This window comes from Agelaius tricolor, unplaced genomic scaffold (genome assembly GCF_023055355.1).
Source record: "Agelaius tricolor isolate 1412-34295 unplaced genomic scaffold, bAgeTri1.0.p SCAF_24, whole genome shotgun sequence".
NCBI lineage: Eukaryota > Metazoa > Chordata > Aves > Passeriformes > Icteridae > Agelaius > Agelaius tricolor.
Window position 1 is genome coordinate 12019426 of NW_027269284.1, and position 117426 is coordinate 12136851.

General features: G+C 40.2%; 2 protein-coding genes across 3 annotated transcripts; both read right to left on the bottom strand.

Annotated features, from left to right (window-relative positions):
- Positions 1-12007: 12007 nt before the first annotated feature.
- RAB28 (RAB28, member RAS oncogene family) lies at positions 12008-75193 on the bottom strand. 2 transcript variants are annotated; one of them, XM_071447223.1, is made up of 8 exons: positions 74776-75193; positions 67623-67719; positions 62312-62400; positions 53525-53654; positions 21662-21765; positions 18780-18857; positions 13590-13687; positions 12008-12683 (listed from the first exon to the last, which is right to left on the bottom strand). In XM_071447223.1, the coding sequence occupies exons 1-7, from the start codon at positions 74851-74853 to the stop codon at positions 13595-13597; spliced, it is 669 nt and encodes a 222-aa protein (XP_071303324.1). In that variant the 5' UTR covers positions 74854-75193; the 3' UTR covers positions 12008-12683; positions 13590-13594. The 2 variants fall into 2 exon arrangements, with proteins under 2 accessions (XP_071303324.1, XP_071303325.1); XM_071447224.1 differs by lacking the exon at positions 13590-13687.
- Positions 75194-98142: 22949 nt separating this feature from the next.
- NKX3-2 (NK3 homeobox 2) lies at positions 98143-100721 on the bottom strand. The gene is made up of 2 exons (XM_071447275.1): positions 100208-100721; positions 98143-99778 (listed from the first exon to the last, which is right to left on the bottom strand). The coding sequence occupies exons 1-2, from the start codon at positions 100602-100604 to the stop codon at positions 99300-99302; spliced, it is 876 nt and encodes a 291-aa protein (XP_071303376.1). The 5' UTR covers positions 100605-100721; the 3' UTR covers positions 98143-99299.
- Between the last annotated feature and the right edge of the window lie 16705 nt (positions 100722-117426).

Consider the following 117426-nt stretch of genomic DNA (forward strand, 5'->3'; position numbering starts at 1 on the left):
TCTCCAGCCCTCAGAGTATGGCACTGTCTCTGCATCTCAGAGTTCACAGTCTGAGTGCAGATGCTCGGGGCCAAGACTGGCAGCCTTGGATCCAAGTGCTGGAGGCTGGAGGTTTGTGTGCTCTCCCTGGGTCACCTCTGTCCCCTGGAGCTCCCCTGCTGAGGACAGCACTGCAGCTGAGCTCCTCCAGTGCACTCCCACGGCCAACAACAAAACATTTTCATTTATGCAGACTGAAAAATGCCACGGCAGCATAGACATACTGGCCTTTCACTCTGCAGTTTCATCTCTGGTAATAAATCTCTGTTATAGGCATGAACAAAACTAACCTTTTATCAAATAATTTATACAAGAATTCCACCTGCAATATCAGCTTCCAGAGAACTCACAGCAATCAGGAGCATTCAGACTCTACAGGAAGCCTCCCCACCTCCAAACATCATAGAACAAGGCAGATAAATCTTTTCTACTTGCAGCTTTAAGAGCAAGTACAATATGTCAAGTAAAAAAATAAAAAAATTAGCAGCATACTGAAAAAAATGGAGTGGGGTTTGTTTCAGTATTATCAAATCCCATTAAATTTCTGGAACATTTATTCAGCTGTTCTGGATAAAATGTAATATCTTAAATATTTTGAAGTATCATCAGATATAAGACTCTCTCATAAATTGCAAGTTGAAAGGTCAATGACTCTGTGAGTGTAAATGGTAACCAATTAGAAATCAAAGGCAGAAGTCCAACTAATATGAAATCCATCTCCTGACTCTACTAAGAGGAGATTAAGTAATGTGTAGCTCCATGGATCAACTCTTAGTCCTTTATGCAGCTATTATTTATTAAAATTTAACAAATGTTTTGAAGGCTGCATCGCCTTAGTATAGGAGCAGCCTTGGATCAAGGAGCCTCTGCTTTTTGTCCCTAATAACTTTATAATTAATACTTTATAATTGCTCATAGTTTTAACACTTTATAAAAGAGGCACTCTGCAAGTAAGGGACATAAACCCTCCTGAGGGTGCTGCCAGCCATCTCCTTGGGTAGTGATGCATTGATCTGAAGGAATGAGAAACTTGTAATCTTACAACACAACAGGTGTGGATTTCCTGAGCTGCTGCTGTGTGTCCGTCACAGAACCAGGGGGAAGTCCAGATCTCCTGGGCCTGATCCAAGAGCTCTGTCCATGGCCCTCTTTTTAAGTGCCTGATGATCAGCATTTAACCAGAATTCCTTTCTGATGAGGATATGCCTAGGTGTCACCATTTAGCACTGAAGTAGGGATTTTTTATACAATAACACAGAAGTTCCTGTACAGTCAAGGCATCCTCTGATCCTAGCAGTGATGGCTTAGGCAATGCCACCAAACATGACAGTCATGTCCCTAGCTCTTCCCTCCTATCAGACAGTGCTGCAATGCCACCATGTAACTTCTTCACATTGAACATGCATTGTGGGCATTACTATTCACACTGCACATGAATGTAGCATTTTGAAGAGCAGGAATTTATGGATAGACTCCCTTTGCTTTCCCTGGGAATCCAGGAAGCCTTGTTTGGCCTCCACTTTGAGAGATGGAAACAGAAGGGCTACTCAGCCTTTACCACCTGAATAAGTAATTTTAATAAGCAAATCCAATGTCAACAAGCATCAGAGATCACAGAAGAGCTGGCTGCCTTTGTTCAAATCCAACCTACAGAGCTTTTTATTTCTTCCTCTAAGGGTCCATCCGAACCTCTCTTCACCCTTATCTCTATGTATCCGTGTTTGGCTCCTGAGTCCTATTTACAATGTGAACTCATTGTGATAATGCCATCATTTGTTTCTGCATTTAAACAGCATCAACTTTTGCTAATTCCAGAACAACATTGGTGTTTTAGCACTTTTTGATAAAGATAACAAATAGATATTTTTCTGTTTCCCCTAGCAAAGAAACAAAACCCTCCAGATCACAAAGAGGAATGTGTAGATTTAATTGATTTGACCAAATGTAGATCATTTACATGGCATCTTCACTTATGTGGCATAAACTGATGCCAGCAATTTATTTACAGACACGAACAGGATGGGACTGCTGGGAGAGTGTCTCGAGCTATTTATTTTTTCAGCATTAGTCTCATTACATAATTATAATAATGGAAAGATGCTAACAGCTCACTGTCCAGGCAGCAGGCCAGAAAACTTAATGTTACAGCATACTTTATAACCTTCTAGACCAATCACATGAGGCAAAAGCATATTGACAGTAGTTCTATCCAATCACCATAAGCACATGTAGTTTTGGTTAAAACAATGCTTGCTTATTTCGAATATAATAACTGTTTGTGAGGCACAGAGCTCCATTCATAAGCTTAACCTTCCTAATATCTTGCTAGATAAACTTTCTGCAACTTAGAAAGCCATTCAGACAAGCACTAATATATAGCTTTATTGTTCTATTCCCATGTCTTTTCTACAGCTTAAGTAATTTTTCTGCTGACTTATCTCATGACTGTTGCTTTTAGCTCTACTAACAATTCTGCTGCATCTGAGGCCTGCCTTCTGCAGTTTTCCTAAAACCCTCTGATTTTATGGATTCCCACAATTTACATGCATGACATACTCACACAGCAAATACAAGTTAACAGGCTATTCCTAAGGACTGTAGCTTCCATACAAGTGGGCAACTTCAGCGTTGGTGCAGGTGGGCATAATGCCATTAGTCAGTGACAGCCATGTTCTAAACACATGATTCTCCCACATGGTTGTTCTTGATTCAGGAACAAAACTATACAAGAAAGCTTCTAACCAGTATGGAGTCATACTTGCCATAAAGTTACACTCCCTTCCTCAAGTCACTTATTCACCTTCAGATGGAAGAAGAGAATAGAAAGGTACACTGGAAACTGCAACTGTTCCTTTTGTGAAAAAAGTGCCAGAAAACACAGGGAGGAATGTAAAGTGTTTCTTTGCAATGGATTTCAGATAGGCTGAAAGGGGACTCTGTGCATGTCCCCTCTCTTTCTTCTCTGCTGTTTCAAGAAACCTCTAAAGAGGTACAGAAAAGGGGTAGGTCATTTTGTGCTTAAGGTAATCATCTTTCTTCACTGAAATATATATTTTAAAAGAAAACACAAATTATTTTATATAAAAAGAAGTTAAAGATACCAATTTTCAGAACCTGAGGTAACCCTAGCCCTGCAAGCAGATGCTCAAGTACTCATCTCATTTTAGGCATCTGAAATATCTCCTATATGGAACACAGTCAGACCTGTCTTTCAGTCCAGATATTCTTTGATCAGGCAGGTGATTAAAAAAGAAAAAATCTTGAAAATTAATATCTGTTGTGTTTATGCCACTAACAGCAACATGAAAGGGAAAAACAAATGATGGCTTGAATATCTAGGAGCCCAGGAAAGGATGTGTTTGCAGACTGGCTTTCTGCAGGTGGAACTGATGTCAAGAGGAGGTCACACAGTGGTGAGCAGGATGAGAAAAAGGTCACTCGTCTTTGCAACTTTTGCATGGCCTGAGGACTGCAGGTCCTAAAAAGGTATACATTTTCCCAGGTCTGTGATTCCATGAGTTGTTTTCACCCAAACACTGACCAGTGGTGCCTCTGTGCTCCAGCTCACTGTCACCTCAGCCATGCTTAAAGAATGCATGCCAGGCCACATTGATCCTGTCTTCTAATGCTCCTCTTCCACATTTTTTTAAGCTGGACCATTTTCCCAGTTTATATTATAACATAAATAATTGTGCTGCCTTAATGACAGTGAAGTGGAGGCAGGATTTGAAATACTGCAGTCTGATACTGCTGTGAACATCCAAGTGCTTTGGTGAAATGCAGTGAGAGTTGGTTTGCATTCCTATTCTCCAGCCATCTTCCCATTGCCCTACATCCACTGCAGCTCTTATTGCACCACATAAATAAAAGAAGTTCTGGTCCGGAATGCCATTTTTGCTCCACAGCAAACAACATTCCAGTGCCCCTTGGACTTACTTTATTTACTGTATCAATGTAGTCAACATAGCTTAGAGACAGATATATCTAATATGTACAACTAAATATTGCACCTATTTCCAAGTTTTTGCCATGTAGTCTGATATATGCTTCTAGCAGCACTGAAACACTTGGCTTAAAACAGTAAATAGAGATAGGTGGAGAGAGAACCCAACACTTAAAACTTTGCTAGCACCAACTACCAAGACATTCATTATGTGCCAAAGTGTTTGGAGGCTCCCATATATTTATTTATACACAGATGTACAATGTCCTGCTAAAGTACACAGGGATAGAAGAAACAGCTCAGAATGATTGCTGCTGAGGGTGGCTGCAGGTGTGAAGGGCACACCAGAAACCACTGCTCCAATGAGTGGAACAGTAAAAGAAAAAAATATTTTTTAAAAGTGGTTTTGGTAACTTTTTGGGTTTTAGAACAATTATTAGGGAAAGGAACAGACCAGAAAAAAGACTTTTATTTCATTAATTTAAAGGAATCCCAAGACTAACTAAAGTGATTAAGGCACACTTAGGCAAAGCATTCATCTATCCCCAGGCTTTGCCAGAATGCCTCAGTGATCACTTGCATTAGCCTTCAGCTGCCAGCTGTGTGTCTTCAGAGCAGAAATAGAAAACATCTTTCAATGTTTATGAGTTGCATGATGTAAACAGTCATGTTAACAGTCAACTAACCTTGCTGGGATAACTTTCATAAACTTGGGCCTATTTGTTACCTGAAATACACCTTGTCCAGGTCCATCCCAAATATTTGGCTACATGAGGGATACCATCAGACTGTACACTTGCACAATGGAAGCATTGACAAAAATCCTAGAAAATATTGCTTGATGCCTCCCATGTCTAAACAAGGAACCAGTCAAAGGTCCCACTCCACCACAGTACACAGGCACAGGACATTCCCACAAACGCCCACGGCAGCCGCTGGATAGAGTGCTGTGGTCAGCCTGCAAAGAGCTCCAAGACATAGACAGCTTAAGTGGTTTGTACAAATGCACACAGGGAGCATTTGCAGCTCCTCTAATTCAGAGCTAAAGATTCTGCCAATTTCCATTGAAAATGCTGGTCTGCAGTGTCCCGTTCCAAATAAATTCAAAGACATTGCCATCTGAATTTCTTGGAGAATAGGTGCCAATTAGACTAATAAGATCCTATAAACAGGCAAAAAACCCCAAATCACCAATATTTATTGCCTAGCAATTGTACCACGCATGGGGAGTTAGGAGTAGAGAAACAATCACAAAGACCAGAATTATCATGAGCTGCTTATAGCACCCCCTTTGAATGGATACTGCAGCACCATACTGAATGCTCCTCAGAGAGTCAGCTAATGAAGTGTCTGCACAAGGATCTGGATTCAGATTTTTTCAAAAGCTGCATCAGAAACTGTGTCCAACCTGAACCAGTATGGTTCTCAACCAAAGAGGAAAAGACTGCCCACAGCAGGAGGATGCAGAAACATCCAACCTGTTGTCACAACTAGAACTACAGTAGGTTTGCACCCACGTGAAAACAAATAATAATTGTAATTTTTAAAAAGTCAGTTGGTGTTTTATCCAAAAGACAGTGGAAGACATTCAACTGCTGCTGACATGTGCAAATCATACTAATTATGTCTAAGTCAATTGACTTACACTTCCCCAGCTGCAGTATCTGGCTGAAGCTTCTCCAAGCCTGCACAGCTGCACTTCAGTGTCACCACTATCTGTCACCTGAATCTCTGCTGCTGGGGACCGGGCTGGCACCAGGTGCCCTTGACAGAGGAGATTGGGAAGCCACCTCATCAGTCCAGCAGCTGACCATATGGAAACAGAGTTAGATTTTGAATTTTGAAAGGTTGGTTGTTTAGTCAGTAACATTAGCAGAACCTGAGTGAAAATAAAAATGATAGAGAGCACCCTCTTTAAGACTCCTGATTATATTCAAGCTTACTGGCACAAACACAAGATGCATTTTTGTATAACCTGTTGAATACAGGCTTATTTGCATCCCTGAATTTCTGCATGATAAAACCAGTGAAGAAAACCTTGCATTTCCTTTCTTACATCAGTGTGTGATTCCTGGGGGATATGATTCGTTTTCTTGTCGTTTATGCTAGGTTGTGAGCTCACTCCTTGTTATAAATGGGTTGTCTATATAATTGTTACCAATTACATGCAAATTGCTCCTAAATGGCACAGACAGCCCATTTGTGCCAAACGTTGGTTTACACTTTGCTCTCTTTCCAAGACAGTGGAGAGATAAAAAAGCAATTGGATTGATGAGTGGGATGTCAACATTTCTCTCCAGTTTCCATTATGCAGTTAAAACATTGCCTCACCATTCTTTGACAAATACTGGAATATTTCCAGAAATCACACTTCATTTTTTCCAAGATGGTGATCGAATACCTCCCCAAATCTGAGTAAGAAGTACCAGCTCTTGTTTATCCTCCATGTCAGATCTGCAATTCAGACACTACAAATGGGAACTTGATATGTTTTCCTGCACAATCAGTTGGAATTCAGTTTGCAATGAGACTTGTCAAATGCCTCCAGATTCTTTTGTTTCTGATTCATTATGGATCTGAGAAGCATTTGTTCCAAAAACAGCACTTGCCCAACGTCAAGTAAATGTTCTGCTCACAAAACTGAACCACATTTCAACTTCTATTTTTTCAATTTCCATATCATTCATGCTAGAGAAAATATCAGAAAAACAACTGATCATATGAGAAACTTTTTTTTTTCTTTTTAACTTGGGAGTGGCTTTAGTTTCAGTGACTGTAGTGGCTTTATACCCTTCACAATGGGTAAAAAATCTAAGAAACACTGAAATTCCTGAAAGAATTTTATCCTCAAAGGCATTTATTTCAATGGAGCCAGAATTTCTGTGTCAGCAAATTATGACAGAATGTATTTAGCTTCAAGTGTGTACTTAAACAGCATAGACTTCAAGGGAACTTAAATACATGCTTAATTTTGAGCATATGCTTAAGTGTTTTGGGGGAATAGTATTGAACCACAGCATTAATCTCTTTTTTAAAGGAAAGAATGCCTTCCAAAGCAACATTTACTTTTCAGGGCACAGTGTGTGTTTTTTAAATCCTCCTTTGATGTTTCTTGGTCTACTTTGTTTTTAAAAGCTCACCAGAAATCAAAAAGGATTAGTAGGTCATGATCCTCCAAGCTACCTGGTATAGATCAGCCCAGGAAAGGACAGAAATGGAGTTTAGCTAGCAAAGAAAAAATGCTTGCCTGAAGCAGTTTGAAGGACTTTTTCTGAGTCACAAATTCATTAAAACTGCTTTGGTATTTTGTTTTCTATTTATAATCATTATAATTTAAAGAATACTTTAAATAAGAAAAGTGGAAAGCAGAATATAGGATATTTAACAGATTATAACAACCAAATATGAATATTAATGTGCATTAAATATCTTCAGCTATGCCAGTGATATTTCATACAACAAGCAGTTTTTACCACTCATCCTTAAAAGAAAAACTTTCCTGAACCAAAGTATGCTTACCACTTTTTTTTAAATGGAGACTTGAATTAATATTTTCTTAAAAGCATTGATTGCTAGTATGACATTACAGAGTAGAAGTAGAGGAAGTCTTGAAAGTGATATTAAAAAAAGATCTGGATTCTTACTTCCTCCAGAATTCAGTGCTCTAAATGTGGTATCTGAGCAAACACCAGCTCTTGACCTCAAATCTATATTCTTCACTGAGGTTTGTCCACTAGGATAAGGACTGCTGTGTAGCAGTTAAATACAAAACAAACCTGAAATTTGTACCTTTTGAGGTTTGGTCCTGACCAGCCTTTGAAACAAGATTGCTTTCAGTCAATCGGTTATTTCAGCACTTGACATCACCCCCACATAAAACAAGGCAAATGGCCAATTAGCTAACTGGAATTTTTCCAGTTCAAAATGGTGCCAAAATGAATGAAGATGAAGTGGAGTAGGGAAAAAAAAAAGAGTTTAAATTGGCTGAACAGTCAGCTCTCTATGGGAAGCTGAAAATAGAAATCAGTTCATGGAACTCAGGAGCTTCACTATCTTCTATTTGGGGAAGATCAAACTTCGGCATTTGCAAGTTAAACAGGGATCCCCAAGGCTTCTAGAGAGTATTTTATAAAAAGAGGTTTTATACAGGACCTGTGTATTTTGCAAATAAAACTGCAGCACATTAAATTCTAATCACATTCTATTCATAGCATCTGAAATCAGAGTATAAATTTGCTTCCTACAGATAATTATCTGGACTGGAGTTTAATCTTATACGTATGCCATTACCCCTATGCAAACATGGACAACTTTTAGCTTTTTCTTTTCAACAACATTCAGCTATTTTGACATTTTAAGTGGTTATGAGTTGGTTTTAAATAAAGACATACTAAAGAAATCAGATTATATGTTAAGCAGTAGTATTTGAACTGAGAAAAAAAAAGAATACAGCTTGAAGAATAACAACTTTGCTTGGGAAATTATGTGCAAATTCCAGAAAGAAAAGTAGTTAATCATGCCAGTTTTGTAAATATAACTTCTATAAAAGTCAATGCTGCTTTAAATACATCTATCAGGCCCCTCAAACAAACTGTTAAGCTACATCAGAAATGCATATAAGTATTCTAAATAGGAAAAATTCCCCTGCAGAAAATTTCCCATTATTATAAACTTGTTAGTTGTGTTACAGAACAGCACTTCAATCTTCTGTCAAAACATTAGCAGCACAGTACAGTCCAAGGTAGATATACCAATGTATACCTATTAAATTGTACTCTCCAGTACAACTTTGTAAAAATGTCCAGAACATCATGAAGCAAAGATTATAAATCTTTGTGAAAAAGCAACCATATTCCTGATATAAAATAAAATTTAAAAGGAAAAATACAACTGCAATTTATCTAAATTGTTATTCTCAAAAAAAAAAAGCAGAATAACCAACTTCAAATATTACTATGATATTTTTCTTTACAAAATTATTATAAAATTTTGGATATCAGGCTATCAGGTGCACCTGCTGACAAGCAAATTAGCTCTGCATTTAAAAGATGCTGCCTGATGCAAAATTCCTTTTCTTCCAATGAAAATCAAGCAGTGATTTAAAGAAATGGGGGTTTCAGATGCCTAATGATGCAGATAGATAGAACTGACAATTATCAAATTCCTCAAACAAGCACATTTCACATAATTTGGTGACCTTGTACATGCCTAAACTTAAAAAAAAAGTCCGGTTAAAAAGCAACTTCACGTGTTTTTATGACTTTTATGAACTGTCAAAAGAGCAACGATGTATTCAGAGATTGTGAATTCATCACAGGTTCTGGCCCTCATAGCATCTGGTTGCAAGGGAAAATAACTTCACACTGTTGTTTGTGAAACAGATTCAATTTGACTCACCAAACTTTGGAACCACAGAAGACAAGTTGCATGAGTCTAATAATGCTTCAGATCCATGTTTTAAAAGCACTGCTATTCAACCATGCAGCCAGACCCAATGAACCTACTGGTATCCACCACATCACAGAGACTGACCTTAGCAAGGAGCTGAACTTAGCAACAACCTTTAACTGCAGAGCTGTTACTGAAATGATTAGTTACAACAGCTCTGAGCAGGCAGATCACTTCACCAGTGTGCATCTGTGTAAGATCAGGGCCTGAACATGTTTCTTCCCTTCATCTGGCCTCAGCTTCAGGAAAAAACACGTTTCACTTGTCCCAGCCCACTCCCCATGTCAGTGGACATTAAGCACATGTCGCCTCACTTTTGGAGAGCACTGCATTTTTTTACCTCGTAACTGTTTGCTGAATTGCCTTCCACCAGTTCTCACCTCGGAAAAAAACTTTTTAAGTGCATTAATATGATACAATTCAACTCTACTATACATGAATCACATGAATCAGTAGTGGGACATTACTTACAGAAGGCACCTGGACCCAGAGGAGTCCTTACACAGTCCTTCTCTAGGCAGATTTGTGTCTATCCCTCCAGTCACCAGAGCCCTTGCCTTCCCTGCAGAACACTGTCTATTCCCTCTCTCCATACTGCTTAATGCTCCAGAATCATCTCTAACCTTTCTGCTCTGCCTGCAGGAAGCTGTGCCATAGCACCAGCAACAGCAGTGCTGAATCTTCAACCGTAGCTGCTGCAGCACTTCAAAGGCAGCTACCACAGCCCAGGATTTAGACTGCAGCTGGAAATTGAAGGCTCAAGGTGGGGTCCCCAGGGCTGAGCAAAAAGAGCAAAGCTCATTTGTAAGGATTAAAAGGTGGACAGGTAATGGATCTCTGTGGGGCAGGAAGGAGAGGGAAAAGCAGAAAGAGTGGAAGTCAGTATACAATACAAAAAGCTGAGGAGGTTAAGAGGGGCAGCAAAAGGGGGGGCTGAGGGCACAGAAGAGAGGAGATTCCTGGTTAGTGTAAATAATATACATGTATGTTAGGGAGAAAGAATGAGGGCAGTCTGGAAACATAAACAAAAATATCTTCAGAGAAGGTAGGCCTTTAACATAGCAGTTGGTGAAAAGATCAAGAGGAATAAAATACAAAAGGATGTACAAGTCAAAGACAGCTAGAAAAATAGGCATTGAGAGTAAAAAACTGTGATGAGACCAAGACATAAAATCCATCTGTAAAACAGCTTGTACTGGGACACATATAACATTTTTCATACTGCAGGGTACCCAAAATGTAAAAGCAAAAATTTTTTATTATTCAAGGTGATAATGGACTCTGCATATGAAGTTACAAAAAAGCGTTTTCTTTTGTAAAGTAAAACTACAGAAATTTTTTAAAGAAAAAAACTTAATCAACCCAAGAAGTTGGGTGTTTAAGACCATGCTACATATTACTTGGGAAGAAGGACCGTGAAGATGATACACCTGGCCTAGAGAAAGACCACAGCCACCTGCCTGAGCTACATTATGCTCAGCTTCTCAGAGGGGGCAGTTCTTGTCAATATTTGAACATATGAGCAGAGCTGAGGCCACAAACACACCAAGAAATGTAAGGATTTAAAAAAACTTTCCACCTGCCTTGGAGGCCATAAACTTATGAAGTGAATAACCATGACGAAAAACTCTTTGAAGAGAAGTTCTCATCTGGTGGTAGTGGAAGAGAGTTCTCATAGCTGCAGTTAACTGTACAGTAAAGCAATGCAGTGGGACACAAACCCCATGGGAAGGAGCAAGAATTCAGACTAGAATGAATAATTTACTGCAAATCACACCTACCTTAGTGTAGCATAATTTCTCAGTATCTCAGCTTCTTAGAATTTCCCACATCTGAATGCTAAACAGTACACACTAAGTCATACCACAGTTATATAATTATATGTTAAGCTAATAAATAGGATTTTTTGTGATCTGAAATTTTTTTAACATAATTAAAATATTTTAGCTATTTTGTTAAACTACTAATATTTTAATTGTTCCAACTAATAATCACTTGCTTGAACAGCTTAATAGTAATATTCACTTGAAGAACCTCATAATTTTCACTTGTGATATACAAGCATCCTTTGTAGCCTCATTACTTTCTGAATCTCCAAATGTTTCCTTGTCATTGTTAGAAAGCACATTCTAGAGTTTAAACAGGAAAAGATTTCTAGTTTGGGAATTGAGACAGCTTAATTTTTTTTCTCTCCTTGGCTTTCTGTTCAGATGTGCCAGCAGAGAACTGTGTGCACTGCTAGAAAAGCAACAGGGAACAAGTGTGAAGATCACAGAGCACACAGCTTTTTATTTGTCATTTATTCTATATTCGAAAGAAAAGAGTACCAGGCCAAAAGTCATTCTGTTAGTTACTTAAAGTGACTGATGCTAATTGATCTATCAACAGTTTCTAATGCATGTTGAATATCCCACTCATCATTTACAGACCAAACTGTTGACTGAGATTCATCCACATTCATAAGGACATATAAGCCTATCTAATAGTGCAAGAAGTAATGCTGTAATAAAAATACACAAAAACACTAGCATTTTTCAGAGCATCTATGGAGACAACTTGAGACTTCAGAGAAGTAACTATTTTTATAATAACAGCTTTATTTCAAGCACTGTTTCTCACTGGATACAACTTATACATTTTGTGCTAAGTGTATATATATTAATTGAACACTTTCAAAATTATCCCTAGATAAAATATATATATTATGTGTTTAAAATTATTCCAACAACAGCTTTTCCAAGTAATATTTTGTTGAGTGTTAGTTCAAATAACTGGAGAAAAAAATTAAAAATGCTTTGGCAAAATACCCTTCCACGGTAATGTCTTTGAAAGCATTTTGAGCGCAGGGCTTCCTCATCTATTTTTATTCTGGTATCAGTCAAATAGAGAGGATGAAACATAAACAGAGTTATACAGTTTCATTTAAATATAATTTTAAAGAATATAGACTGAAATTTTTCAAGTGTGTGGTCTCATGTTTGAATTTGAGCCAGACAAAAAACTGCCAGCTGCTTTGTAATGGACAATGGTGCAAAGTGTTTCTGAAACCTCTAATGGCATTGTTGTGCTGGTCCCTGTTAAAACAACGTTCCTGGTGTCCCAGAGCCTGCATCAAGGCAGGAGCACTGCAAAGCTATCAAGCCAGAGAAGAACAGGGTGGTCACTGAACTGCACACATTGAGCTCCTGGAAGGATTGATGGTTCTTGTCACAGGCTCCTGACTGTAGTTGACAATATCTGCCTTCACCACTCTCTGTCATAAAAGAAAACACAGTAACAATCAGAAAATAGAAGCTTCATGCTGGCAAAGCATTCAACAGATTTTTATGAAATACAAAGGGAAAAATAACAAACAAATCAGCATTTTTTTTCACTACCTTACAGGAAACCTTATCAGGTGCTAATGCTCATTATAATTCTAGGTTTATTCATGCTAAGCAGAAGCAAGTGCCTGGGTAGGTTATCACAACACTACAAAAGGAGTAGAATTTTCTTGCTAAAGCAGAGAATACAGTTTTACTTCCACGAAAATTTTTCTGTGTCAGAGTAATAAAACAGAATTTATTTGCAAAAGTTGTGCCATTCATTCTTTAATAATAACTGCATAAATTGTAACTGGAAATTGTACCTAAGTCTTTTTGTCTTTACTCCAAGCATTTCATCAGAAAATATGGACAGAATTCAAAGCAAATTTTAAATACAGCAATACTTTTAAAAAGCTTTGATAGGCATACTGGCTAAAGATTATATTAACATTAAAAGAAGCTCTACATGCTATATTTATTCTCTAATACAATCTAACAGATATTATGCATTCTATTTACAAAGCATATGATAAGACTGATGCTCTCTCCTACATGAGGAGACAGAAATGTACTATTTTGCATACATTTCCATCTGAGACAGCTATGTAATATTTCGAATGTACAGCACTGAATACAGTAACATGAAGAATTTAAAAGTTTCTACAAACTGACTATTAGAAAAAACACTATGTAATTAATTGTAATTAAAAAGTTCCAAAATAATATGTTGAGTATTACAAGTACTTACACATACAAAACACAATCTTCCAAAAGAACTTACTTTAACAGTTGTTACTTCATGTAAAAGCAATGCAGCTTATAAAAAAGAAACAAACCAAGTTTTCCATCAATACCTGAACTACTGCATTGAGCAGACTTTGCTCTGGCAGTTGGAAGTGTGATGTTGGTTATCTTCTTCAGGATATTTCACTAGTTCTGCCCTGACAACATTCTGTTAAACCATGTATCAACATGATGGATAGAGGGCAAGGAGAAGAATGTAAAAAGAAAAGAGAAGGAAAACAATGGAGAGATTAATCAGTAGTTGAAAAGAATGAATGGATAACATAAGATTATGCAGAAGCAAAAGGAAAGTGCATTTTCAGGCCTTAGGCAGATATAAGAGCAACACGTCTGACTGAAAGCAGCACTCAGCACCAGGGCTGCCTGTTGAGCTTTTTCCAGAACATGCCCTCTTCAAAGCACCAAAGTAAAAGGCTCATACATGCAATCAGCAAAAGTGTATTAAAGCTAGAGAAGGGACAGAATAAAAAGGCAGGGAATTCAGTGGAAGAAAAGATGACAGTGGCCTATTCCTCCTTTAAGTCGAAGATACTTAAATACTACATTATCAGCTCATAACAAGTGCATTAACTGTACACATGCATCTTTTCCATCACATAACTATCAAATTACACCTAAATATATAATCCAAAAGCAGTGGCCAAATTAACAACCTAATATCAAAATGCTCTAAGTTTTGATTTTTCTTTGCTTCATTTAAAAATAAAAGGCTCCCATTTTTCCCCTTAAAAAACCAACAAAACTGTTTTCTAATTATTAATACAAGTAATGGATACAGGCTCTCATTATTAATACAGGGTCAATACAGGGTACATGCAAAGGAAAGTAAAATTCATAGAACAATTTCAGAAAAGAAGCAGCAGAGGAGGAAAGTCTGCTATGAAAGATACCCTAAACCAGTCTAATATTTTTCTTAAATACTTCAACTTTCCTACAATATATTTTCAAGGTTAAAATGAATTAATAAATAATTAAATTCTATTATTTTAAAGGAAACAATATAAAAACTGGATTAGGAATATATAAACAGTATACATTAAAGATTACCTCTGTAAATAAAACCTGTATGTCAAACAAGCAACAATAATTGAATAGCCTGGCAAAGGACCTGGATTTATTAGCTGCTGAAGTACTCTTCTTGAGCTTAATTCATCACATTCATATTATCTTATCTAGTGGACAACACTCATGATTTACTGGACTTCTGGCCTGATGTTATCAAGAGAAAGGTTGCCAAATCCCATGTAGGGCAGTAGTAGGAGTTTTAGCATTAAACAGCATTATCTGACCTCACAGGACCTAGTTTCTTCATACCAATCATTTGGCTAGAGCTGAGGGGCAAAAAAATACCCAAAAGAAAATCCTGCAATCAGTAGGCAATTAAGTGTTCCTCAAACATTGGTCTAAATCCCATCCTGTAAACACAGGCAGGTTAGTGACCTATGCTTAGCTACACTGTAGCAAAAAACTGATGATCATAAATGACTTGGATTTTCTAATGGAATTTCATCCAAATAAGAGTCTAAAAATATCATTGCAAGATTTCTTTCATTAGCTTTTCGGTAATTAAAAACTTGGGCCTCTTTGCATCAGATCCTACATCAAGTGTACCATCGCCATAGTTCAAATCACTGTCAATAATGAGAAATAACCTTTCTTGGTCCAGGTGCTCTGTATTCCAGATCTGACTTATCTGCCAAACACTTTATTGTACAAAGCTGGCACGCACACACTGGTCTGCTGAACCAGTATTTAGTTAGAGAGAAAACTACACATCACTTACAAAAATGCTAGCTCTTGCCAATGCCAAGGAACAAAGCTGTACCCCATGCAGTTCTTACACTACGGTTGGAAGTAAAAAATACAGAAAGAAAAACATTTGATTAATAAAGGAGCTATTTCCTCACATTTCATCAGACCGTTGCAATTTAAAAGGGAGAGTATTTTGAGGACTGAAAATAAGTCAGAATCTGCAATTTTCTTATTTTGGAACTGTTCTATTTCAAAAAACATGCTCTACTTTCCAGTCACGCATGAAGAGTAATCTAGTTCTTTGTTTCACCACAGTTTTGTCCAAATAAAGGTTTGATTAACAGTCATCTCAGCATTTTAAAAGACAAGGTTTAGTAGCTCTAGCTGAGATAGTTTAAAAACTTACCACCCCCAAATGTCTGTCCTATTCCTCTGCTGGAGATCATTGCTGCCAGAGGAGAGCTGCTGGAATGTAACGTGTACTTGCACCTCATCCACTCGAGCACAGTCTGGCAGCTTCTCTTTAAAACAACTTTCAGCAGCAGTTTAAGCTAAGCTGCTCAACTTCACCCTGATGTGGCCAAAGCACATGATCACCTTCCATGTTCTGATTCTGATGTGGGAGCAATACATTCCAAAAGGGCAGCAGCAAATAGCTTGGGCTGCATTAATATCTTAAACTGCTGCAGCTGTTTTCTGAAACAATGCAGAGTAAATATAATTCAATCTCTAAGGCTTGTTCTTGCAGTCAACTAACAGAAGTTGTGCTGCTAATTTGAAGGCAACCAAGAACCTCACGTACTTTTCACAAGAGCATCTGCAGTTCTGCTACTCATCAAAGCTCAAAAGTCATGAGCCAAACCCCACAAATTCATACAAGCTAAAATACTATGTTTGGGATTCCTATTACTTATTTGTATCCACCTATGAATCACATCTATGTAACAATCATAACTGACTCTAAACACAAGAAATAAGATCTTCAGGCACAAAATCGAGCGCTAGAAATAATTTTAAAGCATATTCTCAATACTAGACAATAAAAAATACACATATAGCATTTGACTGTTGGCATTTTACACAAATTCAGTATTTAATGCCTAGATTGAATGAACATATCTGATGTTCTCTGACAAACAGATTCAAGCAAGAACCACCTCAGTTGTCAAAATAAGGAAATCTCACATTACACAAAATATGGAAAACTCAAAAAATATAATCCAGTGTGTAAATAATGCACATTTGTAAAAACCAAAATCCTTATTTAAAGATTGAATCCAAGTCAACACTTGTATACTTTACGGATGAGTCACATTTACTATTGTCTTGTATTTATTAGATTCTTTATAGCTTTTGTCTAGCATCTGTTTATCCACTGATCTAATTTTATAGCCCAGTAGCTAGAGTATTCAATAGCTAAAAACTTTAAGGAACACACATCATATAATTGTCCTGCAAATTAAGCAAGACACGTGCCCATTTTAGAGAAGAAAGAGGGAAAAACTCCTACCACTACCACACTGAAGGGACCTGCATCTGTCATTCAAGAGTCTATGGTAAAACAGAAACCTGATTATGGCATTGTGCTCTAACACCACCTCCTTCCAGCCAAAAGACTAGCTCCATGCTTTTGGCAAACAGCATCTGCACATCACTTCAATTAGGCTTTTCTACTGCAGACAAATAAATTTCTCTCAAGAGAATTCATCTTCCTGAGGATATGAAGGTTCAAGTTTTCACCCTCCAGATTATGTAGAGAGTTTCCCTTTTCTGTTCTTATGAAGTAATGGGGGTGTTTGGTTCCATACAACAATGAACCTTAAGATACAGCTAACAGACATTCCAATATAATTCTCATTGGGGAAACTCTTAGAATCCCTTCAAAATCACCCTCTTAAAAGGATCAAAGGTTTTACTGATAACAAGAGCTATTGCTTATTTGGAGTAGATTAAAATTATGCCCCATTAACAGAACTTTGCAAATTAAGCATCTCACACTCTTTAGCTACACATACATGTTGCACCACATAGTGACTTCTGCTGTACCTGAAAGGCAACAGTGAAGTTTCTCTTCTGTCCAAATTCATTTACTGGCTTTATTTCTTCCTTTGTTGTTTTTTTGTCGGTGGTGGTGGTTTTTCAGAGATTTTTTTTTTACCTTTTTTTTTTTGATAATTAGAGCCTGGATTCACATCAACAGTAATATATGCCACAGTATTTAATTTATGCAAATTAACTATTTAAAGGCTATTGCTAACGCAACTTGTGTAATATAACTGACCCATATATTCCATTGATCTACTCAACAAAATTAAAAGCTAATTACAATACTAAAGTAAAAGGAAGCCTACTTAAATCCGATACCAGTTTGACATAATTATGTACTCTTGAATTGGGGCTATATGGAGCTTCCTACTTTAAAACCAATCTATAACCAGACCTTTTCTTTAGAATGATACAGTTTTCCATATAACCCTATTATCACTCTCCTTTAAATTTAATTACACACCTTTCTACAATCTTACACCTGAGTTACAGAACACCATTCATAGCACAGAGAGGTCTAGGACTGATAGTCCAGTGCTAGCTAAACAACCAAAGAAAAATTGAAGAACTCTATGTGCTCAATTATTTAGAGACAAATAATCACAGAGCTCAAAATAATAGATGGATGGTACCTTAGTAGTAAAAGAACATTTAAAAGACATACTTAGTATTTCTTTGCCCATAAATTAAAGCTTTTTAAAACTAATTTGCTTGTTAAGTATGCTCTGTAAGTTTATTTTACAATTTCACTGTTTACAATACAGTTTTCTAGTTAACTACTTCAACACAGATTCCAAACACTGCTGTGGCAAAGCACTTTCAGAAATTAAATATTTATTGTATATTTCAAAAAGGAGACCAAGCTGTACATAAGAAATGCTTTGCCATTTATTTTAAATAAACTTATTCACTTATTTTGTGGTACATGTTTAACACTGGTATTGAAAAGCAGATCTAGGTTATTACACCACTAGAATAGCAACATTTGGGTTCACTAAGTAAATTTAAATAATTGAAATCTCAAATGTCACTACAGAGGGTTGCCTCAGTAGTATAATCTTTCTTTTAGAGGTTTCTGAAACTGGGTTGTAGAAAAAAATTTCAGTTTAAACCCACGCATATAATATCATTAATATCTTCCATGCTACCTGTATATGCACACATATTTAATTGCCAAACTAATCTTAAGCACTATTTGTAAACAAATATCCTTAGAACTAAAGTTTTTTCTTCATTTTTGAACATGTTTTTTTCTTATTTCAGAGAGCTGATCATGATGGATAAGTAAGGAATTATCATATTTCAAAAAAGCTGTTGTGAAATCAAATATTCACCTTCAGAACAATAAATGAGGATTTATTTAAAGAACAGTTATAAATCCACAAAAACACTTTTAATACTAAATAAAATACTAAAAAATCCATGTATTTGTGGAAAATCACCTGTGATTGTTCCAATTCTGCTTTGTTTAATTTGATGCCGAGTATGTCAGCAGCAATTCTCTGAAAACACAGGAAGACCTATGGAAAGAAAATAAATTGCATTTCAATGATTAAAAACAGACATCCTTGAGGTTCTTTCAAATATATCAAACCATTCCTGAACAGTAAACAATGATATACAAAATTATGACCTGTGCAAAACAGATCTGAAAAAAACCTCATCTGGTACTTTCAATTTTGTTTAAAAATTTGAGAAAATAACTCAACAATGGTACAAGGAATGAACAGTATGCTGGATTGTTAAGCAACACTTCTACTTTGCCTCCAGAGACCTAAGTTTAAACAAGCTTTTACACAACCCACCTCTCAAATCCTACTCTCGGTGCTATAAAATATGAATAAGGGTATTCACTAATGTTGAGCACAAAAATGTATTACCAGTGTATTGTGAAATAAGACATGTAGGTTTCTGAAACTGAGAATAACAGAACTGTGCATCGACATCACCAAAATCTCTACTACATATGTCCAAAAAACAGCAGTATGAAAGACTTCTGAAGACTCTTACAAAACATTCACTGAATGGAAGTATCTAGGAACAATCAGGATGTTGTACAGCCTGAGCAGCAGCCTGGCAGAGCTAGACTTTGGACATGGTTTAACACATAATACTGGGTGGCAGTGCTGTTTTAAACAAGTGCTTTAATTCATCTCAAGACAGTCTACCTATCTCACTGTTTAGGTAAAACTGCATTTTAAATGTGATTAAAGAATATGACATGTTCAAGAGGAGCAGTTTAAGTGTGCAGTGCTGCTAAACACTGTATTGCCAAGCTGCAGGTTATATTTTATCTGCAGGGCTGTTAACGATGTCTGAGCTCACCATCTAAATACCTAACAAATATTGGTTTGCATCATGCAGCTGCCACCCACAAAAAAAAAAGTTCTATGTACATGCTCACCATCATTTTTGGTGAAATTAAGAAAAATATTATTTACACAATCTCTTCTAACACCTAAGATGGAAACCAGAAATAAATTAGTGGCACAACCAATGAAGGGTGGTCACTTCCAAAACAATTGCTCTTTCTCTCAACTCCTTGGTATAGCACTGGTCTGTTCTACCAACATCTACACAACAAGAAAGGGCACACTGAACAGAGATTCTGAGGCTCAGAGACCTAGTTTAACCCACACCAAGCTCTCAGGTGCTCTGAGCTGCATCACCTGCCCTGAGGACACTGTGCAATAAACTTCAAGCACAAGTGCATTGCTTCAGCTATGTGATTTGGTGGACAGTAACACAGTTAGTAATAATAAATCTTCCATGATTTTTTTTTGCCCCTGAGATGACTTTCAGAATTTTCTATACACACAAAATTACCTTTTGCAAATAAGTCTGTTGAAAAGATCTGATATAAACAAAACAAATCATTTAACTGAGTAAGACTCCTTTAGTCTATATTCACAGTAGCAATGGATGCCTCTTCTTGAATCACTGTCTAGGATAAACACTCCATCTTCTGAATGAGCAGTGTGCAGCAGCAGTGAAAGGGATAATTCAAATTTATATTGAAACTAAAAATGAACTATTGAAACTACTTCTTTTGTTAGTAGATATTTAGGCAGAGATTTCCTGTTAATGTTTTCTAGTCATGTTCAGATTTACTTTTGTTTTTAAACAGTAAGCTATGAAAAGTACAATCAGTATATATAGTGGAGTGCTGAGGTAATTAATGACTTAATTAAAAAGCTGAAATAAAGATTCTGTCATAATTAGAAATTATAAATGTATCAATTATAAAATGAATTGATTTTGGTAGTCTCCTTGTGCAAAGAATATATTTTATCAGATGCACATTTTACCAGATGCACATTTTACTAAGTGTAGTATTACGATTTTTTTCTTCTGTTTCTAGCATAAAAAGCTTGTATTTTCACACTTAAAACAAAAAAATATACCAAAGATTTAACACAAACTATAAAGAGAATCAGGACTCACTGCATTTGTAACAGCAGCATTGTTAGACTTTACAGAAAAACTATTATCTTAAAAAATTAGGCAGTTCACTGCACAAGATTAATCAAAGACCTTAACAAGTTATTCCATTTGTGGACTATACTTCCATGTACTTGGCCATGGTCTTGCTATGCAATAACATTAAAGTAAAGTAAACTTTCTTGTCAACAGTAATATTAAGGAGACAGATACAAGACTGTTTTATGGGAATGACAAACTCATTAGGCATGAGACAGAAATCAAGCAAAACAATACAAAATTATTTAATTTGACTGATAGTGTCAACTGAAAAAGAACCTTTTCTTTCATATGCTTCCAAATAAAACAAATAACCCAGTTAGCTCAGAGTCAAAAGATTGTTCAAAAATGTACTCTGCAAAGCATCTGGGACAAATGTCAGAATGTTCAAATTTCAATGGAGCTGCAAAGGGAATGTCTCTCATGGCTCAGGACTCATATTAAAATCTTTTATTGCAACAGGATCTTGTCACATTATTTACCAATTGTTGGAAAATTCTATATTGATGGTCTATAGATGTGACTCCACCTGGAATGAAGAAATGTACTTAACTACAGGCTGACAGCAAACAGAGATTTAGCTGGTCTCAGTTTTCACACTGATGTATAAGCCAGATCATTTCCATTAAAATCTGTACCTCAAACTGAAAATCAGATGAGAAACCACTGTAATTTAATAAGAATAATACACATTCATACAAAGATCTACTTTTCATGCAACTAAGGGAGTCAAAAAAGGGCCTGCAGCACTCTGAGTTCTCAACAGTTGTGAAGTAAAATATAACTGCTGCATCTTGAAAAAAAACTACAGACATCTACAAGTTTGTGGTTTTTCCTTACTTACAGAATCTCCTGTCTTGGCTGACACAAAATGGCTACTGAAGTTGTTTTCCTGACAAAATCGCTGGTGCTTGTCAGCTTTCACTGTGCGAATATGCTCCAAATCAACTAAAAACAAGTTGAAGAAATGAAAAATTATTACACTGGAGCCTGTTTAGTTACTGACCTTAGAAATTATTCATTGGCAACACATCAGATATAATACTTTACTTTACAGGTAGATGCAAATGCAAGTTTCTTTCTCTCTATAATCATTTGCTAAAATAAAAGCAATTAATTCTATCAGACTAATTTTATTTGCAAAACTAAAATGAAACCACAACTAAAATTTTATGGTCAAATGCAACTAATTCATATCTCAAAGTACAAATTTATTTCTGGATACACTCAAATATTTTGTAATAAGTTTGCTGCTAGCAACATACTAAAACAAGACAGAACTAATATTCCATATTCTGTTTGCAAGCAAGATGCATTTTGGGGATTCCAGTGTAACCTGAGGACTTATACAAAATAAATTCACCAGGCACATCTGAATCGACATATTTTTCCAAAGTAAAAATGTAAATAAGTTATAAAGAATTTTATTGCTGAACATGGCAAAGGAAAAACATTCTCTATAATAAAAAAATTGACTGAGTAAAAGCAGTGATGCTTAGTTACTTACATATGAGACTTTCAATTCCACAAAGGTGTGGTTGAGAAAAGTAAAATGCATATTTCAGGACACATACATATTTTTATTTTTATCACTTTACAACCATTGGAAACAGAGTAAAGCTTTCAAATGGTTTTTTATGCTGAAAAGCACTGGTTGCTTCCAAAATCTCACAGAACTCAAGTCTTGTGCAGGTTTTATTGTGTACATTCCAGTTTCTCCAATCTGATCCTAAGGTAATTGGAAACTATATTGAACAGTTTCTCTTTTTTTTATTGCATTACAGTTCCTATAAGGGTGTTGACTCAATGTAGTCAAATTATAAGGCAAATATATTCAGAAGGATTTAAGGACAAGCAAGCTCTTTGAGTTAATACAGGAAAAAAAAACTTCAACTGATTTCCTGAGGAAGGGACCCAACTGACTTGTAAAAACTTGTAAATTTGCAAATCTAGTAAGCCTGTATAATAGTGTTATTTGATTATCAGCTGAAAAAATGCTCTCCTACTACATAAAAGGCTTTATTTTTAAATGATATTGGAGGTCTTTAATTTGTAGGCTCTGGAGATTTTCTCTTGGAGATTTTTAGCCTAACAGGGGATTCCTACACCCCATTTATACTGCTTACCTTGGTTAATGTGGAGTTTTTGACACGTATTACTGTTCCTTGCACATCAGTAAGGCCTTGTTTGTAAGAACAGGCCTAAAATCATCCAGTTACCACAGACATTAATTTCTGAAGGACTAAAATACTAAGCTATTAACACTAATGTTTCTAGTATAGTTTTTCCATAATACTAAATGTCCACTATATAATAAAGTTTCATTTAAAAAGGGAACAACAAATACGTTTACTAAAATAAAGCCTGTAGTCAATAACAATGACTACATTTAATGCATGCATTTAATTTTTTTCTCTGAAAAATAACTACCAAGATAAAAGATAGACTCTTTTGAAATGCCTTTAAGAATAAAATACAGCACACTGCCTAAAACATTTCATTATTAACTATTATTTTTATGCTTCATATATTAGTTTTAAGTGCAGCTTGGAAAAAACAACAGTGAGATTACTCTTTTGGGAAAAATAAAAATGTGTTTTCTTTATTTTCATTTCATGAACTTTTAAAGGAACTTAAACCCCACTTCCAGATTTCACTCATTATACTTCTCTGATTATACCTGAACTCCAAAAACCTACACACAATTACAACAGAACTAAATAAAGAGATAAATAGACAGCATTTACACTATATTCCTTTAAAAGACCATGACATGCTTACATAAATTCATAAAAAACAAGTTCACTAGTTACAATCTCTCTCAAACTCTCTTTCCCAGGAAGGAGAGAATAGAGAGTGTACAAAGAAAACAACAGGCTAAAAGGTTGATGGATTTCCAGGAAAAAAATGCCACAGGCATATTAGAAATCATCCTCAAATGCCTCTTACTTCCTATGAAGAAACATCAATAATAATATATGGTCAGTAGAGTATATCCTTTACTACAGAAGAGAAATTAAAGCACACAAGATCATAGAAACAAACACACTGAAAGTGAAAAATCAAGATGTAATTATGTTTTTGAACTTTGTGTACTTCTCAGTACTTCTCCCCAGTCACAAGTACTTCACTTTCTGCCTCCTGAATTTCGGGCTGTCTCCTCTGAACTGTAGAGGCACTGTCATGCCAGGGAACTGCCAGGTGACAGTCCATGTGTGCATTCAGAGCCCACAGAAAATGCCAGGTGATTCATGTTATGTTAGCTCTTGGTGAAAAATGGTGCATTTTTAGCACAAGAAGAGTTTCAAGAGTTAATAAATATTCAACTACCCAAAACTGCAGTTTGAAGTCAATGAAGGACAATGACCCTAAGTCCAATTCCTTTGCATTGCCCACGGGCCAAGGGCATAATCATAGAGTTACTGAAGATCAGCTAAAGACAGTGAGCAGTTACCCTCCAGTCCTTTTTCTTTAACATCTGACATTGGTCAGCTCAACAGGCAGAATTCTTAGCACACCGGGAGATAAGTCTTGTCCAGCTTTTATTTAGACATCACAGCAAAAAGACTTTAGGGAGAGATTTGGAGGAGAAAAATGATTTTCTCAAAAAGATGTTTATAAGGAATGCAGGGACTTTACAGACAGAAAACGAACAGCTGGCCAATGTGGGCTCATATGATGAGCCAATTAACAGCAGGAATAGGCATCTTGGGATGAAGAATGATATGAGAATGCACTTAAGCCATGAAAAGTTTAACAGCAAAGACAAATAAGTTTTGGATAGAAAGAAAGCGAATAAGATACATAAATACCGTTTGATTTTATAAACCTGGAAAATGATCTTGCAGAATATTCTAAATGACTAGATAACACAGCAATGGCCAAGAAAAAGGAATTATTGAAATTTAGATACAAAATGAGAACTTTTTAACTCTGGTAATGGCTATGCTAGGCCATATCTAACAAAGGTCTCAAAGAAGGAATCTGCAAGATTTGGCCACACATCAAATGCAAACATTTAGAGAAAAGCCCAAAGCGACGTTTACGTGCCAGATGGTACAGTCATCCTCTTCATCTTTAGGGAATGAGAAAGGGGGTAACAGCAGGGCAAAATTAATAGCTTCATTTTTACCAAGTAGAATACAAACTGATGGCTAGAGATTCACAATGGGGTGAATAAAGAAGACAAGAGGACACAAGACACAAGAGAAGTAGAAAGAGATTTAACTATTTGAAAATAGTGGCACTCTACAGCACACAAATATTACAAACCAGTATTTTTGATTGAGTGCTTGAATACAAACTCTCCTATCTGCATTAAAGTATGTTTTCTGATCATGAAAAGCTAAGGCAAGCCCAAGATGTATAAATGTTGGAGAATGCAGTGAGAGTATTCCTTTGATCTACCATTTCAAAAATTCTAAATGTCTTAAAAATGGGATCAACAGGCAGAAAGGGCAGTTAAAAGTATACATTATGAAAGCAATAGTTAAAATGTCAAAGGAGTACATTGCTAATTCCCTGGCTAGAATGGAACCACTTAATATATTTGCACTAAATGGAATACTTACATGAAAACTTGTATCAAGAGAAGCAGCGGGACATCATGAGCAATGGGGGAAAGAGAGGGAGATAGTATTGTTCCCCTGACTAGCCTGATGAGGACAGGAAAAGGGGGCTCAGCAGCCTCCAAAGTCCCTTTCAAAGAAAAGGCATCCACAATATAGGCTGTTGCAGTTTTGATCATTTTTATGCCTGAAATACACAGTAAAAGCCTCAAGTGACAACTACAAAAAATACATGGCTGCCAGATGTTCTCCAAAATTTATCTCCATTGCCTTGTTTGTCCTCTACAGAGCCCATTTTGTTGATTCTCTAAAACAAGAGTAAACATTAATCTTTAAGCTTTTTTAGTATGAAGAGTCCTTTCCATTACACTAGTAAGATAAAGTGCTGTTCCATAACAGGCTGATACACATCTGTATGTACAGGTTTCTCATAAAGATACCAGAACAACAAGAACAGATTAGAAACTTTGAGAATTCAGCTGCAGCTCTCAGCAAGGCAAACAGACCCAATGAAAATCTCTGAGCAAGCACAGGTCAACATCTACTGCTGCAAAAGTAGGTAAGACTTACTAAAATGCTTGCTTCTCATGAATTCCAGGGAGTTCCATTTTGATTTATAGGTGAGATTAAACAGAGATCTAGTGAGGTGAAAAGAGAAAACAGAATCTAGGAGGAAAGTATTGAACTCCCACAGAAATCCCAAGGATACTCCCTCTAAGGCATTCCTGAAGACTTCTTGGAAGAAAACCAACTCTATCCCAGCCAAAACCAGCAAAGAAAAAAAAAAAGAAAAAAAAAAAACCCACACCTGTAAGAACAACACTGCAAGTGACCTTTCAAAGAAGGACAAAAAAGTAAAATTAAGTTATAACCAGAGAGACTTCATTAGGTTATATCTTCAGGTGATCTATAAAAGGATTTTCAATAACTACCCTTCAAATTGCTATTATACATCAGTTATTTGCAGTGAAAATCTCATGGACAATGCTAAATCAAAATGGAAAAGGAAACCATACTTTAAAATACTGCAAGGCAAGACATCTATCTTATAATTAAAAAATTCTGAGGAAACACTTGAGACAGCATAAATTCTTCTTCAAAGTCAAAAGTCTATATGAATTTACTTTAGAAATTAAGTCACTGAAATTTTAGTTTATTGGGTTGTGGCAAGGGAATGGAAAAACCTTTAAAAGTACTAGATAAAACACAAATGAGTGCTTTACAATCTACCCACACCCAGCCATTCAACAGCAATTCCATCTTGATTGAATAGTTCTGCTGCTTTTGGCTCTGAAACCCCTAATGGTAAATAAATTAATGTCAAAGTTATTTCTCTTCCACTATTTAGATGCTTGTGTCATTCCATAAGCTAAAAAATGGCCTGCAATGAACCACACAGCACCAACCATGCACGCACTACCATTTCCATTCCACTACACCATATCTGATGTAGCAGCTTAAAAACTACTTGAACTCAACTGGTTCTCTAAAATCCAAGAGCTAGGACCAATATAATTAGCTCAGCAGTTTACTGTGAGGAGTAGAGTGTGATATCTAATCCCAGAACTGTATTGTCTTAAAATGAAGGTAATAATAAAATACATGTAACTATTTACCTAATATAACTGGTTCAAAGCCAGGAAGTACTTTAAAATATGTATAATCAGTCAGAAGAATGATGAATGTTCTGGTTTTATAATCTTTCAAAACTATGTAAGTAAATAATTGCACACACAAAGACAACAGAGCATCATTTGTGCAGAATGTTAAGGCTGCTACTCATTTTATTTATCTCTCTTTCCCCAACACTGCCAGTCTCTTCTTTCATGGGAGAAGAGCTCCATGTAAAATTCCAGGGTTTTTTTTAAGTAGGAAAACATCCATTTTCCATGAATCTTCCTTTCAGGTAATTTTGGAAGAAACACAAAAACTGTCTGTAACTTGTACAGGTACCTCCAAGCAGCTGAGAAACTAGTGACAGTACTTGCTGAGGACAGCATGGAGGACAACGCATGTGAAGCAAATCTGAGTGTTTGATACCTTGTTGGGACTTCCCCTGGATTGTGAGATCACACTGCAAACCATAAGCTGTTTTCAATGATTATACCAGTGCTAATTAGCTCATCCACTTTTGAAACCATATGTATGGAAAGAAACAAGAGACAGTTTAGAGTTTCAGTAAAGGGATGCCTCTCCACCCAAATCTGACAATCTCTCGCTTTCAGACCTTGAATTGTAAAAACTGCAAAGGATTCAGTTGCAAAGGGGCAGTTCTCTTTAAGATGAACTTTTTTTTAATTGATAACAGTATTTTCCATTAAAACTGGTAGGAACACATAAATGAAGTTACAACTCTCTGATTTTTTACTTATCTTACATATTATAACTATTTCATATTTCAATATAACTAAGAGTAGTTTTAAAGTTATGAGTAAACATCTTTATTAATCTATGGTACCACACAAAAATATGTTCTTTTATAGTATGCTGTGAAAAATGAAATATAAATCTTTCTGCAAAGTATTTGCAGCTGTGCACACAAGGTATACAATTACATAATGTTTAAATAATGAGCTATCACGATTAGCCCACACAGACATGACAAGTAAAATGCTTTAATAATTTATTAATTTGATTTACATGTGCTTAAAATTATGTACACATTTTCTCTTCTGAAAATACTCCAGGGTCATTAAAAAAGGGGTCTGTATATGACAATGTCTTTTTCATCCTATTTTTTGGTATAATTTCTGACTGATTTCTTAAGAACAAAGCTGGCTTGGGCACCTGAAAACTTAGCAGACTGAGGATAACACCCCTGTTATGCAGCACTGTCCTCAGGCAGTGCACACTGCTCAACAAGCACAGTCAGTTTAATTCCAGAACGTGACGGTTCCGCTTCCTCCGTGCGTAAGCAAACGTGTATGAAAAAGGGAATTAAAAGAGGGATTTCTCCAGGAGGTGCCAAATATCCACTATTCTAAAAAATAAACCAGAAATCAAGCTGAACACTGACAACAACATTCTAGGCAAAAGGAATTACTTTCCAGTTTATCAGACCTCTGTCTCATAGCATGTCAACAGAGAATGGCTTAGCATGGCCCATTGCTCTGGCCAGAAGGAACCCCCTTTCAAGCCTCTTCTGCCATAAGCAATATTATCTGGTTTTAATCCTAACTGTACCATCAAGCCAAAGAAAAAAGTGAAATAAAAAAAAGAGCAACAAAAAAACCATCTCCCTAATATTTTTATTTCGTAGCTTTCCAGCAACCTCCTGCTCTCCCACTAAAACATGGAGCTATTTCTTTATGCCTTAGATTTTAAAAAGTATTTCAATAGGTTACTTAGAACTTCAAGCAACTGCACTTTCATTTTCTATTTGGACACAAGGGTTCTTTCTGTGTAAATAAAAAGCATCTAATATCTAATTATTATTATCCAATATAATCCTATTTATACAGAAAATAACAATAATTTAACTTGCCAACAAACTGGTCTGAAGCACTACCAGACTTTGCATATCAGCTAGCTTTTTGAAAATCTGTTTCGATTTGGTACTTCTAAATTACTACAGAACACATTCTCAAATATTCAATCCCAAATGTTAGAGTGCAAACTGCAGCTTTTCATAGTTAATTTTTTGTTAATACTTTCAATCTTTTTCTCACACTAAAATTGTGTAACTGCCAAGAAAAGAAAACTCTTTCATGGAAGGTCTGAAAACTATGCCCCTACTCTGATTTAAGGAAGCTCAAAAGGAAATATAAATATAGTTCCAGTACAGATTTTCTCAGTAATTTTTTTAGGTTATCAAGAAAACATCTAGAGTGTTGATCTGGTTATACTCATGTCAGACAAACTACATGTCACATTAACTACCTCCAGGAAGTTATTCCAAACACAAAATAAACTGTTTATGCCACTTCTCAGATAGATAGCATGACAGATTGTTATTAATTGAAGACAGATGAAATACATTAATTTGATTGCAAGCATGTGTTTACTTTCTCACTGTCATGAACACTCTACTGCTGATGCTTTCCTATGAGGACATAGTAACAAATCAAATGTTGTATTAGAAGTCTTGCTAAGGCAGAATAATAGGTGGTGCTGCACTTTAATACTTTAAAAACTACACTTAACATTTCCAGCTACAACAGGAAATCACTCATTTCAGAAAGCAAAAAAAGATAGCTCAAAAACTCTTGTAATTTACACAAAACACTGTAACACTTCCTCCTCTAAAAAAAATAGAACTATCAGCAAATATGCTCCTCAATTACAATAAAAAAAAATACAGCTTTCCAAATGACAAATCCATGATTTGAGTGCCTTCCAAAAGACAAATTCCTACAGACACAAGACATGAAAATGTAGGCCTAATATGGGAAAGGAAAGGTGAACAATTCCTAGGTCTCTGCTTAAAAACAGAAAGACGTCATGCCTGTGAATGAGGTTTGCCTGGTTTTACGCACAACTCTCACAAAGGCCTCCACTTATTTGTACAAAGCTTATGTGGAATTATCTTTCTTGTCCAAAAAAGGTCATACAAAGACACAAAATCTGAGCTTCTTGGAATAAGAATACTTCACACATTAAAATAAAATTGATGAGGTTGACAGTTTGTTCTAACACGGGAAATAATACCAAAGAATGTGTTTAGCATGACAAGTTCTCTGATTGGCTTTTATGAAAGAAGCTGCAGTTATTACATTAGCTTCTCTTTACAAAACATATCCCATATTAAATGAGAATTTCAAACGCTGTTAAACAACAAACAATTACAGCACTTCTGCTAAAGCTCTAAAACACAGTGCTTCTTGAGCATCTTAGGTTAATGAGGTTAACACTTGCAAGATTTAAAATAGGTTTCAACAGAAAACAAGAAGAGCAGTCAGAAGTAAATGCCTCCCTCTCAGTACACCAAGTGCAGTTAACTAAAGAGTGTGACAGGATTCTTGCCTAATAACAGGCACGTTTAATGCCTGGTAGATGGCAGGCCATTTTTAAGATGATGTTAACCTTTGCAAATACAAACAGCAGGCATATTTTCATCCAAAAGTAAAATTTCTTATGAAGGAAAAACAATACACCCAAGTTTCTTTTCAAAACTAGGATGACAGATGACTGGCTTACACAGCTTAAAGAGACAGTTAAAGAGAAAATAAGAATTTTTTTTTCCCAGCTAGACATTTCCCATTTTCATTTTTAATAAATTCTTGGCAGAACTTCTTGCAACCATTTCTCATTTGGCTGAATGGACTAAGACTACACTGACAGCTGGAATCTGATCTCTTCTGTTAGGTACCTGTACCACTTACCCCTACCCCCAATGCTGACATTTTTGGAAACAAGTATTCAGAAAAGATTATATCATTAAACTAATACAAATTTGAGTCACCTTGAATATTATTTTAGGATTAAAACATAACTGGAAGTACTCTACTTTTTTTTATTTTTGAGAGGGTAAGGTCACAGAAAGCAAGAGAGGTGGAGGAAAGGCACTGTTGACTGTGTTCTTCCCACCCTGCAACTCAAGTGGCCAAGTAACACTGAAGATCTATTCATGCAGCAGACAGTGAACTCAAACACATCAATCGAGGCACAAGGAGTATGGATGTGGTGCACACACCTCTGGGCAGATGATTTCATGATGCATCTGGTTACTGCAGTGTACAGACCTAAACAAACACATCCTTAGGGTAAGCCCAACAAACCAAGAGGGGCTGTGAATGAAAAAAAACAGGAAACACTTTTGTGCATTCTGGTATGGAGAATGAACAGCCTGGCTCCAGCAAATTAATGCTACTCTCTCAAAAGTATCATGTCACAAGACTTTGATGTTCCCTAATTTCACACCTATGGTTAATTAGTTTTCACTTTCCACACAGAAACATGTCCTAAGATTACAAGCTACTCCTGGAGAGAAGACAATTTGTTCACTGTTGCTTTTTATCCAGTCTGTCAGATTCTTATATGGCCCTAGTGCCAATTTACAAGCTCTTTACAATTAGTAACAGATCATTTGCTGACTAATTTGCTTCCCAGTAAATTAGACAAGTACCATTCTTGTTTTTACAAAGGGAAAATGAAACACATATGAAAAGATAAATTTAGTCCCTTGCTAAGATCACAGGGAATTTCACTGAGCCATTAATTTACTTGTGTACTAAGTCATCTTTCATCTTCTTTTACACTTGTGTTCAGGCTTCCTAATCTTTGTGCCAATGAGAAATTTAAGTTATAAAGTTAAGTTAAATGTGTTAATCTAGACCTAAACATCTTTATGAGTGCCTATTTCCTAAAGACAAGGAGAAATGAGAAAAAGCCTAGGACAGGAGAACACAACCCAGCTGAATTTATCTTCCTATATTAGTTCAATTATAAAAATCACAGGGCAGGCACAGTGACCAGCACAGGACAGGAACACAGTTGAAAATGTTTACTGAATGATGCTGAGAAAGCAAAGCAAAGAAAAATAAGCTGTGTTCACACAAACCGTAATCCTCAATGCTCAATACCATGTAGATTAATTCCAGTCCCCACAGGAATACTAAAACACCAACATTTAGACAAGGATGTTTAATTAAATTATAAATTATACAGCAATAGCATTAGTGTAACCATCCCTGAGAAAAAGAAATTCTGTTAATGAAGAACCATAACTCAGATACAGTAGACCATGAAAATATGTAATAATTCTTTTGTATCTCTGAAACTCTAGTTGCTGCATTTCTTCTCACATTCTTAAAATTTTCTGTAAGTAATATATGTGGTCTTTCACTTTTTTGATCCAGCATCCTTCATAAACACAGTAATTAGGCATATACATTGAAAAAAAATCAAGTTTCAAGTGAGACATCATGTTCTAATTGCTAACATTTTAGCAATACCAACAAGAAAAAAAGTTATACCACTTAGAATCATTTTCCCTCACCAGTCTAAGACTATCCTTTACAGAGCAACATATAAGAAACACAGAAACATTTGATTCATAATATTTTGAGAGTATTTTCAATGCTGCAATGGCTGCACTATATTTTTAAAATGTTCATATGCACTACTATGGACAAGTTCATTTCTATGTGCCTAACTTTAAAAAGCACATTTCTCTTTAGATTAGACATTACTGGGTTTGATAGTAGTTTCCAAAGTTCCCTGTAATGAACTTTAATGACTGCCCCAGCATTTTAAAACAAGACTTGCTGACAGAAAAAAAAGAAACTCTTCTCTGATTCAATATGAAACTGTTTTTTATCAGGATTACTGAAAGTCAAAAAAACCGCTTAGATTGATTTAGCTGAGCTACTAGTGACAAACTGCTAGGCTTAATAGCTTTTTTCAAAAATAAATTTCCTCCTTATATAATTCAAGTTATGTTTTAGGACAGAGGTTGAAAAGGGTAAAAAACAAAAAGCTTGTTTTCTACTAATCCAAATAGAGATGTCCATTGTTTTGGTTGAATTTAACAATTCCAAAAGGTCAGAGTGTAAAAAAAAAGATATTATAGTAATGCAATTCCTGAAATTCTAAGTTGAATGAATATTATTTTAAATGTTCTTTAGTGCATTATTGAAGACATGAAGTTGCAGTGTACTAAATATTCAGAAGATGGTGCTAGTCCAATATATCCACAAGCCATATGTGGATCAGCTTTTCTTCATCTCTTTCAAAATATTCTCTAGTTTTCATGTATCTACTACATCATCAGAGAATTTATCAATATCAGGACAAAGTACAGTCATCGTCATTTAAGTACTATGAGGACTACTAAATGATACCATTCTAAAATTCAATGACGATTTACATGATTGACAGGCATAAAATATAAAGCTCACTATAATTTCACAAATTCAGGATCTTGCAATCTTTATGGAAACTTAGACAACATTTCTTACATCCTCCCTTCAGTCACTCACATTTGTTTCCTTCTGCAGTCACAGTTTCAAGACCTACTGAAGTTTGGAAAGTCTCACCTGTCCCACTCCTGGCTCTTCATCCCCACCTTCATGCCAGAGTGTAACTATTCCCTCCTCACCTACTTAGGAGGCCAGGCAGCTCCTGGGAGCTTACAAAGCTCAGTGAGCTGATCCATGTTAAAAATAGCCATTTCTTTTTGGCTGCTCTGTTTAACCCAGATCAGGTCTCAGATCTGATTTCCCATGGAGCAGCAATGGTAACTTCAAGCTGCAAACGTGCTTCAGCACAAGGCCAACCACTTGTGGAACTGCAGCCTCCTTGAGCTTGCAAGGGCTGAATTCCTTCTCAGCACTGAAAAGGGCTGGCAAGTTAACAAAGTCAGTCTCATTACTGCATATGAAAAACTAATTTTTTCATATTATTAAAGGCAGATATCTATTTATTAAGATATGAGATGCAGCCTGTAGCTCTAGACAGGAATCAAAACTACTTCCAACTGCCCTCCCCCCACCAAACCCCTACAAAATCTTGCAACCAATTTACAGTTCTGCCTATTATTCAAACATTATACAGCCCCTTCCCTACTAAGTACAGTTGGACAAATACTTTCTTCAAAAAAAATAGTAAATCTGGACATATTAAAACATCAAAAAACAATCTTATCCTTACCTAGCAGTTCCTAAAACAGTGTTTTCCAAATAATGCATAGGAACATATCTCAGAGTAATCTATTTCATGAAACCATAGAAATGAACTATTAATACCAAACTTACTTCTATAAAAAGCATTCCCCTAAAAAAAAAACCAATTCCTCAGAGGGCCCATGCCAGCATTCTGGATGGCTACTGCTGCATCCATCTACACAGACTGTTTCCACAGGTATGCTTCTGTTGACACCAGGCCAGCAGCTGTGCTTGGCTGTCCTCTCCAGTGTGATGCTTTTATCCCATACTCTGAATTACTTGCTCCTACCAGAGCCAACCCAGGTTAACTCCAGGGCCCTTCCATGCCTGATTCCTTTGTGGTTCCAGCAGATGTAATAAGGAGTTGGAGACACTTAGTGCTTCTCCTACATACCCCTCTGGGAACTCTCCCACAACAAAAATTATAAATGAACATGAAATCATTCACTGGGATATAAAAGCAAGCCTTAAATGTTCAAAGATCAGGCCAAGTCAGTATTACTGTTATTACAATAAACCTCCAGCATTAAGCAATTTCAAACATCAGTTCTTCTTCCAAAATTTTTCAATGTAGAGACAAGATTGGCACATATCTGAGAGAAATTACTCAGTTACTAGGCAATTTATTACTGCTTAACTGTTCCATGTGTATCAAATCCTGTTTAACAGCAGCCCAGTTTTTCTTCCATTTGGAAGCTTTTGTAACTAATTATTACTAAGCCAAACTGATTTCAACCAGCAGTTAAAAAATTAATAGTCCAACTGAACTTTATATTAAATGACTTTTTATAAGCAAAAAAGTGAGGCTGCTTAGTAAATAAATATAACATACTTCAATTAACTACAGGAGAAATTAAACCCGAGCACATTCAGATCAATGATAGTAAATTTATCAGCTAATTCTTAAACTGAGCCACAGCATTTCAAAGACTACAAAGAACTGAATTCAAACTACTTTTACTTAACAATATGATGATTTCAGAGCAGACAGTAGAAATCCTACACATTTGCCAACTAACATACTTCATTATCACAATCTAGTCATGCAGGTAAAAAAACCTATCTGAATTTTAATCAATACATCAGTTGATTCATCACTGTCTTGAAGAACTTTTCTTACCTCTGAGCAGAGTGAGTATACAGCTCATTTCTCCCTGACATAAATTTCTATCATAATGTGAACATGTGGTCCAGAACTTCATTAGCTTAACAGAAAGCTATTATTGACTCAGATATTGAGGAAAAGCTACAAAAGCCTTTTCCCAAAAAATTTAAAACATCAAATAGTGGACACACTAAGAGGGATTATACTAATATTGTAACTTTACTGTATTAACCAGTCTCAGATGAGCAAATGGAACCAAGTCATCAGGCTAGCTACAAGTGACTGAACAAAAATCATTAACAACCTTGTCCAAGACTTTAAAAGCTATATAATGCATAAAGAAACCAAGGGAATAAGAAAAGTACTTTATACACAATTTGTTACAAATGAGGGTCCATACTCTTATCAAAGCTAACCCAGCCATCTGCCTTTCCAAAGCAATCCAATTCCCTCTTATTATTTCTCTCTCACACACAAACAGAAAAAAAAATAAAATTAACCAAACCAATCTCACACCAAAAAGACTTTCATCAAGAAAGTAGATGGTTCAGCAGAAGAGGCAGGCCTGAAATCAGTTAGAAAAGTGATAGTTTCTTTAGTAGTTTAAGCTGCCATAATTGCAAATCAAAGGGATGATCCTGGCTTTTCCTGGGCTACTGGCTGAGCACTTCCAAAGCTTCTCAAGTGATAGCACCACTGCAGAAGAAAAGGAATCCACATGTTCATTCAAAGAAGAACTCCTCTTTGTTCTGCTCATTTGATGCTGGATTAGTGAACAAAACCATGCAGTGCTACCATGACTGCAGAGGACAAAAGTGAAAGTGGGTGAAGTCAATCACAAAACCACCTCAGACCAGGCTGTGTTGTGGGAAATACATCACTGAGAACAGCTAAATTTGAACACAATGTATGCACTCTCATAAGTTTTTGTCAGGATTCATTTTGATTTGAAAATATTAAGTAAGTTAGGGTTCAGCTGGAACTTCTTTTTGTAAACATTTTAACATTTCTTTTCTAAAACTTCCTAAAACCAAAGCTGATTTTAAGAGTTTCTGCTTCATTCCATTTTTAACTTAGAGAAATCAGCTACATCTGAGTTAAAGCAGAATTTAGTTGCTGAAAGTGTATTTTCCCAGACTATTTGGTCAGTCATGACCTCAAACAGTGAAACAAACCCAATCTATTTTTTATAGTTTGAATTCCTCAAGGATCAGTAGAACTTCCTTTGCTAGGTTTGGAAAAGGAAAGGAGAATTTGCATCAAGAAGCTAACAAGTCCCTGGCAAATAACCCCAAGATATTATCTACTAAAATTTTAGCACAGCCCTGCTGATGACCTAATTTCTTTGAGACTTAGAATACTCCTCCTCTTCTAATATACATTAAGAGTTTCCACAGGCACAATTTCCATGGGTGAAGTGTTCTAAATTAGGATAATAAATAAACTTTTTTAGCTAATGGTTAAACATTTGTTTAGGCCATCACTTTGACCACTCTTTGACAAATTTATGTCAACATCAAAATTCCATTTAAAACATATTAATAAAAATATATTAAAAGAACATGTTAGATTCTTAGAACCTTTCAGTATCACAATTTTCTTTAATGTAGTCTAGGCAAGACACAGGGTTTTCAGAAGAGTCTGTGAGATTCACACAGCTGAACTGGTTAAGTGCAGATACTTTAAAGAAGGACCTTGAAGGCCTAAAATTAACCAGGGACTACTGAGTACTCAGTATTTCTCTTTGTTCCCCAGACTTCTTAATTACTTTATCCAAAGGCAATTGTATTGAAAAATAAATAAGACTGTGGAGCAACCACCAGAATCCAGATCACATTCTCTCACCTGCACTGTTCCAACAACCCAGCTACAAAGTAATACACACAAATATAGCTACACAACCTAAGGCACTGAGGTCAAAATTGCAAGGATGTGTGGAGGTGTTTTGTTCACTGTCCCAGAAGGTTTTTTGGAGCTTGGAGTTGGGGAGAAGGAGTTGTAACAGCTTGAGAGAGTGAATTTGGGGTTTTTTAAAGTCCGGTAGTTGAAGGTCTAACATAGTCCACTCCAGCAACTTTCCTTAAAGAGCATTCAGCAGCAGGTACTGAGGCAGGAAAATAAGAAACAGTACAACTACAGTGATCACTCCTTGATACACACCCCACTTTGAGGCAGCCTGAGTTCCTCAGCCTGGCACTCCATCTCCAGGTTTGCAGGAATACAGCTGAAATGTTTTATAGCCACTGGTGGGTCAGCCCTTCACAAGTCTCTGTGGTTCCTTTCTGAAGCCATGTGCACTTCTGGCTTCTACAATGAATAGGACTTCAACAATTTAGTTGCTCACAATGTGAAAAAGTAATTTATTCTGTTTATTTTAAGCTTGCTGCCTAAACAAAAGGCATGAGATTTCCTTGGGTTTGTATTGAAAAGATGGCATGTAATTGTTCTCTACCCTCTTTTCATGGTTTTATATACCTGTTTGTCTTTTTCTGACTTCTAGGAAACTCAATCTATTTTGCTCTTCCTCATATAAAGCTTTTTCATTCCTCGGGTCATCACTGCTCTCCTTTGTAAACTGGGATAATCAAAATTTTTCTCAGTTCCTGAGGATAATTCTGAGATTCATACCCAAAATTCTAATCCCAGTCTTATCAGAGCTTTGCAGCTTGACACCAGGGATACACATTGTGTTAGAAGGAAATGACTCACTTGGCGTTTTGCTTGTCCTACTTGTTTCTTCTTTTCATTTCAGAAATGACAGTAGGAAATTTGTGGGGAATTCAAGCTAAACATAAAAATGAGATATCCAACAAATTGGAAGTGATAAAAAAGCTTTTTGGGTTCTTACTTTCTAATAATATGAAGTCAAAACATACTCAGACATATAAGGAGAAAACAATGACCAATTAACCTAAAAAGAATTTACATTGCAACCCAACTCATCTTCACCATCTGCCCATGCAAAGCCAACAAGGGCGTATTCCAAAGACAGATGTGTTAAATGAATGCCACACCAAGCCTTTGAACATGAAATATTTGGCTGCACACCACAGGCCACACAGTTGAGAGCAAAAGTGATACTGAAGGTATTTCCTCAAGTGTGGAAACCCCAACACAGCAAAGCAACAAGTATCAAGACCAGTGACAGCACCAGTTATGACAGGCTGTATTCTGCTAAGATTACAAGCCAACTTTAAAATTACAACCTCAATTAAAAATTAAAAAAAAAAGAAAATTTCAGCTTTGAAGAAACTTCAGTAGCATCTCTGCTGCCACACAAAACATTCATTGACCACACCTGAGATGCTCCCCAACTGTCTGAAGACAATCCACATCAGATAAACTCTCTGCCTGTTTCTGTCCAACTGATTTTAATCGGATTTAGTAACCTGGACTAAAGAAGAGAAATCCTATGATTACTTCAAAATACTTAAATCATGAGCAGGACTATAATGCTTGCAAAATATGGCACAAGGGAAGTATTATGCTCAGTCTTGGAACTTGGGAATTTCAATGAACAAGATCCCTCATTAGAATCAAATGGGGACAGATGTACTTACACGTGGGTGGGCATGGGCGGACATCAGCCCCTCCAACCTCTCTAATGAGCAATTTCCTCAGATTCAAAGAAAAATTTCATAAAAAGTTAAAGAGAAATGGCAACTTGCCTCCTATTACCACTGGCCTAACTGCTTGGGCTGCTGGTCCTATAAAAAAGGTTTTTTTCAAAGAAAATTATTGTTAAAACCATTTGGCTGAAAGTGAAGAGCTATTGAAAAGTACATTCAAACTGGCAGCTTGCTCTTAAAATTCCCCCCACCACTTTTATAAGTATCGTTTTGCTTGTGGCTTTTAACAGCTGTTCACACACGTCTAAGCTAGATGTGAACTTTTATTTTCCCAAAACTAAATGGGAAGCTTTAAACAGCATTTGATTTAATTTTTTTTTAATTAAAAGTGGAGGTTAAAAGGACTGTGGAAATGGATGATGCAGCTGTGCTGATACTAGGGAAAATAATTCCAGAACAAGAAGTGAGGTAGAGTAAACACACAAAATAAGTTTCCCTACACTAAGTGCACACCACACTCAAGTGATTTTATTAGCTAAAGAGAAGTTAACTCTATGTTTCTTCAGAAACATTTTGCAAAATAAACTAAATTGTGTTTTGCAAATATAATAGAATTGTGATGTCTACTATGCTTTTCCCTCAGACCAATCCTAAAATTAATTCCAGAATGAAGTGGCTTCACAGGTTCCAATGTTATTCACAAATTCTTTTAGAAACTCAAAAAAACTCAGACACTCAAGTCAGAACTAGCTCATTAATACTGCCATATCTTTACTGGCTTGGTTATCAAAATAATTGAAGTTCCCCTACATTTAGACATCCTCTTTGGAAGAATTAAACATTAGAGTCACACTTGCAATGGTACTGAGAGACTGAAAGATGAAAGCAGGCATTCCTAGGGGCACTTTTAAAGTACCAAAGCAACTGGGCAGTTAGGCAATGGTTTAAGCCCAATTGAATACCCCACCAGACAGCAGGCTACATTTTTAAGCACCAGCATACTCACAAAAATTCTGCCTTCTTGGCCTAATTACTTAATACGCAGCACTAAATACAAAATTCTAACAAAAAGCCCACAGAAAGAATAAAAATAGCAAAGCTTATTTCTACTTGTACATGTTAAGTACAAAAGCACACTATGACAATATAACAATTCCGGATATTAACACATATTTAAAGGTCCATTCTACTAAAGTTCTTACAAAAAACATAAAAGCAGCTCTAAGGCAGAAAATGCACAGGATTATGAAGGAAATGCCACATTAATTCATGTGGATTATGCACCCTGTAGACTGTAACAGCTCCAAAAGAAATCTTCTTCAGTACACTAGTAGAGCTACTACTTAAACCAAAAGAATTTAGTAGTTCATCTATCAAGTTTATTCAAACAAGCTGTTAGAACTTCTGTAAGACATCTAATAGAGTAAGAAAGTATGCAAAGTAAGCCAGAGAAGAGAAGAGAAGAGAAGAGAAGAGAAGAGAAGAGAAGAGAAGAGAAGAGAAGGAAAAAAAAAGAAAAAGAAAAAGAAAAAGAAAAAGAAAAAGAAAAAGAAAAAGAAAAAGAAAAAGAAAAAGAAAAAGAAAAAGAAAAAGAAAAAGAAAAAAGAACCAAAAGCATGGTATATTGGGCTGATGACACAACACTTCCTGGTCATTTATGGATGAAAAGAAAACCAACAACATTGAGAGCATTGCCTTTGCACCAAGCACAAGGGACAAGGTGTAAAGAGTATGAAGAAGATGAAAAAGTGGAATAAGAGAGACAAGTAATCCAGCCTGGACTGCAGAGCCTTACAGAGAGAGGCAGATGGAAAATTACAGTGATGCAGTCATTTGCTTGACTCCCTTGCTCACCCACATACAAAAGGGTCACTATAAATATGAAAATCTGAGCTAATCAAAACCAGAAATCCATAACATTCTAGTCAGGTCCAATAAAAAGTATTGCAACCTGGATCCCTTCCTTGGTTTCCTCTGGGACAATAGCCTCTGGGATATTGTCTTTGATGATACAAAGCCTTGATTTCTCTTGGGTTGTTAGTTCCTTGCTAAATCCAGGGCACAAATCAAGTCAAACAAATGAAACCCCAGTCACAGGTGAAACATTTTATGCAGGTGCATACAAATTAAATTTGTACATTTTAACAAATCAAAAGCTGAAAATAAAAATCTACCACAGGTAAACACAAGGATAGAACAAATACAGCATTAATGTTTCTGACCCTTCTATTAAAAAAAAAAAACAAACCATGCTTTAAGAACTGACATTAATATACTGAACACCACTTGCAGATAAAATTATTCAGAGTGCACCAATTCATCCTTTGTATTAGAGCAAAATGAAAACTTAAGTTCCAGAACCATTAAAATACTATAAGTCATTTTATGTTTTATTTCCTAATAGTACTGTCCTCAGTACTACAAATAAACTAATCATAAGAGTATCATTCAATGGAAAGACAGAAGGAACTATCAGTGACAATATACATTTTGCTGAAATATAGTTTCTTAATATTCCACAAATGAGCTGGAGAAAAAATTGGCTAAACAACTTCAGAAATGGATACACACTATCAACATGACGGAGATTCCCCCACGCTATAAAATGTTCCAAAATGGATGGCACAGAAACAGAAAATGCCTTGCTGCTACATGACATTTCTTTGTCCAAAGGATTATCAGATATCCCTTCTTTTCCCTACTGCCAGTTAGTATGAGCCTAAATGTATGAGAAAGTAGCCAAAAGGTACACAGAAATTTTCCTGTCCTGAGAATTCTCAGCTGCAAGCGTTGCCCTCAGATTAAACAGCTACAAAAGCACGTGGGGTTTTGCAACCTAATAAATAAGGCATAACACAGTGAAAGTAATCAAATTCAAATGAAAAGAAAGCATTCAAATAAAAAGTAACCATTTCCATCAATAAAGCAATATAATCTGTTTAGGACAAGGAAAGTGGTTTTATTGCACATTTGCTCAGTATTCCTTCTACGTATTGGTTTCCTAATCACAGACTTTGTCAAGAGCCTGACTTTGTTTACTAATGGCAGGATGTTAGCAGTCTTGTACTGCTTTAGAGAAAAACTGATGGCCTTCCAAAATGATCTGCTCTAGTTCAATCTGAATTACTGGACATGAAGCAAAAGATAGAGAACAAAATATGTTCTGTGCTGTGCAGACCAAGCCTGACTACAAAACAAGGCTTGTGGCTAAAATCTCTGAAACATATCTTAGTCACACTGATGTCAAAAGCCAAACAGTACCACTGACAATGGAACTAGACACTCAGTTTTAAACTTTTGATTTTTCAGTTCCCTCTCAAAGCAGATCAGATGTTAAAGCTTACCCTCACATATCTGTCAATATGACCAAAAAAGTAGTGTCCTATTCCATGTAAATATCACAATTAAAACAATCTTTTTATGATCATTTATTTCAAAATTAAGAGATAAGGGGAGTTAACAGTTGAAAGACTGTAAGTATGCTTCAATTTTAGAGAAACAATGTACAAGATATTTTTCTGTCCAGTTTGCTCTCTAGCATCCTGCTTCCATTATTAGTTCATTGCCATGCTCTAAGCTGAAAAATATGAAGGAAACTGCAGTCTTGTTTCAGTGCTTTTGAAGGCAATGAGACTGCTTGGAACAAGTGAGGGTAAGTGTATATGGTGGGATTGTGATGTTGCTATAGTACTTTTTCATGAACAGTAATTACTCTGCAAGTGTGTAAAGCAGACAGGCCCAGTTGCATAAGCTCAATGCAAGTTTTATGAACTGCAGAAAAGCATGATTAGTATGGGGGGAAAAACATGTTTCACACTTTTATTGTAAAGAACATGAGAATCTCACAGAAACTGCCAGAACAGATGTTCATAAATTGGGTCCTTAATCTGCAGCACTTTCCAGGTTTTAAGCTATATCCACCGGTCTGTAGAACATATTCCTCTCTTTTTAATATAATTCTTCTGTTTAGTTTTTTTAATAAATAAGTTTATGACTTTAGTAGTGTTGCCAGCTGTTCAATTTTGATTTACTGTCAGAGTCTGCTTTAATATATAGTGGCTTTTGTGGCTTACCCATATAGATTACATTTTAAGCTTCAAGATATCACTATAAAGCAGCTGGAAAAAGTGCTGGCTGTGCTCAGAAACCAGCATTATTGCCCTAGTGATCAACCACTGAAACATGCAACTAGACCAGTAACCATTCTCTAATAAACTTTTGTATACACCATTCCCAAAAATAAAACTGCAAAACTTACAGTGTAAAAGCAGGTCATCTTAACACATGTACTTTAGGAGTCAGACCAATAAAATTGCTCAATTATTAATTAGGCAGCATATTAACTAGCAATAGAGATCTCTACAATGACTGCTCTTTAATCTTTCTTTATATTGTTTCCTTTTACTCCTTCTGTACAGGTTGAGACAACTTAAGAAATAAAAGGTTTTAGAGCTGCTTTATGGAGTGCTTTCTAAAAATTTACTTTAAAGCAGTACTGAATATTACTGGGAAAGAACTGTCAGTATTCTTCATACTGAACCATTTTCAACCTTGCAGAATTACAATACAACCAGACTAGGCTTCTTTTCTCCAGCATCTGCAAGTACACAGGGTAATGTTATTAAAATAAACTACCACAACAGTATACTTAAAATTAAACAATTAATTAAACTCAAAAACTCTGGGAATTCTCTACAGCTGAACTAGTTCAGAACTATCAGTCATAACTACTAGGGCTCATATATTACACTGAAAATTACTTTTTCTGATCAAAAAATATTCATTTTCCATATAAAACTAACTCCCTAAAAAAATTCTAATCAAGAGAACTAAACAGTTTGATTCAGAAAGATCAGTATGGTGCCTTGTGAGAGGGATTTTTTTGCTTGTCTTACACTGTTATTTTCTCCCAAGTTTAGATTTGCCAGTTGGACAGTATTCCTGGTGCACTGCTCTCACTAAGTCCTATCATACCTAAGGGGAAAGCCTGCCTACATCATGGAAAATATAATGGGAAAAATAAAACAAAAACTAAACCAGCCTTCCTACCCACAGCATCAGGAGCAAAGCCTGTAGGAGAATGAAGAATGAAGAGAAGCATAAAGATACACATCCCATGAGACATCACAGTGGCATTTCCAAAACAAAACACATCAAGCTCCTGGAAATGTATGAAGTAAGGTTTTAGGAACTGAGGGTCACTTTTTCTGTCCACAGCATCAAAGGTGTGCTATCTGTACAAATCTTGGTTTTTCCAGCCTTCATTTTGTAACCAAGCATTTTTTTGTGGTAGATAATTTAACATTATCGACCAAAAAAAATGCTGGGTTACAAAATCCAACAATGTAAAGCTGTCCTCAATACACATCATGATTATATCCCTGGATTTTTCCAAAACAAGCCTTTCCCAAGGCATTTTACTATTCTGTGTGCTCCATTCAACTATTTAGGCCATAGCTTTTTTTAATTACTTTTTGCTTAGCATATGAAAAAGGCAATAGTCCTGATGGCAGTTTTTAAATGGTATGACCTAGGTATGATTGAGTTCTCCAGTCAAAGTCAGAAAGAGTTAATGTTACTCCTCTTTCTCTACACATATTTCAAAACTTTAATGAATTCTACCATCTGTAGAATTCTACATACTAGTATTATACCAGTACAATATAGTCCTGTTATCACCCATAACTAGGTACAAATATTGGGCAATATTTACAACCAAAGAAAACCCTCATAGTATACGGATTAAAAAAAGTAATCCAGAAGAATATTATAAATTAGGGGCTAGCATGAGAACACCAGAGTAAACTTGGAGTAGCTCACTAATTGTGCTGTAAATTTACACCCATGTAAACAACAAAAATTTTTATCTTAATACTACTTCTGAAAAAAAAATAGAGTTAAAAAACCAAACATAGGTCATGAAAATTTCATAGGGAACTCAGTATTTTTGAAATAGAAACTATGTGCAATGTACATAAAGGCCTCTTCTTTTACAACCTTATTTTAAATAAATAAATTAGATTACTAATTTACCATTCATCATCACTGTACTGTACCCTCCTCAACCAACAAATTTCAGTAAATCTTAATTGGTTTTAAACTGAATTTAATGTGAAGTCTTAAACCTCTCCTTCAAAAACAAGCATATCTTGAAGTTCTCCAAACCAAAATGGCTGGAAGCACAGAGTGTAAATAACAACAATAATACTCTCTGCATTTAACCAACAGACTTATCTTGGTGGTCTGTTTGATAATGGCTTTGTAGTTACTCCCATGGTAACATCTTCACAGTCTCATATTGGACACACATAAGGAATGACATACCTTTTTTTTATTTTTTTCAAATACCATTCTTCCCCTCAAAAAAACATGATGTACAAAATACACCAAAGTAGAATGCAGAAAGAAACTGCAGCACAATTGGTGCCTCATCAAAACATACCTTCTCAAATACTGGAGCAATAAAGAGCTCATAACCATAAGTGCTTAATATGCATAAAACTGTATGAAAGAAGCCACACATTTAGCAGAGCACACATGTTCTTGTACTGAAATGGGTATCATAAACCCACAGTGTCTCAGGAATGGAGATGTAGCTGTGGGCTAAACTCAAAATGGTACCATTAATTTTCACTTCTCTAGCAAAACCCCAATAAACATGATGATGTCCTGACAATTACACAATTTAAAAATACACATACAATACATTCCCTGTAATTTTTCTTTGTTCTTCAATCTGCATGCACACCAGTCATACTATACCACAAAGAAAGTGAAGGTTATCCATTATGATTATTCCCCATATTAACATAGACTATCCCTCATTCCTCATTCTCTAAATTGAACTGGAATAATAACTGCTTACTTCAATAAAAGTCTTAATTTTCTTTTTTTTTTTTAATTGAAATCAGTACAAAAAGCCAAAGTTTTCCCTGCTGGTTAGGAATAAATTTCTCCTCCACACTTTCTGCCCATACAGAGTATTAAATATATTCAACTACTACGTGCATTTCAGTTGAAACGCTGTACAACTGTTACTACATTTATCAGTCTGACTCTGAAACTCTGAAGCTTTTAAAAAAGTTTACTGACTTTTCTAGGTTTTAAATAGAAAATAATGCTACAATAGCATTTGTCTTTTTCTCCATTTTATCCAAAATCCTAATAGCAATGCCCTATTCACACTCAAAATTTGGTTATCCTCTCTCATCAGCTTCCTTCAATAATAATATATGAGAATATATTTCCACAGTAGCTAATGGAGACATTCCTACAAATCAATGTGCTGCAGTGATACAGAAATAAAAGCTTACTTCACTGTAATGATGCTTCCAGACTTCCCTCAAGTCAGGTGGTTACTTGCAGTTAATGATCTGTGACATACCACACAAGTAGTCCTAAAAAGACTTATTATCCACTGCATGTGCAACAATATTTGCTTTATGGATGGCTAAATGAATGAAGACATTCAATGTAACTGTAAAAGTAAAATCAAAAGCAAACTTACAAGTAACATGTTTTCTTTGAGTAAAAGAGCTGTGAACATTTTCCATTAATACTTAACCTTTTGCTGGAGCAGTGCAACCACATATAATGCTTGAATCCATAAAGCCCAAGAGCTGCTCAGGGTTAACACTGATTAACTACCCCCAATCAAATGTTATAACTTTTAAAAATTTCAGAGAGTTTCCCTCCACTAATGAAATTGAAATTGCATTTATGTCACGTGGCAAAGGTAGGAGCAGGACAAGCAGCAAAGAAAAGAAATTCTGCCCTGCTTTAAAAATAGTTGTTTTTTTTTTCAATTCAATAAAACAGACATGAATTTGACTGGGTTTTAAAACTATGTATATTATGCTCCACTGACTTCTATTAATACACTGATAGAAAAGAATAGCAAATTAACCTAAAATAAGCTCCAATCCAACAGCACAATATCTCCCATGACTCTCAGACTGTGCAGACATTCACACATTTTCTGTTTATAATTTTTTTCATTTACTAGACTCAGCTTTTGTCCACCATATGTCCACCGTAGATTAACTATTCCCTTAGGTACAATTAAGGGCTTTCCATTTGTTGTAAGAAGACCTAAGTATGAAGGACGCAGCCAGAAAAAACATTTCTACCTAAACCAAAAACAGAAGCACATTCAGCCTGAACTATAGTTTATGCAGCATCTTTTTTTATTGGGCGTATGTCTACATTGCTAAATAAACCACAGACAAAATCCATGGAAGCAGTAAGAGATCTCTCAGCATTTCATTTGTGTATTATTATAAAAATATGATACATATACGGTTCTAACCTTTGTATTTAAACAGTTTACTTCTATTTGCATTTTTCAATGACATCTCTACAGATTTTTCTCAATTTAAGCATAACTGTTAGGGAATGAGAATATATTATTTACTGGTACTTCTGTAGCACTGGTGTTTGAGTTCCAACTGCATTAACAACTGTCTACCAGGTCCTTGAACTTGGTTGTGGCTCTTGGTTAGTCATAGCAGGCAAAACTCAAGGGCACAAAACAAAAATCTCAAGTGCAGCCTCAAGATTTTACATGTAGGAAGAAGAAACCAGTTTATTCATTGTCACTAAAATAAAAAAAAGTGTAGCATAAAAACTGTTTATTAGTTGAAATAGTTCATGACTATTCTTTGTACACTTTCTTGTAAAAGCACTGTATCATCCAAATGAGAAAACATTTTTTCTGAAAATAATTCACACAGATCTGAACTGCCCTGGTTCAACTGAATGCAAATTCATTGATTTTCATAGAACTACACCTGTTTATGTCAGGACTCTGTGTAGCTGTACAAATCTCAAACTCAGACAAGCAGTACAACAGTAACATATCTTCTGAGTGCAAGTTGTGTATATTGTTCAACTTCAACTCCGTCATGAAGCCCAGAATGCAGCAGAACACAAGTGAAAAAACAAGCTCACTACTAACTAATGCTATTTGGGCTGAATACAGGCATTTCACAAGGATTATTAATTATCTTTTGAGCAGCATGAGAAAAAGGATTCAGCGTCAAAAACTATACTGTATATATGCTTCAATAATGGCTGCAGCACTCTACGGAAGTCCAGAAGTCTAAAAATTTGCATTTAACCAGGTTGCTAAATCAGCTTCTGTGTCCACTGCCTTCTTATCCAAGAGATCATTTAGTGAAGGATTCTGAAAGAAGGCTTGTAGTAAAACATGGGCTGATTTGCAGCCCTTTGCAACAGATGTATTTATCACAGCAAGTCACATGAGGACTGGAGCCAGAATGGAATACATATGCACAGATCCTTGTAATCTTTCCTGCCAGGTGTTTTCCCTTCACAGACAATACTACAATATGGCAAGGTAAATACTACACAAGAGCAATAAACCTCCTTTCTTTTTTTCTGTATAAAGTTCTGTAAGCTCAGATCCTCTCCAAAGAACAGCACTTGAGGCTCAAGCTCTGTCTACTAATCACAGTTTAGAAGACTTGCCCACATGGCAATTTAACAGACATAATTTAATAGATCTCTTCAGCATGTATGGTACTCAGCCCTATTAATGCTAAGCTAAGCATGATTTAGGATCAAAATCTTGCAAGACAAATGCTTTCTCAGACAAGCAAGGTAATTTTTTCACTCAAAAATGTGTGTGCTCTTAGGTTGCTCCCACTGCTAAAGTAATACAGAGCATATTGAGATACTGGGTTGGAAATATAATATTATGGCAAATAAAAGATCATTTTTACCTGTGGTTTTCTCTTCCATTAATTTAAGTTTCTTATTAAAAGTAGTTTTTAATAAAGTTACCTGACCTTTGAAACAAATCCATAGGACTGCAATTTTCTATTAATCTTACAAGTTGGTTGAGACAAACATTTTATATATATTTTAAAACAGGGTATCATCATTCTACATTTATTCAAATGAGTTGGTAAAATGATTGTAGCACAGGACAAGGTTTTCTTTTTAAGGGAGTCTCTACATGTAAGTAGTTTACCCTCCAATCCCAAGAGCATGTGTAAGGCTCAGGTGACCAGACCTGCTGCTGGGCATACAGGAACTTTAGTTCAATCAGGCATAAGACTCCAAAGAACAGAGGTCTTTGCATTAGCTGCTCAACACTTGTCTTAATTACAGGTGAAGGACCTTAAAAGGGCAAGCCCATGGGAAGCAAGAACAGAAAACTGGGGGAGGTTGGGAGGGACAAGAGAATGAATGCACAGCTCTGAATTTAAATAAAATAGATTATCAAAGTGAGTATTAATGAAGAACTTTTATGAGCACAACGGGGCAGACTAAGTATATAATGCAGCCACGGAGTCAAAAAGCAAACTGGGCAAGTCCCATGATTGCCAGATTCACATTAATACACAAAACACCAAATGTTAATTTGTATCTGGGCTGGAAAATGTTTCTTTCTGTGCTCAGATAAGATAGGTAAAAACATTTTATGTTGTATGTAAGGGAAGTTAAAGGGTACCCTAAAATGTAACCTTTAAACTTCACAATGTAACAGCATCCCACTTCCTGTTCAGAGATAGCACTGCATGATCAATTAATCACGGCTAAGAAGAACAAACAGTCAGCATTCTTAATTAGTGTTGATGCATTCTCCTCTGTGCCCTCATCTGTCATGAAGATTGTTTAAAAATCTGAGTTATTAGTCTTTATTGAGGAGTGGATCTGGTTAGTATCTCTAAGAACAGAAATCATTCATCCAGCCACTATACACCAGTACCTGATAATTCCTACCCCCTACATAAGTTACAGATAACCACCGCCCTAAGACCATCTTGGTAGCTATAAATCAAATGGGTATAGCTCCCATGCAACCTGGGTTAATTTTTGTTTACAATATATCCACTGAAAATGCTGGTATGACACTTGAGGAGACTGCTTGTAGATTAGTACAGAAGAAAATACATAATGCCATCAAGGTAGAAAGGAAGCAAACACATCAATCATATGAAACATGGTAAACCCTCTCTAATTCACACTTAATGACTAGAAGATCCATTGTGATCACTGAACTTTATCAATACCTAATTTAAGCAATGATCCTAAGTGCACAAAACACAATTCATTCACTTGGTAACTATAGTCTCATTTATACCATACAAATCAAAGTATTTGACAGCAACATATATACAAAAGTTGAGTTATTGCATAGAAACTCTAAAACAGAAAGTTAAAATTAACAGTAAGGTTTACTCCCCAGTCAACAGTGCAAAAAAGCAAGTGGTACTAGCAACACAGATATAAGCACACTTCAAATACACTTTGTATTCAATAGGAATAAAATAACACAATGTAAACTACTAGGAAAGTCAATTTCAAGATTCAATGTGAGCTGTAAAGTTCAGGATTATTAAGATCCTATGACTTAGAATTAATAGGAAAAAAATATCTCTACATTAAATTTTATAATTCCTTCTGTTGTTCATCAAATACACAGACAAAAATCTATGGAAAGACAATTGAAAATTGAACATTGGTGCAGAAAGCAGGTCTGGGCGAGATCTTGATTCAAATCAGCTTTCTACTCTCTGATCAAATGTGTAGGACAGGCTATGAAAAAAAAGGAAAAAGGTACAGGAAGGAAAAAAGAATGAAAACTGAAACTAAGCACACAGAGGGAACCCAGACAGTTTCAATAAAGCCCTGGTTTTACAACAGAGATCTGCATTTCTGAAGCTCTTGCTCTCCCAATTTTTTTAATAAATTAGTGGGCAATGACATGCCTTCATCTAAAAAAAAAAACAAAACACCAAAAACAAACAAACAAAAATCAAAACAAACAAACAAACAAAAAGAGAAGAGGAAAAAAAGGGAAAATAAAAAAGAGAGGTGGGAAGGTCCAGAATTCCAGAATTTAGGTATCAATTCATACTGCTCTACTATTTTCAAATAAATCTCTGATGGATGAGATACCAGCAACTGATAGGAGCTTTTTAAGTAGAAATTACCTTTCCAATGTTTCACGATTAAATCTTAACCTCTTACAATCACAACAGGACATTTTAATAGCTTGACACCCCTCTGAAGCTAATTATCATGCTTTAAACAGACACAGCAGCCTACTGTGCTCATGCTGCTAATCTACTGCAATGCACAATAAACCAGAACAGTGAAAACAAGCACTGATTCATTTAAATCAGCACTGAACAATTTCTTCAAGTTTTATGGAATACTAAAGAAATCCCCACAAACTTAACATTTAACTAAATGACTACAAATTGATACTAGAAACCACTAATAAATTACCTATAAAACTGCATGACTTAACAGTAGTAAACAATTATGCACCAGATAAGGCTAGGTATCAAATAATTTGTTTTCAATGACAAAATTACCCAGGGAAATTATTTTCATTTAATAGAATTCAAGTGTACAGTTTTCTGTATCATATTGCATAGAGAAATATTTTTGTTTTCTTACAAGCTATAGCTTTTTCCCTAGAGAAAATCCAGGTATATCTCCCCCAAAATGGAAATACACATGTATTTCAGACAGTATTACTAAGAGAAAACAGACAAAGGACAGCCCAAGTTAAGTAACTAACTTTAAGCCAAAGTTTCAAAACAGAGGCTGAGCTTCCAAATTCTTATCAAGGTATCTAAAGACTGGCCCAAAGTTTTCCAAATGCTATGAACGAAAATAACTGCATTCTTGGCAAATTTTAAAAGCTTTTATCAGAAAGAAAGTTAAGTGCTAGAATAACTTGCCTGTGGATATTGACATTTCTAATCTTTCAGTGAGCTTACCTGGATATTTTCCTAAAAGACATGTACAGCTCAAAAAAACCAAGTACAATCCTGAGACAGAAACCACTCACTGGAGTATTTCTTCTGAATGATGCATGAGGTCAAGTAAGTTCATCAATTCATCAAATGGCTTTTCCTGGCTCTTAACCTATTATTGCTCTTGCATTGTATATGAGTGTTTTATCACTTACTAAACAAAGAAGTTGAACAGAGTGATTCCTCCTTAATAATTTGCTAGTACCAGTAGTTTTATCTCTTCATAATATGTGAGAGTCAACACCATGCTTCTGTATAAACATCTTGTTTTCCATTTATGTCACAACAGGAGCCGACTATTAAATTTTTAGTATGGGGGTGGAAGCCCTCCTAGATATTCTTATCCTACTACAGAATTCAGGAAGGCAATATACTTTCAAAGTCTAATTTTTATCATGCTGAAATAAAAACAAAGCAAAAACATCCCTCTGTAAGCGGTATCCCCTGCATGCTCAACACGTGCAACAGCAACAAACATCCTTAGCATCACATGAAATCAATATTTTGCAGCTTTTCTTTATATACAGCTACTGAAGGAAAACAAGGCAGCAAGCAATTCCTTCAGCTGCTATTTCCATAAAATGAAAGCCCTTTCTCTAGTCAGGGTCAGCATTTGTCTAGAAACTCACCTAGGAAACCAGATTCTACTTCCAGATGCTCCCAAGGAAACATCAGATATTAAAAATTTGTGGGCATGTATATTTGAAAAAAAAACAGAAATAAAACATCTCCAAATCAAAACCAATGTATTGTTTTCTACACCTATTGTGCCAGTTCAACAAAGGAACATTTTTTTATGCTATGTTACAGTGTATCTTACTGCAAATACTTAGTAACATTTGCAGAACTCCAGCAAGGAAGTCCAAATTTAGGGCAAAATAGAAACCAGTGAAAAATACTTTTCATTTGAATTTCAACAGAATTTGTATTATTGACTCTGGTCTGCTAGAGTACAACACATCAGTGTTATGCTTTCAGAAATGCTATTTATATATTGCAACTCCAAGACCTTCTCTGTTTTCTTCACAGGAAATTAGTCTTTCATAATTAATATCATAAAATGTTACAGCATCACTGTAGCAATACTACAGTTAATGGTTCTGAATGAAAGTGCTGTCTCTACATTGTTTTCAAATTATTTTAGACAATTCTAGCTTGCTGGATTAAGTCCTTTTCTCAGGTTTGTTCATGACATGGTCACTGTAACATAGAAACAAATTATTTGGAAAGTGAAAAAAAATGAAATATTTTCTGTTGTTCAAATAATGTATTTATACTGTTTAAAAATTATGTATCCACTTCTACCATTTTGTTTCTAAAATTCTTATATGTTGCTTTTATCATCTTCAACAGAAAAAGGGGTAAGAAAGAGAGGATCAAGACATCAGATATGCTAATAAGGATGTTTATGTAAGATTTTTTTGTTGGAAATGGGGAAATTTCGAATCCATATAATTAGGAAACTATCTAAGTGATGATTATATAAAGTGACATGTTTTGGTGGTCAGAAGAAAACCATTATATTATACTTATGTGATCAAAAAAAAGGAGGTTAAAAAAATCCCAGAACAACACAAATCACTTGATATGCACAACTACAGATAACATTGAAAAAAAAAGTCTGATAAGCAATTCCTAAGTATTATGCCTAATGCATAGTGTAGTTTTTTAAACATATACCAGTAGTTAATGCAGCAGTCTCTTCACATACAGAACCATGAAATATACCTTTCAATACACCCAGAAATGCTCCCCAGTTCCCCATTGCCATGGCTATATCCTGGGGTCTATCACATTCAAACACAGGCAAGTGATCTCCCTCCTCCTGTGTGCTGCTGAGAGAGGCTGCAGGCTAGGCAAAGCATGATGCAGCAAGCCCCATAACATAACCCATCTGCCCAGAACCAAAATCCTGAAGTATATCCAAATATGTCATCTGTACACAGCAAAAACACACAAGATAGTATTCAGTTGCATTTTGCCAAATATATATACCTTATGTCATTTCTTTAATAGCAAACCACATCCAGAGTATTTCAATTATAAGTAAATATGAATAACTTACTTTTATTTCCAACCAAGGCCACAAGTGGCTGTGTTTCTGATCCTTCATTCACTTTTTTTACCACATTATACCAGTCTTCCAAATTTTCAAAACTCTGGCCATTGGTAATATCATAAACCAAGAGAATGCCCTAAATAAAAAGACATGTTTAAAATGTTACAGATTGAAAAAGAATTTAACATGGTAAGATTTTCAGCAGTCTAAATTACTATTGTCATAGAATAGAGTAGTAACAAATAATGGCATCATATCTTTCAGGAGTCAGTTAAAGGAATTATAAATTTCTACACTATACACATTTTTACAGTATTTCTCCTGCATTTCATGTGCTCCAAATGCAGATTTCAGGAAATAAGTGGCAATACAGTCAAGAGCACAATTATTTATATCAGAAATATTACAAACTGCATATGCTTTATGATAAACCCAAAATAGCATTTCACACTAACAGGGAAGATAAAAATTATACTGGAGAAGGTCTTTTGTTTTAACAAATATTAGTTGTAGTTTCAATGTTCCCTTTTTTGAAAAAAAAAAAAAAAAGGCATTTCAATTATACATTTCTGCACATTGTCTGTCATGTTTCTGCTGCCTTTTGGGGATAAAGGCCAGATTCCATTCCTTCAGTGTTGCAGAAGATAAGTAAGAAGTATTGGCGAGCTTTAAACTTTCAAAAGAGAACCTAAAGACATGGTGAGAACTCAAAAAGGAGTCCCTTATATTTCCAAGGTTTTGAGCCAAGCTACAGGTGACAAACACTTAAAGCAGACACTTCTGATGATTCCTCAGCACAAATATTCAATATTATAAAGCACAGCCTATTAACAGTCCAAATGTCATCCTTGTCCCCTCCACAATTCTGAGATCAGCTCTCAGATCTTATTGAGTCTTTTGCTCCTGCTTTCCACTACACCCTAATAAGGTCAGTATCTTTTAAATGATGAGTAAAGTCAGAATTGGTTTCAGGCACACTTGTTCTCAAGGAGTTCACACCTGGCAAAAAAACCATACATCTGCACACTGTTGCTCACATGAAATTTTCACAAATATTCTGAAAAAACAGCATGATCCATACAAAAATAGCTGAGTCAATGACCTACTCTCAATAGAAAAGATTTTTCAAGTTTTTCAGACATTTGTCTGGGCCCAGTTTTAACTGATAGTTAAAAGGAGAGCCTTAGATGATAAGGAGTGCCTTAGATCACAAAACAGAATGTACACCTACTTAATAATTTCACATTTGATACAAATTAATATAGACTGCAAGACTATTTGAGATGAGTTCAGATTTTATGATGACAAACAGCGTAAAAATAATAAGATGCAATTCAATAAATACCATGGCAAGTTCAAAGGAAGCAATAATCAAGCGCACAATAGGAAGCATCTGGCTCTGTAGCAGGTTCCATATAATAGGATCAAGGAGTTACAGCTCACAGCTGAATATGTTGAGTTTGTTTTACAAATATCACACTGGCCTAAAACATTCCAGGTGAAATAATGCATCCATTTTTGGACTTGAATGTCTTAAAAGGGTACAATAGAAGAAACAAGTAACAGTATCATAGGTTTGGAAACCATGACTGACATGAAAAAAGTGGGGAAAAAACCTGACTGCTTCAACAAACGCATGACTTAGGGTAGGCATGATAATGCTGGTACAAGTTTCAAGAAAAGATAACAGGAGTTCTCTTTGTGTATGCCTTCGTACATAGCTTGCAGAAGCCACTACATTGGGAAGACTGGCCAATGTGCCCGAGGGCAGGGTTACCTCAAAGGGGTATGTAGACATGCTCAGGGAATGGGGGAACAGGAACCTTTCAACATTCAACAAGGACAAGTGCAAAGTCCTGCAGCTGGGAAGGAATGAGAAACACAGGCTGAGGGGAGCAATACATGACTGGCTGGAGAGCACCTGAAAATGACCTGCAGGTCTTGTCAGACAGCAGGCCAAATCCAAGCCAGCAACATTCCCTGGCAGCAAGGATGGCCAGCGTGATCCTGGGCTGCATTAGCAGAAGTACAGCCACCAGTCCAGCAAACTTTTCTACTCAGCACTTGTTAGATCACATCTAAAAGAACACATCCAGTCAGAATACATCTTTAGGTCCCTCAAGATAAAGATGGAGTAACATCAGCAGAGGGCTAGCAAGATGATCAGAGGCTGGAGCACTTGTTTTATGAGGAAGAGATGAACAAACCCAAATTCTTCAGCATGGAGAGGAAACAGCCCTGGGGAGACCTAAAAGCAGCCCTCCCATACCCATAAGGAAGCAATGAAGGAGATGGAGCCAGACTCTTCACAGCAGTGCACAGCAAGATAAAACTCAGTGGGCATAAGCTGAAATAAGAGAAATTCAAACCATAACTAATGAAAAGCTTTTTCACCATGAGGAAGATAAAGCAGGTTGACCAGAGGTTGCTCAGTCTCCATTCTTAGAAGTTTACAAGGAGGATTCAGTAGATCCTTGAGCAGCCTAGCTCCATCTCTCAGTTGACCCTACTTAGAGAGTGTTTTACTCCAACCTCCTGACATCCTTCCACCCTGCACTTTCTTACAAATCTGTGATCAATACAACATGTAGAGATAGGTTTAACTCACAGCAAGATTATAGCAAGAGTACTAAAAACAAGCGAACTAACAAAACAAAAAACCCTATGGAGACTGTAAGAATAGCAAAGCTCTGAAACACACCACTTACAACAGTTGTGTAGACCCACAATGAAAAAAATTTTGAAGGTTGATAAAAGTCATTACACATGGATAGCTTTGAAGGAGGGCAACAGGTCCTATTGAGATACTTCCAACTCCTACTTTCTTATGACAGCAATACCAATCTATCTTGTTTCCTCCAATGTTACCAACTCCTTGGCAAACTTGATTTTTTTGTTCCTTATATTTATATAGTTGCTATTAATTTCTGAGGAACAGCTTTCATCAGTTCCTTCAAGGAAATAAAGAATTATGACACCCAACTTTCCTCTTGCTATCTTTCCTTCTTTACTAATCAAATATAATATTAAACATCCACTTCCCTCTTCCAATTTTGGTACAATCTATTACTTAATATTTTACCCCTCTAAGTTAATCTCAGTTAATTTCTCCTGACTATTTTTATAACCCAAATGCCTGGGCACTTGGCATTAAATTGTCAAATTAAATTGTCTCACGATCTAAGTTTTGCTCTAGGAAGGACATACTTAAGTTATTAAATGCTCAGTGGAAAAGAAACTCAATCTAAAGGATAGGTATGGTAAAAAAAAAACACCAGCCATAATGCTGGAAGTTGTAAATGAGGAAAGAGCACATGGCAATGCTTCTTTCACCAGCTGTCAAGCTCTTTCACCAGCTTGTAGAAGAGCAGATTATCTAAACAATCTTCAACACTAATCAGAGTTTGATGGAGAATAAATAAGAAAGTGTGAGCATTTAAGGCTAGCCAACTCTTTCTAACCAATTCTTCATCAAAATTCTACTCTGCTTCATGTCTTCTAGACAACTGTAGCCTACCTACCCCTTTGGATGAAAGGGTATTCACAGTGGATTTACTATCAAAGAAATCAGCTAACAAAGTTTGCAACTAGAGCTGACTTCACTTCCTTTTGGTCCCTTTCTCTGTGATCTAAAACACTGCTTGTAAAGCACATTCTTTTCTTAAACATTTTTTTTAGTCTTGCCAATATTTGCTGCACTTTCAAAAAGCAAAGATGGCAGGTATAACATCATATAGATGCAAAAAAAAGGCAGCATGGCATCCAGGTCATAAAGAATACTTTCTGCTTAGATTTTCACCACAACAGCACTCTATAAACAACTTAGTATGATAGAGATAATTAATGAAAGACTATTCACAACTCCATGGCTAAAATTTATTTCATCTTTTTCTTTTATTCAACAGAGAAATTCCACAACTGCTTTCAAAAAAAAATACATCATATTTTCCACAAACTTACAGTATATGGTGTACAGACCAAGTAGACAGCATAGAAACTGTTGTTTCCCTATTATATGTGAGGAATTAAGGAAGAAAATTAACGCTGGCATTTTTACACAAAAGTACTGTATTTCCCTGTGATGAAAAAGGTTTGAAATGCAAGGTAGACGACATGCCAAGAACAGCACATTGATTCTCTAGTCTCCAGCAACATGGTGAATAGTCCCTGCTTGCATAATTACACTCTAGTAAGAGACATTTTGTCTATGTTAGTGCACATGTGAGTGCTTTTTGTTTAGGAATTATAGAGCATTTTCAAAAATAGGTCACTGGAAACTGAAAATATTGCAGAAATTATTTGCTGCTCCCTGGAGAAAGTAGAGTCTGCAGTACTCCTATTAACAAGCCAATTTATGATGTAGCATATGCCAGATCTTAAAGATAATTTAAACTATATATGTGGGTAGGGGCAGCAATTATAGGTAAGCTATGGGAGTGCTTCTGAAAGATTTACCATGAAAACAGCAGCAGCCTTATTTCAAAACTGAAGTGTTAGTACGGACATGTTGTAACCAGGCAATATATTTGTACTGATAATCAAAATTTAAGACATGCCAAGTTTATGTCAAGATCTGTCACAATAAAAGGAAGCTAGAGAAAACAATAATTAAAAACATATGTTTTCTTCTTCATTTATCCTCAGCTACCCTCATCCTATGACTGACTTTTGCATCAAGGAACTAAACTTTCAAATTTCCATTTATATTATAAAATAAGTCATGACAAAATTCTAGAGTATTTTTTCTATTCACAGAATATTAATTTAGTCAAGAGCAACTTAATTGTTGCAGAAACATGCAGATGAAAACAGAGTTTTTTGCAAATGAAAGCAACTTACAGTCCACACATACTTAACCACTCCTGTCTTTGCTGATACTGAGGACATGGACACTCAAATACATGTGATTAAGTGATTATATTGCCATGATTGAATTATTTACTCTCTATCAGTACAGCTGTGGCAACTGACTACACAGTTACTCCCAGCATCTCCAAATTCTGAGATAAATGTGGTAGTTTTAAATAGCTTTCAGTGTTGATTATCAACACCCTTTATTTATAAAGAACAAAGGGCCCTTCTTTTCCACAGCTTGCAGAGTTCTTCTGCCCCACCACAAAAATTCAGCTACCAAGATAGGATGCAGTAACCACATTGTTCTAATTGAGCAATATCAGAGGAAAAAATGAAAAATGTGCAGGGAGAAAGCAACTGCTTAAAGACAGAAATGAATTGCAATTCCTCCAAATGCAACCAATGAAAGTTCTCATGCTCAAATCTGCCATTCTTTTTTTAAAACATGGCACAAGAAATAGGGGATCTCAATCAAAATATGGCATCTTAACAGTAACCTAACCAAAGGATCTATCCTAGAGAATTGATTCATCTCTCATTAGAGAGAAGGAAACCTCTAATGGCAAGTTTTTGCAGTGAAGTTTAGATGGATACTCCATTTACTCTTGTTGATGTTCTGATCAAATTTCAACCAAGATCAGGTGAACTCCAGACCATAATCTTTTCAGTTGCTGGAGATTCTCTAAACTTCCATCTCCAGCTGGCCATAGGATTTCAGAAGTAGGCCTACCATACACATTTAATTCTGAGCACAAAAATAAGAATTTAGCAGCTTATGATTTCTGAATCTCACAATGATCAAATAGATGGAAATCTACACAAGGCTATAGGCATCTCCAAATACTGGATAAAGGCACAACACATGCCATAGATATGCTACAAACAATCCCACACATGTACTTTAAATCTGAATTATTTAGATTTGAAGAATACACAGACAAACACAATTTCTGCAGCAGATCCAAATAATCTGCTTTACCTGTATCCGTACAACTTGTGTACTTTATAAACAAGATGTTTAAAATCCCAGCTACACCACACATGCTGACCAAGGGCACATCATAGGCACACACACCTTTTATGTAGCAACCTTCACTCAAGTTACTTCAATATTTTAAAGCTCTCTTGTACTGGGGAACCCCAAACTGAATATAGTACTTCAAATGTAGCCTCAAAAATGTCAGAGAGCATGATATTCACTTTCCTTGATTCGACTACTTCATTCTTACTAACACAGATCAGTACTCAATTAGCTTTTACTGTTGCAAGGATGCATTGCAAAGTCCCATTTAACTGTTTTTTTACCTCAGTAAGACATCCATCCAAGAGCTTTTTCCTCCAAAGCCATTTCACAGAATGACTGAGGTTGGAATGGACCTCTAGATGTCATTTGGTTCAATGATCCTCTTCAAGCAGTGGCACCCAAAGCTAGCTGCTCAGGACTATGTCCAGACTGCTTTTGAGTATCTCTGAGGATGGAGACTCTACAACCTCTCTGGTCAACTTGTGCTAATTCTCAGTCATCCCCACAGCAGAAAACTTGTCTCCTAATGTTCAGAAGGGATCCCCTGTGTGTCAGTTTGTGCCTATTGCTCTGGTTCTGTCAATAGACACTACATAAAAAAGCCTGCTTCTCTCCTCTTTGCATCCTTCCTGCATGGTGGACATATATTGATTAGCTTTCTATTCTCCAGGCTGAACAGTCACAGTTCTCTCAGCCTTTCCTCATAGGAGAGATGCTCCAGACCATTAATCACCTTTGTGGCCCTTCACTGCACACTGTCCAGTTGATTCCCACCTGCATAAGATTATTCTGTACCAGGCGCAGGACTTGGCATCTGTCATCAGCTGAACCTCCCAAGGTTTCTGTTGATTCACCCCTTCAGTTGCTCATGGTCTCTCTCAGTAGCAGCCCTACACTCCAGCACAGTGACCATTCCTCCCCTGATTAATGCTATTCATAAACTTACAATTTTTGTTCCATTGATAAAAGAATTAGTTTTTGTTTTGTTTTGTTCCATTGATAAAAGAATTAGTAAAAGACACAACCCCAGTACCAACCCTTAAGAAATAAAACTTATAATCAGGCATCAGTAAGACACTGAGCTATAGACCTTTAAATCCAGCTGTCCATTCAGATTTTCAGTAAATTTATGGTCTACCCATTCCACCTGTATCTCTACATATTATGGGAGATTATGTCAAAGGCCCTGCTGAAGTGAAGATAAATTATATCCACTGCTCTCCTCTCCACACAGCTAACCACCTAACCACAGACAACAATCAAGCTGGCTGTGCACATTTTACCTTTACAAACTCCATGCTACCTCTTCCCAGTCACTTTCTTGCTGTTTTGTTGTCCATTCACAGGAATTTTTATCCATATTTAAAAGGATTTACCCTTGCAAATACTCCTACTTGTTCTACTTTGCTTTCCTTTTTTTTCTTATAAAAAGGTACAGATGTTCAACATGAAATAAGCTTATGCCTAGAAATAAGCTGAAAGCACTGCCTTTTCAAACTATTCATGTCATTTCATGAATAGATGAAAATAGAGACAATTTTATGCATCTTTAACAGGCATTGTTATAAAACTAATAGAAAGGTGTGTTAGAACAACTTTGATGATAAGAAGCCTCTTACAGACACTGGCAATACATGTGAACTGGGAGAGAAAAATTACTAGTCCATTAAAAAATTGGGTTTAAATGAGGACTGGAGGAAGATTAAAGACAAAGAGATTGGATGTAGGGTTTTTTTGTTAAGGTGTTCTGAATGACAAAAAAATTCAAACTTTAGTCTTATTGATATCAACTGCTTATGCACTTTTGGGCACTGGTATTAACTCTTTGACCTGCTATTTTTGGTAAGAAACTCCTAAGTTTATCACCAAATTCAATACAGACAAAGCTAATAGTCTTTTATTTCCTTCATTAAATTTACTTTGGCCATATGGCAACAATTTGTGATTAATCAAATTCCCTCTGTCATGGAAGCCACTTTCTCCTATTGCTTGCTAGATCTGTAACAGGTTAGCAAATTGAGTTTTATTAAAAAAAATAACATGCTATAAACAGATGCAACAGCTAAAAACACTGACATTTTTTGGAAGTGACAAAATGTTACATTGAAAAGTTTCTCTTTATCCAATTAACTAATAAATCCCAATCTCTTTCATTAGCCATTCCTGTGTTGCATAACATTATTGAATAGCACATGATATGCCTATTGGTCTCATTACAAACTCCAAATTAAGGAACAGAGCACGTTTTAGGATCACTCATGCTAAGAAGTTTGGCATTTATATTACATGCTCCTAAATCATCTCATGACTCAAGATGCAGTTATAATATTCAGCTCTTAATCCTAGCATCCACTTTAAGTTGCTTAGTTAACCTGAAGATAAACTTAATTTTCATTGGATAGGAGTTCTGCAAAAATATTTACCTACCAGGTTGTCTCCTTTTGTTTGCCCTGTTATAACCTCAGTTGCATGTATGAGTTTAATGGTGTAGGATTGCTCTTAATTTCCTCCTTCTACCTTTTCCCCCCAGGAGGCAGCTGTTCTGAAAGCAGCCACTCTATCTACCATGTGGATATCCAAATAGTCTTTACTATTTATTGTGATTGCTTTTCTTAACTCAAGACACAAAGCCTGGAAACAACCATCTGTTCTTGGGAGTTATTCAGTTCTATAAATGCACACACTTGCTTTGCTTTTTATGTCAGCTCTAAAAATTAGCTACACACCAAAATTAAAGTAGTGTATTAATATCAATTAAGTTTAGATTGAAAAGACATTCAACAATTTTGAGATTCATTAATCAATCAATTAAAAGCTATATATAATGTATGTATGTATGTATAATTTTAAGAACAAAGTTTCAATTAATTTTATATCATTGCTATAAGATATAATTATCAGCATTTATACTGTACCTGAGCTCCATAAATATATTTATCCAGCATTTTGCCTCCTATTGTTTGTCCCCCTACATCCCACACTTGAAGAGTAACATTCAGATTTCCTGGAAAAAAAATTATACAGATATTGAGTAACCTGGAAAATTCAGATACAAATATATTCAACAACAATAGCTTTTAACAAGTATACATGAAACAGGAACTAAACTTTGAAACAAAAATGATTGTACCATCTGGGAAAATAGTCATTTGTGTCCAGCTAAGTCGTTAAGATACAGAAAAACTACAGCTAGCTATTAACATATCTAACAGAATGTAACAGAAAATAACTGGAATGGCATAAAGTATAACACTCCTGAATAGAAATTATATAACATATTCCACTGACAAAACATGTAAAACTGCACCAAGAATGTTCTGTAGCGTGGTACTTGGAACTGAAAGGTAACACAATTAATGCCAACTTATCCACATTATTTCATACTGTGTGTTCCTTCCTCACCCCCTCTGCAAATCTTCCTTACAGATCAAGAAGTGAGGAAAATCTTCATGATAACTTCATTTTGGTACTGATGCTGACAGTAGTATACAGTTACAGAATTGTATAGCTGACAGAGCAAAAAAATGGAAATGCTGACACACGTCTAAGTTGAGGATGCAAACTATGATTACTTCCTCCACTCACCACCTTAAGGCATGCAGCTAAATTGGACATGATTTACAGTCTCATCTTCAAAGAATCTACACCAAGAATAGACCCTCCTTTCTACTCTAAACCATTTTAAGCTATGTTGAAACTGTTAACAGGTTTTTAAAAACAAAACTAACAAAAAAATCAGCGTAAATGCAGAATATTTAACATCCTACAAATCATACATATTCTGCAAGACAACTCAGTACATCACAGATCAAAAATATACATAGAAAGGTATGGCATCATAAACATACAAATATATTAAAGTATACTTTCTCACATTTTGCATGGTAAGAACTGTGTTCATAACTGTACTGATTACCTGCAGCACCAAACTCTAACAGAGTAAGGACTTACAATTTTTTTTCTAATCCATATACAACTCACATGGCACTTTCATGATAATACAAATTCTACATACAAATAATCACAACTGCCTATTAATTTTACTCCTAGATTTTAAAAAATGCAACAAATTTCACACCACAACAATTACAAATCAAGTGAAAATAATCACATTACTTTGGCTTGCTAAGTAAGCTATATTCTTAATTCAACTATTTTATGCAGTTGACAATCTGATTTTACCCCACATGATCCATTCAGCTGTAAATTTGTAACTGATACACTGGCATTGGTTACACAAGGGAAGTGCTCCATGGAAATGTATCCCTGTACTAGGTGAAAATAACAGCAAATTATAACTATTTAGCTGAAATATGCTACCAGTGATATTACATGCACCACATTATATTTTTATAATGCACCTTGCTTCAATCTGGTTAAAAGAGCAGATTCCCAAAACTACTACCTTGGTCCCAAAAATACAGAGATGAATGTGAAACAGTACTATTAAGCCACTCTAAATTTTACAGAATACCAAGAAAATATCTACATGGAGCTTAGAGAACACATCATAAACACCCCAATTTAATCAAGGCAACCTTTTATAATCAACAAAAAGCTTATTTGTTTTGATAGTTCATATACTATGTATTAATTAATTAATTTATTTTAAAAGCTCAGAACATAAATGATCGCAAACAATGCAGGAAAGTGTTCCATAAAGCATCTGGCATGGATAAACCAGTGCACCCTCAGTCTGAAGAGACTATACATCCTCAGTGGGTAAACAAACTATGCAGGCTCAAAGGCTCACCATGCTGCAGTATTCTACCCCTAGGTATTCTGCTGGGAAGTCACTGTGGCATTCATGACAGCTATTTTGGAAAAAAAAAACCTTTATAAATATTATCACTTTCAAAATCAGTAGTTTTCAAATGCCTAATTTTGTGTTCAAGTACTCTAAAAAGTTTCAACCTGATTTTCCTCCGAAGGAAAATTATGCACAGCATTCTGGCCTTAGTATCTGGATAACTGCATGGAACAACCTTAAAAATTTTATTGCAGTAAGTTAAATTAAATAGTCTGTGACTGTCCAATTAAAAAATCTCCTATTACAAATTATTTACTCTGCTTCATTACAACAGAAAAAAGAAACAGGGAAGAAAAAAGAAATGGGGGAAAAAAAAAAGATTGGGATGTTCATTTAAGGTGAACTCCTTAATTAGGACCTCACTAACTATGAAATTCACACTGATCATCTCCTGTGCAAAATGCTTCATTTTCCCTTTTCTTCAGATAGGTTCTGTAATATTTGCTTTATGCTCAGATTTATTCTGGGGAAGAAAGAAGGATGTTAGGATTAGTCTGACAAAAGGAAAAATTGCAGGCAATTTACCTCGCAAGTATTTAATTAACAGCTGAGATAGTAGCACACACAGTTTTCAGCAAAAAGTTTGAAATCTTTTATTTTTTCAATTTAACAGGAACATGAAAACTAGGGACTTACAACAAAACAAAAAGAAACCATGCATAGTAAGACAGTTCTTAGAAACAGTCTTAACACTCCAATAAAAATAACAGCAGAATCCTATCAAAATAACATGTAATACACTATTAAGGAACAAAAAACCCCCAGCACTTCTTTACTCTGCAGAAAATGCACACAATGCAAAGCTGAAGCATGCAAGGCAGCACAGGTCAGGTGTGCAGCCTGCTCCTGGCATGGACTGAAGCCACTGGGCTGCTGCAGCAGTGACCCTGCAGGAGGACCCTTGGTGCGCTGGTTACCTTACCTGCAGTGCTGCACAGTCAAGACACAAGTCTGAACACTTTTTACACCAACAACTTTAAAAAAATCCTTTTAACAGGAGAATCCTGTTTACTGAGCTGCACCCACAACCTCCCAAAAAGTATACAACTGTGGCTCTCAAGAGTCCCTATCAGCAGCCCCTCTGAATAACAGATACACTATTTAAGCACTAAAACCTACACCATGGCTGCATCCAGACTATACAAGGCTCTGCATCAATAAATACAATGGAACTGATTAGCACTTGAAAAAAAAGTATTTTGAACAAACTGCATGAAGTGAATGTGTCACGTTGAACACTAGACACATGTTGAACAACACTGAACACATTCAAAATTTATCAAAGTATTTCTGATTTGTATTAAACTGTACTGTTTTACCATGCAAAATATTTACTACTTTCACTACAAAACTGCATTAGTTACTAAAACAATTGGAGACAAATGACACTTTTATCCTAAAAAATAATTTAAAAGAAAACAAAAAAAAACCCAGAAAAACAGTACTTTATTTTGTAAGTTATAATATATTTCAATGAAGCCCAATGCAAACTTCTGTGTAATTCTAGAAATCTGTAATTTTAATTTCTGGAACCTTTGCTTACATTGAAAAAGAAAAAAAAACAACTACTGAACCATAATTGTTCATCAATTCTCCTACTGAATACGAGAAATCGAGTCCTTTTTCCAACTGATACACATAATTTCTATGCAGTGGTATCAATTAACCTGTCAAGTAAACAAGCATAGAGTAAACTCTGCAAACTCAGAACTAATCTAGAAATTAGAAAAATCCACTTATTAAAGTAATGCTTCCCATTCCAGCATTTAGAAATGAAACCTCCCTCCCTCTTACTCCCTACAACTAGTCCAGTTTACCTATGGAACAGGGAGCCATATATACCTAAACACATATATAGGTATAGGCCAAACCAGAGTGACAACCGACAGAAAAATGTTTCTTCCTGAATATGAATACAAATGCTACTGTTTTGAGGAAAATAGATGTACAGACTTTTTGGTGCTATTTTTACTGGCATTCTGATTTTATTACGAAATAAACTATGAATGAATGAAATTCACACACAATATAAACTATGAACAAAAATGAATGAAGCAACAGTTGATAATTTTCCACATTTTCTACTCAACAAGGATATTTAGAATCCCAGTAATGTACTAATAGTTTCTGTATGCTTAACAGCTGGAAAAAAAACTTGCAAAATACAAGTTCTCAGCATGCACACTGCATGATTTGTGTACACATTCCACTTGCAAGTACTGCTGTTAAGCATTATACACACTGGTATTTTTAGAGGCATGAGCAGGACAATAAAAAAATTATTCTGTTGATTTTATGGAGAAATAAGCACTGGGATTTGGTACTTTATCATTCACCAGATACTAAAAAAGTATAGCAAAATGGCCAAACCAAAATAGTGAACACAGGGGTAGTCGGAAAAGATTATTCCATTTCACTTAAGAAAATATATAAACATAATCAAGAAATTATTTGTAATATAATTTTTAAAAAGAAGTTCAAGAACTATATACATTCCTGTAACTTCAAGTTACAGATAAAATGCTTACTTTCTGGGTTTCCTTCCCTCCTCACCCTTCACAAGGAGAAGACAGAACTACAGAACTTGCATTAACTTTATCAAATCTCACTACAGCTCTCAATAATTACACTAACTTTTTCTAACTTCTGATCTCTGAATCCAGAAGTAAATGTTTTTAATTAAATACTTGCATACTTAGAATATGAGCACACACAAATCAGTGAAAAGATGTATTTTAAACCCCAATTGTTCAGAGACAAATTTAACCAGCAATTATTCTTTTTTAATTATTTCTTTGCATTTTCCATGCTGTGTGCTGCAACTGGCATCTAAATAGTTTCTTTGCCTTCATGAAGTGAAACATCTTGAATGCTCAAACTGTATTTTTATGAGTGCCGAGGGACCCTAAATTTTAGTGGTCTATTAAATGCCAGCAATTTCATGCTGCCTTGCATAAAACAGCATTCACATATTAGAGCACTGCAAGTCCATAGCTGCATTATGCATCTCCCACACAACTCAAATAGAAGTTGTGTATTTCATTAAAATATATATATATTTCTTTCAAAACACATATACTTTTTCAATTAATATGTTTAAAGTTCCATTTCGTTGTTGTGTGTTACACTATCCACATGGAAAGTGAGTGCACTCAAGCAGGGATTATAAAATTCATCAATATAGAGAGCATTCCTTTTATTTGAAATCAGTGTTTTACTTAGAAATGTAAGTTGCAAATGCATAACTCTATGACACCTGGCAAGAAAGCATGAACAAAATATTCTCCAAACAACCTAACTTACTTTGCCATAAAAATCACTGCACTAAACTTATTTAGTACAGATTACTCTGAAGAATTTGTTTCTGCAAGTCCTGCTGCCACCCAGCCTTTCAGTGTTAGTTTTTATTCTCTTACCTGGCAATAATATCCTTTTCAAGAAGAAGTCCAGTCCTAAGGTTTGTTTGTACTGTTTTCCAAACGTTTCTTGAGCAAAACGGGTAGCTAAGGATGTCTAAAACAGAACAGTATCAAATTAAGTTGTCATTTTTAACAGCAACAAACTTTATGTTAACCCAGAAGTATGAAATACAGTTAAGCACTTTTTAAATCAATGAATGCTAACAGTGTTCATGGATTTGGATTGACAAGCACTCCAGTCAGTTTCAACATAATAACAGGAGGTGGCAAAGGCTACTAATTTATGCAAAAAGAAGTAAGGTGCATATTTGCATTGATTTCAAAAATACTCCAACAGTTCTATTACAAAATACTGTGCAGATTTGAAGGAGGTATTATCAGTATGCTCAAACTGACACAAAACTATGTGACACTTTCTGTACCTGAAGATCTCAGTATTTTTAAAAAGCATTGATTCTCAAAAACAAGGGTCCTCCCTGGTAAGGAACACCATGATCCCAGACCAATTTTCTGGGAGAGAATAGAGATCTGCACAGTGCAGAATCCCACAGAATCCCTAATTGTGGCAAGATTTCTGCCACTGTACATCAGTTTCGGGATCTGGGATTACAGGAACTCTTAAATGGGAAGAGTCCTTTCTTCCACACAGAAAAAGAAGTTAAACTCATATTAAAAATGCACATTTATAGAATTATTCCTTTCAGCAGAAATTTGAAAATTTATTTCTTCAATTGGTATTCTGTGAATTTATGAAAGCAAGCCAATACACTGCTGACCTAATAATAAGCTTTTACTATATATGGCTGAAAGGATACGCAACTAACCTGGGCAAACTACTGAAGCAAGGCACTTACATTCTGTCAGTAGCAATTTAGTGTCTCCATTCAAGAAAAAAAAAAAAAAAAAAGAGGTGGGGGTAGAAAGGGAAAGAAATAAAGAAAGAAGGCCCACAAAAAAGTAAAGGAGAAAATAGTGGTACAATCATAAATAATTTAAAACTTTGTATTGTGAAAAAATAATACTAAACACTAAAAAATATAAAATATAACCAACATCAAAGTAGTGTACACTTAAAAATCTCTTGTTGACATGACTTCTGTAAATAAAAATACAAATTAACTACAAATTACTACTAAATATTTATTTACCTATATAGAGAAGGAAAAATACTAGGAGGCTCACAAAACCCTTACACTGTCTGAGAAAACTCGAAACAGGCCAGAAAGGTTTTTTCTTGCTAGTTTTCTGTTCATCAAGCAGTGAAGAAATAAGTCACACCAACTGTTATCAGAAATTGCTGTTAAGAGCACATTTAATCAAAAATGCAATAGCAAAATAATGCCAATAGTTCTGAAATATGAGAATAGGCAAGGTCCATGAATAGAAGGTTATAAGATAGATCTAAATTAGGCTAATGCCAAATGTACATAGAAAAAAAACCCACCTTTTTTTGCATTAAAACATGATCACCAGAGCTCCAGCATTAACACTCTACTATGAATAGGCAAACATTTATTCATCTATTAGATTTTCTATTAAGTAAATAAAACAAGATTTACTATTTTCATGTTTCTATATCATATTTATATTCCTATCACTGGCATATATATAATGAATGATATTTTCATATCAGAAGACATGTTTAGGAAACAATTCAGTAAGTCAGTGTTAGCCTAATGCAACATCTTCATTTACTTCACTGAACTCAAGTCTCAAGAGGATTAAAAATAAAAAAACAAATGGGGAAAAAGGCAAGCAAACTAGAAATAGCATGAGTACACTTATATATTTATATCCCTGTGGAAAGGGGGAAGACCACAGAGAATGAATCATGAGAAGATTCTTCTGCCTTCAGCTATGTGACAGTAATACTAACAACACACACAAAATAAAATTCAATACAGATTCAGACTACAGTACTGAAAGACTTAGAACTGATTAATTTAATCCCAACAGTTAGCATGTCAAGATTACAATGACATCTTTAATTTGTCATGACCTTAAAGAGGTAGATGAGAATAAGACAAGTGCAGGAATACACCATTTAGCCTCCTTGAAATTTTCCTTTTTGAAAAAGTAACCAGTGCCTAGAGTAGATTCAATTATCATCTGACTATATCATAGTATTCTATATTCCCCAACACACTAATTAAGATCCTCATTAAATAAGCAACCACTCCCTTCTTGTTTTAAAGGCTCAGTAAATATTAGCTTATCATTCTGTGACACTCAATATTCCCTGAGGACTTCTAGGGCTGTTAGTAAAAAGAAAGGACACACATTCAATTAACAGCCGACCTATAAGAGCAGCAAGTAATCAACAGCATGGCAAAGTCCTCTGAAACAGTTTTTCTCCACTGTGCTCTTGAATGCAAAGGAATTTATAGCACAAAATCATTGACTAACTCCTTCCTAAATTTTTCCTAATAAATATTAGAGCTCAAGGAAGGTGTTGAATTACCAGTCTAGGGTCCTCTATTTATTCACAAAACAAGCATTTATCCACAAAATGTTAAGAGCAACAGTTCAAACTTCTTTACAACAATAAACAAAGAAGTTATGTCAATGCATATTCAAGTGCCTCTACAATGCAAATACTCCCTTCAAATCCCAGAAATGTTTGCTGCCATGCTTGCCAGAAAAGATTTTGCTCAAATGTTTCACCTGAGGATATGTTGAATACAATCTATATAAGAATTAATGAAATTAAATGATGGTTCAATATAACTGTAGCTGTAAAAATAAGTAAGTAATCAGTGGCCATGTTTTAGAAAGGTTGCATTCCATACAATTCCACCCCTTAATGTCAGGGTCAGAAAACAGTACAATAGTATGAAGGCCTTCGTTCCTTTGCAGCTCTATTAAGACAAGCAGGCCACCAGCTTGCATAGCAGAATTTCCAGCAAAAATTCCATCCGTTTGGAAGGTTCACACACCTGCCTTAAATACTTCAAAGTGCATGTCAACATACTATTCTAAATATCAATACTCTATTGAAGAATGTTGGGGTTAAGAAAACCTTGTTAAAAACAAGAAAATGTCTTCGGGCTCTAATATACAGCAACCAAGATAGCAGTAAAAAAAAAAAATACAGTATTGTAAGTTCAAAATACAATAGGATATTTGGGATGGGTTTTTTGAAAGAAGCAAAGATGGAATTTAACCTTACATAAAAGGCATGACAGTTCCTTGCTTCCATTTTTCAATGTCAACAATTCAGTCAATTCATAAACTGAATTTGACATGCTGCTCCTGAAGACATACATAATGAGTAAAGAGGAAAAAAAGCAAACAATATCTATGAAATAAACTAAAAAGTAATTAAATTGAAAGTCATATGGAACAAGCAATGATAGCCAACTCTGACAATGACTACTCATCAGGGCAACCAGAAACTTGTAGGGAAAACCCTACCAATGACAACTCCTTGAGTAAAGTCCTATAGAATTAAGTTTTGAGAAAGCAGTGCCAAAGTGTAGTATCATAGTTGTAAGAAAGAAAACTAAACCCAAAATTCAATTAGATGCAAGCACACAGTTCTGAAGCCATGAATTTCCATTCACAGACAAAATTTAGCCACAAACTGAAAATCCACTTTCCAAAAACCACATGTATCTATCCTTTCTCTCACTCCCTTCTAGAACATCAATGCCATTATCCAAGCACAGCTACACTAATCCCTCAGTCATGTCCTACCTTATTGGCAAGAATTTTAGGACAAACAAAACTAAAACAAACACTAGGATAAATAATGAAATGCTTTAACTACCATAAAAACACATAAGTGCCCAAGCTAATGTCCTTCCATCCCACTGCCAACTACTGATGCAACTTTCTTCACTGAAAAAGAGAAAATTATCATAATTTCTTGACAGTTGATGTAGACCTATTTGATGCAGCTGGGCCAATCTGCACAGCACACTTCATTCAGTTCTCCATTTGCAAGACTCAGAAGTGACAAAAATATTTTTGTCACCATCTATGAAGTTTTTGAGCCCAAGCGTAACAAGACAATTCAGAATTGGCACAATGCTTAAAAATCTGCTATCCTAAAAAATCCTAAAGTAAGCAGGACAGTACCTTTTAAGCCAGCCTATGTTTTAGCTCCTGCAACTCCCATAGCTTGAGCATTCATTATTTCATTTCCATCATCTAGTGTTACCAGAAGGAAAAGGTAGGATGTTTCTGCTACCATACTCTAGTTCTACTCTAGTTCTAGCTCTAGTTCTAGCTACAACAGATAGCAAACAAACAGAACCTCAGCACACCTATTTTTCAGGACCTCCCTTCACATTAACAGCTCTGAGATTTACTTCTAGAGGCCCAAAACCTTTTTCAACATTAGGAAATCATAATATTCTATCTCAAATCAGCATCCTTATATATTACAGTACTAAGCCAATCTATGCACAAAAAGAGTAGAAATATCTGGATCATAACATCTATTTTTTCAATCCATACTGTAGTAATGTTGGTTTATTTTAATGGAAATACATTTTGGCCCAGGAAGAGTGAGTTGATTTAAAACCTAGACACGTAAGGCAGCTGTGTGTATATATGTCCAACTGCTATTAATAATTGCTGGATTTTTTCATCTCACATTGCCCCCGCTTCTGATTGTTCTTTAGATTGTTTTCCTAGTTTGTCTAGTTCATTAAAATCATCCTCTATTATCTTCTGACTAACCAGTCTTGCTTCCCTCAGTTTTGATTTTCCACAGTTTACCATTACCTTACCATCTCTATTTTAACCTAAGAGTTTTACAGATTTTGTCTCACTTCTTCCACTTTTACTCTTCTCTACTTGTGTTTGCTCCAGCAGCACTTATTGCTATCCTTAAAATTTTAAGTATCCAGTTATCAATTCAACAACCTCAAAACAAATTAATAGAAGCACAGCATGCCTCCCTTGCCTTATGGATAGAGCAATTCCTAGCTAGTGTAAGTACAAACATTACCTCCAGCTTGAACTGACACTGATTTGTTTTTAAGCTCCTACCAATCCCTGCACAGAACCTGAGTCACATTGCTTCTAAGCAATGGGTGAGGAAAACAGCAAGTTTCCACCTGACCCATAACAACAATTTTTTTCTTTGGTGTTTTTTTGGAAAAGAGGGAGCAAAAGAAGCCAAATGTGAACACCCCACACTAAATACAAGATCCAGCATTTCAGATATATCCCATCATTTTCTACACACCTCCTGTCTCATGATCCCAGAGTGACAGGAAGAGAAAAACCAACACCTTGCACAGTAAGAGAGGTAAGTATGCATGTGAGTGAAGACCAGCTGTGAACCAGATGTGAGAGTCAGACAATTTAGAGCTGAAAACATGTAGACATACACAGGTTTCAACAAGTAAGCGGAACGAGTAGACAACAAAAGAGAAGAGCCTCAACAATTTAGTCTTCTGAGGTAAAAAATAGTAGTAGGTACAGTCTATCCTTCCATTCCATGATCCAATTGCTTTTTTATTTTTACAAGACCTTACAATAAATCTGTGAGTGCTGCCAGGCCAGTGGGATGGTGGGAAGGAGCCTCTATTACAGCATCATCTAGGGGGGACGGGAGGAAAAGCAGCCCACCAGAGTACTGCTGCTGCTCGTGCCCAAAACCTGCCCTGGAAGCATGAGAGTCCTAGAGTCAGCAGGAGATGCAGTGAGTGGCAGCTCCTGTGAGAGAGGTAAGAACCAACAGAAATATACATCAAAACTCAAGAATGCTTGAAAATCCATGCTTGGCGAGAGGTCTTGCCACAAGCTGCTCAACAGCAGCAGTGAAACAATTCTTCAGTTTGAATGGAAAACTCCTGGGAAATGCTACCCATGAAGCAGCACTTCAGCTGTCAATGCTGTGCATTTATTATGCTCTCATCACACAGCTGGTTGGAATTGCCCATCTACTGACTCAGATGAACACAATACCACTTCAGACTGGGTTTAGAATCACTGGAGACAAAAAAAAAAACGTTTTGTTTCTTTACAGAGCTCTGAATAAGTAAGTGAGCAAAACCACATATACTTTCACTGAGAGCTTATTCCTATTAATGTAAGGCAGTGCATTTAAACCACCTCTACGAACATTTCCATTTTTCATATGAACTGTGAAGCATGCAGAATTTCTTCTCCTTGTAATTTCAAGTGTTAATGACAGAGGAAAGAACTGTATACTTCAATCATACAATAAATTTACTATTTTCATGTGTATCTCACAAAATTATTCAGGCTACATATGATAATCGATATGTTCAAGGGAATAGTTAAGATCAGTGACTATTTTAAACGGTTAAGAAAGCAGCCTTTCTTTTGCCTTCTTTGGTCTCTCCTAGTCAAAGTTTCTCTTTTACAAAGAGAAATTTGTTGGATTATTGGTTGATTATTGTTAATAAATAAACTCTTATAAACAGGATTTCATTATGGTGATTACAGATAGGGGGAAAAAACCCAAAACCATAAAAAGTTACAAACGAAAACTAAATAGACCCAGCCGTGGCTTTCCAAACTCTGGAACAGTAACTCCACTAGATGCAAACTGTTCTATCCAGCTCGGGAGGTTGGCAGCTCAGTATCCGAAAGGAAGGGCGCCTGCAGCCCCGGCTAAGCGACCTTCCCGTCTCGTCCCTTTGGAGGGGAGCCGCGAACCCTCGTGCCCGGCCCCGACCCCAGCCCGGCACGCCCGGGGCACTGCAGCCACCGAGAGCGGCTCTGGGCTGCTCCAGCGGCTCCAGCCGAGCCACTCCTGCCTCCAGCGCGCCACGGGCAGCGCACGGGGACCACGGGAAACTCCGTCAGCACAGCACGAACTACGTTATTCGCCGCTCCTTTGCTGGCGGCTTAAGAAAATTGGATTACAGTCGTGTACGTCTTTTAGTTGACGATACCTCTTCGGGTCGGAAGGCCCGCCAGAGGGCTCGGCTGCCGGGCACGGCGCGGACACCGGCGGGAAGAGCCCGCGTCCCCCGTGCCTGGAGGGCCTGGAGGCGAGGGGGAGCAGCCAGCAGCTATCGCGACAGCGGCAGCGCGACAGACTGGAAGCGCCGCGGGCTGCTCCCTCCTCAGCAGCAGAGTCAGGGGCTGCGTGAGGGGGAAGGCCGCGAAGGGGCTCGGGGCACCGCGGCGAGGGAGAGGAGCTGCCGGCGGGGCCGGCACTGACCTTGCCGGTGGTGCCGTCCCCCAGCACCACCAGCTTGAGCTGGCGGTCCGGACTCTCCTCCTCCTCCGAGTCCGACATGATCTCTACGGCCCCGGCGAGAAAGAAGAGGCTGAGAGCAGCCGGGAGGAGCTGGGTGCAGGAACGAGGACGGGACAGAGAGAAGAGCGAGCGCCACGCTCACGAAGCCGGCAGCAACGGTGGAGCCACCACCGCCATCTTCCTTCGGCGCGCCCTCCGTCGCTATGGTCCGCGCGGGGCGAAACCAACGGCAGCGCTGAGGAAAGGGGGAGAAGCGGTAACTTGAGGGCGAGAGCTACAGCAACAAGTCCAGCTGCTTCTTCGGGACACACCCACTTATTCCCCCACAGGGTCGGGAGATGGTTCAGCCCGGCTGTCGGCCGCTCGCCGCGGTGGCTCGGGCCCCGCAGTGACGCCCTGCGCGGTAACCGAGCAACGGAGGGCGGGGCGGGGGCGGGGCTACGGCCCGGCCGCCCCCGCTGAGGGGCGGGGCCGCCCCGTGTGGGGCTGACCGGGCGGGCGGCGGGGGTTTGCTATGGCAACTGCATATGGCAACTAAATAAATAGCTATGGCAGCCAAATCACAGTCGCTGAATGGTTTGCGTTGGAAGGGACCTTAAAGATCATCTCATTCCAACACCTTTCTCTAGACCGGGTTGCTCAGAGCCCCGTCCAGCCTGGCCTGGAACACTGCCGGGATGAGGCAGCCACAGCTTCTCTGGGCAGCCTGTGCCAGTGCCGCACCGTCCTGACAGCGAAGAATTTCTTCTTGATATCTAATCTTACCCTGCACTCTTGCAGTTTAAAGCTGTATGAAGTCCCTATCTGTCTCTCATAGGGGGGTACATAAAGGCCTGTACAGTAAGGTCACTCTGGAGCCTTCTTTTCTGCAGACTGAACAATCCCAATTCTAGAGACTCCACCACTTTTTCACACAGTCTCAGAACTTTTCTATCCATATAAGCAATCATTAAGAAAACTTGTCAAGGTAGCCCTAGCTGAATTTTAGGCCATTACTTTATGTAATATAAAATACATTGTATAGCCAGGGAGAACAGGCTATAACCTTCTCTTTTGCATCAGCCTTCCCTGAGTTTGAAAACTGCCAGTATCCCTTCAGCCTGTCATCTTCCCCATAGACTAAACAACTCCTCTTCAGTCAGTCTTTCCCTCGGTTGTCTTTTCTAGACTTCTGATTATTCTTGTTGCTTTCCTTTGGCCCCTCTCCACTTTGTTGCAGTACTGTGCCAAAAACTGGATACAGTACTTCTGTTGAGGCCCTGGGAATACTGAGCAGAGTGGAAGTATTACTTCATGTGTCCTGCATACAAGACTTCTGTTTACATATCCCAGTATGATGTTTGTTTTCTTGACGGTGTGACATTGCTGACTCATATGAATCCTGATTTATCTTTTATCCTAAAAGAGCCTCTGGATGCTCTCCTGTTATTGGCATTTCATACACGTTGAAGCTTTATTTCTGTTTGACTGTAGGGCTTTCTGCTTTTCCCCATTGAATTTAATCCTGTTTCAGGCTACTTGCAACATTTGTCTATAAAATTTTATTTATAATGTTATCCTCTAAAATGCATGCCAACCATCCTGACTTGCTTATATCTGGAAGTCTAAGAACCATACTCTATTCAAAAGTCATTAATAATGATATCCAATAGGACCAAATCTCTTCAAGCCTCCATTTGACATATTTTTCCAGTATGAATGACAACAATTCTTTGGACATTGTTTGTATGACAATTTGAACAGAACCCTCTGGAACTCTTTGAGGTATAGATGTATTTTAATGGATTCAATAACAAGCTAAGAATTTTTAGAACAAGTTTGTATAATGTCTGAATAGCAATCATACCTGTTTCAGTCTCTTTCAGGTTTTCTTTATGAAATGTATGTCTGAAATTTCCAATATTACAAGTACACTGTTTTACTCAATCCTCGGTTGGATGAAGAAGGTTCCATATTGATCATGTATTCATGTGTTTGCATAATTGAGGCTAAATGCTTTTCTAATGACATTCTGGGGAAAAAAAAAAAAAAGAGGAGGGCAGATACACCATAAAGTACATTAAATTCTAATGGAAAACAAGACACACACCTTTGTCACTCCATACTTTGAATCAAATGTAACGTGTTCTTCATTATTTTCCACTTCAGATAATCATTTAGCCTAATTGTACTGCAAGTTCTCTTAACTTGGCACTTAAGTAAGATCAGCATCGGGGCTCAGCATTTCTTGGAAGGAAGAGCAATAGAGACAAACATGGAATTTTCCTTTATGATTTCTGACATATTGAATAGTTGTACAGTTGGCATTAGACATTTAAAAGCTCCACATCTAACACCAGGGCAGACACATGCTTGATAAACCACTGTTGGTGGAACTGCTCATATTTCTGAAATGCCACCTCAGTCACATTAAGAAAAAAAAATATGAAATATTAATTAAAAGCTTTCTTGATTTTGAGGAGAAACAGATTGTGTTTAACCCACAAGATGAGAAGCTGCATGTGCAAAGGCAGGATGATAAGAGAGCAAGGTGCTCTAGGTGTCCAGACTACATGTATTTTCATTTGAAATACCACAAAGAAATGTGTGTGTTATGATAAATATCCCAAAATTTAATTTGCTTCTCTTTCACCTTCAATGTTGTATTCACAGGCTTAAATTTGTCTTGAGCCTGTGTATCTGATCTGTTTAAATAAGCAATTATATATTAAAACATAATTTTGGAAATACAATGAATACTTGGTATGGATAAACACTCATGCTTGCTATTGACTACTGAGAAAAATGAATGGAAACTGCCCCAGGAGATGGCATAGTAATGCAGCTGGGCAGCTCAGCTCCCAAAAACCTCCTTGCTTAAGTCTATGAATGACAGGGATGTACTAAAATCACTTTTTACTATATAAAAGATCAGTGTACAAGAAAAAAGGTGCCTGGTGGAGTTAATGCTTTAACAAGAATACTACCAAAGAGTGTTGTTTACCATTATTTAACTTAAGCAGCATAACAGGGCAAACAATCTGACTGGAAATCTTTACACATCTCGCTTGCGATGTTCAGCAAGCACATTAACAGGGTGGTGTGGTCATTTTACAGAGTGGTACAAACTTTTGCTACCAACACATCCCCTCTGGGAGGCTTTCAAATTGAACTATTTTTGTCATTGCCATCTTTACTAAATATGGGTAGCATTTTATAGATGAAAGGAAGCTAGTCTCAAAGTGTTTGATACTTCACAGTTAAAGGAAATATATGAAGTGTGGTGAAAAGCACTGGAATTAACTAACAGATCATTGCAGTAAAAAAAAAAAATCATTGATGGCAGTATAGAAATAATTTGAAACTCTAATGCATTTTTAAAATACTAAGAAAAAATCCTTGACCAGTTACTCTGAATGGAGTTTTCACTGAAAAGAGCCTGGGTCACCAAGTGACACAGACAATAAATATATATTGTTAAATAAATATATATTGTTTGACATTCTGTCTGTATTTTGTAACTCTCCATAAGTAGAATCACTGCAACTTCTGAATGAGTTTTTGGGAGGCAGAGGTAGTAGAGTGTGACAGGACAGGCCAGAGATGTTTAGGACAGGAGACAGGCAGCAGTGGAGGAGTTAGAGCTTATATGTAGGTAGGAAAGGAAGGCTGGAAAGGGAAATCTGTGGGAATTTCTGAGGGGCAGAGACAAAAGTGGGAGTTTTTAGTATTCACTCTTCACAGTCCACATTTTTATGTAACATCTTCATCCATCTCAAGAGACAGAGACAGGTACCCAGCTCACCTCATTTGGGTTTAAAGGAACATTCCTTCCTGGCCCCTGTGAATTTTTGTGTTGCACTTGTTCCCTTCTTCACATTTTCCCCTACAAACCTGGTTAAATTTTTTTAGTGCAGCCCATTGATTTTCATTTCTGCTCATGTTTTGAGCTGGCAGTCAGAAATACTCTCTTTTTTTCTCCTGTCATTTTGTTACAGTTTAATTAGAAAACTATTTTTGATAATCAGTTTCTGTTTGAAGAAATAGCACAGTTCCAGTTTTGATTTCTTTGCCTCCTTGCTCTTAGGCTACCCTGACTAAGTAATTGTGGCATACACAGTCCACCATGTTTGCAAATGCAAACTGTACAAATGCAAACTACACCTCTGAATGTGGGAGGGGTTTTTTTAGAATATAGTATAAGATTGTACTCCCTTATGCAAGTATCTACAAAAGCACTAAAAATCATTGCTTACATGGGAAATAGATGTATGCTTCTCCCAGGCTCTGAGAAAAGGTGTGAATCAAGCTGAATGAGGTGGAATCTGCACTGAGAGAAAAAGGAATAGCATGTGTGGGAGCCTTCAACGTTTTTGCCATCCTCTTCAAGAATGCAGGGTCATTAGCTACCAAGTCATCTGGGCTGTCCTTACAGCACTTGATGGAAACAACACATTTCTCAGAGTGATTGACATGAACTGTGTCCTCTGTTACCAATACAAGACATTCTTTTAACATTTGTTCTGCTTTTTCTGCCCATGCTTACACAACAATACTCATTCTCTTTTGAGTTTCATTCATACCAATTTTTCTATTTCAAGTCTCTGTTGCTGGGATCTGCACACACTCCTCTTCTCCAATGTGGAAATTGAAATTCCATTTGTTTGAATGAGGGAAGTGTCCTTGAAAAGAAAAGAAAAAGTGGAGTGTTCATTTAAAAAGAAAATATATTTACTTCCATTATAATGCTGGGTTTGCCACTCGTCTCTGGAGCAGAGTAGAGAGCAGGTGTTGGTTTTAATTGCACTACAGATTTGCAAATAAAACCCAAATTGTTTCTACATCACCAGTATCATCTCTAATGTCTTTACCAGACACTGTTTTCTTCTGCACTGCTTGATGACTGTGCCTTGAGTGAAACTCAGTGATTAATGTGCCTGACTAGACAGACAACTGAGTGGAAATGGTAAATAATGACTTGTTTTGATACATGTAAGAAACAGTTCCTACTCAAGCTGGAAATCCTTGCTTTTGGAAGGGCATTCTTCCACTTGCTTCCTGCTAACCTAAGGTCACGTAAGGAGTGACTGTTTTTAGTGCTGTTGACTGCAGTGATGTAAAGGTCTCTGGCCCAGACACTGCAGTGAACAAGACTTTCCACTCAGGAATATGGTTAAGCTGAAGGCCGCAACTTTTATGAACTACATTGCCTAATAAAACAGAAAAGAACCACTGGCCAGCTGTTCCCCACAAACTACCTAGTAAAACAGGGCCAGTGAGGTTCACCAAGCACAGGACTGTGGAGGCCAAGCTAAATGTTTAAGAGAAAGCTGACCACATCCTCCTTCTGGCAATAGTGACCATGGCATGTGGTCCCACTGGAACTATCTCCTCCTACATTGACTCTGCTGGGGAGGGGAGAGAAATGTCAGCAGTAGCTTTTTAATTTGTGTAAGGCACTACCTTTTTCCCTGTATTGTGGAAAGGTAAATAACTCACTGACACCTGGCTAGTATTTAAGACATGAGCAGTAATTCTAGCCATAGTTAACATGAAAAACCCACATTGGAAACCTGCTCTCCAGTTGTGTGAGTGGACAAACAAGTTCTCTTGTCTTTCCACTAGCTGAACTTACTAATAAAGCCACACCACATTTTCATTGTGGTAAACACTTTTTCTCACTTAAGTACACTGTGTAACTCAGAGTATGAAGTCCAGCAACAGCCAGGCTAATAACAACAGTTACAGAAAGAGAAGGTCTTTTTTGACCTACAGAAAGAGAACTAATTTATAAATTAAGTACTTCTAACTTCTACTGAGACAGTCATGCAAATCTGGAATTTCCCACATGAACACAGAGGATCACTGGGAACTCCTGTTTCTTGACCCCAAACCACAATGCTTGTTGCAAAAATGGAGAAAGCTGTCTTCCTCACAGTCTTGACCTGTTACCAGTCCAAAAAAAAAAGCTTTTCTTCTTTTCTTTTTATAACACCATGGAAAAATCTAGAATTATTTTCTAGCCTGTAGTGCAGCTTTGGAAGGACCCACCTGAATCACTGGTGTTGAATTGGAAGGCCATTTTCCCTCACCACTCTTTTTGGAAGTTTGTTCTGAGGCCTGGTGGTTTCATTCCATATTATGGGTTTACCCTTCCAGCTCTGCTGATGGTGGAGTGTGCAAGCAGCTGCATGGGGCTTGGTTGCCAGCTGGGGTAAGCCACGATATCCCAGCTGACAGAGAAGCTTCCACCCAATCTCTTGGTCCCTCTCCCTCAGCAGGAGCAGGGTGAGAATCAGAAGGACAAAAGCAAGAGATGAAGGTTGAGATAATTACAGTTTAATAAGTGAAACAAAGCTACGCACACAAGCAAAATTTTTTTAAAGGTAATTAATTCTCTACTTCCCATCAGCAGGCAGATGTATAGATGCTTCCTGGAGAGCAGAGCCTCAGCATGCCTATTTGGGAAGACAAGTGCAATAATCTCAAATGTCCCCTTTCCTCCCCCTTTCCCCCAGCTTTTTTTACTGTGCACAATAATTGCATTTGCTTTTTTCACACAGAAATCACATTTCCAATAGATCTAGTAGCCATCTCATTCTTCTCTTAGACTATTAGCTATTAAATCTCATCTTCTCCTGAATATTAAATTACTAGTTTCCAAGTGTTTGACTTTGCAGTCTATATGGCTGAATCTTATCCCACATCAATGGTTTTGGGCCACAGTTATCCAGTTCTCTTGGCCCAGTATCTTGAGCCTCTGCTGTAGCCTCCCAAAATCCTCTTAATCAGTTAATCAACCTGATCCTGCTTTTTGTAGGCAGCTCTTTAAGAAATGCATTACACAATGTTGCAACTGAAACTTATTGCTCAGGTGGCCCATCCCCTGCAACCTGATACTTATTTCAGTAACATCCGTCATAATTTTCTCTTTATCTAATTCTCCCATCTTCACCTTATCTAGCGATTTCCATTTTTCTGCCTTAATGTGTAGCTACTCCCACACAGAGAAATGAACCCAAAACTTAAAATACCTTTCTGTCACCCCTGCCTTTTTCCCAGGCTCATCTTCACTCCCTGATTCTCCAGCTCCTGCCCTCGAGGGGTGCAGGAGGATAAGGAGTAGGGGCTGTGGTCAGTTCATCACACATAGCCTCTCCCTCTCCTTCTTCTGCAGGGGCACACTCTTTCCCTGCTTCACCATGGGTTTCCCAAGGGTCACAGCCTCTTTCAGGGATCTGCCTGTTCCAGCATGGGGGCCTGCAGGGGCTGGTGGTGGATCTCTGCTCCACCATGGAGCTCAACAGAGCCCCTGCCTCTCCAAGGTCTGCACTACAGGCTGCAGGGGGATAAATAATCTCTGCTCCGGTGCCTGAAGCACCTCCTTCACCTTTTTCTCCACTGACCTTGGTGTCTGCACGTTTGTTCTTCTCACATATTCTCACTTCTCTGTTCAGATGCACTTATGCAGGTTTCCCCCCCTCTCCTTAACTCCTAGAGGTGCTGCCACTGTTGCTGTTGGCATGACCTTGGCTGGTGACAGGTCCAGCTTGGAGCCAGCTGGTATTGGCTCATGTTGGACATGATGGAAACTTCTGGCAGCTTTTCACAGAAGCCACCCCCATCCCCTGCTATCAAAACGAGGACACAAAAACCCAATACATTATCATGTCTAAATTGCCCATGTCTAAAAAATCTTTCAGCAAATCAACTGTCACGTTAATATGACAGGTAAAGTAAACCTGTGTTGCAATGTATCCTGTTTTTCACTTGCCTACAGGTCCTTATGAACATTCTTTTTCATTCTGAACTACATGTCAAAAGAAATCCCTTGGAAATACATCAATTAAATCTTTTATATAATCTATCAGTCTGTGAAGACTGTGTGAACAATACAGAAGACAAACTCGATTTTCTGAAAAAATTATTAATTGCAAATCATATTTAATAACATTTGACATAAATATGATAGTGAATATATCCCTTGAAGCACTTTTATGATCATCTTTCACAGCAATAATTATTAACTATTGATCTTCATCCAAGGAATTGCACATACACGAGTTGAATGAATCTTGACATTGGAAACCCTCTGCAATCCCCTTTCTTCCAAGTCTAGACAATCTGCTCGAAGTCATATATGTTACTAGCCTCAAAGGGAAGAAAAGAGCTCCAGATTTCCAACTTTGAGCTCTCCAAATATATATTTATCTGCAACATTAAACTGCAGATGTCATAGTCATGACAGTGCAGCTCTGTGTTCACTGCAGTACATGCCAACCATGCTTTCAGAGTGCTCAAAGCTAATTAATTCCCCAGACTCCTAGACTTTATTATCCTCGTTGCTGTAGAGCCTTTACTCCTCTGCTCCTTCACTGTGCAACCTCATCTATAAGTACTTGGCAGCTGGAAGGTACTGATGTCCAGTATAGTTGTCTGTCATTTTGTGTAAAATTGTCTCATTGTTCTTTGATTGTCCCCCATGACTGTGGAAACTTTTTTTTTCTTTTTCCCTAGATTGCAATTTGCAGTTTTTAGGGAACAAATATGATCTATTGGCTATACCTGTGTACATCACCTAGAGAACTGAGATCCTCATGTCTGACTACAGATTTTAGCTGCTGTGAATATTCAAGCAATGCAGTCATGTGTATAGCTCAGTCTGGAGTTATTGGATGCACACTTTCCTGTGAAACTTTCATGGGAGAGGTAAGTTTGCACTGACTGCAGACACCCAAGACTGATTTTCTTGAGCAAACAACTATTTCAGTCCAAAATTAATTTGAAGTATCTATGGAGTGTCATTTAGTATCCTCCAACTCAGCTGTGTCCTGTTGTTATAGTCTATATAAGATACAGTACTCCAGAGGATGGGCATTTCCTCCACAGACCCACCAGCCAGCCATCAGCTGTGCCATCTCATTGCCACATCAGCAAATGAAGGCAAAGCACTAACTTATCCAGAAAATGGTCACCATCTGAATAGCTTAATGTAATATCTCAATCAGCTTTGAAATGTATTCTATGCCCAATAGATGTGTGTGTGTCACTACCCACCATGACAGAGAGCTCTGACTGTGTTCAGGAGCCAACAGCTGCAGCAGTTCAGGATGTCACATCCACAATTTCTTCATGGTTTGCTACCACCACTGACAGCAATTAAGGTGCACCCACACCTCACCCACACCACAGCCTCACCTGAGCAACCTAAGCCATGATATGAGCAATCAGGCTGGGCACAAGTCCCTCCAGCTGCTGCAGCTGCTGTAACACCCAGCAAACTGGAGAGCTGACATCCTGGCTGGGAGCTGGCCTCCCATAGGTCTAATGAACATGCTTTCTTAGACATTATTTGTGTAATTTAGCACAATAAAGTTCACAGCTCAATGTCAATGCGTCTCAGCTGGAATGACAACTCATATTTCTGATAGTTTTTCTGTTCATCTTTCTTATTGCACATGAAATCAGAACTGTCCCCCGGTTTTCCATAAGGGACTATGACCAGCAGAATTACGTCTCTTGGATAACTGGTTTTCAAACCCCTACTTTGTATCAATTTTCTTCTGATGTGGTATCAAAAGTTGTGACTCACTCAAAGTGTTTTTCCTCAACGCTAGCTTATGTGCTTCCAAACTAATTTCTTCCCAGGAAATTCTACATCTTGAGGGCAATTTTATTATTGCTGCCAAAACTGTAGGTGTTTCTGATGGAGATGAAGTGCTTTATGGCATGATTATCTCAGATCTAAGTCAAGCCAAACCATAGAGGTATATTAGCAACGTGGTAAATATAGAAAATACTAAGGAAGAGAGAGTTAGGAGAAGCATCCCAGCAAAAGCTGGAAGAAAACTGTGACAGAATTTGCATATCTAGTACTCTACTCAAGTAGACCAAGAAGAAATGGTGCAATTAAGGTTTTGAGAACATGCAATTATTACTAAAGAAAATTAGGTATTATTTTCTATTTCCAGAGAATTCCACCATCTACACTTTTAGCATCTTATAATGCATCAGTTGTTTTTATCTTACTTTACTTTGGTAAAATTCTCACCAGTTAATAACACACTCAAATTCATATTCAATTTGACAATACATTCAATTAATTGAGAGCTTACTCAGCTTATTGCATAGACTTAACAGAATACTATAAAAATATCTAGACTACTATGAGAATTGAGATTCTGACTTAAAATGAGATGTGGTGTGTCTTTAATCCTTCTCATCATTTGACACAATTTGAAACATTTGGAGTGATTTTCTATTCTTACTTATAAGTAGAATGCCTGTTTTTTAAAAGGAAATATGATATTTGAGTTGCTAGTGTTCCTTTTAAATGGACAAATGTACACCCACAGACACAGACAGTATGTATCTGTGACTGCTGGAGCACATCAAGTGAAGTGGCTGGATTTTAGATTCCTGCTGGCAAACACAAACATGTTGGATGCTGTGCAATTCTGTCACTTCACTTTGGTTCTTCAATGGCAGTTGTAATCTTCTGAAAAAAAAATTGGTCTCATAAATTTCTGAGCTCTTTGGCTGAGTTCCTGCAATCCTTTGCCTATGCAAAACTGCCTTCGACTCAAGCTTTGTTATCCAGTAAAATATTACGAAAGTTCTCCACTGATCTCACTCTGTCATGCACGAACTTTTCCAAGACATTGCCTGCTAGATTTCAGCTTTAACTGGTAGGCGTTATTATGTTTTCATTTTCCTCAATCAGGCAATGTCTGTCTCAAGAGCAAAACAAGGATCCTTAAGCCAGACTCTTGCACTGCACATGCAAAGAAATTTTTTTGAGATCAAAGGAGAAAGTCTGGCTGGTCTGAAGGGTGATATCACTGCTAATCCTGTTTCATTTTCTGCCTAGTGAGAATGAAGAGCAGAAAACTTTATATTGTATACACTGTAAACATAACAGAGGGCATGAGCCTGTCAGCCTATCATTGACACGAGACATGCAGACCTGGATCCTGACAAGGATATTTTGTGAGCAAAGGCAATAATGAGGTTTTGAAAAGCACACATTTAAGAGTAATGGATGCTTTAGAGCTGTGCTCCTACAAGTTGTGATTTAAAAGGCTGGAGGCTTCAATTTCAACCACTAAAATTCAAAATGACAGAAACTTACAAAATTTTATTGCTCTGCATTTAATAAAATTTACATTTACAAGCTGTCAATTTGAAATGCTGAATAGCTCATAGTTTAGAACACTGAAAACCAGTTTGAATTACTCTTGGAGTCCATTGCTGCCTACTCACAGTCTTTCTCAGATATCCAGAATAATCCATTCATCACACACTTTTCCTATCTGTCTTAATTCATCTTTGGCCCCAAAAATATATTGGCTTTGAAGGAAGGTCAGGGAAAGAAATGCATCTTGCTGCCATTAAAAAACCAAAAAAAAAAAAAAAAAAGCCACCACCAAACCAAAACACATAAGCATAATGACTGAAAAGCTCCCTTTCTGCTTGCCTAATGTGCTAATATAAGAGCATTAAGGCCAATGTGCCATCTACAGCTTAGTTGCTCTGGCTGTCTGGATTTTTTTGTTAATTTACAGACTCAATTATGTAGACTCTTAAATTCACAGCATTAGTGGGTGGGAAGGTAGATGGTTAATGAAAAAACACAGAGTAGGAAACTTCTGTTTTATATGTATCTTGGGTAACATTTTTAGAAGAACAAGGATCAAAGATTGTAATTTAAAGAAACTCTCAAGACAGGAATAAATGTACATGACTTTAAGGCACCCCTAAAAATTATGGGATGGCTAATATCCCCATGCTTCTGTGGTCTGTTTTAAAACAAAAATATTAAGCCAAATGTTTGGCTCTATATAATAAAAACAGATTATCTAATGGTTTCCAGTGGGAAATATGAGAAAGAGCATTCATAAAGACTCTGTAATAGTTATGAATTATAAAGACTTCCTCATTTTCAGTATGAACTGAGACCCCAATAGAAACTGTTAGATATTTATTCACATGCCCTCAAAGGGACTGTGCATGGACATTTTTAATTAACATTATTTGCAACACCCTACTCAAGTTGTTCATTATGAATTTGACATGTTTTGAAGTCCTGACCAGAAAGTTTTCATCACTTACTCTAATCACACCATTCTTACATGATTTTAATACTTTTAAAGAGTTACAGTGATTTGCAATCTATACTTATGTTAATGAAGAAAGAAAACAATGTTTAAGTAATCAAGATCATAACATTAAAAAAGGAAGTCAGGAAACATAAAATAAACTTTGGCATGCCATTAGGCCTTCTCTGTAAGAAAAAAACAAGTAAAAAATAAAGGTACAATTTGACAGCACTTTTGTGTTTCCAGAGACACCCATTTTGTTGCCATTTCACTCTTCTCTTTTCAGCTGCCCAAAATGTTTTGACATTTATTACTGGGTATACTAACTTCTCCTCCATCTGTCCTCACTGGCCTGATGTCTCTGCCTATCAGTTCAAGTTATTAAGATGGGGTAAAATGTCTTTGTCTTGCCTCATTTGAATGATTTTCCTTAGCTTTTCTCTTTCATGCAGTTTTAGCTACTGAAGCCAAAGGTGCATGGTGATTCTGCACAGATTTGTCTTAGGTTACAGCACTGGTAGTGAAGGCAGAAAATATGCAGTAAAATATTGACATGACCTTCAGGTTTGTGTCTGTGCAGGACAAATAAATTGTACTACTTTCTTCCTAGAGAATGGTAAACATAACTAGAAGAAAAGTGACACTGGAGAGAGCTGAGAGTACCTGAGAGCTGTATCATGACAGAGACAGAGATACGTGCTCATCTTCTTGAAGGTCTCACAGGCTCAAATATGTTTAAACTTTGCTCTTTAGCTAGGAGCTAAAATGTTGAAATATAGCCTTTTAAATAAAACCGGCACTTGGCATATCCCTTTGAGAGCATGTGTTTAACTGTCTCGGCTACACCTTTTATGTTCGTAGCTACACGTTTTCCTTGAAATTGGTTTCGTAAATAACAGCTGGAGCTGTAGAACACAAGATGGCAGTGTCAGACGCCACGTACCAGCAGGGGCTGTGGGACGGTCCAGAGGGATCTCCTGAGAGAGGAGACAAGCAAGAAGTGCTGAGATCTTCGTCCTTTCTTTAATACCGCTGTGGAACAATTGCTAGGAAGCTGGGAGACATTTCCGTTCTAACAATACCTAGAAAATACTCTGCAGAAGGAATGAAGGTACAGTATGCTCTGCAGAATAGGTTTTGCTCCACACAATTCACTGAGATCTCCAGGTCTAAGGTGGTGTGTTAAGACATTAACAGTAGTATGTATCTTACAAAGTTATCACAGAAAAGGGACCTCCTGTCTCTGAAACATTCCTTTTCTTTCCTTATCCTAGCAGAGAATGAACATATGAGTTCTTCTTTTCCCTCTCTTCCTTCCCCCCCATCCCCAAATTTATATATCACTGGTCTTTACATCGATACATATAGTAAGAGGATAATCTTTGTCAAAAACATATAGGAAAATTTATTTACTAGTTCTTGAATGCCATGGTGTTTTTCCTGATTTTAGGAAGCTCCCTATAATCGATGAGGGTGTGCATGTGAAGGTCAGGGTGGAGAGGGTGTGAATGTGATCTAAACCGTGGCAAAAGGGCCAGACCGAACCTGCCCGAAATGGGGCCAGCTGAGTCCAGACGCCTGCCAGAAAATTTAGGGGGAAATAATTTTAAAGACCCTTTAATCAAACCTGTATGTCCAAAGCGAGGAAAGGTCATTAGTAATTACTGTTCTGCTGAATTCGAGGGATTCTTACTGGGGTGTCCTTCATGACTTCCTTGGCACTACCGAGCACCTGAGCCCCAGTCCCTCTCCCACGGAGGAACGTGGGTCTATTCCTTTGCATGCTGGAGGTCGGACCCTCAGTCCCGGAACTCCGGGATCCCCCGGCGATGTGTTTGGAAGGGCCGCTTCAGCCCAGCCTGCTTTGCCCAGGCGAGCAGCCCCGCTCCCGCCAGTCAGGCGGTTCCTGCTGATGTGCAGTTGCTCTTTTTTTTTTAGTATATACTGGGCTGGTGTTTTGTTTTGGTTTTGTTTTTTTTTTTCCCTATCATCTTTTCCTCAAATTCGAGAGCTGAGAAAGTATTTTGTTTAATTCTTGGGGAAAGTGCAATAACACCTCAGACATCCTTGGAAATTTAACTAGAAACAAACTAGTTTAACTAGAAATCCTTATCAAAATACCTTCTCGGGAGCCGAGAAACCTCAGACAGACAATCCCTCTAGTCTTTATTTTAAAGTGTATGGAAGGCTAAATCCTTGCACTTGCTCGCCTAAACAGGCTGTGAGACCCCATTTCCTCAGCTGTCCAAAACGGGGGTCGGTGTGTTCGCCCTTTGCGGGGACGTTTTGCTGCCGTGGAAGGTGCAGCAGGGCCGGGGCGGTGCGGTGCCAGGCCGGATTCAGCACTTTCCCGGCGATGACAGTTCCCGCTGGCCGCACCGAGCCGGCCTCGGCGGCCGCGGCCCTGCGGTGCCCCCCGTCCGCATGCCCGCCTCGCCCGCCGGGCCTCTCGCCCCAGCGGAGAAACGAGTTCATGAGTGGGTTTTGTAGAAGCACTCGGGGGGAACAGCCTGGGGACTCATCTCACCGCGGGTGCTGCGAAGGGCCGGCTAATGCCCCGACATGCTCCAATGTGTGCTCTTCACCACGGTAATCGCCAGCCCCACTGGAAACACGCGCGGCTGCGTGGTCCTGTCTGTGTTTTTGTGTCACTCTGACTATCATCGGGCTGCGTCGGGGAGCACTGCAATGCGGGGCAGAGCAGCACAACATCAGGACCTGACTTTGCTCCCTCTCTGCCCGTCCTTGCAGCTGTGACCGGGGTATCCGCAGTCAGTTATTCCTGACAAAGGAAATGTTTCATGTGACTCTTCAAACGTTAATGCAGCAGAAATGCCCAGGGTTTAAAAAGCAGACGATGCCTGCCGCTCTGTAGAAACGTGGAGTTTCTGCCTTGAAGCACTTGGGCAGGAATGTTGTGCCATCGACGTTGAGGTCGATGCGCATTGCTCTTCCGTCGTGCGGGGATTAAAGTCAAACGACGGTGGCTTCATTCGTTTATGAACGATAAAAAAACCAAAACCAAACACAACTAAACAAACAAACAAAAAACAAATAAAACCAAACAACCCCGAAGAAATCACGCAGGGTGAATCCTCACACTTTCTTTTCGCCAAACGAGACCCAGTACTGGCGTGAATCTGTCCGCAGAGCGTGTGGGTGCCCCGACGGCCGGGCCGGGCCACGGGGCTGGGGCTGGGACGGAGGCGCGGAGCTGCCGATTCTGCTTCCATTGGCTGCACCGGCTCCCACAGAGACACCTCACATCGTGTGCACCTAGCTCTAGGGGAACTGCGGAGGTAAATACCCCAGGAAACGTGATGGAAGCCCTGCAAAGGCACCGCCCGCCCTGTTTGCAGCCGAACCTCCCCGTCACTCTTTGCTGTCTCTCCCACAGAGGACAGTTCAAGGCCGTGGGCCGTGGAGGGCCGAAGCACAAATACGTGCGGGTCTCCCTGGCCGCGATGGGGATAAGAGCGGCGGGAAGGGAAGAGCCCGCGGGGACGGCTCTGGCTGGCGGATCGAGCCGCTTTCCGTCTGGGATTCCTCTGGGATGTGTAAGGGCCTCGGGGAGAGGAGAGGAGAGGAGAGGAGAGGAGAGGAGAGGAGAGGAGAGGAGAGGAGAGGAGAGGAGAGGAGAGGAGAGGAGAGGAGAGGAGAGGAGAGGAGAGGAGAGGAGAGGAGAGGAGAGGAGAGGAGAGGAGAGGAGAGGAGAGGAGAGGAGAGGAGAGGAGAGGAGAGGAGAGGAGAGGAGAGGAGAGGAGAGGAGAGGAGAGGAGAGGAGAGGAGAGGAGAGGAGAGGAGAGGAGAGGAGAGGAGAGGAGAGGAGAGGAGAGGAGAGGAGAGGAGAGGAGAGGAGAGGAGAGGAGAGGAGAGGAGAGGAGAGGAGAGGAGAGGAGAGGAGAGGAGAGGAGAGAGGAGAGGAGAGGAGAGGAGAGCCCGGCTGCTCCGCGTGGGACTGGCTACGGGCCCTGCCGGCCGCCTCACGCATACCCACGGCCGCGGGGCTGCGGTCCGGGGCTGGCCATGGCGAGCAGCCGGGCTCTGGCGGCCTGGGAAAGGGCCGGGGGTGCCGGGGGGTGGGTGGCATCCCAGGTGCCCCGCTCGGAGGAGAGGGGCTCGCTGCAAATGTCATCAGGACCTCGCCGCCGAGCCCGGCGCATTTCAGCCACATATGGTGGGTGGATTTAGGTGTCAAAAGCCGGCGAATTAGAAATGGTAATTGTCCGTCATTATGGGTGAAACGCGATCTATCACAACAACTGGAACATGTCTGGGCGCTAGCAAAAATAATTTGAATGATTAGCGATCATTATGGATGTCAAGCCGCGTCCATTAAGTTGTATGAAGAAATTATCCTTGACGTGCGAAATCAAACTACAAATACACAGGCCTGGCATTGAGAAGACCCTCCCTGCCGGGCCGCGGGAGGCCGGGAGCAGCCCCGCGGGGCGCTGGCAGGGCCCGGGAGAGGCGCTGGGACCGCTGCGCTGCCGGGGCCGGGCCGCCGGGAGCTCCCGCCCCGCTGTCTGCCACGGCCGGGGACGAGAGCCCTGCCGTGAGCTTGCATGGCCCTGCCCATGGCCAGGGGACAGGGGACAGGCGCTCAGTCAGCCGGAGAAGGTTTTGCAGGGAGTGGGAGGCAAGAAGCAGAGAGCCGGGCGGGATGCGGCAGCGATGGGAGGTTGTGCCGAGCAGCCAGCAGACACCTCCCGGAGGTGCAGGAGAGAAAAGATGGGGAGAGCCTCTGGGATATGTCTTCTGCCAGACACACGCTGCATCCCGCGTAGCTGCTCCTGTCCTTGGTATGCGAGGATGTCCGGGGACCCCTGCCCCAGTCCCGCGGGTGCAGCGACCCCGGCCCCTCCGCGCTCTCCAGCCCTCGGCCGCCGCCCCCCGCTCAGCCCCGCCGTGCCTGCCTGGCCGAGGGCTTTGCCACCCCTCTGAAAACAACATTCTTCCCGAGGCGACACCGGTTTACGAGTAGTTTCCGTATTGCAAATCTTGCATTTATTATTTTCCAAGATAAAAATGTCGGGGTTTTCCTTTTAAAGTTCCCCCTATAAAAAGGGCTTGCGATAGATTTTTTTTTCTTGCAGTTTCTTTTCTGTTCCTTTTTAGTGAAACAATTTGTTCGCAAAAACGAAGTGGTTATTTCAATATCTTTTGGAGGCATTTTGGGTAAAACTATGTTATTGTGTTCCCATGAGCCATGACCTGACAAAGACACCTAAACACAACTTCCCAGTGACCGCGAATCCGCGCAGCAAAAAGCAAAAGATCTTCTCGAAGACCGGGGAAACCCGTCTGCTTCTTGAAGACATTTTTTTTTTTACCCAGGAAGTTAGTAAAATTTCAGACAAATTAAAGGAACCTTCGCAGTTGCTTGACAAAAGAGTGGGGTTTATAAACCAGCAAATGAGCACGTGTTCTTTTCTTCTTCTGGGAAAATGTATTACGTCCATAGAAGTTCCCCCTTTGTCACAATTTTTCATTCTTAACTGGATAAAGATAACCTCAAATCGTCTATTATTATTATTAATAATAATGATAATAATATTAATAACCCAAGTAAAGACTATTTGGCTTATGTGGTCATTTTGAAGTACTGTGCCACCGTGCAGAACAGAGTGGCAATGCCGCCGCCTCGGTAAATCCGCGCACGACACGAAGGGAAACGTCCCCGTGGCTTTTCGGCGGTGCCTTCAGGGCTCCCCCCCGCCGCCACCCCCCTCCGCCGCCCAAGGCAAGTCCCAAACACGACCTGTCCCTTGCTTTCGCCCCATGAACAGAGGAGCCCGGCACAAACCCCGCCACCGAGTTCTGGCTCTGCCGACAGCCGGCAGGACCACAGTCCCTCCCTCCCCTTCCAGCCTGCCCAGCTTTATTCGTACAGTTTGGAAATCTGTATTATTCCCTCACAAGCCAAAAATAATATTAGTCCTCTCCACGCGCATTTCATCCCTAATTATCACTCGAGTCCTTTGCGACACAAAGCGTTTCTCTGGCCAGTTCAAGCGCGGCGCAGATCCGTGTGCAATGTGATTTACCCCGAGCCGGGAGACCAGCAGCGGGGGTTTCGCTGTCGGACGGCTCTAGCGGGGAGCGGATCACCGCTGCTGCGCGGGGTCCTCAGAGCGCCGGAGCCGACAGGCAGGGTCGGGCTCTGAAGCAGCGGGCAGAGGTGCTTTTCAGAGCCGTCACAGCCCGCTGGATTTGCTTTCCCCACAGATCAATTTAGGGAACATCGCCGAACCCGCGCCCCCGCCCCGAGCAGCGGCTCCTGTCCCGTGAACGCTCCCCCAGCGCCGGCCCCGGCCTGGCCGCCCCTCTGCCCGGCCGCCGGCGCCCCTCGCAAGCTGATACCCTCCAGACCCGGAGAGCTGAAAATCAGACCCGTCTTTTCCTTTTCACTCGTTGTATGGTTTTCTGCCCTTCTTGTTCGGTGTGGAAGCACTGTTTTACTTGTCAATCGGCCGTGCACAAAAAGGTTGCGTGTGGCCTTCCTAGCTCCCATGATTCTTTTATTTTTTCCTTCCATTTTTTTAGTAAAGAAAAAAAGTTAAAAAACCTATGAGCATTTAAACTTTATTATTCATTTTATTATTATTATTATTATTGCTACTATCTCTGTCGCTACTCTGGCGGGAAGGACATTGTTCACCATATCTGGTGGCTATTTGCACCCCTCTGTAGACCTCAGGTAGTCCTTGCGGGTCGCCTTCTGATCCCCTTTCTGTCTCTCCCAGCGCCGAGCCACTGCTGCTGGAGAGATTTCCCTGGCTAGTTTCTGTTTCAGCGGAGGATGGGTTGCTGGCTGCCATCCGTGTCCTTCGGGAGCCCAAGCCGTGGCCTCTTTACTACCAAGTCAGACTTTAGGCAAGAAGCCACAGGCGCACCTGAGAACCACAAAATGGCTTAACCTGCAGCTCTGCAGCCACCACTCCCCACTCTAGTTTTTTTTGGGGATCACGCTGACTATCGCCAGCATCACTTGGGATGCCAAACGCCTCTGTCGGCTCCTCAATGGGGCAGCAGTCTGGGGAAACACCGGAGAAAGAGCCGGGGATGGTTCTTCGGTCACCCCAAGGGCCTCGGACCGAGGAGCCAAACCCCTCATCCTCTGCCAGGGTTTTCCTCTGTGGGCCGTAGGACCTGCCTAGGAGGGAGCCAGGGAGGTGTCTGCGGCTGAGGGTGGAGGAGGGCAGCCCTCGTCCCTGGCCTGCCCCAGTCACAGCCACAGCTCCTCCCGGGCCGGCCCGGCCGTGAACTCGCCCTCTCTCTCGGCTCCGTCCCTCCCTTAAAAAAAACAACGAACAAAACCCCAAACAAAACAAAAATCCCACACCACAAATATTAAACGTGTTCTAGGAAAATGGGAAGCCCCACCTGCGGGTAAGAGTCCGCCCTGTCCCATTGTCCCTCGGCAAGGAGCGGGCCAGCCCCGGTGCGGGGCAGCGCGGCTGCCCGGGTGCGGAGCGGAGCGGGTCCCGCAGGCGGCAGCCCCAGCGGGGCCGGGAGCCCCCGGGCAGAGCCTGTCGGCCCACCGGAGCCTCTACTGGCCCCCGGAGGAGGGTGTGCCGCCTGTCCCGGAGCGGTGCGGTGTCCTGGCACTGACCGCCGCGACACTCGCTTGGGAAACGCGTCATTTGCTCCCTGGTTCACCTTGCTCCCCGGTTAATCACGCTGTTTCCCGCAGCAGCGGACAACGCGAAGGAAAAGTCACTTTCTTGAGGCTTTCAGAAAGTTGGGAGAAGTAATATCCTTAATTATGTGGCCGGGATAAAAAGACCTGCCCTTTATTTTTCCCATCACCTCGGGAATAGCCAGTCTGCTCGATGGAGACACTAGTGGCAGCGCCCTGGATCTCCAGAGTCCGCAGGGTGTGGCTTTCCAGCACCCCTGTCTTTGTCTTCGGAGCCTTTCCAGAGGAGCGGCTGCCCCGGTGGTTTGGTGCTGCAGACCTGGGGGAGCCGCTGGAAAGGCGGCCGGGATTCCCCGCGGCCCGGCCCGGGGCCGCCTCGGGGCTCGTCGCCGTCCCACTGACAGGAGCAGCGGAGCGGAAAAAAGCCTGCCAAGGCCTGCCGGGGAGAGGCCCTTAACCTCGGGCCACCTTTGGCCCCTGCTCCCGGGAGCCCCTGGGAGGCTGGGCAGGTGCTGCACTGCCGGGGGGGCTGCCTGTGCCCGGGGATCTTCTGCTGCTTCTCCTCCTCCCGGGAAAGTGTCGCTGATTTCTACCTGAATATGTGTGTGTGTGTGTGTGTGCAGAGAGGGGGGCAAATCAACGTGGTTTCCTGTTTTATTACCCTGCGAGCGAGCGGGAGGTAGCTAAATATAGGCAGCGTCCCGGCTGCAGAGCTGGACTCTGCGCCTGTGCGACTGTTTAATACACAAACACAAGCGCCAATGGAGACATATGCAAAGATATACACAATTTACATTACATTTCAACAATCGAATTTCTTGGAGCTGCGGTATTTCCCCCCTCTCCCCCTTGTCTTTGCAAGAATTTTTTTTTTTAAGACTACAGCTTGCCCACGGTCTGATGGAAAATGATTCCCACGGCCCCTGTACGGTTCGGGGTTTGTGAGAGAGACCGAAATTGGGACACATCGTTAGGGAGATTATTTTACGTAGCAGCCGTGTATGTGCTGATGAGCTGAATGTGTGTCTGAGGGTGTGTGAAGAGAGCATGTTAGAGCCCAGGTTCTGCTGATAATTTAAGAGCCGAAAATACGGAGTAATTCCTTTGGCCTCATTACAGTTACATGCGTGTTACTGGAGATTTTGCCATTAAGAAAATATAAAGGACGCAGAGAGTTTGCTTTATATTTCAAAAATCAAAATTATTAAGAAAAAACAGGAGTAGAAATGCCACAAATTCCAGAAAAATTCCATTAAATTATCGATTAAATTTTCCCAGTATCACATACTGACGTTTCTCAACTATTGGATTTTGACAACATCAAAAAAGGACACTGTTGATGCATAAATGTTCCGTATTAAACACCAATACTAAAAATCCGGGCAACTTTATTCGGATCAGCTTTTCCAGCAACTTCTATCTCGAGTAAAATGCATGTTAGTTTTACCTGGTTCATAGGAAATTAGTTTGACACTTTCTTCTGAGTCTGTTACCCAGTGTTACAACCCAAGGAATCTCTAATAGCAGTCACTTCCCTTTTATATCAGGAGATTCCCTAGAGCACTACATTTGTTAGTAAGCACAAATCAAAATAATACAACACAATGACCAAAGGGGGAAAAAAAATAAGCTTAGAGATAGCCCGCTCTCTCGAACAGAGGGCTCGATAGAACCACAGCCGACTTTGCAGGAAGCCACCCCCGCCGGGGACAAAACCTCCGCTGGTCTGAGCTGTACCTTTCAGTTTGCATCATTGTGCTATATTTCACACAAAATTATCCAAAGCAAGTCAAAACTAATCAACTTCCCTTAATCTGCAGCACTAAAACCTAAAGACGCATCATCCCAGACACGTCAGGTAACATCCTCTGCTGTGTAAAACCTACCTCCCAGCAAAGGCTGTGATGAGGAGGCTCTGCAGTCCCCAGACCTCTGCTTTTCTGTTTAGCAGAACCAGACATCCCACACTGTCTGCAGTGGGACAAATAGAGGAGGGATCAAGCTTGGCTGTACCATCGAACCTGAGATGGGAGTCAGCGGCTCGGTGCCTTGTACGGGGCTGCCGGCAGAGAAACGTCCCCAGGGGCCAGGAAAAAGAAACCGCGGGGCAGTAGTGGCACCTTTTTACCTCCCTGAGTGCACGGGGGTCCAAATTCTGCTGTCCAAAAGTTTCGTTTTTTACAGGAAGGAAAGTGTTGGGAATGTCGGAGGGAAACAGTTACCAAAAAAAAAAAAAAAAAAAAAAAAGAAGAAGAAAGAGACGGGAGCTTCGGATCGGGCCAAATAAATGTCAGTCCTCCGTATCTGCCAAGGGACTGCTGCATCTGGAGCACTCCTTTCGGCAGCAGGACCGCCGACACGCCCGGCAGAGCAAAACCAAACCCAAAGCATTTCCTCCGGTGTCACGACGGCTGTCGGCTTTGTGAACAGAGAGCTCGTCCCCAGCCGGTGCTGGGGAGTACTGCTGGAGGTGCCAGCGCGGGGACATCTCACCTGCGGGGTGCCCGAGCCCGGGCAAAGCGAAATGACAGCAAGGGAGGGCCGGAGCGAGGGGCTGGCAGGGAAACAGCCCGGCTGCATCTTGGGGCGGCTTGCAGGCACAGCGGCCGATGGAGCAGCAGGGGCTTCCTGCGAGCCACTCCGTGCCCAGGAGCCGCAGCGAAAGCCCGTGCGAACCAGCGGGAAAGGAAAGAAGCCGGCGGTGATGAAGAATCAGAGGCGCCCAGGCAATGCGGCCGCCTGTGAGCCTGGTCCGGGCTGGGCTCCTGCGGCGCTGAGAAACAGCTGCAGCCATCACCGGGTCCGGTGCCTCGGAGCGCCACTGCCCGGCCCCGGCCCCCGGGGGAAGCTGCCCACCCCAGGTGAGCCTGCCCTCCCCTTCGGCCAGCGCTGGCCTCGGGGAGACGCCCAAGGACAGCAGCCGACGGCGGGGAAGAGCCGCCGGCACCGCGCCGAGGGCCCGGGCTCTCGAAGGAGGCTTGGAGGAGATTCAGTCCAAGGCGGGAGGCTGCCCCAAGTGGCTATCGCGGCAGTGTCGGGATACAGACGGCCTGGGCAGTTTCGCCGAAGCCCCCTCTTGCAGCCCAATCCTGAGCCTGCGCCCCCGGTGTCTCTGCCAGGCTCCGGCAGGGAGAAAACAACCCACCGAGCCACGCACTCGCCCCAGGATCCGCCAGGGTCTCACCGCGGTAGAGGGGCCGCAGCCTGCACGGTGAGGCTGCCACCGATCGGGAAAAGCAGCTCGAGTGGCCCCTCCGGCTGCACCGCGTCCTCACCGCTACCAGCACCCGTAAATTCAGCCACTGATCCCGGCTCTCCGGCAGATGGGGGATCGCTCCATCTGGGACAGGCGTTACCAAAGAAGTGATTAAGGCGCCCGGCCAGAGCTCCTGAGTCCCCTCTGCCTCCCGTAGAGGGAACGGGCATCAGTGCTGAGCGGTGCAGCCGGGAAAGGTGGCCCAGATCTCCGCCAGGCCCTACAGTCCTCACCGTGCGAGTGGGAAAAGGAGGGATGTGGTCAGAGCTACGGCCTGAGGTCTGCTGCGGGGGAAAAAAATCACTGGGGAAATCCGTGTCTGCTCTCAGGAACGACAGAAGAAGCAGAAATAAGTGTTAAACTAAAGTTTATAAATTAAAAAAAAAAAAAAAACCAAACAAACAACAAAACAAGTACAGCGGGTAGCTTACAAACATTCACAATTCATTTGAAGTAAATAATCTAGTTGAGTGCACAGTGCCATTAAAAGGGAAATGGAGGGGGAAAAAAAAGAAGGGGAAAAAAAGCAACGAGTTACTTTGGAAGAAAGAGACTGTAATTACATTGCTGAGAAGATCAGAAACCCCCACCCCTGGAGGAGAGCTCTGCTGAAGAATTGTAAAAGGCACTGATGGTATTAAAGTTTCTTGTTACATCGATTTCTTAAAAAGCCTGACTAGAAATATTCACATTGAATATAAAAATAACAACAACTTTAATACATCTGGAAAGTGCGAAAAAACTGTAACTCCTCCCTCCCCGAACACGGAAAGATCTTAGGAAATAAAGGAAAACAAGAAGTCAGAGTTTCAATGTAAGTCTCACCCTTTTGTGACATATTTATCCTTTGCCAGGGATCATGGAGTACAGGAATAACATGGGCAACAAGAGCAGGGGGACCTGAAAGAGGCTTCCATACATTCAGCACCATACAAGGCACACTCAGTTTGCAACAAGTTGGAAGACCAAGGACTCAGACGACAAAAATAATCTTCCTTACAATCCACTGAGGGAGTCCTTGATCTCCTCTTTTGAGCTGCATTTGGTTTTGCGGGTTGTACTTTTTTTTTCCTCTCCTTTGTTTTCTCTCTCTTTTTCTCCACACAAGATCGAGTCTCTACCCATCCGAAGCAAAATAAACAAACAAACAAAAAGTCTACACCAAATACACTGACAACATGGATACCATGAACAAGTTGTGCCGAATCGCAAGAGTCCTCGGCTGGCGGGATGGGGACAGGGTGAGGGTCAGGGTGGGGGTGGCCAAGAAGTCCTATGTTGAAAGAGGAGAGGGTGAGGAACCATCCAAAAATATTAATAATAAAAATAACAATAAAATAATAATAAATACTGTCCGAGGCACTGAGAGCTGCAGCTGGGGCTCTGGACTTGAGAAGCTGAACGGACGGATTGATGGATGGGGGGGTGGCAGAGGGAAGATGTGTTTCCTGGCTGCCAGTGTGTATGCTGGGGGTGTCGGGGCCGGGGGGCTGTGTATGTGTGCCTCTCACTGGGTGCCGGCAGCTGCGGCGCAGGTGGACAGAGCCCACCCGGGAAGGCAGTAGTAGGGGTAGTAGTAGGATGGCTGGAGAGAGAGCAGCGAGGGCGGCCGCAGCACCTCGCCAGGGTGGTACTGTCTCTGGTCGTCGCGCACCAGCACCTTGACGGCCACCTTCTTGGCGGCGGGGGCGGCGGCCAGGAGGTCGGCGGCCATCTGCCGCCGCTTGGTCTTGTAGCGCCGGTTCTGAAACCAGATCTTCACCTGCGTCTCGGTGAGCTTCAGCGAGGCGGCCAGGTCGGCCCGCTCGGGCCCCGACAAGTAGCGCTGGTGATTGAAGCGCCGCTCCAGCTCGAAGACCTGCGCGTGGGAAAAGGCTGCGCGGGAGCGCTTCTTCCGCGGCTTCGGAGCCGCCGCCGCCTCCTCCTCCCCCGGCAGCAGATTCCCGCACTTGCCCGCTCCGTCCTCTTCCTCCGGAGGGCTGCGATCTGCGGGCAGGGCGAGAGCACGGCGGTCAGGGCAGGCAGGCACCGGGACAGCGGCATCCGCGCACAGGCGGCCAGGCGCGCTCCCTGCGGCCGGTCCGCAGCGACGGGGCGAGCGGAGAGCCCGCCGAGCCGGTGCCCGCCCCGTCGCCGGGACAGCCGCCGGCAGCGGCCGGGGCTTCTCGCTCTCGTTTAAGCGCCGGGCGCCCTGGCGAGCTGCGGGCTCCGCCGGGCCAAAGGCCCTCCCCGATCCGCCCTCCCTCGCCCCGCGGGACGCCTTTCGGGTTTTCTCTCCCCCCCGGCACAACCGAGCCTGTCGCACAACTCCGGGGAGCCGGCGAGAGTCGCGGTCATCTCCCGTTCCCAGCCCTCCGGGACCCTCCCGCCCTCCTCGCGCGGGTGCGGAGGAGCCGCCACCGGGGCCGCCCCTACCTGAGACGGCGGCCGACATCTCGCTGTCGCTGAGGCCGGTGGTGTCCCGCTCCGCCGCCTCCGGGGGCTGCGCCTCCTCCTCCGCCGGCCGCCCCCCGCCCGTGGCTTCTGCGGGGCGGGCGCTGCCACCGGCGCCCTCCTCCTCGGAGCGCCGCTCGCCCTCGGGGTCCTCGCTGAGCGCGGAGTCCGAGTCCCAGCCCGCCGGCGTCCGCGGGGCCGGGGCGCGGGCGGTGGGCGCAGGCAGCGGCGGGTCCTCGGCGGCGCCGCACAGCCGCCAGCCGCCGGCCGCCCCCGGGAGCGGCGGCCGCCCCGCCGCGTGGCGGGCGCGCTCCTCCTTCTTGTTGAGGATGGCTTGGATGGAAAAAGGCGTCAGGGCGTTGCCGCCGCGGACGGACATGGCCCGGCGACGGGCAAGCCCCGCGGACGAGCAGCGGACGGTGCCGCGCCTTCAGCTGGGCGACCGCATCGCCGGCCGCCGCCGCGCCGGTGCCGGGCCCTGTTCTGCCGCCGGGAGGGCGGGCGCCAGCGGGAGCAGCCTCTCTGCGCCACTGCCGGCCCGCCCGCCCATAGGGCCGGGGCCACCGGGGCCACCGCGCTGCGCCGGGCGCCGCCGCGGGTCCCTGGCGGCACGGGCGCTGCCTCCGCCCCGCTCTGTCCCGCCCCCGCCCGCCCTCCGCTTTTTCTGCCGGCGGCGCTGCCATCCCTCACGGCCGCACGACAGCGCCGGCCCCGCGCCTTCCCATTGGGCAGCCCCCGCGCGCCCCGCCCGCCCATTGGCTCCCGCCGCGGGCCGATGCGGCTCCGCGGGGCGCGCGCCGGGGCGCGCCGTCCCTTTAACCCCTTGCGGCCCGCGGGGCGCCCCCGCCTCCCCCGGCCGAGGAGACCCTCGAAGGGACGGTCCCTCTCCGTGGCAGAAAGCGGCGGCTTCCACCTGGAGAGCGCGGGATCGTAGTGCAGAGATGTTTTCCCCCCCGCCGCGGCTCAGCAGAGCGCTGTAGCCTGGCGCCGGGGAAAGGTTCGGTCTCGACAGGAGAAGTGGCGGGGACGGGACCAACGCCGTGATTTTTTTTTTTTTTGCGTTCCGCTGGGGAAAGGCGTCGGAACTCGCCTGTTCCGAGTCTGCCTGGGGCCGACACGCCGTGCCGGTGCGGGGCTGTACGAGCGGCGGGATGAGCGCCCAAGCCCCCGGCCGCCCGCGCTGTCGGGGTGAACGCAAATCAGCCTCGGCCGGTTTTGAAAAATGCGCTTTTCACTATTGCGTTTGTTTAAAAACATGGTCGGGTTTATGTTAAGTACGGTCTTCTGTCCATGGGGCTTATAAAGCCCGTATTAGGAAAGCAATTTCTTGCAGATTAAACTCTTTTCCCTAAACGATGCTTTCCCTAAAAGAAAACGGCCCTACACAGGAAGACTTTGGAAACTATTACACGCACGTGAATTGTATATCTGCGACTCGTTGCCAAAACAACAATCTGCCCCCAAGCACCATGCTTTTCTCTTTTTCAAATATTATTTGCTTTCTCGGAGCTAATAAAAATACCGGCAAGGATATCAAGCAGGTACACGAGAAATGAAACGCCTGCGCTTCACGAACATGGGTGTTTGGTGCTGGGTGAACGCGGCAACATGAGATAAAGCATAGAAAAAAGATACCCGCAAACCCGCTTTGCTCCATGAACTAAATTCTCGGGGTGTCACCGGGCTTCTCTACAGGCGTGTGGCCACGCCAACACCTCCCTGCTTGATCTCACCGAGATGAACGTCGGTTTGCAGTAGACTACGAAGCGACAATAATTGATTTTCAACGACTCTGGCACTAATTAAATGTTTTCAATCATAATTTTTACATCAAAAATAAATCACTAAAATAAATAATCCTACTTTCATACACAGCGCAAAGCTGGAGAGCACCTCTGTATGACTAAGCGGGAACTGTCTCTATCATTCTGAACAAACTCAGACCTTTTTAATAACCCTGCTTGGACTCACCTTTTACCTAATTTTTCCCAGGAAAGCCATCGCTTTGCCACCAAAGACTTCAGTATCACGAGACACTAAAGAAATATCTAAAGGGGAATATTTTTTAAGAGCTGGAGGTAAACGAGAAGCATCTAGAGAAGCTGCGAGAAATCTACTTACGAGAATATACGTAGGGGGACACGTAGGGCGCTAGGAAGGGTGTCCTGCACGAGTGTTTTAAAGGCTCCTTAACAGCCAAGAGATGAAGTTTGGGATGTCAGAAGAGATGAGCGGCCTCAGACGCGGGGACAGAGGAAGGGCTGGAGGTGCGGGTCGTGGGAGATGTGGTTTGGGTTGACGGCCAGAAGGGGGTTCGGGGCACGGCGGAGACGGGGAGCTCCGGCCAGGGTGTCTCTTTTGTCGGGCTCTGCTCAGGTGCGGCAGAGCGCCCGGAGAGAGGCAAAGCGGGTGGCTGCCGGGGGCCGGCGAGCGGCGGGGAGGAGAGCGAGCCTCTCCCGGTGCAGCCTCTCGCCGTGCTCCGGCACACGGAGCTCCAGCCCAGGAAGACCCTGATTTACAGAGTTTCGTGCCCAAGCTGCTAAAATACCTGCATATGGTTTACAGTGGCTGCAATTCTTTGCTAATTTGCTCAGCTCTTCCTTCCCCCCCACCTTCTTTTCTCTTTTTCTTTCTTAATTTTTTTTCCTCCTCCGCCTATTCTGCACCCTCTTTCTGTTCGGCAAACCTCTGTTTGGGGGAGGAAATGCCTGGGGAAGAGGCCGGGAGGAGCGGGGTAAGGCGCAGAGGAGCAGCGGAGGGAGGCCGGGCAGGGCCGGCGTGCCGGGGCCGGGGGCCAGCTGGGTGGTCCCGGCCCGCCCGGCCCCCAGCCCCGCCGGAGAGACGGGCAGCGGGAGGGAGGGAGAGAGGGAGGGATGGACGGATGGATGGAGGGATGGGGGAGAGCGGAGGCCCGGCTGTGCCCCGCGCTGGCCGCCCTGGCGTGGGGCTGGCCCCGCTCCCGCCGCTCTCCGCCAGGGCAGCACCGGAGGGCTCGGGCTGCCCGTTCACGGCGTGCGGGGGCACAGGGCCCCCTCCGACGGAGAAACCGGGAGCAAACTCTCATGGCTGGGAAAGGCTCGGAGTGAACATGACGGACGCAGTGGAGAGGCAGGGGATGTCTGAGGGGGGCACGATTCCCACCTTGCCTCCACCCTTGACAGAGCTCCGCACCTCCTGATCCCGCCGTCTGGGAGCGGCCACAAGCCTTAATACACACACCGTGATATACCATAACCCATAACACACTGATCCGCCGTTTCTCAGTCTTGTATTACATTTAAACGGGGAAAGACCAAATCCGCCGTGCCCACAGCTGCCTCTCCCCGCTCCCACCGGAGATCCCCGGCTGGCTGTCCCAGGCCCGGCTGGCTGTCCCGGGGCCCGGCTGGCTGTCCCGGGGCCCGGCTCGCTGTCCTGGGACCCAGCTCGCTGTCCCGGGGCCCGGCTCGATGTCCCGGGCCCGGCTCGCTGTCCCGGGCCCGGCTGGCTGTCCTGGGGCCCGGCTGGCTGTCCTGGGGCCTGCTCGCTGTCCCGGGCCCGGCTCGCTGTCCCGGGGCCCGGGTCGGTGTCCCGGGTCCCGGCTCGCTCCGCTGTTCCTCCGCTGTCCCGGGGCCGTCTCGGTGCCGCCGGTGGCCGGGCTGCCCCACCTAGAGGCGGCCAGGCCGCACTGCCCGGCCCGGGCTGCCCTCGGGGCCGCGCTCGGCGGGGACAGCGGGGCTGGGCCGAACACCCGGGTGCCAAGGCACGGCCCCGCTGCCCGGTGTGCAGTGACAAACCACCACGGGAGCGGGACAGCGGAGGGGAGCCTGCCTGGCTGCCGTGTGAGGCGGCTTTTCCCAGCCACCTGAGCCGTTCTGAGCCAGGTGAGAGGCAGCGCTCTCAAAGAAACACTGCATATGACATGTGGGGTGATGAAATGGGGAAAGATATGTTCTGCTTATAAAAGCCTTTTTAGCACATGTGAAAACACAAGGAAAGGTGGCTGCAAAACCTTAAAGAAGCCTTTGTAAAGAGCACAGATTTCTCCATAATATATAACGTTGTATAAAAAGACCCAGATGATCCCTGGCTGGGAGTACAGTGCACTGGGAAAAGGAAACGTTAGAGCTTTTCCTTCAGGGTAGGATTTGCCCAGTATGGGAAAATAATTAGTGGTGTAATCTCCATGTGCCAGTTTTGGGGCAGAGCCAAGCTAGCACAGCACCACTTCTGCCTTCCAAGCTCTTCTCAGCTCTGAGGCAGGCCAAGGAGCTTCATGGCCAGGGGCTACCACACACTGCAGCCCTCTTGTAGCACCTCCCAGAGCCTGCATGGTGGTATGGTGGTAGCTATTACTTTTGCCATACCTTATTAGAGGTTATTTTTTTCTGGACACAAGCTGTCTCCCAAACTAGTTTTCCTCCCAATATACTCAGGGCAATGCAAATCCTTGCTGAGTCTCCTGCTGGGTCTTTCAGGGACTTAGATGGAAGATGGCAGTGGTACAAACAGTGCTTCCTTCTGTAAGGAATTTGAATCCCTTGTTGGTAATGGGGAAGATTTCTTTCATGGCTTTTACCTCAGCTGTGCTGCTCTCTGACTGTGCAACAAAGATATCCTGGACAATTTGCTGGTTTTGCAGGAAAATCTTATGTCATCTGCTTTTGAACAGGCTTTGACTCTATTTCTTGAATCATAACAATTTATTTCCAACAAATGTAAATGTAACTACACAGTAGGTGACAGCTGTACATCTCTAAACCACTCTCCTGTCAAGGTTTCTCCATGTATTTCATGAGGGATCTCATATAAGTGACTGCTGCAACACTCAGTCTTCAAATTGCTTTGTGCAGTTGACATCAGGATCCTGTGTTGTTGCTGAGATGTCAACTGTAGGATGCTCCAGACTTGAGTGAGAGAAGGATTTACCTTCCACAATTAAGAAAAAAATATGAATGATTTTTATAATTCATCTGAATTTGTGCAAATATAATGCTGACAATGAGAACTTTATTCTCACTAATGTGACAACCTTTTAACAAATTAGCTCAGTAGGTTTTAATAGCTGCTTTACAATCCCTTTCATTCCTTATATGGGGAAAAGCCCATGTCCTTTAGGGCTGGGAGGCTCAAACAAAAACACTTCTACAAGAGTTTACAACAAAGCTGAAAAGAATGCTTGAATTTTGCTGGTTGCATATATACAGGGACACAATTTCTCCCAGTTTTATTGCTCAGAGATGCTCTTTCTGGGAAAACCAACCCAAATCTCCCTCTTGTTGCTTCACCTTTACACTAACAAGTGAAGCCTTGGCATGCAGAGTACCAAGCATGAAAATAAACCCACCAACATTTCATTTCACTGCGTGGCAGTTTCTCCTGAATTATTCCTCCTTGCAAGACCTTGAAAAGGAAAACACATGCAGGCTGTCTAACCACATCATGCTCTCAGGAAGGAGTGCAGCTGCATGGTTGTGTCTGATGCTTAAAGCCAGGAGACAACAAGTTCTGTACACACTGAGAGCCCTGTCCCACAACAGCCTCCAGGCACCACCAGCTTTTGAAATATTTTTGAATTCTCTTTGACTGTCTCCTTATTTCTATGCTAGGTTTCCTCCTAAAGACATAAATGGCTATATATTCCTTATTTTCTGATGTACTTACCTGTAGGATAGCAATACAACCTGGATAAGATTAGCTTGCTTTACTAACAAAAACCAAATCAGCATATGCAAATGGCCAGGTTCTTCTCACTATCATTAAATAAAGCTTTTGCAGACCCTGTATTTAGCTTTTAATCTGTTTTACTTGCAGTCCCTGATAGAAAAATTGAAGTAGAAATGTCATGTATGAGTCAGTCTTCCATACAGTATATTTACTTGCTCTGAATTTTCCCCTATTATTTAGTAGAACATTTTAATGACTATCTACCATATTACAGTATATGCATTTGCTGTGTGCAAGTCTTTAGGCTTTTAAGAACACTCTTAGCACAGATTAATCATTTGATGTTTATTTGGTACAACATCATATGAAGTCCAGGTTTCCTTTACCACTGCTCTTCCACCTATATAGAAATAATAACCTTTCCTACTTTTTGTTTGAAGTAGTTGAGCTCACTTTTCACATATGATGGACTAATTTGGTAACTAAATCAATGGCTGCATTGGGGTATTTAACATTTAAATATTTTTATTGCTTTTGATGCTTAGGCAAATCAAATGAGCCTCTCAGGATACTGGCACTGTTTACATTTCTGAAGTGATTTGCCTCTTTGTCTAGGAGTCACCTCTTTATTGATAGCAATTCAGTAGAAATTTTATATTAATGTTTCTATCTCTTTATTATTCATATGAGGAATAGACACCCACCAATGGTAAAATCTGGGAGCGTTTGGGACTTATAAATTTTCACAGATCACTGGTTGCTCAAGATTTTCAGATTTTGAGATCAAGGACTTGCTTGTTTCACATCCTTCTCCCACTGAATAGGAAGCCTGAACTGTGGAGATGGGATGTGGCATTTCTGTGTGTTTTGGGCACTCTCCTGCATGCAGTGCTGGCTGTTGGGATGCTGCTTTGAGGAGCAGACCTGACTCAGGAGCTCCTCTACTGACTCAAGTGTCTCAAACATGGTTTGCTGTGGAGATGAGAGTTGTGGAATATCCATCCTATTTTGGACCCAGGCCTGTGTGATTGCCTTCCTGTGCTGGAAGGTCAGTCAGAGGTGCCAGAGCAGCAGGAGCTGCACCCAGTGTTGGGTGTGGTGCCAGGAGTGCCCAGCAGAGAAGGAAGCTGGGCAGTTTAGACCAAGATTCTCACTCCATGTGAGGGAGGCACCCCAGCCTCCTTGGGAGCACTGTGACCCCTCTGGGAGGGAATTCCCCAGCTCTGCCTTCAGCTCTGCCTGCTGTGTGATGGGGCTCCCTGCCTGCAGCTGCCTTGCAAGCTCACAGTGCTGGCCTTGCCCAGTGACCTGGGGTGGAGCAGCCAAGCCAAGCAGTTTGAGCATGGAGAGCTGGGATCCAGGGTTGGGTTTATGGAGTTAGGGCAATTAGCAGGTTCACTGTGTGAGTTGTTTCCACTGGCAATGAGTTTGTATGTACAGTGACTGTACATTTCATCTGAACACAGTTTTACATTAAATCACTAATTCTTTTGGCTTGCTCAGTGAGAATCCAAATACTTACATGAACTTCACAACTAAATTAGCGACTTTCTTTTGTTCAGTACACCTGCAGATTTAATTGGCTGCCTGAAAATTACAAACCAAAAAATCAAACATGACACAAGTTGTCTCCAGGCAATACAGGTATTGTTCTAATTTTCTAAGTATTTCTTAAAGGAAAGAGACTTTGGGCATGTCAGTTGTGGATGACTACAAATAAGCACCCTGTCTTCTCCTTTGTACCCTACCCATTACATGACCAAGTGTAAATGAGAAAGTTGGAAAAGCATCCAGTACTAAAGGGTTCCTATGACTTAGTGGAAAACTTTTGTGATGGGAGATGGACAGAAATGTAGGTGGACAAAACATCAGTTATGGATTCCTTGGAAAACCAAGAAAATCCTTTTATTTCTCCAGGTTTTTCACAACTAAAGAATGCAGAAATATGCCTGCAAGTGAAATGGAGTAGATGAGTGCTGTCTGGAAGGAATGTTTCCAAGATGGCAAACTGTGATATCCTGCACTATGGATGAGGTTATTTTTGGCAGGACAAATGAGAGCTTTCTGCTCTCCCTGCTTTGGGAGGAGGGTAGTCTGTGGTGTGACCTTCTGGTACTTTATAGTATCATCTGTATTTTACGAGGGCTGATTAACAACCCCATGCTTTTATCCATGTTCTCTTAGGTTTCCAACCCTGCACAGGACCAAAGTAAACTGCTGCCTGTAGGAAGCATTAAAACACAAGCTTTGGTAAAAATGTTGCTATCAACTCTCCTTTCATATCTCTGGAGGACTTCAGATGTGTCTATATTTCTTTCACACACTGTACACTTTGTGCAACACCTCTCGAAGACTGTTCTGCACCAGATATGGTCCCTCATCAGGAAACACAACTCAATAAAATGAGTTGTTATGCTTTATAGCTCCAAAAAAAAGGTGTCTGCAGTATAGTCTTCTGCAAAATAAGCAACAAAGCTGTTGTAGTCCCAGATTTTTGTGCTGCTGTGATGACTTGGTCTGGCTGTCTGAGCTGTCCAAACACAGATGGTATGTATGTCTCTGGATCAGTCATGGATATCCATACCTCTGACTTTACCCATAGTCATCATGCAGGGAACAAAAATCTCCCATGGGCAAAGGACCTTTATGTACAATAATATTTCTTTCACAGGGTTTAATTTATCTATTTTAGTGTGTCTTTGACATCTAACTGTAACAAACCTCTGCAAGAATAAGACCTGAATGCTGACCCTGAATCCCTCTGAGCTGTTGGCAGGCTCTGGAAGAGTAGCAGTGTGCTGGAGGGAAGAGTGGACATCCTGCAGTCTGTGGAGGATATGGAAGAAATTCCACCTTCCAACCCCAAATGCCTCACTCCTTGGCCTGCATGTATCCAGGTGCACCCTACAGCTCCTGGGGCTGCTTTCCTCATGGTGACTTCAGAAGCAGGCCCGGGCAGCTCTGGTACCTGCTTTGGTATAAGGTAACAGCTGCTTTTACAGAGGATATAGTAAATGTCAGAACACCTGGATAATGAGATAGTGAGATCCTTTCAGTGAGGAGGAGGCAAGCCCAGCAGCTGTGGAGCTGAAAAGACAAATCAGTGTCATGGCAGGGATCTGTGAATTGTTTTGTTCCAATAGCCCCAGCCCTTTGGACATGGTATGTGATAGTGGTGCTTGTGATCATTACAGTGCCACACTCTTACATTCAATAAACTGCTTTTCAGAAAGTGTTGATTCTGAGACTCGTGATAAGGCCAACTTACAAATATAATGGGTTGCTACAGGCTGTAGCTTGCTTAGATACATATCCCTTGTCATGTGCCCCAGCATCTGGGCCCCAGCTGGCAGAAAAATCCCCTGTGCATTTTCTCCAAGAGCCAGAGACTGTTCAATAATTTCCTTGAAGAACAGGTTTTATTTTCCCAACTTCTGGGTCAGCTGTTTTTTGATGTTGAGTCTGTCCCAGTTCTTGTTTTCTGCATCCTGGCAGCTAAAAGATGATTCCAGTCACATCAGAGTTAACTGAAAGAAATGAGGAATAAGGATGGCTAAGGAAAAGGGGATTATGATTGCTTACTTGATATTTACACAACTTCCCTCATCATATTGACTCACAGAAGCTAGTACAAATAAGGTAAAGGCCCCCCAGGTAAGGGCTAACCTGGGTCAATGTCAGTACCTCTATGTACTTTTTCACCCACTAAAGTTCTTGGTCATGCCAAGAAGATTGAGACGAGGGAAGAATGGAGCTGAAGAAAGGATTTTTTAGGAAATAAGAGGAGGACAAGGGCAAAGGGAGAGGTTACATTATATGTGATTCAAGGGTGTGCAAGAAACTGATGAGGACAAGGGAAAAGGAAAGGAAAAGAACAAGCAGAAAGCTAAGGAGAATGAGGTCTGAGGGGGATCCTGTGGGAGAATTCAAGGGCTGGGATGGGAACAAATGGACATTTCAGTGAAAGACAGGTCAAATGAGAAATGAGGATGGTGGGAATTAGTCTGGAAAAGTGCTAGGAAGAGTGGGCTAGGAAATGAGAGAAATGAGAAGGACCTAAATGAGGAAACAGAACGGAATGGAATGGATGGCTTCTATTAAACCACCAAATCTAACTCATTACACTTGAGAAAAAAAAATGTTAAATGAATTGTTCCTGAAGAAGTTTGATGTGCCTATAAAGATAGACCCACATTACATGGAATTTAATATTGCATCTGGAAACAAAACACTTGGTGGGTTTGGGCTTGTGCGTGGTGTGCTGCACAGCCTCTCATGGATGCAGAGTTGAAGAACGCTGTTTCTCCTCAAAGGGGTGAATCCTGCTGAGCAGCAGCCCAGGAGGAGCTGGTGGGTGGGTGGCTCAGGATACACAGGAGTGGTGGCGCAGGAGCACAGCATCCCAGCCCTGCCTTGCTCCTCTCTCGAGCCCTTGTGGGCCCTGTCTAAGCCGCCCCGGGCTCTGGGTTCCAGCGGCAGCAGCGGGATCCAGCCTGTGCCTGCCTGTGCGCCCTGCCCGCCGCTTACCTGGCAGGCACCCGTTGCCATCTAGTGGCTATTGTAGGACTCTCCGTGCCTGGAAAACAGTTTTTTTCCTACCGAATTACAACCCAGCAACTGCTTTTCTAGAGAAGATTTGCACAATGTGTCCCCACGAGCTCCTGAGTGACTTGTTCAGAAGCACAGGAGTGATGCTTGAAGTGGAGAATGAGCGTCCCTTTCTGAGCACCCAGAGTCTGGCCTTGCTTTGCAACAAGACAGGTTATTCTCCTGCCTTCTAGGTGGGTGTTTTACAGAAGGAGGAGGCTGGGAAAATCTCAAAAGCAGCTGAACGAGACCTCAGCCCTGCTGGGCTGGCTCCCTTACTGACAAATGGGAGCTCAGCAGCACCAGGATCTTCACCTCTCACTTTTGATGATTCTGGCCAGATTTTTGGAATAGGCTGGAAGCTTTTTGTCAGTATATTTTAGTATTTTCACCCAGCTAGATCCCAACTGGACCAAGACAAAATACTCTAGCTGTTGGGCCAGCACAGAGCAAATATTTGTCCAATGGGTATGTTGAACTGGCTCCAGACCATTCCTCTGCCCTGGTCCCTGAGAATTGAGGACATGGTGCAGAGGGACAGTTTAAGACTGATGCCCTTGAGTGAAAACTAAAGTAATTGGATTCCTTTTCATTTCAGAGCTGCCAGTCACTTTCCATTGTTTTTCCCCTGAAGAAAAGAGATGATAAAAGCTGAGAAAATTTGAGAAAGGTGGGAAAAGAGGGAGAGGAGTGAAGGAATGAGATCTATGAATCATGCCCTCTATTCACTGGTGTCTTTGAACAATCCGGCTATCTCAAGAGATCAAGTGGAAAAGTCTTAAGGAAAGAATTAGGAGAATTTGGAAAAGTGGAGTACCTCCCTTGCCCATTGTACTACTTCCTTGAAAGGGAGACCACTATGAAGGAATGGAAGAATTTTCCTTCTCTGTCTCATAGAGTGCCTCAATACAGAGCATCCCCACATCCTTTACTGTGGTAGCATCTACTTGGCTTTGTGTTCACTTGTGGTGGATTATTCAGTTTTGGGTTATTGCCACTGTGGTGTATAAACATCACAGCAAATAATAACCAATTTTACTTTAAGTACTTATCACTTACACACTGAGCCTATTGCTGTTTTCAGAAGAATAACTTCCCCAATTCTAGAAATACAACAAAACTCTGTGAACATTCATCATGAGGTGATAATGGTAACTGGACACTATTTTGCTCATGCAAGAAAAATGAAGCTCACAATATGTCTGTGGCAGTAAAGCTTTGTGCATGTGTTACACAGCACAGCTGCCTTTCTTCTTTCTTGGATGCACTTGAAGAGGATCCTTGAGTCTGCTAGCTCCAGGCTGAGACAAACCAAGGTATTCCTGCAAAGTATGACTGCAGGGCAAAATCTGAAGCTGTTGTATGAAATCCCCCCCACCATAGATGCTTTATAATGAAAACAACTCCCAACCTTTTATTTATTTTTTAATGCATAACTCTGTCCTATTTATATGTTTATTTCAAAACAGAAGAGACATTTGCTTTATGCTTCTGCCTAAATTGAGAAATTGAGGGCTTCATGCTGTTCTGCTTTTTTTTATTTCCTCAGTGGAAAAGTGGGAAGGAAAATATATCAGCCACTGAAAGCTGAGAACAAATACAGCTTTAATTTTTGAAAACAGAAAAGATCAAGTAAAATGCAGTTCTTAAGGGATAGAACCCCACTGTAAAGAGATATGGTCATACAGGGAATAAAAGGCAAAAGGCAAAAATTGCAACAGAGAATTTCAGGCTAGAAAAAAATTCTTTACATCTAAAATTCTTTAATCATGAGCAAGGGTTGGGTGACATGGGGGTGGGGTGTGTTTTGCCATCACTGGGTGTCTGTGGGATCTGGTCAGACATCACACACTTGGGACAACCTGGAGCAAACTGCCCAGTGGACCAGCCAGGCTTTTCCTCCCCCCTGAGAGTGGCTGTCCTGTGGCTGACTTCCAGAGGTGTTGGTGCCAAACCTTCATAAAGAATTGGACCAACTTCTCAGAGCCTCCAGCCCCTCTCTGGTGGTCTGGTTCCACCCAGCACTGTTGGCAGCAGGGTGTGGAAAGGGCACCACCTCCAGGGCCTCCCTGGGCTCTGTGGCCCTTCTTGCTCATATCTGGTGGATCCTCTTCTCCACTTTCATGCCAGTTGCTGTCCCCAGACCCTCTTCTGATCCAGAAAAGGAGGTGGCATCTTGCTGGGAATGGATGACTACCATTTTGCTTTGATTAGGGCTTCCCCAAGAGGATATTTCCTGTCATTGAGGGCCACATAAAGTTCTAAGTTCAAAATTAGTTGAAAGAAGTTTTATCATAAGTTTTATTTTTCTTTTTAAAGTGGCCTTATATTGCCTATTTACTTAGCATGAAAAATCCTGAACAAATAGAGTTAAATAAGCACTATATTACTGAGCAATCCTTAACTCTTGTTTATATAAAAGGAGCAGAGTGAACCTATCATTGTCTGAAAGAAAAGTCACATTCCAAATCTCTGCTTGCTTTGGGCACCAAAGCAGGAATGACTATTTAATTTTAACATTTTCAAGTTTATATACTGGAACTGATGCTGGAGTATCATGAATGTGATCACAGAGCATTTTTCTTTCATGTATTCCTCTTTATTCATTCATTTTAATGTATGTTGACTCATATAAATCATCGCACAGCATGTGTGACATGTTACAATGAAATCTAGAAAAGAAAAAGACATCATTGGAGGGCTGAGTTCTCCAGCTGACAGTAGGACTGATAGCTTTGATACTGCTCTGTTATTCATTCTCAGTTACATCCTCAGTACACGTACAGAGGTACAGCCAGTGCCTGTGCTGTCCAGCTGTGTGATCAGCAAAGGAGCTGTGTTTAAAAACCTGGCTCAATTTTGGTCTATTTGTGTGGTTTGTGAGGGTCCAAATTATTCTGAAATATTTTATAGAGCTTTTTCTACTTTAGCTTTATTCCCACCAGCTAGTTAAGCTGGATAAGAGCTGCACTTTGTGTATGGCTCAGCTGGAGCCACATGAAAGCATTGCCCTTCCACAAGGAAAAGCCCAAAATGGAGCTCACCAGGACTGCAGCAGGTACCCGATCTCCAGACTGAACTCACAGAAAGATTTATGTTTCTCCAGTGGAAAGCATAGATATTTTCAGTGTATTTGGTGACATCAGGGACCAGGGCTCTGCAACAGCTTTCCTACACTTCAGGGGACCTGAGCTTGCTGATATGTGATATTGATGGTGAGGGTAGATACACACACCTTTCAATTGTCAGTATAATTTGTTGTCAACCCTAAACAAATACACGAAATAAAAAATATCATCCTTGGTGATGCATAATCTGTCCTTCTTTCAAGAAGCCTCTTTGTTTTGTCACTAGAAAGGATGAAGCCCACAAATTACCTCACTGTTCACTTATACACCAGTTATTGATAGAGAGGTACCATAAATGACATAAATGGGAGAGCTAATGGTGCACCTGGATGATGAACGTAAGGGCACTCAGATCCATGGTACAATGGGAAGGTGATTTCACAGCCCCTCTCTGCCTCATGGACATCTTTGTGCAGGCAGCAGGATTTGCCCAGTTTCTTCAGCAGCTGGTTTAATAAAACAATCACATTAAAAATTTATCTGCAGTTTTGTTTCATAGAGGTAATTTCAAGCTCCCTGATCCAGCGGTCTGTGACTGTACAACTCAACATTGGCATGGAGAAAGGCACTGGCAAAGGGGCAGAAAAGGGAAGGTGAAAAGTGTCTTGCAGTCACAGCCTGACCATGCAACCCCACCCCTCTGACAGACAGTGCCAAAAATCTATTCGTGCCCTACTACGTTACGGCCATTTCAAATCATATTTTCATTCCCCGGTTGTTTGGCAAGAGTGTTATGTTCCTAGCTTTAAATACAGCTATCCAGGGACTCCCAGCAAGACATTTATTTTTATTATGTTTTTCTTTTGGACTTTATTCACAAAGCCAGCAAGGATAACTAAAAAGCTGAGATTTGAAAGAGGAGGCGGGTTTAAATGAGAAATACCCTTTCAAGGAATTTTGGTGAAACATCTTGAAACAGAGATTAGAATGGAGATAGAATTTCCTTGGTGTTTAAACTTTCATGTTTTAGTAGAGAAAAACCCACCTTGTTTGAAACAAGCCCCAGATTTTTGAGGAGCTGATGGAAGTAATGAAGTGTGACATACATAGCTGGGACAAGGAATATTCTGGAAGAGCAAACTCAGTATCTTTAAGAAGTTGCCAAGACCTGCAGAAGGCTGACATGGGCAATTTCCTCCAAACTGAAGCTACAAGCAAATGAAATAGATGGAAGGTTCTTGAAATTGAAGGTCTGAGTCTTTTGAGCTCTATACAAAATGAATGAGCAGGCAATTATGAGGATACCGGAGTTATCAAGAGTTTGGAGTAGGTGTATGCTGTATGAATGTGCAGTCACCTTTGTCAGGATGGTTCCATTAAACCTTAAAACAAAATTTTACTGGGAAGAGAATGAAAATGCACCAGTTATTTTCACTTTTTACAATATGAACAGGTACAGCTTCAAGGAAATCAAATGCTGCTTTGAAAGGATCTGTAAAGGCACTCAGTGCATCTCAGATTCAGAGTAGCAACTCTCTTCAGACCAGTGATGCTGAGCGTTGCAGAGATACCACCACCTCTTCCAAAAGCAAGGCAGTACCAAAAGTCTGTGGTGGCAAATGATCTTTTCCTAATGCAGAACATGATACAGGAATCAGGCCACTTTTAGGTGTAGACACCCAAGCTGGTGTTGGATTTGCTTCACAGTGGACATCTGCTGATTGTCACTACAACCAGGAGCACCTGCTGCTCTTGGTTGCCAAATGTTATGGGACATTTTTTTACTGAGTTTCTGGAGAGATTAAAGCAGCTCAGAACCTTATGCAGCCTCTGAGGGATTGGGGCCAGAGATTGTTCTGTATAGGATAGTCTTGGAACATTGGTTGGGAGAGAAGAGTAGATGTGTATTTGGGATGGATGTCACAGATTAACCCAGCCTCCCTCAAGAGAGAAGTAGATGTGTTACTAGAGAAGCTGTTGGAATAGAAAACTGAGGCACTCAGAGATCTGCCAACATCAGCAAAACCTTGCCCCAGCTGCTGAGTGCACCTACTGACTTTGGATCAGGCTCTAGAGGGAAATTTCACCAGTTGCAAGACTTAAAAGCTTTGCCAGACCCCACCTAAAAATGAAAACTGCAAACTTGTAACTGGTGACCCTCTAGCTTGTTTTAAAATCCACCAAAAAAAAAAATTAGTGTGATTTAAAATCTATATAGTACATAAAACATAGTATTTCAAGTTAAAGAGAGTTAAGAGGTATAAATAGCCTTTAAGTAGAATGCATCAGAAATATGAAGAGATCCTGAGAACAAGCTAACAGTCAGCTGGTAACACAGGCAGCTGAGGTATGGCAAGCAAGATTAAGGTCCTTTTCTGTAAAACTCTGGGAGGAGTTGAACTCAGTCTTCCACCAGCACATCTCTGCACACTCAGTATTATAATATTCAGAGAAATGAAGTTGTCCCAAGAGAAGGAACTGGAAGAACAAACAGCCACTAAAACATAAAAACCAGCCAAGTGGTTTAGAAATTGACTGGGATTGAAGCCTAGCCATGTTACTGCACCAAAAAGCCCTGAGCAAATCTCACCACAAAACACTTTCAGGACATTCTGTTTCATCACAGTAGAGGACAGTATTTTTCTCCTGACCTCTCTAAATTTGCATGGGCTAGGAAAATGTCACTGCTTTATACATATGTCAAGATTCAAGCTGGAGTACAAACCTCACTTCTGAAGATGAGTGTGTGTGACTGTTGCAAAAGATAGTCTTCCTCCCTTCCTCCCTCTCCCACTTTGCAACTGTCTTTGATAGGCAGTATGATTTGTTCCAAGATGAAAACCAGGTGAGAATTGCAGGAAGAACTGTCACATAATGAGATAAAATTCTAAAGTACCTCCAGAGGTGCTTGTATTGTAATTGTGGATTCTGCAAAGCCAAAGAGTGCAAACACTTCTAGCTCTTCCTGCTGATGTATAAACCCTTTAGACCTGCTTGTCTTACACTGGCAATACTTAGATACTGTGTCAGCAATAAATCCAGTCAGAATCATCCACATAACCAGTGTCAGACTTACTGTGCCCGACTCTTCTCTCTACTACTCGGCCTTAACGTGACTCCTGCTGCATACAGCCAAGGAAAACAGATTCTTCTTCCCCTCCCTGTCGTGCTCAGAAGGGCTCTGGGAGATAGAAGGTACGAAAGAACTGGAAGTTGTGAACATTCAATCATAGAACCACAAAGGCTGGAAAAGATCTCCAAGATCATGGAGCCCAACCCTTGATCAAATGCCACTCTGTGAACTCAGCCACACCACAGTGCCACGTCCAGTCACTCCTGATCAGTTCCAGGGACAGTGACTCCACCACCTCTCTGGACAGCCTGTTCCAAGGCTTAACTGCCCTTTCAGTGAAGAAACCTTTCCTTATGGCCAACCTGAACCTCTCCAGTTTTGCTTAACTACAGCAGACCAGTACTGTTCCTGTAAAGTGCAATAGTAATTTAGATGACACTTTGAAATTACTAAGCAAAAAAAAATTGGGAAAAAATTCCCAAGAGGGATTGACAGTGATGTGGCCTAGCAAAAATGTCTATTTAGTTGACAAGAAAGGTGGCAGCAAGTGAAATTTGCATAAGCTGAAAGTCTGTGGAATTGGCAGTTTTTCCCCTCTCTTTATGTAAAAGTGGCTGTCCTGCAGAAAGGTAATTCCTTTAATGCTTTCATATTACAGAGTAACTTAATCAATGATCAAAGATACATTCCATACACAAGATGTTCCCAGATGTTATTCCTAAACGTTATCCATCACTAGGGGAAAGGACAGTAGGCCACCTTTTAGGAGCTTAGCTTTGAGAGACTGACACTGATCTTCAGAGCTGTTTATCTACTGAGATATCAGA

Coding starts and splice junctions, on each gene's coding strand:
- NKX3-2 (XM_071447275.1), bottom strand. CDS start 100,604: ATGTCCGTCCGCGGCGGCAACGCCCTGACGCCTTTTTCCATCCAAGCC. Junction 99,779..100,207: donor GATGTCGGCCGCCGTCTCAG/GTAGGGGCGGCC, acceptor CCCTGCCCGCAG/ATCGCAGCCCTCCGGAGGAA.
- RAB28 (XM_071447224.1), bottom strand. CDS start 74,853: ATGTCGGACTCGGAGGAGGAGGAGAGTCCGGACCGCCAGCTCAAGCTG. Junction 67,720..74,775: donor GGGACGGCACCACCGGCAAG/GTCAGTGCCGGC, acceptor GTTCTGTTTTAG/ACATCCTTAGCTACCCGTTT. Junction 21,766..53,524: donor GGCCTTGGTTGGAAATAAAA/GTAAGTTATTCA, acceptor ACTTGTTTTTAG/TTGATTTGGAGCATATTCGC.